This window comes from Hyperolius riggenbachi, chromosome 10, assembly GCF_040937935.1.
Source record: "Hyperolius riggenbachi isolate aHypRig1 chromosome 10, aHypRig1.pri, whole genome shotgun sequence".
Classification (NCBI taxonomy): domain Eukaryota; kingdom Metazoa; phylum Chordata; class Amphibia; order Anura; family Hyperoliidae; genus Hyperolius; species Hyperolius riggenbachi.
In genome coordinates, this window is record NC_090655.1 from 210,287,670 (window position 1) to 210,431,848 (window position 144,179).

Below are 144,179 nucleotides of genomic sequence, written 5' to 3' on the forward strand. Positions count from 1 at the left end.
ACGATTTACAAGGTTGCCCAAACTTTTGTATCCCACTGTAAATATGGCAGCCTCAGTTTCCCTCTCACCTCGGGTTCCCTTTAAGTATTCAAGTCAGCAAATGAATATTATGGTCACAGCAGCCATCAAAAGTAACCAACAGCTAAAGAGATACTAACTCTCACTACCCTCACCTGACACTCAACACTGGTGTGTACCAGTGGTACACACCTTCAATTTTGATTGACCAATTTAACCACCTCCATGTGGTATGAGGATCAGTTTTTTAATACTACAAGCAGATTGTGTAGGTAAACATTTATATTACATGGAGGTGGTAACATTGGTAAGTGATTAGCCAATCAAAATTTAAAAGGTGTACCAGGCTTTACAGCTTATCTATACAACCTGTTCACAATATTCAAAATCTGCTGGTCCTCATACTATACGGAAGAGGTAAAATTGGCCATTGACTGGCCAATCAAAACTGTGCACATGCACGCGCCTCACAGGGTTGCCAGTGTAACGTGGGCGCGTGTGATGGCATAGACGTGCCCTCGTATACGCCGGCAACCACATGGGGCGCGTGTGTGCGCATGGAGGACGGAGCGCAGAGCCAGCGATGGACCTCGGATAAGGCACACTAACTCAGATAAGGCACTCTAACCTCAGATAAGGCACACTAACCGGCTTAGCGCCGGAAAACTCTTTTTTACTCCAGCGCTAACACTTAGCGCCGGTTAGTGAATCAAGCCCCATCCGTTGGGGGGCTTAATACAGATGTTTTAAAGGAGCTCTGACATCTACATAAAGGTGCCCATACATTACTCGATTTAGCAGCCAATTGACCATCCGATTCGATAATTATTGAACGTGATGAAAATAGATGCTGCCAAAAGCATGCTCGAGCAATGATGCAACCAATTTCGTCCCGAAATTGGTTGCATCATCGGTCGGGCATGCTTTTGGCAGTATTGATTGGACATGCTGGTAAATCTCGGGCCAATGCGCTCGATGTATTGGCACCTTAAAGGATTTCTGAGTCATTTGAGTCCCTTGCAGCAGATCCGTCCTCTCCTGGGTCCCGCTGGCAGCCTCTGGAGGATCGTCTTCTGCGCATGCATGGTCACCTGGGAGTGCCCGTGTGAAAGAGCCCATGTCATCAGGAGTGTACTGCACCAGCGCAGAAATAGTGGAGCCTGATCGGGTCTGCTCTATTGTGCAGACGCGAGTCACCTGCGCAGTCGAGCGGACACGATCGGGCTCAGCTATTTCCACAGGAGCCTGAGCAGAGAGCTGCAGGTGTTCGGGGGTCTCATTGCTGGATCTGGCTGGCTCCCGAGGTAGGTACCCCTCAGGGGCACTTTTTTGCCTTTTTATACCTCCTGGTTCAGGTTCCCCTAAAACAATCAAAAAGATGATAAATTACTTAAAACCATGTTAGCGATTAGACACTCAGGTGCTAACACTGGTAAATACCCAACTATGAAAAAATAGACCAAACCAGTATAGCTGCATTCATAAGAACAATATTTATTTGCATAAACTGCATTGGCTCTAGTCCAGAAGAGTAATTGCCAAAAAGTATGGCTAAAGTGCATACAAAGGACAATGTTTACAAAGGGAAAAAGCAAGGGTGAGGGTGTATGCTTTGTCCCATTACAAACATTGTTCTTTCTATAGCCATACTTTGTGCTTTATGACAATTACTGTTCTTGACTAGAGTTAATTTTGCCAATCTCACTATGGGTCTCTTTAAGTGATTTCAAGGCCAACTAATCAAACACTTGTAGGAGGGGCAAAATTAACTCATATGGGATGGTGAACCAGATAGGTAATTCACTTCCTGGACTTCCTGGATCTCACGTTGTACATAGAGGCTGGCCAAATTAAATCCAAAGCATTCTTCAAATGGGTTGATGCGAATCCTAAAGTACATTATCTCAGCCACCAGACCCTAGAAATGTAATATACCTATAATATGTACCGTCACATAAGGCAAAATTGTTCTAATTTGCATATTTATGACAAAAAAACTCTAACAGGTAAATCCATCTAAAGATCAAGAAAAAAATGTGTACAGGCGGCCCAAGAGAGAGCATGAGACTAAGACACCAACACCATACTTATGGACAAAGAAAAAGATGAACAAAACACTGTTCAATATCCAGTGTTTATTAATAGATGTTGCTCTAACCACTAGTCTATTAGAACAGTTGTCCAAAAAGATTGACCTTCTCTAAGAGGAGATCCATATCTGAAAAAACAAAAACCAAAATTGGACCCTAGGTCTAAACTCGTTTTTAGGTAAGCTAAGACTCTTGGCCCCAAGTAGGCTTAGAGTCCCTAACAAGCCCACATCTGGAACCAACAACAGAGCAAAGTGTCAACAGCCTTGATGCCTCGGTTGCAATTACCTTATTCTTAACAGACTCAACTTCACTTGCACAAATACCCAATAAAGTTATGACCTAAAAACACTTTGTCAGTTGTTATACTATTAATGTTGTTTCTCTTATCACTAGCCCACGTAGAGAGGACTAGTCAGTAGATCTGAGCTAGACGTGGACAGCACAGGAAGAACATTGAGAAGGGCTTCACGAAACACAGTTTTTGTTTACAGCATCATAACTGTGATCTGACCCTTCTTTCATTGACTCCCATTGAGCACATCCCTACACATTCTTATTTTGACATTACAACTAGACTAAAGGCCAGGGTGATGTTCTGGATCTTCACCCTCAGATCACTCCTACAAGAAGGTTTAACACAACTACTGAAGTGTTAGAACATAACATTTTGTCAGCTACTTCTAGTGGGCACTTCACCCACTCTGCACCATCCCGTCTTTGTAGCTCGTCCCCATCTTTTTCTCCACTGCCCCTTGTTTGCATTATTATCACAGCCACTATCACTTCTGGCTTGGCCTCACCCAATACAGCCACGTATAAATCCAAAGCATACTTCAACTTTATTTGCCCATAGGACTTCTAAGCACTTTTCCCTACACCCAACACATTGGTCCCATCGTTCTAGTGTGGACGCTATAACCTGAATCTACCCCTCTTACTTACCAGCTACTCTGTGCATTACATATTTCTCTCAGGCCGCTACGCCAAGGTCGGAGACATAGTTCCCTCACACTCCGAGCATTTATTTTTTTTTCCTTTCTGGTACTGTTAATAGCTCTACATGCTAAAGCCCATCTACACTCATTATTTTCACTTACTTTCTTTCACCTAGTTGCCTCACCAAAAATGGCCACTATACTCTTCAAGTATAGTGCGTGGACCCGTGATATCACTGCTTACAGCACACCCTGAAAGTAAGCAGGATAATCATGATCCCTTCACATTAAATCCATGCGTGGCTCCTCAGAAGCGCTCAGAGCTTGGCTTTCCTATTGGTGAGTACTTTATTTTAGCTCCATATTAAGCAAATAGTGGTAAAATTGCCATGCATAGGCAGCATTACTTATTCCAGTCCACACCATCTAAGTAATGTGTGTGTTGCTTTTGTAACACGTATTACACTTGTGTAGGTTACAGTGAATTTGCCATGCTCTTTATACATATGTCAATTTTACCTCTATTTAGTGAAAATACCTTCATCCAGAATCCAGACACTCATCAAGGGATATAGGATTTATCTAGAGGATGTTAAAGTTACATAAGTATTGATTTCATCTTTCTGTTAGGGTGCCCACATTTATGCACAGTATTTTCTGTTATTTCAATGAATATTTTATTTCACTGCAAACATACTGAGGGTATTGTAGGTATAAGACCTGGAAGCTGCCATATTTATTTCCTTATAAACAATGCCAGTTGCCTGGCAACCCCACTGGTCTTTCTGGTCAGTAGGGTCCAAATACACACCTGAAACAAGCATGCAGCTAATCTTGTCAGATTTTTCATAGACATTTGATCTGCATTTGTTCAGGGGCTATGGTTTAAAGTATTAGAAGCAGAGGAGCAGCAGGACAGCCATGCAATGTGCATTATTTAAAAGGAAATAAACATGTCAGCCTCCATATTCCCTCTCACTTCGAGTTAAACTTTAAAAGGAAGTTGCTACTTTGAAAGCTCAGCCAATGATGCACCAAAAATAATTAAGAGGGGTTCCCAAACTTTTTCATGTAACCGTATTAACATTTAGTCGAACACATACAATGAAATCACCTCATAAGTTTATTTTCACTTCGATTTTAATTACTTAAATACCCTCCATACACATAAATACATTCCTAACCACAATCTCTGCATCTAAAAATCACCTGCTAACAATTGCATCACTCATAACTTCTCGCTGCAAGATTCTTGTACAGTTGCTGCCACCCCCTGGAACTCTCTCACTCATCCCATTCATAAATTTTTAAACCCAAATGTTATTTTACTACTTTATGAATAAAATATATTGATAATAATAGTAACAGCTGAAGTAGGGTGCTTCTATTTGCCACAAAATATGTATTTTTCTTTTAAAGCAAGTTAGACAATACTTTAGAAAAATGTAATGTCTTCTCTGCATTATCTGGGATATCTGGACATGTTTTCCCCACATTGAGCCGAGGAACATGTCTTTCTTTCACCCTATGTAACCAGTATCGCTTTTCCTCAATATGATTTTGCTGTTGTGCAGTAAGATGGCCTCAGTGGCTAAAACATTTGCTGCCACTAGCATTGCTTCTCCTTGAGATGATTCCCTTCATGGTTGATAAGGGTCTGTTTTGAGGTAAAACACTTTCCACATTCAGAGCAGGAAAATGGCTTTATCCCTGTGTGGACATGCTGATGGTAATCTAGATTGCTCTTATTGGCAAAGCATTTCCCACATTCAGAACATGAATAAGGTTTTATCCCTGTGTGAACATTCTGGTGGGTATTTAGATTGCTCTTACTGACAAAGCATTTCCCACACTCAGAACATGAATACGGCTTCTCCCCGGTGTGCACTCTTTCATGTATAACAAGAGATGATCTTGCAGTAAAACGCTTATCACATCTGGAACACGAAAATGGCTCCTCTGCTGTGTGAATTTTCTGATGGTTATTTAGAGTTCTCTTCTGGGTAAAACATTTCCCACACTCAGAACATGAATATGGCTTCTGCCCGCTGTGCACTCTTTCATGCATAACAAGAGAGTATTTTTCACCAAAGCGTTTATCACATTTGGAACATGAAAATGGCTTTTCCTCTGTGTGAATCTTCTCATGAAAGACAAAGTCAGATTCTAGCGTGAAACTTCTCCCACATATTGAACATGAAAACGGCTTATCGTCACGGAAGTGCCACGCCTGGTGTCTGTAGAGAAAGCTTTTTGATGGAAAGCATTTCCCACACTCAGAACATAAAAGTGCAGTCAATGGGGTTTTGGAGTTTATTTCTGAAGAACTGGATGATTCATCCTTTTCTGTTGTCTCACCGTCACTGGATGTTCCATCCTCTTCTGCTGTCTCATCACTGTCATTATTTGGAGAGTCACCAGGATGCTCACAAGTGTTACTGCCAACATACTGTCCATCTGGATAGGATATAACATGTATAATGGGTAAATTGGTAATATATGACCAATTCTAAAATGGCAATATAGGCAGGTGTATAACACTCAAATATACAGTATGCTGGTCTTAAAAGACAAGTGAAGTGAGAGGGATATGGAGGCTGCCATATTTTTTTTCCTTTTAAGCAATACCAGTTGCCAGGCTATCCTGTTGATCCTCTGCCTAATACTTTTAGCCATAGCCCCTGAACAAACAAGCAGCAGATCAGGTTTTTCTGACATTATTGTGAGATCTGACAAGATTAGCTGCATGCTTGCTTCTGGTGTTCTTTAGACACTAGTGCAGCCAAGTAGATCAGCAGAGCTGCCAGGCAACTGGTAATGTTTAGAAGAAATATGGCATTCTCCATATTTTTCTCACTTCAGTTGCCCTTTAAAGGACCACTATCACAAAAAAATGTAAAATGTTAAATACGTGTAAACACATACAAATAAGAAGTATGCTTCTTCCAGATTAAAATGAGCCATAAATAACTTTTCTCCTATGTTGCTATAACTTATAGTAGTTAGAAGAAATATGGATACATACTGTCTCCCCATTACTTCTAATAGGGGCTGATGTCTCCTGACTCCTCCACTGGCCACATACTGTCTCCCCATTACTTCTAATAGGGGCTGATGTCTCCTGACTCCCCAACTGGGCACATACTGTCTCCCCATTACTTCTAATAGGGGCTGATGTCTCCTGACTCCCCAACTGGCCACATACTGTCTCCCCATTACTTCTAATAGGGGCTGATGTCTCCTGACTCCCCAACTGGCCACATACTGTCTCCCCATTACTTCTAATAGGGGCTGATGTCTCCTGACTCCCCAACTGGCCACATACTGTCTCCCCATTACTTCTAATAGGGGCTGATGTCTCCTGACTCCCCCAACTGGTCACATACTGTCTCCCCATTACTTCTAATAAGGGATGATGTCTCCTGACTCCCCCCACTGGCCACATACTGTCTCCCCATTACTTCCAATAGGGGCTGATGTCTCCCGACTCCCCCACTGGATACATACTGTCTCCCCATTACTTCTAATAGGGGTTGATGTCTTCTGACTCCTCCACTGGCCACATACTGCCTCCCCATTACTTCTAATAGAGGCTGATGTCTCCTGACTCCCCCACTGGCCACATACTGTCTCCCCATTACTTCTAATAGGGGCTGATGTCTCCCGACTCCCCCACTGGCAACATACTGTCTCCCCATTACTTCTAATAGGAGCTGATGCCTCCTGACTCGCCCACTGGGCACATACTGTCTCCCCATTACTTCTAATAGAGGCTGATGGCTCCTGACCCCCCACTGGCAACATACTGTCTACCCATTACTTCTAATAGAGGCTGATGTCTCGCGTCTCCTCCACTGGCCACATACTGCTTCCCCATTACTTCTAATAGGGGCTGATGTCTCCAACCTACCCCACTGGCCACATACTGTCTCCCCATTACTGCTAATAGGGGCTGATGTCATACGACTCCCCCACTGGTCACATACTGTCTCATCATTATTTCTAATGCTGGGGATACACGGTACGTTTCTGTACCGTGTATCGACCAGCTGATCCGGCCAGCTGATAATATTCAGCTGGCCCGATCAAGCCGCTCGATTCCAGCCTGCGGACAATGGCAGGGAATCGAGCGCTGATAAGGAAGCGAGGGCGAGCGGTAATCGATCCGCACGGGGACGCGGCTGGGGTCGATCCAGCGGCTAATCGAGCCGCCGGTCGACCTGTGTATTCCCGACATAATAAGGGTTGATTGCTCCTCCCTCTTGCTCTGTGGGCACATATGGTCTCTAGATTACTTTGCTTTACTGACAGAGAACAGTAGAGATGGTTGCAGTGAGCTAACAAGAGGAAAGTATGATGTTTTCCTGTATTTAGTGCTTATCCCTCACCTGTGCTGATCTGTACAGGAATTTCCTCCTCCTTATATGGCTCATCTCCCCTCACAAACACTTCTTCTTCTTCTTCAGTTTTAACACAAATCAGCTTTTCAGACTATAAAAGATACATTACACAAAACACATTTTTAAGAATTTTGTTTATGACGACAACTATTTACGGTAGTTTTTAAATGGGACAATCCATTCCATCTACCTGATGATGGTGCGAGATGGTGTGGTCTTCCAGTGTGGAATCCTGGGAATAAAGAGGACCTGTACATGTCTCTGGTGGGTTTCTGTTACCGGATCCATCTGGAGAAAACACATAAACATGATCTATAGACCTGTATTTCGCAGCATGCATGCACCTAGGTGGTGATGAAAGTCACTGCTTACCTGATAAGGGGAGGGCCGTATTCTCCATTACACCCTCTATTAATTCCCTGCATAGATTCTAGAGTCCTACTTATGGTTCTACTTCAGTATATGCCCAAGTCTGCATTTGGCTGGTTTGTAAAGTTCTCACTGCAATAAACATTTGTAATCACAATTAAATTAAAACAAATATTACAACTGTACTTGTTATTATTGAAAGGGTATGTAAAAAATTGCACACCTATATTATAGCCGTTAGAGTTATGGCTATGGTGGGTGCAATAGACGTGGGTAGATGGTGCTAGCCTCAGCAAAAGTCAATGTAACAAGGTAAGCCTGCCCACCACAATATTGCATTACTCACACTCTGTTATAAAGGGATACCAGAAGTGACTTGTGACATGATGAGATAGACAGGTGTTTGTATAGTGCCTAGCACACAAATAACTATGCTGTGTTCCTTTTTACCTCTTTCTTGATCTCAGAAGCCATTGTCTGCTAGGAAAGTGTTTTATAGTTGGAATTTCTTATTAGTGAGGGTCACTCTGTAGTTACTTCCTGTCTGAGTCAGAACTGAGTCAGCCACTAACATAACTGATATTTAATTCTTTCAGGCAGAGAAAGAAACAAAGGAACACAGCATAGTTATTTGTGTGCTAGGCACTGTACATACACATGTCTATCTCATTTCACATGTCACTTCAAGTATCCTTTAAAGTCTAATGTGATGTTTCAAGATCACACAGGGTTCTTTCCTGCAGCAAAGCATAATTTCCCAGCTGTGCACCTGCCTTGTTTATACCTCCATGCCTGTTCCCCGTGGCAGAGTGATATAATGGGGAGGCTGAATGTGATAACTGTTTTAGCAATAAGATCCTGGTAAATATGTTGAAATAAATGTGTTGGCTGTGATAATCATTTAACAATTGATTAAAGCCATTTTTGACTAAACTGATTCAAAAATGAACCCAGATGACCAACAGACATCCATGTGTCACCATGTTCTCAGTGTGAGTCACTGTGGAGCAACGTTCTAACGCTGGGCCACATGGTCAGTCTTCCAGAAGTGAATGCTGCATTTTCAGGGGGGTTTTGTTAATGTATTCTTTTAAAATGTACCTGTAGCTAAAGAAAGGGCTGGCATCAGAAATGGATGAAGATATAAAGGGGCCCTAGGCAAGGTAGTATATTTTGGGCCTCCTTGTGGTCTTTTTGGTAAGCTGAAGTGGAGAAAGGTCACAGAAGGTGGCTGGTGGGCCCATTGACACCCACTAGGTCCCAGGCACCTGCCTAGGTTTCCTGGTGGATAATCCTGCTCTGACTGGCGTATGAGGATGGGGGAGCCTCTTTAGGATTCAGAGGCTTTTCTCTCCTGAAGTATCAATTTTTTTTCCTTAATTAAAATCACAGGTTTACTTTAGGTTTTGTAGGATGGGGGTTGAATTAGGCACTATGGAGATGTCAAGTTTGAAAATGAATTGTATGGGACAAGAGAGGGGTGGCACATAATCAAATCAATCATCCAGGAACCATTGTAACCCTACAGTCATGTTAACAGCTGAGGTCTTGGTACAAAATAATACATTCTCAGAGGTGCCCCAGTATTCATAGGTGTCCTAACTCTGGCCCTGTAACATGCATAGTGCGGACAAGCAAACATCCATCAAACCTCCAGTTTGAAAGTGCACTCCCTCTTTTCCTTGTCTGCAGTGATGATCACCTGATAAATCCGAATAGGTTTTATTCGGATTTCATCCAGGTAATTAAAGCACCTGTGCGGGTGGGGAGTCAATCTTACCCATCAGCCGTCTTCTTTGATCCGTCCATTGGCGCCTCCCACAATGCGCTCTAAGCGCGTCACGTGACTTCAAACACTTCTTTCTTCAACCCGGAAGGAGGAAGTGTTTTTAATCACGTGACCGCGGCTTGGAACAGATCGTGGGAGGTGCCGAGGGACTGATCAAAGAAGACGTCTGTTGGGTAAGATTAACCCCCCCTCGCCCACCCGCACAGGTGATTTAATAAGCAGGATGAAATCCGAATAAACCTATTCGGATTGCATCCAAATACATTTTTTTTTAGCATCCCTGCTTGTATGTGACTATTGTCAGCATGCACACAGCTTACGCTGGTGTTTGTTTTGTGCACATGGATATATTTAGATATAAATTAGTTTGGTGCATCTGTCCCAAGAGAAGACATCAGGATATGTGCTCCTAATTTTTAGATAGGTTTGATGCAATGAATGTTTGCATGTCTGTACTATGCATGTTACAGGGCCAGAGTTGGGACACCTACAAATACTGGGGTACCTCTGCACAGTGTAGGTGACTAGGCGAGAGAATGTATTTTTTTGGACCAACACCCTGGCTTTTAACTTGGCTGTAAAGAAAAGTGTTTCCTGGATAACTGATTTCTGTAAATGCATTAGTATGAACATTTGCGTGTGTGAAGGGGTAACTGTCTTTGCCATTTTGCTGGCCACACCCCCTTTAGCACCTCCCTAATAACTTATTTAAATATCCTAACTTGAGGCGATGTGCCTGGATTTACATTTTCAAATCATCCTCCACATTACATTATATGCTTCTGAACACTAAACCTAGGGGGAAGTGAAACAGGTTACTTGGGGCATACATGGAAAAAGGGCTCAAGGAAAATTGGGCACAGGGTGAGGCCGAAAAACACTTCACCCTGCTAGTGCAAATTTCCAGGTGGCGTAGATTACTATTCCCCCTCCAGGCCACAATGGACTCATGGGTCAAAAGTAATTTGGCTGTCAGTTGTTGCTGGCGCTTGAATTGCACCGTTTTGTTTCGTAATTTGTGCTCCGTCTTTTGCCGGCGGCCAAATTACCCTCTGAGCGCCACTATAGCCCAAATGTCTGGCGCTCTATTTGCCTGTCTCAAGTTTGGTGGCTGCAGCGCTCCAATAACATGGGTGCCGCATAAACCAAAATGTTAATTTAGTCTATAGTACCAGCCAGGAGGTAATTTGGGGGAACTAGTATGGTTTCGTTGACCCAGCGAGACAGTCCATAGGGAACAGTTCTCTAATCACAGCAGCCTCTGCGATGTGAAGCATTGTAATTGGCTGAATAGTGTGGGGCGTATTATTACTACAACCTATCTGAAACAGTTTGAGAAGGTGCTGTCCACCCAATCGCGTTAGTGGAATTGCCCTATAGACTTCCCTGCTGGGCGACCTAAACCATACAAGCTGCAGTGAAGGTGCTGCACATACTGGTGGAGATTTGGGCGGGAGGGGGTCGCTTAAGGTTAGGCATCAATAGAAGAAGAGTTCAAATGAGAATAGGGTTCGGTTTAGCAATAGTAAGATATTAGTAAAAATGACAAACATTTGACCGTATTACCCATTGCTCAATAGTAAAATATCTGTAATTTTAATGATATTTTACTGCCAGCTCCCGCAGCACCTTTATCACATAAGTGTTGGTTGTGTGGCAACAGCTTGGGTCGAAGACTCAGAAGAAGCAGAGGCTTCCCCAAATAGTCTCCGATTATTTCTAACTCTATAAATATAATTTAACTGGTAACGTAAAGTATTTTTTCTGTACCTGTATTAGCCCTAAAGAACTGACCTATCAATATTCAGTGTATTTTCATATTAGGCATTTCAGGCAGAAAAAGTGTACACTCCAAGTGAATAGCAGCTGATTCGTCATACATCAGCTGCTCTGTCCTCAGGTGGAAGCGCTGGCTTATCCAAAGAATGAAACTGTGGGCTCAACAGCAGCCCAAATTAGCAATAATCAATCAGACAGAAGATTCCTACTAGTAGTGTAGGCTGATGCAATAACAGACCTAAGCTCTATGCTCAGTGTTTTCTATTACAAGAGTTGCAATGCAATAACAGAATTAATAAACCAGGCAACGGGCACAAAGTAACTTCATGGGCATTCCTGGAACACAGTTAGCTATTCTGCAGCCTAGAAGCATCTAAGAAAAGGTGAGTTGCTTTCTGTAGAAGCTGGTGTGTGAGTGTGATGGGTGTCCCGTGTCCAGGGCAGCAGGCCATTGTATCCCCAACTTCCGCAAAGTGAATTTGGCTCCCTGAACACAGATTTTCTTATCACACCTTTTGCAGGAATGAACTGCAAGCAGTGCATTGGGAGCTGCATGCCGTTATACTTCAATGCACCCGCCGCACTGTCGCATGAGTGGTGCATTGCAGCGTGGCAAGCTGCATTACAATGCGGCCGCTACACAGTACCGCAATGCACCACTGGCTACCTATGCCTACTCTGGAGGCCCCCTGGTTACCTATGCTGAAGGGGCTAGCTAAACTGTGGGGGTCCCTCTGTCTATCTACAATGGGGGCCCTCTGGCTACCTATATTGTGGGGGTCCCTCTGCATACCTATACTGAGGAGGCTACTAATACTGCAGGAGGCAGTCACTGACTACCTATACTGGGATGAGGGCACTACATCTGGCTACCTGTACTAGTGAGGGGAGCCTTCGGCTACCTATGTAGGGGCACCTCCGGCTACCATCCCTGAATGCTGTTGAGGGGAGGGGAGGGAGTGGTGCCCTCTGGCTACCTAAAATTGGTGTGGAGGGGGGGGGGGGATAAAATGTTGGGGAACCCATCGTTTCTAGCTTCACCCCTGTATATAGGTACCCTTTACTATACAGCAGAATCCCTTGATAGTAAACGCCAAGGGACCTGGCCAAGTAGTTTACTATGTCAAAATTGGTCATATATTTATTTGGACGCATTTACTGGTACCTGGGGACTTTTTGTTTACTATAGCAAGATGTTTCCTATATCAAAGTGTACTATAATCAAAAATTCTACAGTATATTATATATGTAATATTAAATGCAGTTTGCCCATCTTCCACACTCACTGCTCACCCGGATGTGATCTGGAGCGAGTGCAATCCACAAGCCTGCAGTCAACTCTCATTTTCACCCCAAGTGTTTCACACCCTGCCAGGACTTCCTGTGCAGCTAACAGCACAAGCAGCCCTCCCTCTAGTCTACAGCAAAATGGCCGCCTCCTGCGCTGATGACAGAATCTATTTCTACTTCCATATGAAGATAATTTATGTGAAATAAGCAATACATATTATAAGTAGCACTAACAATATCAATTATGAAACGTTATTACAGTACAATAGAAGATATTCTGTTCGTTTGCCTCTCAGGTACCCGGCTGCTGGGTGAGGGGCTTGGAGGGGCGCCCTCTAGCGTTCGAACTCGGTATGGCACACTGCAGAGCGAAGTGGCACAGGCACACAGATGAAAGATGATAGGGAGTCAGAATTAGAGATGGGAAGTTCGGATCTTTTCAATGATCCGGATGATTCGAATCGGATCATTGAAAAGATCCGGATCTTTGATCCGAATCTCGGATCATTTTACTACCGAAGCATTCGGGGTGAGATGACTAGCAGGACAGGTATTTCCCTGCTGTGGACAGGAGAAGGGGAGGGGGGTGGACACACAGAGAGAAGGGGAGAAGATGGACAGAGGGCAGGGAGTGGACAGAGAAGGGAGGAGGGACGAGCAGAGAGCAGAAATGTTTGTGCACACAATACCCACATGCTGCAATCATATGCTTTACATGTATTTATTTCACCTATATGCTCATCTGTGTACTTTCCATGCAAACGTCACCAGGGGTGCAGCTAAGGTTTTTGTGGCCCCAAGTGGACTGTAGCAAGAGGCCCTATCCTGGCGAAAAATGGGTGTGGCTATCCCGCATAAGTGGGCGTGGCCATGACATGTGGGTGGAGCAGGAGGGCGGATTGGGGCGGGGCTGTTTGCAGGGAAAAAATGGATGTTGGGGTGATTGAGGCGCGCGTAGCGCGCCGAAAGATTGGCGCGGCCATGACATTGTATGGGCGAAGCTTAACCGTAGCACAGCAAATATAGCCAACTATGACCATTAAATAATAAATGCAGCAACAGTTACCCCAGACACCAGAAAATAAAAATGCAATTTGGGCCACATTTCAGCAGAAATCAAACGCAATTAGGGCACATTTTCAGCAGAAATCAAACGCAATTAGGGCACATTTTCAGCCGAAATCAAACGCAATTAGGGCACATTTTCAGCAGAAATCAAACGCAATTAGGGCCACATTTTCAGCAGATATCAAACGCATTTAGGGCACAGTTCAGCAGAAATCAATCGCAATTAGGGCCACATTTTCAGCAGATATCAAACGCAATTAGGGCACAGTTCAGCAGAAATCAATCGCAATTAGGGCCACATTTTCAGCAGATATCAAACGCATTTAGGGCACAGTTCAGAAGAAATCAATCGCAATTAGGGCCACATTTTCAGCAGATATCAAACGCATTTAGGGCACAGTTCAGCAGAAATCAATCGCAATTAGGGCCACATTTTCAGCAGATATCAAACGCATTTAGGGCACAGTTCAGCAGAAATCAATCGCAATTAGGGCCACATTTTCAGCAGATATCAAACGCATTTAGGGCACAGTTCAGCAGAAATCAATCGCAATTAGGGCCACATTTTCAGCAGATATCAAACGCAATTAGGGCACAGTTCATCAGAAATCAATCGCAATTAGGGCCACATTTTCAGCAGATATCAAATGCATTTAGGGCACAGTTCAGCAGAATTCAATCGCAAATTCGCAATTAGGGCTGCGGCTGCAAAAAGAAAAGAATTTACTCACCTGGCAGGCTGGCACTGGCAGAAGTCTTCTCTCCCTGGTCTCCTCTCCCGGCCGGCTTCTCAGGCGCGCAGTTCCCACGGAGCTCCCTTCCTGGCTTCCTCCTCCAATCTCCCGCGCTGATTCATGCAGGGCTACGGGTTGGGAAGATGGCCACCCGAAGCCCTGTACTGGAGACATAGTCTCCAGAGCAGGGCTTCGGCGGCGGCCATCTTCCTGTAGCCCTGCTCTGCTCTGCCAGCCCGGCGGGGCTGCTGGGAAAAAGTGACGTCACGCCGACGTCACGGAGCCGCCGAGGCCCCTAAGATTGTGAGGCCCCAAGCGACCGCTTGGTTCGCTTTATGCCTCGCGGCGCCCCTGAACGTCACACAGTGAAAGAAAGCATTCCCAGAAGATAAGTGCAGCTGTTTAGTGCCGAGTGCAGGAGGATCATATTACGCTGCAATCACAGTGCCTGCAAAGTTACTGAGCTGTGCTGAGCCAAAAGCTTCAAATGTGTTCACTGTGCAGCACTACGGAACAGCCAGCCTATAATGAGAAGCACGTTTCAGCCAGTATGTGTGCTGTACACATATCTGGCAGTGGCACCCATGTGTCCCCTCTCTCTCATCTACCTGGCTGTCCTTGCAAGGCTGGCTCCCCTCCAACAGAGCGATCCATCTCTGCTCTGCTTCCAGGACCCCGTTGCCCGCTGAGAGGGGGCGTGTCGCTCCTGGCCCCGCCCCTTTTGCGATCCGAATCGTTCATTTTGATGATTCGGATGATCAACTCATTAAATAGATTCGGATCAAAGATCCGAATCGTTCATGATCCGGACAACACTAGTCAGAATATGCTGACAAAAGTATGAATCCACCATAGACTCACCTTTTCTTGCCTCAGCAGTCCAGGAAGTGGTATAAAAAGTGATTCACGATATGAAGTTGTGTGAAGAAATTATGACTACTAGAAATACTAATAGAATGCATTGTGCTTATTCACTGTTCAATCACTAAAGGTGGCCATACATTGTCAGATGGCTGCCACATTTGATACATCCCAATGTGATCAGAGATGGATCACCTGGCTGCACCACAGAGATTTGTGCACTCTGCGGAGCCACCTTTGCCTGCTGGGCCCCCAGCTGTTTTCCTCAGGGGCGTTGCAAACCCCAAAGATCAGTGGCACGTGCCCCAGATCTATTCTGGGGTGCCCCAGATGTTCCCCAGGCAGAGTCAGCTATGGTGCCTCAATGGCAGGCATGCTGGGAGCTGTGGTGCATTAATCAGAGGTATGCTGGGCACTGTGGTGCCTTTATGTAGGCATACTGGGCACTGTGATGCCTTTATGGGGGCATGCAGGGAGCTGTGGTTCTTCTATGGGGCATGCTGGAAGTTGTAGTGCCTGCTATAGGGGAACTGCCAGATAACCTGGTGGCAAGCCAGCCCGTCCAGCAGATAGCCAGACCAGCCAGCACATAAGCCAGGTAACTCTGCCTAGTTATGTTTAAGTGACACTGCCAATTTATGAGATATGCTGCATTTTTTTTAATCTATTAATAGAGAGGGGGGCTTCAACCAACATTTTGCTGGGCAAGCCTACTTAGACCACTGTTAAGGTCATGTCGGGCTCCACCCGTGACGACACCCACATTATGTTGCATGGCCACACCCATTTTCCCGCTAAAGTGCCCAAAAGTACCCCAGATCTCTTAGGATCCTAGCAATGCCCCTGTCAGCAGCTATTTACTTGAAGTTTACATACTGTTAATTATTATTCAGAGTTTATTTCAGTGAAATCAAAGCACAGACTACAAAGGTGTCGTCAGTGCAGGAGGAGGCCATTTTGTTGTACACATATACATATGCCTTGTGTAGGGGTTGTAATCAGCTATACAGCAAGCCAGGGGCGTTTCTAGGGTCCTTGGAGATCGGGGGCACCTGTGGGCACCAGGCGGGGAGGTATATGCGGCAAAAAATGGGCATGGCCATGAGGTGAGTGGGCGTGGCCATGGGTGGGGCAAAATGTACATGAACTTAGCAGCGGTGAAAGCTACAGATAACGGGCCTGCCCATCGAAATATTGGATGGAGCCCCCTGTCCTTTATTTAGATAATTTACAATCAGTATAGGCATAGATCAGATGTATACGCACATACAATTTTGATTGGTCAATCACTGACCCCCAATTGTACCACCCCCATGCAGTAAGTGGGCCAACAGACAATGAATTTTATGAACAGAGTTAAAATTGGCTAATCAAAATTGTATGTGTGTACCAGGCTTTACAGCTAATACTGTACATACTGAAAGTAGCAGGGATCAGCATACAATATAGCTGGTTTACAATTAGTAAAGGCACAGAGTAACACCTTACACGGTACACACTGGAGGTAAATCAGCACACAGTGCAGGCACTAGAGAACAGCGTATACTGTACATACTGTAGGCAGCAGAATTCAGCACACTGCAGCTAGCGTGCCAAAAATATGAGGATCGCGTTGTGCGGCGTGCTTATCGCGCCGCACCGAAAAATGGGTGGGCCATGGACCAGAATATAGGTGTGGTAACGGGTGGAGACAAATTTACATGAACCTAGCAATGGTGGGACATTAGATTATGACAGTGGTGGCGAACCTTTTGGAGGCTGAGTGCTCAAACTGCAACCCAAAAGTCACTTATCTATCGCAAAGTGGCAACAGCAATTTAAACTAAATACTGTACAAACGTTTTAACTCATACATGAACATTATGGAAAATCCAAGTTGAAAATAAACTGTGAAGATAAACAATTTCATCCATCCTACTCCTGAAAAATGTATTCAATTTTTTAGAACCTCCCAGTTTTATTTTCTGTTTTAAAAAGCTAAAAAAGTAGGTTTAATGCTATTGTCTCATATGATAAGGATTCAGCTTTTCCCATAGTCTCGCAGTTAGCAATCATGTGACCCCCAACAAGACAAATTCAGCAATCATGAGGCCCCCAACAAATCATGAGGCCCCCAACAAGACAAATTTAGCAATCATGAGACCTCCAACAAATCATGAGGCCCCCAACAAGACAAATTCAGCAATCATGAGGCCCCCAACAAATCATGAGGCCCCCAACAAGAAAAATTCAGCAATCTTGAGGCCCCCAACAAATCATAAGGCTCCCAACAAGACAAATTCAGCAGTTATGAGGCACATAAATAATAGACAGCATTTCACATATATAGGCAGAATGCCCCCTTAATATGGTACCCCCCCAAGTTAGGTAGTGAGTGACAGGGACCCCCAGGTTAGCTAGTGAGTGACAGGCGCCTCCAGTTAGGTAGTGAGTGACAGGGACCCCGATAGTGAGTGACAGGGAGCCCCTTTAGGTAGTGAGTAAGTGCCAGGGAGCCCCTTTAGGTAGTGAGTGAGTGCCAGGGAGCCCCTTCAGGCAGTGAGTGAGTGCCAGGGAGCCCCTTCAGGCAGTGAGTGAGTGCCAGGGAGCCCCTTTAGGGAGTGAGTGAGTGACAGGGAGGCCCTTTAGGTAGTGAGTGACGGGGAGGTCCTTTAGGTAGTGAGTGAGTGCCAGGGAGCCCCTTTAGGTAGTGAGTGAGTGACAGGGAGGCCCTTTAGGTAGTGAGTGAGTGCCAGGGAGCCCCTTCAGGCAGTGAGTGAGTGCCAGGGAGCCCCTTTAGGGAGTGAGTGAGTGCCAGGGAGCCCCTTTAGGGAGTGAGTGAGTGCCAGGGAGCTCCTTTAGGGAGTGAGTGAGTGACAGGGAGGCCCTTTAGGTAGTGAGTGAGTGCCAGGGAGCCCCTTTAGGTAGTGAGTGAGTGACAGGGAGGCCCTTTAGGTAGTGAGTGAGTGCCAGGGAGCCCCTTCAGGCAGTGAGTGAGTTCCAGGGAGCCCCTTTAGGGAGTGAGTGAGTGCCAGGGAGCCCCTTTAGGGAGTGAGTGAGTGACAGGGAGGCCCTTTAGGTAGTGAGTGAGTGACAGGGAGCCCCTTTAGGTAGTGAGTGAGTGACAGGGAGGCCCTTTAGGTAGTGAGTGAGTGCCATGGAGCCCCTTCAGGCAGTGAGTGAGTGCCAGGGAGCCCCTTTAGGGAGTGAGTGAGTGACAGCCAGGGAGGCCCTTTAGGTAGTGAGTGAGTGCCAGGGAGCCCCTTTAGGCAGTGAGTGAGTGCCAGGGAGCCCCTTCAGGCAGTGAGTGAGTGTCAGGGAGCCCCTTCAGGCAGTGAGTGAGTGCCAGGGAGCCCCTTTAGGTAGTGAGTGAGTGCCAGGGAGCCCCTTTAGGTAGTGAGTGAGTGCCAGGGAGCCCCTTCAGGCAGTGAGTGAGTGCCAGGGAGCCCCTTCAGGCAGTGAGTGAGTGCCAGGGAGCCCCTTTAGGGAGTGAGTGAGTGAGTGAGTGACAGGGAGGCCCTTTAGGTAGTGAGTGACGGGGAGGTCCTTTAGGTAGTGAGTGAGTGCCAGGGAGCCCCTTTAGGTAGTGAGTGAGTGACAAGGAGGCCCTTTAGGTAGTGAGTGAGTGCCAGGGAGCCCCTTCAGGCAGTGAGTGAGTGCCAGGGAGCCCCTTTAGGGAGTGAGTGAGTGCCAGGGAGCTCCTTTAGGGAGTGAGTGAGTGAGTGAGTGACAGGGAGGCCCTTTAGGTAGTGAGTGAGTGCCAGGGAGCCCCTTTAGGTAGTGAGTGAGTGACAGGGAGGCCCTTTAGGTAGTGAGTGAGTGCCAGGGAGCCCCTTCAGGCAGTGAGTGAGTTCCAGGGAGCCCCTTTAGGGAGTGAGTGAGTGCCAGGGAGCCCCTTTAGGGAGTGAGTGAGTGAGTGACAGGGAGGCCCTTTAGGTAGTGAGTGAGTGACAGGGAGCCCCTTTAGGTAGTGAGTGAGTGACAGGGAGGCCCTTAAGGTAGTGAGTGAGTGCCAGGGAGCCCCTTCAGGCAGTGAGTGAGTGCCAGGGAGCCCCTTTAGGGAGTGAGTGAGTGACAGCCAGGGAGGCCCTTTAGGTAGTGAGTGAGTGCCAGGGAGCCCCTTTAGGTAGTGAGTGAGTGCCAGGGAGCCCCTTTAGGCAGTGAGTGAGTGCCAGGCAGGGATGCTCGGATGTGCCTCATCCACGAATTCGGAAATCCGCGTGGTTGCAAAAAAAAATCCGCATTCGGCCCCGCCGCATGCGGATTTTCGTCCGCGTCCACGCAACCACGCGGATTTTCTGCCATGAATGGCGTAATCACGCGTGGATTCCCGCCCGGAGGCGGATTTTCTTTTAACGTTAATAACAAAGCCCCCATACATGCTACAATCCCCCAAATTGCATGGATTATCGAGGTGATAAGGGGCAACATAACTTCAACATAAAAAATTCCCCCAAAATTTTTTTTTCTAGAGAAAATGGATTTTAAAGTGAAATCAACACTTTAAATTGGGCTATTAAATGGTAATAAGTGGTTTTAAAAAGGGATATACGCGTTAAGCAGTCAAAGAGGTGAAGGCGAGTTCCAATGGCACTTGGCGGCGAAGGTACCGCTGGAGGAGGATGAGTGGCTGACGCCAAAAAGGCCCCAGAGAGGTTTTTGTAATTTTTTTTTTGTTTTTTTTTGCAGCAATTAGCAATGACATCGCAGCAGAGTTGTCAGTGGACACGGGCAGTGTGAACGCAGAGTGCAGTGGTGGTAGCGACTGAGTCAGGAGAAGGACTATGCGGGCGGTCAGTTCAGCAGCACAGAAGGACCACGGCAACATACTGGTAGTAGTAGTAGCAGCACAGCGTCATAGTGCTGGCCAAAAAATTAAATGTACCCGGTGACCCGGGCAGTGTGAACGCAGACAGAGTACATTGGTGGAAGCGAGTGAGTCAGGAGGAGGAGGACAATGCCGGCGGTCAATTCAGCAGCACAGAAGGACCATGGCAACATACTGGTGCTAGTAGTAGCAGCACAGCGTCATAGTGCTGGCCAAAAAATTAAATGCACCCGGTGACCCGGGCAGTGTGAACGCAGACAGAGTACATTGGTGGAAGCGACTGAGTCAGGAGGAGGAGGACAATGCGGGCGGTCAGATCAGCAGCAGCAGCACAGAAGGACCATGCCAACATACTGGTGGTAGTAGTAGTAGTAGCACAGTGTCATAGTGCTTGCCAAAAAATTAAATGCACCCGGGTGACCCGGGTCGTGATAACGCAGACAGAGTGCATTGGTGGTACCGTGGTAGCGACTGAGTCAGGAGGAGGAGGAGGACAAAGCAGGCGTTCAGTTCAGCAGCAGCAGCACAGAAGGACCATGGCAACATACTGGTGCTAGTAGTAGCAGCACAGCGTCATAGTGCTGGCCAAAAAATTAAATGCACCCGGTGACCCGGGCAGTGTGAACGCAGAGTGCAGCAGTGGGAAGCGACTGAGTCAGGAGGAGGAGGACAATGCGGGCGGTCAGTTCAGCAGCAGCAGCACAGAAGGACCATGGCAACATACTGGTGGTAGTAGTAGCAGTAGCAGCACAGCGTCATAGTGCTGACCAAAAAATTAAATGCACCCGGTGACCCGGGCAGTGATAACGCAGACAGAGTACATTGGTGGTACCGTGGTAGCGACTGAGTCAGGAGGAGGAGGAGGACAAAGCGGGCGTTCAGTTCAGCAGCAGCAGCACAGGAGGACCATGGCAACATACTGGTGCTAGTAGTAGCAGCAGAGCGTCATAGTGCTGGCCAAAAAATTAAATGCACCCGGTGACCCGGGCAGTGTGAACGCAGACAGAGTACATTGGTGGTACCGTGGTAGCGACTGAGTCAGGAGGAGGAGGAGGACAAAGCGGGCGTTCAGTTCAGCAGCAGCAGCAGCACAGAAGGACCATGGCAACATACTGGTGCTAGTAGTAGCAGCACAGCGTCATAGTGCTGGCCAAAAAATTAAATGCACCCGGTGACCCGGGCAGTGATAACGCAGACAGAGTGCATTGGTGGTACCGTGGTAGCGACTGAGTCAGGAGGAGGACAAAGCGGGCGTTCAGTTCAGCAGCAGCAGCAGCACAGAAGGACCATGGCAACATACTGGTGGTAGTAGTAGCAGTAGCAGCACAGCGTCATAGTGCTGGCCAAAAAATTAAATGCACCCGGTGACCCGGGCAGTGATAACCCAGACAGAGTACATTGGTGGTACCGTGGTAGCGACTGAGTCAGGAGGAGGAGGAGGACAAAGCGGGCGTTCAGTTCAGCAGCAGCAGCACAGGAGGACCATGGCAACATACTGGTGCTAGTAGTAGCAGCACAGCGTCATAGTGCTGACCAAAAAATTAAATGCACCCGGTGACCCAGGCAGTGTGAACGCAGACAGAGTGCATTGGTGGTACCGTGGTAGCGACTGAGTCAGGAGGAGGAGGAGGACAAAGCGGGCGTTCAGTTCAGCAGCAGCAGCAGCAGCACAGAAGGACCATGGCAACATACTGGTGCTAGTAGTAGCAGCACAGCGTCATAGTGCTGGCCAAAAAATTAAATGCACCCAGTGACCCGGGCAGTGTGAACGCAGAGTGTAGTAGCGACTGAGTCAGGAGGACAAAGCGGGCGGTCAGTTCAGCAGCTCAGAAGGAGGACCATGGCAACTTACTGGTAGTAGTACCATAACACCAAAAAATTAACCAAGGTAGGCACTAGGCAGGTAGTAACTGTCTTTATAAAGGCAGGCATAGTTAACAACAGCACATGCAGCAGCCACTTCACGTCCCCCTGTGTCCGACAATAGGGGCCAGGAACTCACCTTCCACCCAAGCCTGGTTGATTTTCAGGAAGGTGAGTTTGTCCACAGAGGCGTGGGAGAGCCGAGAGCGCTTCTCTGTGACCACGCCACTGGCCGCACTAAAGCATCTCTCTGAGAGGACACTGGAAGGAGGGCAGGATAGGAGTTCCAGGGCGTACTGGGAAAGCTCACTCCAGATGTCCAGTCTCTTGACCCAGTACTCCAAGGGGTCCACGGGGCTGTCGGTGTCATTGAGCCCGCTGGATGACCCCATATAGTCAGACACCATGGTGGTCAGTCGTTGCTTGTGCTGGTTGGTGGTGGATGCTGTGGCGGGCACCTCTGTTCTGGGCTGCTGCACTGCATACAGGCTCTTGCTTAGGCTCTTCAGGTCTCCGGGGCGCCAGTTGCTGCTGCTGCTGCTGGTGGTTGTTGTTGTGCTGCTAGTGGCAATGGCAGGCACCTCTTGCTGGCTTGGGAGAGCGGTTACAGTGGGGGTGGAAGGCTGGGGGAATGCCTCCAGTAGTCTGCGCACAAGGGCCTCCTTCAACTCCCTTGTGCGTTGCTCGGTGGTGGATGGCGTCATTAAGTCTCCCAGCTTCCCTTTCAGACGGGGATCAAGCATCAAGGTAATCCAGATGTCCTCCCTTGAACGCATCTGGATCACCCGGGGGTCCCTGCGAAGGCAGCGCAACATGTGCACAGCCATGGGAAACAAGTGGGCCCTGCCAGCAAGATCTTCCTCGTCCTCGCCATTGTCCCATAACGCATGCCTGTCCTCTTCCTGTGCCATGTCGTTGTCCTCCTCAAACCGCCATCCACGTACAACGCCTGCTGCACTCTGCTCCTCCTCCTCCTCCTCATTCAGGTTAGGGACCTCCAACTCTTCCACTACCTGCTGTGAGCCCTCCTCTGAGCTGGACTGTGCTGCCGTCTGCTCCTGTTCTTCCAACTGCCTCAGGGCTTCATCCCCACGCTCAATTAAATTGTCCATTGCCTGCTCCAGTAGACAAACCAAGGGCACCCACTGGCACACAGAGGCCCGCTCCTCACTGACCATCTTGGTTGCCTCCAGGAAGGGACTCAGCACCAGGCATACTTGCTGCATCAGTGTCCACTGAGTGGCAGTAATCATGGGGACTTGCTGGTTGCTGGGGACACTTGGGTCTAGCATGTAGGCCCTAAGAGCCAGCCTGTGCTGACACAGCCGCTCCAACATGGCCAGAGTCGAATTCCAGCGAACTGGCATGTCGATGATCATCCGGTGTTGTGGCCTTCCATACTGCTGCTGTAAGGAGGACAAGAGTGCAGAGGCAGTGGCTGACAGGCGGAAAAAGCGTACCACCGCCCGGGCATCCTGCAGCAGCTCGCTCATCCCCTGGTAGGTGCGCAAGAAGCGCTACACCACAAGATTGAGCACGTGGGCCAAGCAGGGGATGTGCTGGAGGTTTCCCTGCTGCACTGCTGCCACCAGGTTGGCCCTGTTATCGGCTGCCACATACCCCACTTCCAGGCCTCTGGGGGTCAGCCACCTCCGCTCCTGCTTCCTGAGGGCGGCCAGGACGTTGGTGGCCGTAAGCCTCTCCTTCCCCAGGGTCACCAATTTTAAAAGGGCTTGGCAGTGCCGAGGCTTGGCGCTGCTGCTGCCGAGGCGGGCTTGCTTTCCGGGTGCAGAGGGAGTGTCGTGACAGGACCCTTCTGCATCCCCCCTGATCCCGCGTGGTGGCACCACTAGCTGGGCTGATGCGCTCTTGTCCTCCCTCCCTTCCATCAGTGTCACCCAGTGGGCTGTAAAGGACAGGTAGCGACCAAATCTGCTACTCCACGAGTCCATGGTCACGTGGACCCGCTTGCCCACAGAGTAGTCCAGGGAACGGGCCACGTTTTCCACCGCAAACTTGTGGAGTGCTGGGATCGCGCTCCTGCTGAAATAGTGGCGACTGGGGACTTGCCACTCGGGGATGCCAAATTGGAGCAGCGTCCGCATGGCACTCCCCTCCTGCACCAGGGAGTAGGGAAGCAGCTGTGATGCCATGGCCCGGGCCAGCAAGCCATTTAGTTTGCGGATCCGCCTGTGGCTTGGAGGCAGAGGCTTGGTCAGACCCTGAAAGGTGTCGCTCAGCAGGGTCTGACGACGCTGGGATGCAGGGGAGACAGAGGAGAGAGACGAACACTGGCTGCCAGCCTCAATGTCTGTGTCCTGAGTAGCCGAGGTGGAAGAGCGCTTGCGTGCTACTACTGCTGCTGCTGTGGGGGATTCACGACCTTGAGGGAGGGATGATGCTGCTGCGCTGGTGGGCCTTCTGCTCTCAGGAACCCTTGCCAGCAGTGCCTGCTTCCTCTTAAAGTCCGCATACTCGCGGCAGTGGCGGCTTCTCAGGTGGCCCTGGAGGGATGAGGTACCCATCTTGCTCAGACTTTTCCCACGGCTCAATCTTTTGCTGCATAACCTGCACACCGCATACCTTTTGTCATCAGTACATTCCTCAAAGCAATCCCACACTGGTGACTTTAATTTACCGCAGCCCCCACTAGCAGAGGGTGCAGCGGAATAATGTGTGGTAGTAGTTGCCGGGGGTTGCATGGTGGTGGTGCCGGCTGAAGCAGTGTCCTGTCTACTTGCTCCACGCCCACTGCTGCCGATGCCCCTGCCCCTGCCTGACATATGGCGATATCCTTGCCTAGGCCGAGGTGACTCGTCATCCTGCTCTGCCTCTGACCATTCTTCCACGGACTCAGCAGGCTGCACATAGTTAGGGTCCACAGCGTCGTCATCAGCAGCAGCATCATCATAATCCAGCTCTTCCTCTGACTCCCCCGCCTCCTCTTCTGTCCCTACATCCCCAGACACAGACCCCTCTTCTTCATCACCAGAACTCAACAACGCTTGTGATTGTGGCCCGATCTCAATCTCTGCCACATCAGTCCCCAGTAAGTCCTGAGCTTCTTGCATCAGCAGGTTCCCAGAAGCCGGACTGAGGGACAGAACGCTGTCATCCTGGGAGGGCTGCTGACCAGTGGGTGCTGGGGTGGATGTCACAACAAGCGTGGGACGTTGGCTGCTGCTGCTGCTGCTTGGAGTGGTGCTCACAGTAGAGGTCTGGGAGGAAGTCATGATGTCCATGAGTACGTCAGGTTCCATTTGCTCAACCACCACACGGGGACCAGAAACTTTAAAATATTTGGACAATGGCGTCCGCTGACTCGGCCCAGGCTTTGCTGCCCCCCTTTCTGCTGCATCACGACCACGTACAGCTGGGCGTCCTCTCCCTGGACGTGGAGCAGTCCCAGAAGTGGCTGAGGCAATTGAACTCCCTTTCCTCTCACCCCGCGAAACCCTGCCAGACATGTTGCTAGTAATGAATCACTGGATGCAGTGGGCACAGTACAAGGTCACTGAAGGATGCACCAGGCACAGTACAACGGCACTGAAGGATGCAGTGGGCATAGTACAAGGTCACTGAAGGATGCAGTGGGCACAGCAGTGGGCACTGGATATACAACTAGGTCACTGAAGGATGCAGTGGGCACAGTACAAGGTCACTGAAGGATGCAGTGGGCACAGTACAAGGTCACTGAAGGATGCAGTGGGCACAGCAGTGGGCACTGGATATACAACTAGGTCACTGAAGGATGCAGTGGGCACAGTACAAGGTCACTGAAGGATGCAGTGGGCACAGTACAAGGTCACTGAAGGATGCAGTGGGCACAGCAGTGGGCACTGGATATACAACTAGGTCACTGAAGGATGCAGTGGGCACAGTACAAGGTCACTGAAGGATGCAGTGGGCACAGCAGTGGGCACTGGATATACAACTAGGTCACTGAAGGATGCAGTGGGCACAGTACAAGGTCACTGAAGGATGCAGTGGGCACAGCAGTGGGCACTGGACATACAACTAGGTCACTGAAGGATGCAGTGGGCACAGTACAAGGTCACTGAAGGATGCAGTGGGCACAGCAGTGGGCACTGGATATACAACTAGGTCACTGAAGGATGCAGTGGGCACAGTACAAGGTCACTGAAGGATGCAGTGGGCACAGCAGTGGGCACTGGATATACAACTAGGTCACTGAAGGATGCAGTGGGCACAGTACAAGGTCACTGAAGGATGCAGTGGGCACAGCAGTGGGCACTGGATATACAACTAGGTCACTGAAGGATGCAGTGGGCACAGTACAAGGTCAATGAAGGATGCAGTGGGCACAGCAGTGGGCACTGGATATACAACTAGGTCACTGAAGGATGCAGTGGGCACAGTACAAGGTCACTGAAGGATGCAGTGGGCACAGCAGTGGGCACTGGATATACAACTAGGTCACTGAAGGATGCAGTGGGCACAGTACAAGGTCACTGAAGGATGCAGTGGGCACAGTACAAGGTCACTGAAGGATGCAGTGGGCACAGCAGTGGGCACTGGATATACAACTAGGTCACTGAAGGATGCAGTGGGCACAGTACAAGGCCACTGAAGGATGCAGTGGGCACTGGATATACAACTAGGTCACTGAAGGATGCAGTGGGCACAGTACAAGGTCACTGAAGGATGCAGTGGGCACAGCAGTGGGCACTGGACATACAACTAGGTCACTGAAGGATGCAGTGGGCACAGTACAAGGTCACTGAAGGATGCAGTGGGCACAGCAGTGGGCACTGGATATACAACTAGGTCACTGAAGGATGCAGTGGGCACAGTACAAGGTCACTGAAGGATGCAGTGGGCACAGCAGTGGGCACTGGATTTACAACTAGGTCACTGAAGGATGCAGTGGGCACAGTACAAGGTCACTGAAGGATGCAGTGGGCACTGGATATACAACTAGGTCACTGAAGGATGCAGTGGGCACAGTACAAGGTCACTGAAGGATGCAGTGGGCACAGTACAAGGTCACTGAAGGATGCAGTGGGCACAGCAGTGGGCACTGGATATACAACTAGGTCACTGAAGGATGCAGTGGGCACAGTACAAGGTCACTGAAGGATGCAGTGGGCACAGCAGTGGGCACTGGATATACAACTAGGTCACTGAAGGATGCAGTGGGCACAGCACAAGGTCACTGAAGGATGCAGTGGGAACAGCAGTGGGCACTGGATATACAACTAGGTCACTGAAGGATGCAGTGGGCACAGTACAAGGTCACTGAAAGATGCAGTGGGCACAGCAGTGTGCACTGGATATACAACTAGGTCACTGAAGGATGCAGTGGGCACACAAGGATGTCACACTGTGTAATGAGATGCTCATATGCCAGCGAGCGAGCAGTGGGCACTGGGCACGGCACAAGGTCACTGACAGAATGAATGAACAGCGCTGGCAGAGAGTGGCGGCGCCGGCGGTGTGACTGGCTGCCTGCAAATAGTACAAGTGTATAAACTGTCACTGGAATATGCAAGTGAACACTGCAGTTGCACTAACCTGCCTGCCTGCACTACACACAGATAATCCCCATCCCACTACACTGACTACACTGAACCTGCCTGCACTACACACAGTTAAATAATCACTAGACTCCCACACTCCCACTACACTACACTGACTACAACTAACTACAGCAATCACTCACTGACTAGCTAACTGTGTACAGTATAAGAGCAGTGTTAGCAAAAAAAACGCTTTGTTTTTAACACAATAAATGCACTTGCTCAAACAACAATGGCCTGGAGATAATCCTCTCAGCACCACAGTCTAGCAAGGACAGAGCTTTTCCATCATGGCCGCCGCTTTATATTCAGGAGGGGAGGGCATAGCTCCCCTCCTGTGATTGGTTGCTAGGGCCTGGCTGGGGCACTCTGATTGGCCTGCAATGTGTCACTTCCGCATAGTTTGACGCATTTCCGCAAACCACGACTTCAGCGCCGGGTTTCACGAGCGTGAATGCGGATTTCTGTCCGCATTCACGCGTAGCCGAAGCAGATTTTCGTGGTTGAAAATCTATTCACGGATTTTCGTGTCCGAGGCGGAATGCGTCAAAATGGTCGTGAATCCACGCGTAAGCGTGATCACGACCTGGCGGTGAGCACCACTGGTGCCAGGGAGCCCCTTCAGGCAGTGAGTGAGTGCCAGGGAGCCCCTTTAGGTAGTGAGTGAGTGCCAGCGAGCCCCTTTAGGCAGTGAGTGAGTGCCAGGGAGCCCCTTCAAGCAGTGAGTGAGTGCCAGGGAGCCCCTTCAGGCAGTGAGTGAGTGCCAGGGAGCCCCTTCAGGCAGTGAGTGAGTGCCAGGGAGCCCCTTTAGGCAGTGAGTGAGTGACAGGGAGGCCCTTTAGGTAGTGAGTGAGTGCCAGGGAGCCCCTTCAGGCAGTGAGTGAGTGACAGGGAGCACCTTTAGGCAGTGAGTGAGTGACAGGGAGGCCATTTAGGTAGTGAGTGGGTGCCAGGGAGCCCCTTCAGGCAGTGAGTGAGTGCCAGGGAGCCCCTTTAGGTAGTGAGTGAGTGCCAGTGAGCCCCTTTAAGCCAGTGAGTGAGTGACAGGGAGCCCCTTTAGGCAGTGAGTGAGTGACAGGGAGGCCCTTTAGGTAGTGAGTGAGTGCCAGGGAGCCCCTTCAGGCAGTGAGTGAGTGCCAGGGAGCCCCTTTAGGTAGTGAGTGAGTGCCAGGCAGCTCCTTTAAGGCAGTGAGTGAGTGACTGGGAGCCCCTTTAGGCAGTGAGTGAGTGACAGGGAGCCCCTTTAGGTAGTGAGTGAGTGCCAGGGAGCCCCTTTAGGGAGTGAGTGAGTGACAGGGAGGCCCTTTAGGTAGTGAGTGAGTGACAGGGAAGCCCCCCCTCTAGCCGCCGCCGCTGCCGCTCCCCCCTCACCTGGCAGTGTAGTCAGACCTCAGGATCAGCGGCGACCCAACCAGTACCAGCGGGCGCCGGACGCACCCGCTCGATATGCGGTAGTGATGTCACTTCCGCATATCAGTGCGGGTGCTGGGTCATAGCGCCCGCACGATTGGTCGCCGGCTCGCCGCCTGATCCTGAGGTCTGAGTGACGCAGTGGTGGCTGGAGGGAGCCGCTGACAGAGGGGGTGAGCGGCGGCCAGGCGGAGATCCGTGGCACCCCAGGACAGATTGGGGGCACGTGCCCCCCCCCAAAATAGGGCTAGCGACACCCCTGCAGCGAGCCAGTGGCATTGCAAGAAATTATGGGACCCCATAGCAACATTTTCATGGGGCCCTCAGAACTAGGCACTCTTGAGAAATGCTACCTGCCCCTACCCTATGAATTTGAGTTGATTGGGCAGTTTACATTCCCATGCAACGTACACTCTGTGTAGTCCTTGGGCTAAGAGACAAAGGAAAGTTAACGTACCCCCCAACTTTTTGAGATGAGAAAGAGGGACACTTAAGCCACGCCCCTGCCACACCCATTATTACGACCCCGTCACACCCCTAGTCACGCATACCATAAAGATTTCAAAAGAAAAATATGTTGTTTTATAATTCAAACCACACTGGTCCTTTATATCCTGCTTCATTTTCCTTCATTTTAACATTTTAAAATTAGTAATATATCAATTTAAAGGATCAGAATAAAGTTTACAGTCAATCAAACACATTTTTTAGAAGAGAAATATATATATTTACATAGAAAGAGGGACAAAGTCATGAAAGAGGGACAAATGAGGAGGAAAGAGGGACAAATGAGGAGGAAAGAGGGACAAATGAGGAGGAAAGAGGGACAGAGAACAGGGCTCCCAAAGAGGGAACACATCACATATAACCTGGGCCCCCTCTGCTTCAGGGCCCCATAGCAGTTGCTAAGGCTGCTATGGCTATTGCTACGCCCCTGCAGCAAGCTGTGTTTTGGTGAGAGACACTCTGAGAAAATGATTTATGACGGTGGTTCCTAAAGAAGTGGCTCTTGAACTGTGGATTTCTCAGTTTACTCACTGGTTCTCAGAAACAGCAAGACGTTAACGACACACAGAGACTGTTTGATTGTTTGACTTGTGTCTTCCTTTAATAAGCCAACTGTTCTTTGTGCCAAATTGTGCCCTCCTGTCCAGACACTTTTGTGGTGTAGGGCAGTGTTTCTCAACATTTTATTTGTATGTACCCCTTTTAAAACCCTGAACTCGCCAAGTACCCCCTAGCATAGTAAACATTATCACAAGTACCCCTTAATACATGATAATTGGTTCTAAACAATTTCCAAGCATTTGCTATTGCATTTAATTTGCTAAAATGCTAATTTGATGTTGTTTAAATAAGATTTATTTTCTAAAACTCTAAATTTGTTATTCTTGGTTAAGTGTATCAAGCCTGAGTACCTCCTGGAACCATCAGAAATACCCCCTGGGGTATGCGTACCACACGTTGAGAGCCTAGGGTGTAGGGCAATGTTTCCCAACATGATTACAGCATGTGACCCTTTGTTAAAGGAAACCTGTAGGGGAACAAAGTGCCCAGTTTGGGTACTTACCTCAATAGCGGGAAGTTTCTGGATGATCCAGAATCTTCATCGGTGCTCTGCCGGGCCGTTCCAATGCAGTCTCCTCGTTTGTTGACCCTTGTCAACACTTCACACTTGCGCAGTAGCATGGACCTGCTCGGGGGAGAAAAAGCATTATGTGCGAGTTGCCTGATTGGGCTCGTTTTTTTTCTGCAGAAGCCCAAGTGGGTGCTCGCTGCAGCGCAGGTGCAGTGCAGGTGTTCTTCGGGGGTCTTAGTGCTAGAATGGCCAGATGGAGGAGGACAGGAGAAGGGACTTCCCTCTCCAGAAGTAAGTATCTAAATTGATGCATTGAAAACCTCACAGGTTTGCTTTAATAACTGCATTGGCCAAGTAGCCCCTTTCAGGGCCAGTTTTTGCTTAGGGTGTCACACAGTCATAGGGGACAGCAGGTTGCCCCCCGAGTGCGCTCTCTCAGCAGCTCGTCCACCGTCTCATCTTCTTGGCTACAGGCATCCCTCATGTGACCAGCCGACATGTGCTGCTGCGTCACACGAGCAGTGACGTTGCTGTAGCAGTAGGAGGACACTGGACGCGTATCTGATGGAGCCACTGTTGCTGGCCATCAAGAGATGATACTCATGACCCATAATACGGGTGTGGCAATCTGCTGCCTACTGTGAGGGAAGGGGGCTAGATAATGTTGGGGGCACAGCTGTCTACCTTTACCTAGAGGAATGGAGACGTGACATAAAGAACTCCCAGAAACTCACTGTCTAGCAATCACTACAGAGGGAGTACACAATGGCCCCATATCTGTAGAGGCTACACCACCACAAAAGACAGACAGACCCTGAGCCTGTACCGTCTGAGCGCTCACAACCTGGAGATAGAGACAGGGCGGCACAGACAGTCATGGAAGCCCCGGGAGGAGAGACTGTGCAGACAATGTGACCAGGGGGTCTTGGAGGATGAGGCCCACTTCCTGCTACACTGCAGCAAATATGCACCTGTGAGGACCATCCACTTCCAGAGACTCTCCAACCACATCCAAGATTTCACCTACACAGATGAGGAGAGGAAACTCTACATCCTACTGGGGGAAGAGGAAACAATCGTGCAAATCACTGTCCGATATGTCGCTACCTGCTACCAAATGAGAGCAACATGATATCACATGGACTGTATACCCCCAATAACCCCCTATGGACTGTATATACCAGCCCCCCCATATTGTCCCTTACATCCTCCACACCCTATGGACTATATACCCCAACCTCCTATACTCTTCCCTTAAGCCCCCCCCCCCCCCCCCCCCCCGTTGTTTTGCTTTGGCAATGCTAAATGTATTTGGTCCTGCCAATAAAACTTTTTGGCTTTGGTAAGTAATCTTTACCTTATTTCTCCATACAGGTTAAGTTCATTTTAAAGGGAACTTGAAGTTAGAGGAATATGGAGGCTGCCATATTTATTTCCTTTAAAAAGACTACTGAAGTGAGAGTGATATGGAAGCTGCCGTATTTATTTCCTGTTAACAATAGCAGTTGCCTGGCAGCCCTGCTGGTCTATTTGGCTGTAGTAGTGTCTGAATAACACCAGAAAAAAAGCATGCAGCTAATCTTGTCAATAATGTCAGAAACACCTGATCTGGTGCATGGTTGTTCGGGGTCTATAGCTAAAAGTGTTAGTGGCAGAGGATCAGCAGGACAGCCAGGCAAACCAGGAAACTCTCGCTTCAGTTGCTCTTTAAAAAATACCAGTTGCCTGGCTGTCCTGATGATTCTGTGTCTCTAAAAGGTTTAGCCATAGACCCTGAACAAGCATGCAGATCATGTATTTCTGAGCAAGTTTGACTAGATTAGCTGTATTCTTGTTTCAGATGTGTGATTCAGACACTACTGCATCCAAATAGATCAGCAGGACTGCCAGGCACCTAGTATCGTTTAACAGGAAATAAATGAAGACATGTAGCAATGTGATCCCACCATAACAAATTTTGAGCAAGCTTCCCAGAAAAAGCTAAGCGGGGGACACAAAAGAAGAAAAATAGGTAGCCAAAGTGGCCCTTTGCTTCCCCCTCCCCCAAGCTGCATCCCTGATCTGTAGGTGGGTCAATGTTTGCAGGAGGTGGGCACAGAGCACAGGAGCCAATTGTGTAGCCACAGAGTACGGCGGCTGGGACATTTAGCGCCCCCCTGGGACTTTTGGCAGCCCACCTGGTACATCATTTGCTGGGGAGCGTAACTCTGGGACATGTCCCAAGTAAACTGGGATGTGTGGTCACTCTAACTACTTAATAATGGGGTTCATAGAGCTACCTATTGAAGAAGTAGCAGTGTTGCAATCTTTGTTGGCATATTTGGTTTAGTTTGATTTAGCATTATTTTACCCTCAAAACTTACTGTGATGGGTTGGCTATGGCAGGTTTAAGTACCCTCTATCTGCTAGGATGAGGAATCTGGTGCCCCAATACACTATGAAATACTAAGCGTCTATGCACACACTTACTTTTCCCGCAGCAACCAAAGTAAAAACAAGTCCACAACAGATGGTTGTATCAGCGCTCCCATCCCTGTAATAACTTCTTTTTAAACAGTCACACCAATAAACACAGTCTCAGCAACTTGGATAGAACTTCCACTGCTGCTTCCCACTGAGTTTAGTCAGACTCAGAATCCTGAGCACCAGAGTCTATATGCAACACAGTTCTCTGAGATAACTCACTCCATCCCAAGTGAGACCATTACAAGGCAGTGTGCATGGGGTTAAGCCCCAGTACCGTACTCACTGTATGGGGAGAGCTGCGTGGACCCCAGGTTGAGAAACACTGGTTCATAGCATTTGATTTGTTATACATATAATAAACTGTCCACCTCTCCACCTCAGAATTCCTGTATCTTACCTTAAGCGCAAAGCACCTGTACCCCATCATATCCTTCTAACTTACATTTGGGGTACAGCACTGAGGCATAGGGGTGTATGTGCATTATTTGTGCAGGTGTATAATATGACCTGGGGATACATATGCTGCTAACATATTTATATTATTGTCATGTAAAATAGTTGTCCAGTGAGGGTGTAACAACATAGATCTACAGTATATCGTTACCCCTCAAATAAAAAGTCCACTAAAAGATCCCATCACAGTCACAGACAGTGATCTAATCTCTCTGAATATCAGTCCTGTGTGTGTCTTAAGATTGTTGGAAGATGAACTCCTCTCTTCCTATATTACTGGACTTGTCAGTGTCCACATTACTGGAACTACCTGTATGTGTAAGTCTAACTCCCCTCCAGGCATCTGGACCTTCCGTGGGTACCGTGAGCTTGGCCTCATCAACAGACAAGTAAGAACTGAATTGATTATATTGTTCTATGAAATGAAGACATTGATTCCAGTCTGTATATATAACAATAAAGTATTATCCTTATTATATACAGAGTATATACAAATAATAAGTATGGGGTTGTAACCCCCTGGGAGACAGCATCATGTACAATATAGGCGGCATGGTGGACTGAACCCTCCCCTAGTGACGCCGATGCTCTGAGGGTCCTCCATTTACATAGAGCATAAAAGCAGTGTGTGTTCAGGCAGGACTCAGCTCTGATTTGGGCACAGTGGCATCACGGTTAGCGCTCTTGCCTTGCAATACTGGGTCCCTGGTTAATATCCCAGCCAGGTCAACATCTGCAGAGTTTGTACATTCTCCCCATGGCTCCGTGGGTTTCCTCTGGATACTCCGATTTCCTCCCGCATCCCAAAAACATACAGTTAAGTTAATTGGCTTCCCTCTAAAAATGGCCCTAGACTACGATACTTACATATGACTATAGTAGGGCTTAGATTGTGAGTCCCTTGCCAATATCCTCTAGGTCCCATGCCAATATCCTCTATCTTGCGATCTTCTGTTACAGTTAATTGAAGATCGCCACCAGCCGCCGCCACACATACTGCTCCCCGCCGCAGCTCTCAGCTATACTAAGTATAGCTAAGAGCGCATTCTACGTGGATGCTATACCGCCAGCTCCTGCTGTCCTCCCTGCCTCCCACACCTGTCACCCACACCCATGCTGACACCCAGTGAACCCATGGGTGCACAGGGTGCCAGCATTGGTGAGGGTGATAGGTGTGGGACAGCTGGAGCTGGCGGTATAGTGTCCGCATAGGACATGCTCTCAGCTATACTTAGTGTAGCTGAGAGCCACAGTATCTTTAAATTTCCCTCCAAGGCTCTTAAGGAACCAATGGAGAACCTTGGAGGGAAATTTAAAGATGCTTTTGGTTCTCAGCTATACTAAGTATAGGTGAGAGGAGTTCGGCGGGGGCGGCGTGTGTGGCAGCGGTGTGCGGGGATCTTCAATCAATGTAATAGAAGATCGCAAGATACAGGATATTGTCGTGGGACCTTTCCAAGGATATTGGCGTAGGAACATTTGTTTTAAAGGTACAGGTAAGTACCTTTAATTATTTCACTTAACCTTTTGTGGAAATGGGTAAGGGGACTCTCAGATGCCGCCATGAACCCTTCCTGGGAGTTGTCGTCCCCACCTCCTCCTGGGGCAAGAGCCCCTTGCCCATGGATTGGACAGTGCTCCTGAAGGGGGGGGGGAGCCTTGGCCGCCCCTCCCCCCTGTAGCCCCCCCATACCATCGGGCTGGTATAGCTCAGGGTGCGAAGCCCCAGTCGGCCGGGGCTCCGCATTCTGGCTATCCCAGCCTGCATGGGGGGCAAGGGGTTAAATATGCTTGGTGGGGGGGACCCCACGTCGGTTTTTTTTAATTGCCCACTTTCTGAGCATAAAAACTAGTTTAAAAAAAAATAGGAAAAACAATTTTTTACTACTGTTCTTTTTTCACATATCCTGCAAATTTCTTGTTTCTAGCATGTAAGGGGGCTTTGCTATTAACTGCTAAAATCGGCGGGTTTTGGTGCTTTTTAATCACGAATACTTTTTTCATTTGAAACTTTAAATTCGATTTTCTCAAAAACTATAAGGTCTTTTTGAAAACATTTTTCAAGTTGTAGACACTGATCCCCTTTATAATCCATGCAATTTTAGGGATTGTAGCATGTATGGGGCCTTTGCTATTAACGTTAAAGGTAAATCCAGATCACGACCTGTGATCACGGATTCTAATGGTAATCACAGCTAAAAGCCAAGTCGAATTCGTAAGTCTGTTTTAAATCCGGGTCACAATCACGGCTAATCCGGATTTTGGGACTGCCATGGCCTAATTTATGCGAATCCGTCATCAGGGTATCAGAGCAACGCTGATGGCAGCTGGGAAAAAGCTGTTTTTCAGTCTGTTTGTGTGTATGTGGATTGATCTAAAACATCTACTTGATGGAAGGAGTTTAAAGAGACTCCGTAACAAAAATTGCATCCTGTTTTTTATCATCCTACAAGTTCCAAAAGCTATTCTAATGTGTTCTGGCTTACTGCAGCACGTTCTACTATCACCATCTCTGTAATAAATCAACTTATCTCTCTCTTGTCAGACTTGTCAGCCTGTGTCTGGAAGGCTGCCAAGTTCTTCAGTGTTGTGGTTCTGTGATGCATCTCCCCCCTCCAGGCCCCTCTCTGCACACTGCCTGTGTGTTATTTAGATTATGGCAGGTTCTCTCTGCTCTATTATCTTTTACAAGCTGGATAAATCCTCCTCTGAGCTGGCTGGGCTTTTACATACTGAGGAATTACATACAGGAAGAGCTGTCTGCACTCTGCAGGAAGAAAAAGCCTGACACTTCAGTGGAAGATAGCTGCATTGGGAAAGAAACACGCAAATGATCTCTTGAGATTAAAAAGGAAGGCTGTATACAGCCTGCTTGTGTATGGATGTATTTTCTATGTGTGGACATACTGTACATCAACCTACTTCCTGTTTTGGTGGCCATTTTGTTTGTTTATAAACAAACTTTTTAAAACTGTTTTTAATCACTTTTAATGCAGCGAGGAGCGGCGAAATTGTGACAGAGGGTAATAGGAGATGTCCCCTAACGCACTGGTATGTTTACTTTTGTGCAATTTTAACAATACAGATTCTCTTTAAGTAAGGCATTTCCAGGGTGAGTGTTGTCCTTGATAATGTTTTTGGCCCTTCTCATACAGCGGGTCTTATACAAGCGTTCTAATGATGGTAGTTCAGTGCCGACAATGACTGGTTTAACGACTCGCTGCAGGGCTTCTCTACCACACTTGGTGCAGCTGTCATATCAGGCTGTCATGCCGTTGGCCAAGACGCTTTCTATAGTGCATCTGTAGAAATAAACCAGCAGCTCCTGTGGAAGGGTTAGCTCTCCTTAGTTTTCTCAAAAAGTAGAGGTATTGTTATGCTTTGCCAGTTACAGCGAAAACATTGTCAGCCCAGGACAGGTTCTCTGTGATGGTGACTCCCAAAACCCTCTTTCCACTGCCTCAATCATTTTCAGTATGTGATTGGACTTTTTGGTGGTCCTAAAGCACAGAATAACTTCTTTGGTCTTATTTTGTATTTAAAGACAGATTGTTATTGTCACACCATGTAGTCAGGTTTCTAACTTCTTCCCTGTATGCAGCTTCCTTGTTGTCTGATATAAGTCAATAATGACAGTAGTATTGTTGTGGGAGATAACTGAATGAATGAGGACAGGAATAAATGAATAATGTGAATTTATTAGTCAAGTGTATTAACAAAATAAGGAACATAACCAGCAATGTACATTAACCTCTTGCACAACAGTATGAATAAATGCAACAATGATCCAGTATAAACATGACAATATTCCTGCAGGCAAGTGTATTCAGAAGGCATACACTTGCAACTCATATACAAGGACCTCCCTGCATAAGGTGGTCATTTTAGTGGTGACGAGGACCTCTCAAATGTGTGATGTGTAAAACCAATTTCAACAACATAAAGAATTTATGTTAAAAAAAAGTCTCTTTATCTGCATACTCATTCTGGGTTAATGGCTAAAAGAGAACCCAAGGTGGGCATTTTTTAAAATTTTGAGGTAGGCTCAATTACCGCCAATCTCCGCTGATCCTTTGGCTGCCAGATATCCTGTATTTTCGGTGACTGGGGTCAAAATGCTGCAAGCTCTGCTTTGTGAGTCACATCACAGAGCAGAGGTGGGGGAGAGGCAGAGCTGCCCAACGAGAGCTGGGGAAGGGGCATTAGGAATTCCCCCAGTGGACAAGAGTGCCTCGACTGCAAGGAACTCCCCTTCCCCTCGAGATTACTGAAAAGATGCATGTTGGCAATTTCGGAATGAGACATTGCAGCTCGGGGGGAGTGGGGGGGTCAGAGAGCGGTGCATAGCGTACACAGAGGCATGTCATGGACCTGGGAACATGCCTCTGTGGCCCATCATCCGGGGTGCTTTGTTGTGCAGCCATGCTGTATGGATTGGACTAAAATCATTCATCATTCTTACAATCCAGTCCCTCTTTTACATATTGAATGTGTTCTGGTGTGTTGCAATGACCGCTAGTAGTAGCTGGATATGAAACAACCTGTCTGGAAAATCCATTTGTTAATAGGAATAATCTTAATATTTAAAGTGTGCCTGAAGCCTGAAAAAAAGAATAAATAAAAAAAATCTATACATACCTCAGTAGAGGGAAGCATCTGGATAGTCCAGAGGCTTCCCTGATTTTCCTATGCCCCTGCATTCCTCTGCTGGAGCCCACTCCTGTGCAGATGCACCAAGCCTACAATGGTAAGTATCTCATTTTTTTTTTCATGGCTTCAGGTTTAAAGTGTACCTGAGGTGAAACACATCTCATGTACCATACTTACCTGTGGTTTACTTAACCTCCCTGGCGGTAACCCTGAGCGTGACTCGGAGTAGCCGCTGAGAGCTCAATGCAAAGCATTCCCCTCCCGGGGGAACAAGGCGTAGGTAGCCATTTGTCTTCCTGTCCTCAGAGGCTCTGAATCACTCTGGTGAGATTGCCATCATTGATCCCAAAGTGTTACAGTGCCACCTGGAGGACGGAGGTAAAATTGCAGTGTTGGAGCCCAAGGAGGTGAGTGAGTGCCGGGGCTGCTGCTGGCTTTCTGGCAGCATGATTGTTTCCTGATTTTAGGGTCTGAAATATTCAGAAAAGGCCGAGGAGGTTAAAGGACAACTGACCTGAGAGGGATATGGAAGCTTCCATATTTTTTTCCTTTTAAACAATGCACATTGCCTGGCAGCCCTGCTGATTCTAAGCTTCTAATACTTTTAGTCATAGACCCTGAACAAGCATGCAGATCAGGTGTCTGATGTAAGTTTGACTGCATTTGCCACATGCTTGGTTCAGGTGTGTGATGCAGACAATACTGATTCATGAAAGATAAGCAGGATGCCAGGCAACTGGTATTGTTTAAAAGCAAATAAATGTGGCAGCATCCATATCTCTCTGAGGCCAGTCGTCCTATAAATTACTGAAAAGTTATGTCTTAGTTCGTTTTAGGGGGCTTTCACTGTAGGAATAAGTTTGTAGATATATACAAATGATAAGCAGTCACTGATATAATTCATTTCTCTTTAAGCCTAGGTGGCCACACGCTTTGAATTATACTGTTTCTTAGAAAAAATGCTGTCAGGGATTCTTGCCCATTTTATGTAATTACTTTCTACATTAGATTCATTGGTATAGGTCTCCACTTATTCTCTGGTCCACATTTGATTCGGAGTACCTCTGCTGTTTGATGTTTTTAGATGTACTGTCTCTTTCATTTTATCGTTTGTCTTTATTTACACATTTATGTATATTTATGTACGGTTTTGTTCTATTCCTTTTTCCAAATCTGATCCCCCTTTTAAATGAGCATTGAATGAGCAGCTATGCTAAGCTGCGCTGGATGGTACTGCAGACGTCTGAGTATTTACATAGAGCGGTATTCCCAAGAGCTCCCTACACATCACCAGCCGCACACAACACCACGTGGGCAGCTGTGCTGCAACGGGATTGGGCAAAAGCCTTGGCTTGCAATAGGCTCTGCAGGTGGTGTGATGCACCAGAAAGGGGCGTGGCAAATAACCCCTCAGCAAGCGCGCAGCAGGTCTCAGCTAAAAAAGAGCGGTTGGTGAGTGATCATGTTTCTATGCATTAAGGCATTTATAGAGACTCTGAAGCGACATTAAAAATGGCTTTTTGCCCTATAATCAACATGGGCACGTTTGCCCCTGCTAAAACGCCGCTATCCCGCGGCTGAACGAGGGGTCTTTACCCCCCAAATCCCCCCTTGCAAAATCCACGAAAAACTTGGTCGTAGATTTTGCTGCTCATGGAGGCAGAGCTGTAGCTCTGCCTCCATGCGTGTCTATCAGCCAGCGGATCTCCGCCTCTCCCCGCCCCTCTCAGTGAAGGAAGACTGAGAGGGGCGGGGGGAGAGGCGGTGATCAGCGCTGATAGACGCACTGAGAGACAGGGCTGCGGCCATTAGCCCTGCCTCATTCAGGAAGCGCTCCCCGGACACTGCGGAGGGGATTTGGGGGGTAAAGACCCCTTGTTCTGCTGCGAGATAGCGGCATTTTAGCAGGGGCAAACGTGCCCATGTTTACTATAAGGTAAAAAGCGATTTTTAATGTTGCTTCAGACTCTCTTTAAGAGGACATATTTACTGTACATATTGGTCTACAAGGAAGCGGGTTGTTTACCCCACAAAACGGCTGTTAGGCTATCTGATACACCCTGTTGCTTTTTTTGTCTGTATGTGATCCTGGAGGAATAAATCTGTATGCTTATGCTTTGGTGCACAGCGCTTTTCTTCTACCATTCTCAGACCATAATGCATTCGAATAGGCCAAGCCTTCTTAACCACTTAGATACCAGCGGTCTCTGCCCCCTTAAGGAACAGAGACTGCTGGTAAAATACAGACGGGATCCTGACGAATCGCCACGCATACTCGCTGCAACCGCCATCACCACCACACGCCGGGATTCTCCTGACATCCACTCTGCCGTCTCTATGACGGCAGAGTCATGTGAGCCGGTCAGGAGCCGCTTTCATTGGCTCCTGACCGTGTCTATCAATGTATGCCAATGGGAGTGGCTTACATTGATAGACACGGCAAGGAGCCAATAAAATCAGCTCCTGACCGGCACACATGGTTCTGCCGTCATAGAGACAGGTAGAGCAAGTGAGCTGCGACAGGACACGTCGGGGATTCAGTGGCGAGATCGGCGGGGAGTGACAAAAACTGCGGTGGTGGTAATCAAAATCTACGCCCTGCAGCAAGGTAATCACCAAAACAGGGTGTAGATTTCAATCACCTCGGTCCTTAGGTAGTTAATTAGATGCCAGAAAATGCTTCCTTTCTCATATATTATTTCGATGCACATGTTTTGGAGGAACAGCCTAAAGGTTTGAGCCTAAATTGAAGTGAAAAGAGGCTGAACAGAAAATGAATTGTATGTGTAGTAACAATGGTACCCAGGACTTTCCTGGAGTCTCACATTCTTATTTTTACATCATGGGGTCAAATTCTGACTCCAAATTGTGAACATCAGCTATATTAGTTTGACATAAAATCTGGCTCATTCGGCTCCTAATATAAAAAATAAATATATTGTCAGCACTGTTTTGCTATCAGAAGTGTTTGTTCAGCCAGATAAAAGTTTTTATTTTATATTATGTATTCTTCAGGAGAGCTGTGGCTGCATGTGAATGCACAACCTACCTCATTTGCATAGATAAAGTGCAATCAAAACTAATGCATTAAAAAGCACAAAATAGCCTGGAATTCTGTGTAAAAATACTTTCATGTGTATCTATCAAAACATAAAATAAACATTTCAAAAAACACTTAGGGCCTGATTCACAAAGCGGTGCTAACAGTTAGCACGCTGGTGAAAAGCCCTTTATCATGCCTAAACTCAGTTTAGGCATGATAAGTTTAGGCGTGATAAGTTTAGGCGTGATAAGTTTAGGCATGATAAGTTTAAGCACCAACTGGGTTAGCACCGCAGTGCACAGCTGATTTTGTGTGCGATCTAAATATATCTAAACTTATCATGCCTAAGCTTATCACGCCTAAACTGGCTTTTCACCAGCGTGGTGCAATGGTTATCACGCCTAAAGTCTCTAACTGGGTTAGCACCGCTTTGTGAATCGAGCCCATAGGACCTAAACATTTCCAACTCTCGGTGCATCAATAGAGCTTCTGAACAAACAAGCCTGTTATTGGCCAATGCACTCCACTCTTCATCCTCCCTACAGATGGACAGCAGTATGCTGTGGTCAATTCAGGTTCACTGAAGGCAAAGCTGTTTCCCTCACATTTACTTATCACCAATGTGAGCTTTCTGATGTCTGACAAGGTTTCCTTTAGCGCCAAAACATTTCCCACACTCAGCACATGAATATAGTTTCTCACCAGCGTGAGTTATTTTATGATTGATAAGGGCTGCTTCTTTTACGTCCAAAACCTTTCCCACAATCGGTACATCAATATGGCTTGTCACCATTGTGAGTTCTTTCATGATTGGCAAGATAGGTTTTCCTTGCAAAACCTTTCCCACACTCAGCACATGAATGAGGCATGTCACCAGTGTGAGTTCTTTCTTGACTGACAAGATTTCCATTAACTCTAAAACATTTCCCACACTCAGAACAGGAATATGGCTTCTCACCATTATGAGCTCTCTCATGATTGGCAAGATGTGTTTTCCTTCCAAAACATTTCCTACATTCAGCACATGAATAGGGCTTGTCACCAGTGTTAGCGTTAATTACTTTTAGGTAGCTGGTCTGGATCGGGTCTGCGCCATTGCACATGCACAAGCTGTCTGTTCTTGCGCAGTAGCAGACTCGATCGGGCTCGGCTATTTCCACCAGAGCCTGAGTGGGCCAGAGCTAGCGTGCATGCGCAGGCCACACTTCGGGGGGTCCCAGAGCCAGATCAAGAGAATGACAGAAGACAGGGGGAAGCCTCCCGAGGATCCAGAGACTTCCCATTCCCGAGGGGAGTACCCCTAGGGGAGATTTTTGTTATTACAAGTTAGTGGACCTGACCTTAGGAGTCCTCTCTGCTCTAAAAGATATGCAACAGCATAATAACCTTTAAAGGAGTCATCAGGCAATGCTAAAGAAAATAAGGGCTACTTACCGGGGGCTTCCTCCAGCCCCAAGCTCCCAGCATGTCTCTCGCCGCAGCTCTGCCGTCAGCCGTTCGCCGCAACTTCGTCCCGGTCCCCAGCGATGACGTCAGGGCGACTTCCAGGGCGGCCTGTACTGTGCCTGTGCGAGCAGCGCTGTCAATCACCGCCACGTGGGCCGGAGTAGATTGCGCAGGCGCAGATACTCCTGCGCAGTCCGCTCTGGCCCACGTGACGGTGACTGACAGCGCCGCTCGCGCAGGCGCAGTACAGGCCGACCTGGAGATCGCCCTGATGCCATCGCCGGGGACCAGGACGGAGCTGCGGGGAGAGCTGCGGCGAGGGGCATGCTGGGAGCTTGGGGCTGGAGGAAGCCCCCGGTAAGTAGCCCTTATTTTATTACGTTTTCCCCTGATGACTCCTTTAAATAAGAGCAATAATTGCCATCTGTTTCTCAAGGAATAAATAACCTCACTAATTGAACTCCACACTGCAATTATTTTGAGCACGCCCCTTATTTGGTGATTAAATTACACAGAATCAGCAGCATGCATGTCATGACTGTTGGGTCTGTTGGATTTCTATTACTCTACTACAACTGCTAGTAAATTATTTGACATGTAGAAATACAATTTCTACCAAAAACAGTGATTGATCAGGTTAGTGATGTATGACTGCTATCACTTTAAACTCAACTGCAGATGGCCAGCTTGCAGCTTGACATGGATGCCACCCAAACATTTGACACTAACTAGTGGAAACATGACACCAATGCAGCAGCACCTGATATTGTGGCAGTTGTGTTGGCAGCAAGTGTCTGCGTTATCTGAAGGAGCAATAATTGGCATCTTTCTGGCATCAACCTGTGACATTAGTGGTGGTGGCTGGTAGTTGTTAGTAAATGGTCATGTCTAGGAGAACTCATGGAGAAGCATGTGATCAGTTTGGTCAGGTGATAGATATGCAAGTCTCTGATATGCTAGTCATGACAGGCGGGATGCCTTTGCAGTGGTGCGGACCTGATTGGGCTTGGCTATTTCCACTGGAGACTGAGCGGTGAGCTGATATTGCGCCTATGCTGCAGCTCAGAGGTAAATATTGCTGCCTGCTGCTGTTTGAGGGAGTCTGTGCTGGACCAGGGATGCACAGGAGGACAGGGGAAGCCTCATTAGGATCCCCTCCCGAGGTAAGTACCCCTAGGGGAACTTTTCTATATCACAGGCTTCCTTTAAGGTTGCCACTCACTGGTTGATATGGTCAGCAGGTAGATCCCTCTCTGATCAGATAATAGGATCTATCTGCTAGATCCCCTCCACATACTATACCCAGATTTTCAATTCATTTCAGCATGAAATCTTTGAGTTCCCGTGGGGTTGGCTCCCTGGGTATCTTAAACTCAGTGTGAATTTCCAGCTTGAGTGCATATTTGTTTGCTTGCTTCACTGACAGGTGTGGGTAGAGTATGGCCCTTTCTATGAAGACAACTACCAAGGTGTGAGCAGCACAAACCAACTTTAATGCAATTTTTTTTGCAAAGCATGCAAGCAGCACTGGAGAGCCCCAATCTCCACAAGAAATATATATAAATACAAAGGGGCTCCAGCACACAACAGGAAAAACAGTGACAGGGGCTCTTGGTTACGCTTTAACGGACTAAAGCTCACCAACTGCGTCAAAGTGTCCCCAATCTGGTGAGTCCTACGCTAACCATGCAATGCTAGTTTTTTTATCAGCAGTCAAGTGGGAACTAATCCAAATACCCAAGAGTCAACTAAATGGGAGAAAAGGAAATTAAAAACACCTCACCTTTCACTTTTGATCTCTCTGAACATGTGCCATCCACTCATTTATATGCTTAACTGTGCTAGAGGTGGGCGTGGCTATGCAGGCTCACAGGGGAAAATGATAAACAACTACCAAGGGGTGAGCAGCACAAACCAACTTTAATGCAATTTTTTTGCAAAGCATGCACGCAGCAATGGAGACCCCAATCTCTACAAGAAATATATAAATACGGAGGCGCTGCAGCACACAACAGGAAAAACAGTGACAGGGGCTCTTGGTTATGCTTTAACCCGCTTAAGCTAACCAACTGCGCCAAAGTGTCCCCATTCTTTCTATGGAGACATCATTGCAGAATAAAGGTGCATACACACGTCTGATATTTCTGAACAAATCAAAAAACAAGTCGTTCAGACATCATGTACACACTGACCAACAAGTCGTTTGATATGCTAATTTACATGTCGTTTAACCAACTTAGCAGTGGACAATGGATTGGATACAACAATGAACTAGATTAAATGACTGACCAAACAACTTATTGTTTGAATGTCTTTTAGTGTCAAACTAATAGACTTTCAAACAACAAGTCGTTTTTGTACACGTGTACGGACCTAATTGTCGTTTGAACGACAGTTAGTTCACAGATCCGCCAAGCGGATCAGTCAAAACTTCTGCTATCAGTCTAACGATCTATTGTACACACACTAAACTGTTGTTCAAAAGACCGGTTTGAACGACAAGTCGTTCAGATATATCAGACATGTGTATGTACCTTAAGGGTCTAGTACAATATGCCTTTGTACGCAAATCACTTTGGAAGCAAACATCCTGCATTAGTGCAACTGAATGCAAATTTCATGCAAATTAGTGCAAATTTTGTGGAAGTAATTTTTTATCATTACTAGAGTTCCTGCTTGATGTGATGTGAGTGCCTGAATGCAGAGGGTTAATTGTTGTTTGTATGTGAATTTACCACTTCAGTCAGCACCTCCTTTCCCATTTAAATTATGGGCCCTCCATAGGATGAGCACAGCTTCCCTTTCTTACCTGCCAGGTTCCTGTGGGGTCCCATCACCCCTCCCCCCGGCTGTGCACTTCTCACCTGTCACCCGCTTGGCTTGTCCCGGTCTCTGCTTCTTCCCGTACACTGGCTGCTTCGTGTTCTTCACTGCCTTGTCCACAGGCACCTGTGTGATGTAATAAAGGGGACAGACACTAGGGGCGCTGTGACCACTAGAGGCCCCTAGTGTCTATCCCCTGCATTACGTCACACAGGCACATGGGGACATCAAAGTGAAGAAAACAGAGCAGCCGGCGGGGAGAAGCAGAGCCCAAGACCATGCCGTGAACAGGTGATGGTACTTTTGTTGGTCTGCAAATCAAACAATGCTAGCAATGCAATCCCGCCCCCATTCGACCTGAAATTTTCCGTCCGGGCTGATTGAACCAATCGTGCGGTATCAGCCGGAAATCGCTCAGTTGATCAGGCCAAATGCTGCACTGCTTTTATTTCATTCAAACAGAGCAATCAAATCAGCCGTGTATCGATGGGAGAGATCAGGGAGTGTATGGCCTGCTCATCTCCCCTCCAGGCGTATGGACCTTCTAGGTACCGTGCGGTTGGCCTCATTAACAGACACAAAAATTAATTGATGATCTTCTATAGAATCAGAGACAACGATTCCAGCCTGAGCTCAAAATGAACATTGGAAAGCATGCTATCACTTTAATAAGAGTCACCAAGGATGATAAACTAAATATAAACCATAAACAAAAAAAATCCACATTGGAAAGAACATCAATATAGCCTCAACAACTGTGATAAAATAATAATCTTTATTACATGCCAGTACAATTTCAACCAATCAAAACAACAGCGTGGGGTGAATGACAAGGGACCGATACAGGCGACAAAATATATGTACTGTACATATATGCTTGCTCAGATAGCATAACAGGTGCTGCAAAGAAAAAATTGCTTATAATATAAACACAATACCAATTAGCGGAGCGGTGGCAGTGCTCAGGGGGCTGTCAGTGCTACCCCCCACCACCCACCACCACCATTTCTGGGGGCATGTGAGGCCTTCAAGCGACGCCCCTGTTGAGATGCAAAACAATTGTGTGGGCACCAACTCCTGCAGGGAATAGCGGTGAGTCAGTTTAGAACCTGCACATTCTGACAAGCGGATGCAACAAGCATTTGCTGTGCCATTTTAATTAGTCAATAGACATTTCGGCAGTCATTATAAAATTAAGGTGATACCTGGTTTGAGCCACACTTCTTTTTTCTTTTGAACAATGTTTATCTGTATTTAACCTTATCTGTGTGGGTCTGTAGTCATCAATCCAGTGGGAAGCCTGCACACACGTATTACTTTGGTTCCACTCTACTCACAATAGACCCATGTTCCGCTATGCTAGTGTGCTTATGTACATATTCCTATGTACACACTTTTTGTGCACCACACTACATGTATGGGAACAACGTACTGTAGTTTGGCTTAGGTCTAATTTAGTTGCACCATGTCACTGTATCTTGTGAGTTTGAGAGAGGTGCCCAGACATGCTCACTCAGAAGCCTGCGGCCCAGCTGTAATCAGTGATCTTATGGATAAGCTAGCGGCACACTGGAGGGCAGCAGAACTGCCGTAAGGGACCACACAGGCTGCTAGGGGTGGCTGGAAAAGGCCACAAATAAGTCGAAATTTACTCTGACCGTTCAGCTTGGATATCCTTAAACCTAAATATTTATTCATGTGAATGGGGGCATGGACTTCTTTCTTCTGCTCTCCACCAGACCCCCTCCCCCCTCTCTCTTGCTCCCCCCGCAGTTGCCTCTCATACGCATAGAACAGCATGATTTTTCATCTCACCTCACTGCAGCTGGTTGCTCCCCTCCTTGCTTCTTCTCAGTCAGGCTCCACCTTGCATGTCTTCCTGCATGTGTCCCGTGACTAATGCAAAAAGAGATGAAAGAGAGAGAGAGACTGAGAGGGGCAAGCAGCTGCACGGAGATGACATCATACCACACATCACCGCATTGATCAGTAGGTCTAAAAAAAGATGTGGCTGCTGGGAGAGCAGGGGAGGTTCTTGAGAAAGGAAGAAGTCCAGGCCCCCCACCCTGCTGAGAACACAATGCTGCCTCCTCCACTCATTGCTGCTGGATACATACCTCCTCCTCCGCTCACCATAACTACAAAGTGGAGTTGTAGCCCCCCCCCAAGAAGACATCGACTTACCTCAGACTTCATCTAGCCCCTGACAGCCTATATGTCCCTCGCCGCAGCTTCCTTGTCCCGGGATCACCTCCATTCCAGATGCACACCTTGCCAGATCGGAATTTACTGCACCTGCGTGAGTGCCACTCAGGGTCGCACTCACGTGGTCTGGAATGATTGCTTCAGACCACGTAAGAGCGATCACCAGTTGCGCTCGCCCAGGCGCAGTAGATGCCGATCTGGCGAGGTCTGCATCTGAAACGGAGGTGATCCTGGAAGCTGCGGTGAGGGACATATTGGCTGCCAGGGGCTTAAGGAAGCTTCGGGTAAGTAGAGGTCAATATTTTTTTTTTATTTTTTTTTGCAACTCTGATGTATCCTTTAAAGGGAACCAGAGATTATCTAAAGAAAAGATTTTATACATACCTGGGGCTTCCTCCAGCCCCATACGCATGGATCGTTCCCAGACGGCCATCCGCCGCTGCGCGCAACTACGAGAACCGGATCCCGCGGCTGCTGCAGAGGTACGCAAAGAGCGCACTTCTCCTACGCTATTCAGGTTCACTGAATGCAGAGCTGCATTTTCCTGATCCTTACTTATCACCAGCGTGAGCTTTTTCATGTCTGACAAGGTGTGATCTCTGTGCAAAACATTTTCCACACTTAGCACATGAATATGGCTTCACACCAGTGTGAGATTTCTGATGTCTGACAAGATCTGATGTCTGTACAAAACGTTTCCCGCACTCAGCACACGAATATAGCTTCTCACCGGTGTGAGTTCTGTTATGTATGACGAGGTTTCTTTTAAGTCCAAAACATTTCCCACACTCAGGACATGAATATGGTTTCTCGCCAGTGTGAGTTCTCCTATGATTGACAAGGTCTGCTTTCCTTACAAAACATTTTTCACACTCAGTACATGAATATGGCTTCTCACCAGTGTGAGATTTCTGATGTCTGACAAGGTCTGATACCTGTACAAAACACTTCCCACACTCAGCACACGAACATAGCTTCTCACCAGTGTGAGTTTTGTTATGTATGACAAGATTTTTTTTAAGTCCAAAACATTTCCCACACTCAGCACATGAATATGGCTTCTCACCAGTGTGAGATTTCTGATGTATGACAAGGTGTGATTTCTGTACAAAACATTTCCCACACTCAGCACATGAATATGGCTTCTCACCAGTGTGAGATTTCTGATGTATGACAAGGTGTGATTTCTGTACAAAACATTTCCCACACTCAGAGCACGAAAATGGCTTCTCGCCAGTGTGAGTTCTTCTATGAGAGACAAGGCTTTTATTTTGTCCAAAACATTTCCCACACTCAGTACATGAATATGGCTTCTCGCCAGTGTGAGCTCTCTCATGACTGGCAAGTTCTGTCTTCCGTGCAAAACATTTCCCACACTCATCACATGAATAGGGCTTCTCACCAGTGTGAGATCTCTCATGTATGACAAGTTGTGATTTAAATGAAAAATATTTCCCACACTCATCACATGAATAGGGTTTCTCACCAGTGTGAGATCTCTCATGTAGGACAAGGTAAGATTTCAAAACACAACATTTCCCACACTTAGCACATGAAAAGGTCTTCTCACTAGTGTGGGATCTCTCATGTATGACCAAGTTTCCTTTATATGCAAAACATTTCCCACACTCAGCACATGAATAAGGCTTCTCACCAGTGTGAGATCTCTCATGACTGACAAGTCTTGATTTGGAACAGGAATAAGACCGTCCAGCAGTGGGAGAGTTGTGCTGGGTATGAGGACCCCTGGGATTAAACAGGTGTGGGGAGTCTGGGGGATTACTTGGGATCACCAGGATATCTGAAGGAGACTCTTGTCCAATGTCATCATCATCCGTTGTAAAGTGTGTGGATACAGGGAGATGAGTCTTGGAGAGGTTCCTGTTGCTGGGACTCAGCACTGCAAATAGAGAAACATCATCACTTCCTGTTAGAGAATTCTGAGAGCAGTAACAAATATCATTAGGGATGGTCAGTGAGCTGCTCATAACTCCAAGTTGATGAAGATGTATGCAGATTAGAAATGAGCCAGATGCAGTAACTGCATAGCTTTGCATATAATTAGCATACAATTGGCACCATCTCAGAGTTATTTGCGTCTCATTGGCCTATAGCTAAAGCATTGGCCAAACATGGAAAAGCAGTAAATTGTAGAGCTTGATGAGGCAACGGAAGCAATGCTTTACCTATATGTACTTATAGCAAGAAATATGCATTATATTTGTAGAGCAATGTGGCTTCACTTACAAAATCTTATTGTCATTATGTATGCGTGTCACTCATATGCCCCTTATCAGTGTAACTTTTCTCTCCCTTGTTCCCAATTATGCAAATAAAGATATTGTGTCGTTACACAACACTGAATTATAGGAGCTGCTGTGAGGTAGAGGAATTCTTCATGCATGTCAGTGAGATCCAAAAACCACTATTACTAATGTGGCTGGATATAAATACATACAGATACAGTGGCTTGCAAAAGTATTCGGCCCCCTTGAAGTTTTCCACATTTTGCCCCATTACTGCCACAAACATGAATCAATTTTATTGGAATTCCACGTGAAAGACCAATACAAAGTGGTGTACACGTGAGAAGTGGAACGAAAATCATACATGATTCCAAACATTTTTTACAAATAAATAACTGCAAAGTGGGGTGTGCATAATTATTCAGCCCCCTTTTGTCTGAGTGTAGTCAGTTGCCCATAGGCATTGCCTGATGAGTGATAATTACTAAAGAGAGTGCACCTGTGTGTAATCTAATGTCAGTACAAATACAGCTGCTCTGTGACGGCCTCAGAGGTTGTCTAAGAGAATATCGGGAGCAATAACACCATGAAGACAAAAGAAAACACCAGATAGGTCAGGGATAAAGTTATTGAGAAATTTAAAGCAGGCTTAGGCTACAAAAAGATTTCCAAAGCCTTGAACATCCCACTGAGCACTGTTCAAAGGATCATTCAGAAATGGAAGGACTATGGTACAACTGTAGACCTACCAAGACAAGGCCGTCCACCTAAACTGAAAGGCCGAACAAGGAGAGAGCTGATCAGAAATGCAGTCAAGAGGTCCATGGTGACTCTGGACGAGCTGCAGAGATCTACAGATCAGGTGGGGGAATCTGTCCATAGGACAACTATTAGTCATGCACTGCACAAAGTTGGCCTTTATGGAAGAGTGGCAAGAAGAAAGCCATTGTTAACAGAAAAGCATAAGAAGTCCCGTTTACAGTTTGCCACAAGCGATGCGGGGGACACAGCAAACATGTGGAAGAAGTTGCGCTGGTCAGATGAGACCTAAATGGAACTTTTTGGCCAAAATACAAAACGCTATGTGTGGCGGTAAACTAACACATCACTCAGAACACACCATCCCCACTGTCAGTAATGGTGGTGGCAGCATCATGCTCTGGGGGTGCTTCTCTTCAGCAGGGACAGGGAAGCTGGTCAGAGTTGATGGGAAGATGTATGGAGCCAAATACAGGGCAATCTTGGAAGAAAACCTCTTGGAGTCTGCAAAAGACTTGAGACTGGGGCGGAGGTTCACCTTCCAGGAGGACAACAACCCTAAACATAAAGCCAGGGCAACAATGGAATGGTTTAAAACAAAACATATCCATGTGTTAGAATGGCCCAGTCAAAGTCTAGATCTAAATCCAATAGAGAATCTGTGGCAAGATCTGAAAACTGCTGTCCACAAACGCTGTCCATCTAATCTGACTGAACAGGAGCTGTTTTGCAAAGAAGAATGGGCAAGGATTTCAATCTCTAGTTGTGCAAAGCTGTAGAGACATACCCTAAAAGACTGGCAGCTGTAATTGCAGCAAACGGTGGTTCTACAAAGTATTGACTCGGGGGGATTATGCACACCCCACTTTGCAGTTATTGATTTGTAAAAAATGTTTGGAATTATGTATGATTTTCGTTCCACTTCCCACGTGTACACCACTTTGTATTGGTCTTTCACGTGGAATTCCAATAAAATGTATTCATATTTGTGGCAGTAATGTGACAAAATGTGGAAAACTTCAAGGAGACCGACTACTTTTGCAAGCCACTGTATATACAGTACATAAATCACCCCCTACAGTGAACAATGTACCATATTTTTGGCATACAAGACACACTTTTTCTCCCCAAAAATGGGGAGAAAAAGTCCCTGTGCCTTATATGCCAAATACAGGGAGTCCCTGGCTTATGATCGCTTGTCGATATGAACCGCCACAACATCTCCTCCCCTCCCACTGTATAAAAACAATTAGCGGCAGAGCGGCTCACCTTATCCATCGATTCTAGTGGCAAGTGCAGACCTCTCTTCTCATGCACAGCTCCCCTGGTGTCGGAATCTGCAGATGACACAATCAGCAAAAGCTGGCACTAGAGGAGCAGCGGTGGAGATGAGAGGTCAGCGCTCACTGCGGGAGCCGAGACACCCTGCTACTAATTGTTTTTAGACACAGGGAGCAGAGGAGACGGGGGAAACTGGAGAACAACACAGGGGAACAGGAGGTGAGACACGGAGGCAAAGGAGGACACAGAGGGACACACAGGGGAACCAGAGTAGGACACAGGGAGACATAAGGGTACAAAATAGGACACAGTGGGACACACAGGGGGACACACAGGAGGAGCAAAGGAGGACACAGGGACAGAAAGGGACACGGGGAGAAAAAGGGGACACATGAGGACAGAAGGCGATACAGGAAAACACCCACTGGGTAGAACATCTACAAGATGCTCCTGGAACATGAACGCACCAGGTTTACTTTATCCCCCCCCCCCCCCCCCCCTGTTTTTTTCCCTCTATGCAGTACAGTATATAGAGTAGAGTAATGTACAGTGACCATTGTCAGTTTATTACAGTCTTGGTCAGCTCGTCAGTTTGTTTGGCTTCCATTACCACCTTTACGCTGATGATACCCAAATCTACCCTTCAGCTCTTGACTTGGATACTCATAACAGCTCGTGTTCCTGGCTGTCTCACTGCAATCACTTCCTTCATGTCCTCCCATTTTCTACAAATTAATATCGACAAGACTGAAATGGTAATCTTCCCACATCACAGTCTGTTGATGGCACTTCAATAATGCCTGTCCCCCAGTCTCACTGCCTTAGCTGTAATACTGGACTTGAGTCTATCATTCAAACCACACATTGACAAACTATCCTCCTCTTGTCGGCTCCACCTAAAAAACATCTCCCACAACTGCCCTTTACTCACACAGGACACTACCAAACTTCTGGTGCATGCTCTGATTATTTCATGACTAGACTATTGCAACTCTTTGCTCTGCAGCCTTCCGCTAAACGTTTAGCCCCGCTACAGTCCATCATGAACTCTGCTGCACGACTCATTTACCTCTCTTTCCACTTCTCCAGCCCAATCCCCCTCTGTCAGACCCTTCACTGGCTGCCACTTACACAAAGGCTATCATTCATAAAGCATTCCCGCATGCGGAAATGCTGAAAACAGCTGAATTTACCGAGCACTTAGCAAAGTGTTTATTCATAAAAGCTGTTTCCACATGAAAAGCTGACATTCCTGAGCAGAGAGATAAATTACCGCCATGTGCAGTGATTATGTTAACAAATGTCACCATATGTCAATTCATAAAGATTAGAGCAAACGGTATCAGCACGGAGATTACCGCTCCCTTTGAAGTAGAGATAACCATGCGGAGAACAGCTAAGCTAATTAGACAGACCTCCCAGGCAGCAGCAGCAGTGACAGTGGAGCAAAAAAAAAAAAAAAAGGCATTGGAATACCAAGGCTGTGTTTTATTAACCCCTTGGGTACCTGTTTTCAGATATATTTCACGTCAGAAAGCCTGCATGTGTAAAATTTTTTTGAACTTCCTCTAAGTTGTGGCAATTAAATAGATTGTTTAGAAAGACTAATAGACAGATTCCGGCAGATTCAGGGCAAGCAGAGGCAGTTTTTAAAAAATGCACGTGTAAAGGGATGCTGGGGCTGCCTCTTCTATAGTAACGCTGTCTCTGGAGGAGAAAATGGCTATCATTCATGAAAGTGCTGTTGGTATGGAGAATCAGTGCGGGAAAACATCGCTGGTGGTGTTTTAGACTTCTGGCTGCTCATTCATAAAAAAAAAGTGTTCAGGTGCGGTAGCAGTGCGGAGATTCCACGAACTAGGCTGGCGGTAGGCAGGCGGTAGGCTTGCGGAAGCACAGGAAGCAGCAGAGTTGATACATTTCTCCGTGTTCCGCTCTACTGCAGCTGCCTGGGAGGTCTGTGTCTCCATTCACTTAACATTGGTATCGCCACATCCAAGGGAGCGGTACTTACCGACCTCACACCGCTTGCGGTAATATTTATGAATTAACATTTTTTTTAATTTTTTACAATAATCACCGCACAAGGCAGTGATTTATCGCTCTGCTCGGTAATGTCAGCTTTTCATGCGGAAGGAGCCTTAATGAATGCAGAATTTGCTACGTGGGCGGTAAAGTCAGCTGTTTTAAGCATTTCCGCATGTGGAAATGCTTTATGAATGATACCCATTGTATCAACTCAGGCAGCTTCTCATGTTACACAAACATACTGCCAGCCTACCGCCTGCCTAGTTCAGGAAAATACCAAACTTGTATCGCAACTGTAAACATTTTTATGAATGAGCACACAGAAGTGTAAACTACCGAATGCGGTATTTGCACGCACAGATTTTTTTTACCGCACTGCTTTAATGAATGATAGCCATAGGATAAAATTTAAAATCCTGACTCTTGCCTACAAAGTTCTTTACAACCAGCTTCTTCTTATATAAATAACTTTATTTCCAGATACCATCCTACAAGCCATCTCCATTCTACTAACAAAATTCTCCTGTCTTTCTATCTGGTCACCTCTTCTCACTTCTACTTACAAGACTTATGTCGATCCTCTCCCCTCCTTCAGAACTCCCTCCACAATACATTCACCACTCACCCGCATTTACCCCTTTTAAGCACAACACTGGATGTGGGAGCTCTCTGGCTGTCTTATACTGGATGTGGGGCTCTATAGCTATCTAGCCAGAGAGCCCCACATCCAGTATAGATAGACAGAGAGCCCCCACATCTTATACTGGAGGGCTGCATCTGGCTACTCAATGCAGGGGCTCTATTATTATTATTATTATTATTATTGATTTATAAAGCGCCAACATATTCTGCGGTGCTATACAAAGTAAGAAGCAAACATGGGGTACATAATAATACAGACAATGGTGTACACTAATATACAAGATACATAATTAGTGACAAAATACAAAGAATGATACAAAACACAAAATATAGAATTGGTAATGACAGTGATAAAAGTAACATGATAAATAAAATGTATAATGATTTCCAAGACACAAAAGGGGGAGAGAACCCTGCCCTTGTGAGCTTACAATCTATATACCGGCAGTGTTCTCCCCAGAATTTTTTTTCCAGCCGAGTGGCATGAAATAGTAGCCGGGTGGCATGAAAAAGTAGCAGGGTGGGTTGAGATGAAAATGCAGGGCAACTCTGCTTACAGCATAGGAGGAGGTGAGCCGATGGCAGCCGGGTACAGCAGGACTAGTAGGGAATAATTTGTGCACATATTATTTATACTGAAGCTAATGTCCTCCTTTGCTGTACCGGTTTTGAATGCATGTTGTGTATTTTAGTCCACAATTGTGGAGCTCTGCACATCTATTGCAGGTAGTCAATTCGGGTGCAGCCTCTGTTTGGAAGCGCTGTCAATGTCTCCTGCTGTACAAAACTCATGTAAGTATACTTATGGCTAGCTGCATCCATGTGCATCAATTTGCATTCAAATTATAGATTAGGACTAGTACATGATTTCCATTCAAGGCATGTATTTAGCCCTGTGGGGCTCTGCATGCCTCTGTTAGTCTACAATTCAGTTGCAGCCTATGAGCGCTGTCATTTGTTTGATGTCTGTTTGACAGCCGGGTGGTCACCAAATCTAGCCGGGTGCTAAAAGAGCCTGGGGAGAACACTGACCGGGAAGGTGGAGGGAGGGTACATCTGGCTACCTAATATTGGGGGCTCCTCTGGCACCTATACAGGGTGTCACAACTGGCTAATCACACTGAGGGGTGCCTTTGACAACTTCATACTGGGGCTAGCTCTGGCTACCTGTATTGGAGGATACCTAACACTGAGGGGCACCTCTGGCTACAGCAACACAACAGTGTGCCTGAGTCTACAGGTGGGGTTGGGCGGGGGAGAAATATAGCCTAGACACTGCCTTGATAACTGCACACTGAAACAGTCACTACTCATCCCTGTCACCAAATACAATCAAGAATGATAGTTTTATATTACAGAAATCTAACAGGAGTCCAGAGGATACCCCAACACAGGCCAATCTGTGAGCAGTGACACAGTCATAATAACTAACAAGATATTCAATATTTAGTGTTGATGACTCACCTGTTCTGCCCTCTTTAAGAGGGTCCTCGTCTTTAGTTGTCCCCATCATGTCCCCCTCCTCTGCAGACAGCTTATCACTTCTCACACATGTCTCTTCTTCTTCTTCCCCTTTATTTGTCCCCAGCATTTCACCCTCCTCCATAGACTGCGGATCACTCTTCACATATATCTCTTCTTCCTCTTTAATTTTCCCCATCATGTTACCTTCCTCCGCAGACTGCTGATCACTCCTCACATACGTATCTTCCTCTTTACTTGTCCTCATCATATCACCCTCATCCATAGAATGCTGATCACCTCTCACATATATTTCTTCTTCTTCCTCTTTAATTGTCCCCATCATGTTACCCTCCTCCGCAGACTGCTGATCACTCCTCACATAGGTCTCTTCTTCTTCCTCTTTAATTGTTCCCATATTGTTACCGCCCTCCATAGCATGCTGATCACTCCTCACATATGTCTCTTCTTCTTTAATTGTCCCAATCATGTCACCCTCCTCCATAAACTGTTCATCACCTCTCACATACGTCTCTTCTTCTTCCTCTTTAATTGCCCCCATCTTGTCGCTCCCCTCCATGGACTGCCGACCACTCCTCACACACGTCTCTTCTTCTTTAATTGTCCTCATCATGTCACCCTCCTCTGTAGGCTGTTCATCAATCCTCATATACGTCTCTTTTTCTTTGAGCTCAGATCTTGAGTTCTGAAAAGGACAACAAATTATTGCTGTAAAATATTAGCACTAATAAACACAGCACAGAAAAGAACATCATTTGCTAGGGGTTGATAATATCCCATAAGCTGTGGTGTTTTGGACATTCAGCACCACAGTCCTCTCTTCCGGTGTGCTCATCATCTGGTGCTTCTCTCCTCCTCTCCATGCACACATTCCTGGGAGGTTACAGCAGTGCCGGCAGAGGTAGATGGATGAGGATGTGAAGAGAGAACAGCTGGAGACAAAAGAAGATAGAAGCCGAGGCCTACAGCTAATTAGCTATAAAATAAAATTACCTATGGCTCTGACAACTGATGAACTGGGCAGATGGGACTACAGCTCCATATTCTGACAATGCAATTTATAGTTACCTTTCTTAGTGCAAATCTTTTGCCAAGGTTGCACATTCTGGTGCTACTTCTCCTGCAGGTACACCACTCCTCCAGCAACAGGTATTGTCCCACGCTCCCTACTGGCCAGACCACTTACTGCCTCTCAATTTGCTTCAGCCCACAGACCATCCACCCTCATGGATGCAGACGATGTGCGGAGGCTGCTGGAATTGGGCAAATAGACAGGTCAGGAGGGAATGGGTGAAAACCACCAACACTTTACTGCGCACAACTTTCAGGTAAAAGGCTGGCACCACCCCTTTTATTCAGGAAAAGATTAACCTGCTAGCTAATCTGAGCTAAGAAGAAAGGGTTGACACACTCTGTTCTGACTGATTCATTCTGCCATACTCAACTTGGGTAAATAGCTGTAAAACTGACCTTTAGCCGTTTTATTAGCAAATGCAATCCAAATTTAATTATTACAGGAAAATGAAACAATTATGAAAACAGTAGCCACAGTATAAAAAAGGACACAGAACATTTATATCGCTCTTTTCTTCTGGCAGAAACAAAGTGCCAGAGCTGCAGCCACTAGGACGTGCTCTATAGGCAGAAGCACTGTTAGGGAGTCTGGCCCAAGGTCTCCTACTGAATAGTTGCTGGCTGATCAGGAAGAGCCAAGATTCGAACCCTTGTCTCCTGTGTCAGAGGCAGAGCCCTTAACCAGTACACTATCCAGCCAAAGGGAAAAATTAAGAAATTAATACTTAGAGATTGGAAATGTTGGAGTCCTTTGTGGAAGTCAAAGAAAGCTTAGGCAAGCTATCTCCATGGGCTCTTTTGAAAGTTGTGTGTTCGATGGAAAATTGGGAGATTAAAGATGGCTGTCAGCCCTGCCCTTGTGAAGAATCTGCCTGGGTAGGCGGGAGTCCAAGTCCTGTCCCTGCTTCAGACTGAGCCTCCTACTGCACGCTGGCAGCGAGGAATGTATTATCGTCCATATTCCGGGCATGCTTCATTGCCCACATACAATAATACCATATTCGTGACCCGTGAAAAAAGTGCATCGTTTTAATATCACACATCATTGTACTGTATGAAACATTGCTATTATAAATACTGCTATTTCATAACTAATGTTTGTTCACAGTTACTTCTATCGTGCAAGATGTCTATGTGTCGGCCACGACAACCAGAATTTGGTCGTATACTTTGTGTAGGGATGTGACTTATGGTTAGGTGGACACGAGAGCAAATATGAAATGGCTTCACTATACTTTGTGAATACAGCTGGCTACCTCCCATGGTTTGGGGGACAGGGAGATAGCTTCCTGCTGGCACAGTTCCCTGAATGGCTATAAACCTTTTGGCTTTAGTGGAGATGTGCTAATTGGGCTAAGGCCAGGTATCAACTATCCCAGGCCTTCTTGAAGCATCAGCTCTTTGATATGTAGACAGTTTCCAAAGAGCTTGTTTTCACACCTAGGGAATGGGGAAACAACTAAGATTAACCTTGTCCCAGGCAATTAAAAAAACATTCTGTCATCTGAGAATAGACCTTCTGTTATCTGGCCTGTAACCTCTGTGTTCTGCTCCTATACATACAATCAGTGATGGGCTTCTGAGTAATTTTGAATAGCAAGCTACTCGGAATTAAAATCTTAATGAACTGCTGATTAAATAGCTGTGACCGCAGATGCCCTGGGGGGGGGGGGGGGGGGGGGGAATTTAACTTAGGCAGAAGTCCGCGGAATCCTGTGTGGCATTCCCGTCATACCTAAAGTGTTGGCCACGTTCCACGACTCACTACAGCGCTTCCTCCTTCTGGCCTCCTGTGAGGTGAATGGAACACAGAGGATCCCGAGGACTTTTGGGTAAGTTAACCCCCGTCACACCAGGTGTAATTAGACTTGATTACCATTTCAATACTGAGTAGCTAGGAACTGGTAGCTACTCAGCAGCCCATCACTGGATATGGCTACCCTGCAGGGTAATATGGCAATGCTAGGGGGAGATGAGGGGGAGAAATGCCAGTTCTGGAGGGATATGGTTATATTCAATATATATCTCCTCTTGTCTGTGATGTGACTATAGTGCTAATTATTATAATTAGGAAGGAGAGATGCCAGTCATAATCTATGGCACATGTAAAAGGTTCACTAGAAAAGAAATCACAACAGTAATATAAAAGTATCTTTAAGGGGGTGATCAGGATAGCATTGCTCCCAAATGTCCCTATTTTGGAGAGACAATCCCTTTTGGGGAGCCCTGAATTGTGTTTAACGCCAAACTTTATTCTCATCCTTAAATTGATATATTTCTTATTTTCAATTGTTAATATGAAGGAAAACTAACCAGGATAGAAAGGACTAGTGTGGTTTAAATTATAAAACAACATATTTTTCCAATGAAATCTTCATGGTATGCGTGACTAGAGGTGTGTTGGGGCATGATTATGGGTGTGACAGGGGTATGGTTTAAGTGTCGCTGTCTCTTAACTCAAAAAGTTGGGAGGTATAAGATAGTTACAGGTGTACTATGGTGTGCTCTGTAACAAAGTATGTTCAACCAACCCTCTGCTCAATATATTAGTGATGGGTCGTTCGCGAACGAGCCGGCTCTAAGAGCCGGCTCTTTGCTGCGAACGACAAGAGTCGGCTCTCAGTTTTGAAAGAGCCGATGCCTCAGCCGCCCCACACAGCTCTGGTTTGCTGTGTAATAAAGGGCGCTGAGGCATGCTGGGAAATGTACAAAGACAAAAAAGACAAATAACATTTATATTGCGCTTTTCTCCTTGCGGACTCAAAGCGCCAGAGCTGCAGCCACTAGGGCGCGCTCTATTGGCAGTAGCAGTGTAAGGGAGACTTGCCAAAGGTCTCCTACTGAATTAGTGCTGGCTTACTGAACAGGCAGAGCCGAGATTCGAACCCTGGTCTCCTGTGTCAGAGGCAGAGCCCTTAAAGCGGATCCGAGATGAAACACTAACTATAACAAGTAACTTGTCTATATATCTTATCTAAAGTTTAGATAGTTTACACAGCATATTTAGCTGCAAAAGTTTAAAAAGTGTATGATTATTTATTCCTGTGATACAATGGGGGCAGCCATGTTCTTTTTGTCATATTGTCACAGGCTAAGAGCTGGAGATGGTATCAGATTTCTTGTGTGTAAATTCAGTCCCCTCTCCTCCTCCCTCCTCCCCTCTGCCTTTGAAATCAATGGCTAGTAACACCTCCCCCTCCTCCTGCCCAGACTGAACTCCTGTAAGCCCTTGCTATTGTCTGAAAGTGCCTTGGCACTCTGAGACCTGTGGGCGTGGCTTTTTTAGTTTATAGGGAATTAAACTATTAAAACAAAAACAAAAAAGTATTTGGCTTGAGGAATGCCCTATAAACTATAGGAAAGGGACACAATTATGCAATGAGTAAAAGTTCATCTCGGATCCACTTTAAATTACACCATCAGCCAACTGTAGTCCTCCACGTGCAGCTTGTAGGAGTGTATGGGGCAGAGCAGAGCAGTAGCAGGAGGGATTGTCCGAGCGAGAGAAGCAGTCTGGAGTTGTCATGGAGATGGGGGCGGGGCTTTTACTCCGATTCTGAGTGGCGTCTAGTGATATTCAATGAAGAGCCGATTGAGAGCCGTAAGAGCCGGTGTGGTGAAATTTTTTGCAACTTTATCAGATTTTGCAACCGGTTGCACTTATTTATACGTATAGCTATCAGAAAGTGCAACCTAGCCATTGACTTTAACCTATCTGTATCAGAAAATGCAACCCAACCAAACCCTATTCTCACACAGAACCCTCCCCTCTTGCTCAACTAATAACCCCCCCTGGAGGGAACAATCCCCCCTCTTGCTCAACTAATAACCCCCCCTGGAGGGAACAATCCCCCCTCTTGCTCAACTAATAACCCCCCCCAGGGATCAATCCCCCCTCTTGCTCAACTAATAACCCCCCCTGGAGGGAACAATCCCCCCTGTTGCTCAACTAATAACCCCCCCTGGAGGGAACAATCCCCCCTCTTCCTCAACTAATAACCCCCCACCCCCCGAGGAAACAATCCCCCCTCTTGCTCAACTAATAACCCCCCCTGGAGGGAACAATCCCCCTTCTAGTTCAATGGGATCTGTGGTTGCAATAAATTACAGGCGTGTTAACAGAGAGGAGCCACGCCTACACAGTCATACACTGTCCTCTATGGCAAGTTGCAAAATATGATAGGTAGCAAAAATTTTCACTACACCGGCTCTTTAATGGGAGCCGATTCAGAAGAGCCGATTCTCCAAGAAGAACCGGAATTCCCATCACTACAATATATAACAAGAATTACACATGTACCTCTTCCAACATGTTCTCTCCACTTCTCCTCGCCTCTCCTCCTGCTGTGCTTCCTGTCTGAGCTACATCACTTCCTGCCTATTTTACCTCAAATCCGGTGTTTGAGTTTATTTTACCACCTCCAAGCTACAACAAGATGTCTGCCTCCTGCCTTGGAGACAACACACTTCACTTATATTATCCTGTCTTTTAAATAAAGAAACCTGAAAGTAATGTTTTCATTGAGATTGGTGGTAGTTAATTGCAACTGTCATTTACCCTGAAAGAAAATAACCATCAGTATTCTGAACGTAGAGTATATTCATTTCCCATTCGCCCTCCGATGTGCCTTGCAAGGATAAGACAGAAGGAGAGCACCAGCTCCCTCCTACCAGGCTCTTGTCTTACCCGCCCCTTATTTGCGAGCAGCTAATAGGTGGCGTGTGTGTGACAGTGGGAGGCAGCGGTTACGCCCACTCCCCCGACTTATCCTCACTGGCTCCTGCTGTTCTCCCTCCCTCTGGGTGTGGCAGCAGAAGGCGGTGTCTCTGGCTGGCTGGTTGGGTGGGTCAGGTCCCACACTGTGATACACACACAACAGGAGGACACAATTACTTGCTAACAACAAGAACAAGTTTTCTACACTGGTTATAGCCACATGCCTATTGGTAAGTCTCCCACTGCTTTCTCTTCTCCACTCTCACTTTTTGTTTCTTATCTCTGCTTTCAAAGTATACATTGAGTTGTGTGTGGTCCGGTGTAATGGAAGGAATCCAAAGACAGTACAACAATCATTGCTATTCAGCAGTGATGAACTGTGGGATACCTCCAAGCTCACTTCAACCTGAATAATCACAAATACCTTCTGTTTTAAAGAAGAACTGTAGTGAGAGATATACCAGTTGCCTGGCAGCCCTGCTGATGTAGTTGGCCGAAATAGTAGCTGAATCACACCAGAAACAAGCATGCAGATAATCTTGTCATATTTGTCAACATTTTCTGAAAAACCTGATATGCTGCATGCTTGTTCAGGGTCTATGGCTGAAAGTAATAGAGGCAGAGGATCAGTAGGATAGCCAGGTAACTGGTATTGCTTAAATGGAAATAAATATGTCAGTCTCCATACACCTCTCTCTACAGTAGGATTAGCTATACTATGCCAGGGGGAAAAACACATATATATAAGTAGATAAATACTTGATCTACTTACAAAACACATGTATTGTACTGTCCACTTTTTGATTTCAGTGAATTTTATATAATAAATGAATAGAATTCTGTTTTTGCTGGGAACCATGTCTTTTGCGCACAGTTTGAGGCTAAATGCTGATGTCATTTCTGCCCTTTACTGTTTTTCTTTTTTCCTCCAATTGCTGAGTCACCTCGGCCTTGCTTGCAAACACAAGTGAGCAGAGGATGTGTTTCAGGCAGGGAAATAAATGGAAGAGGAGGAATATTTTATAGATAAAAAGAACTCCCAGCATGCAGCTGTTTGACACTGACTATTAAAGGGCCAGTGCTCCTAAAGTATGTGATAACTCCAAATCATAACAGCAGAAAAAGTTTTGAAAGTTTTTTTTTTTGATTGCAGGATTAGCATCTTTATCACTTAATACACTCAGACCAGTTGCTGTTGAAATTTGATTTTTATGGTGACAATCCCGCTTTAAAGGAGTACTGTAATTTTTGCGACTTTACTGTTGCAAGCCACTGCGCATCCTTGCTCCCGCTGACATTGGTGGGAGCTTCCTGTGCAGGTAAGTTAAACTTTTTTTTTTTTTTTGTCATTACAGTACTCCTTTAACCACTTAAAGAGAGTCTGAAGCGAGAATAGATCTTGCTTCAGACCTCATATATATCCCGCGGCTTAGCGGGGGTCCCTGTCCCCCCAAATCCCCTCCGTAATGCGGGGGAGCGCTTCCACATTGGGGCAGGGCTAACCGCCGCAGCCCTGCCCCACGCGCGTCTGTCAGCGCGTACCTCCGCCTCTCCCCCGCCCCTCTCAGTCTTCCTTCACTGAGAGGGGCGGGGGAGAGGCGGCGATGCGCGTCTGATAGACGCGCTGGGAGGCAGGGCTGCAGCCGTTAGCCCTTGCCTCCAGGAAGCAAAAATCTACGACCAACTTGCGACCAAGGTTTGCGGGGGGTGGGTTGGGGGGTCAGGGACCCTCGTGCAGCCGCGGGATAGCGGCGTTTTAGCAGGGGCACACATGCCCCTGCTATATATGAGAGCTGAAGCGAGATTTAGTCCCGCTTCAGTGTCTCTTTAAGTACCAGCGGTCTCTGCCCCCTTAAGGACCAGAGACCGCTGGTGCAGAAACCGCGGAATCCTGACGGATGACGAATCGCCACACTTACCCACAGTCCCCGCCGCACGGCGGTAACCTGGGCCACCCACTCTGCCATCTCTGTGACAGCAGAGTTCCTGTGAGACGGTCAGGAGCCGCTTTCATTGGCTCCTCACCCTGCCTATCAATATAAGCCAATGGGAGCGGCTTAAGTTGATAGACAGGGTCAGGAGTCAATAAAATTGGCTCATGCCCTGCTCACAGGGCTCTGCCATCATAGAGACAGGCAGAGCCAGTGAGCTACGGCAAGATCGTCGGTAGCGACGGAAATGGCGGATGCGTGCAGCGGCAGCTAATTGAAATCTATGCCCTGCCAGCCAGGTGACCACCAAAACAGGGTGTAGATTTCAATTAGCCTTTTCCTAAAGTAATTAAGAAGGCAACTTCTGTCTTTCATAGCATTTTAGTAAATAGGCTTTTCTGGTCTCTTTCAAGTGGATGTCAACCGAACTTTAAAAAACTTAAAAAAAACAACAGATCCCTATGGAAAGGGGAGGCTCTGGGTCCTATAGAGCCTTCCCATTACTCTCCTGGTCCCCTTGTTCCTGCACAATCACCCCCTTTAGCGGTATTAGACAGATCGATCGACCACTGCTCTGTGCCGCTGGGAGCCTGAGTGCTTATGAAGATGGGCAGCTCCATGCTGCGTCTGAGTGAACGCGCTCAGGCGTGTACAGTACAGAGTCACTAGTCTTCTGGAGCACTCGGGCTCCTGAAGACTTCTAAAGCCTCCAACAGAGGCAGACTGGAATGAGAGGACCGTGAGAGGAACAGGAAGGCTCTATAGGACCCAGTGATTTCCCTCCCCATAGGTAAGTATCTGTTTGTTTGTTTTTATCTCAATTATATTGACTTCCAGCCCCTCGTTCACATCAGGTCCGTTTCTGTGCGCTTTTCACAGCGCATTGCCCTATGCGTTCAGCAAGGTATTTATTTTCCCATGTAATTAAATGTAGCTGGATCACATCTATGCACTGCGCTAAGCAGCGTTACAAAAACGTAGGGTTGCATGCATTTCTGTGCATTGAGCTGTAAAGCGCACATCAATGCAAGTGAATGGGTGCGCTTTTTAAGCGCATAGAAGCGCGTACAAACGCATAGAAGCGCATGCGTTTTTTTACCCCTATTTAGGAAAAAAAAATACATTTACATAGAATAACAAAGCTTTATTGACAACTGCTACTGCTACATTAAGCAAAACGTGCCTGAAAGAAGCGCAACGCACAGAAACGCGCACTAAAGCGCGCACAAGCGCATGCGTTTTTTGAAACTCGCTCTCACACGTTTCTCAGCGCAGCAGATGTGAATGAGGCCTTACACACTGCTAGCAGTTCACTATGAGCTTGCTGGGCAATCTAAAACATTGTTTAGGTAATAACATTTCTTTGCAAAAATTCAAAACTTTAAAGAGACAAGACACTGTAAAGTCAAAAACGTCCCCTGGGAGGTACTTGCCTCGGTAAGGGGAAGCTTCTGGATCCTATCGAGGCTTCCCCCGTTCCTCTCTATCCCACGGTGGCAGTGCTGGCCCCCCGAAACCACAGCTGACAAGTAAAGTCGGCTGTGGCGCTGCTTCTCCAGCGCAGGTGCATCCCCGATTGAGCTCAGGTTGAAATAGCCGATATCGATTGGGTCCACTCTACTGCGCAGACGACTCACGCCTGCGCAGTAGAGCGGACCCAATCGGGGTCGGCTTTTTCCGCCTGAACCTGAGTGGAGGGCTGTTAATGCACCTGCACTGGAGCCAGGAAGGTAAATATTTACATGCCCGCCGTTCAGAGACCTCTAGCACTGCCACCGTGGTACAGAGGAGGATGGGGAAAGTCTTGTTAGGATCCAGAGGCTCCGCTAGGAGACTGTTAGTTAGACGGTGAAACCGCCCTCTATTTACACTGTACAGCGCTGCAATCTACGGCAGCGCTGTACTAGGGACAGCTCTGTGACACGGCTGTCCCCCTGGGAGACACTAGAGCGATCGGCTGTCATAGGCTGTGGTTACTGTGGATTGTCTATGTTGTTAGGTCTCATATGTCTATTTGTATGAAATTTAGGGGTTTATTTTTTCTTGTAGGAGAGGGGGCACACTGCTGGTAGGTTCACGTACAGTTCGCTCTGCGCACAGTATGCCATGACCACACCCTTTTTTTTTTTTTTTTTTTTTTGCTGTTAACATGAATTAGTGGCATGGCTGAAGGTGAGGCAGGGGCATGTTTTAGTGTCCCTTTATCCTATCGTCAAAACTTGGGAGGTATGCCAGTGCATATGTGCTCATTCAAGGCCATGGGTGTTTCTAGTCAACTGGCAACCAGTTAAATAATTGAAGAGTACGTATGGGCGGAAAACAAGAAAAGTTATGTCTGTAAAAGGAAGCTTCTGGATTTTCCAGAGGCTTCCCCATCCTCCTAGGCCCCACCAATCCAAAGCAGGTGCCCTCTGAACATATTTTAGCTCCATGCCATATTGCGCATGCTCGGGTATGATTCGCGCCAGCGTAGTAGCATGAAGCCACTCCTTCTCCTGCAAAATAGCTTTGTACTACCATGCAGGCATGAACCATACTGGTACATGTGCAATTATCATTTGTTTGCTTTAAAGTGAACCCAAGTTGGCAATAAACTGATGAGATAAACAATAGTATTTATTCTCCTACTCCTAAAATTGACTTTTGTAGCTATTCCATGGTTTCATTTTATATTTAAATATTTACAATGTAGATTGAATGTCTTATTATCTCTGTTCAGTGGCATTCTATTAAAAGGACCCTGAACAGTGAAAAAAAAAACCCAAATCTTTTTCCAGCCCCCACCCTGCAGCCCGCTAGGTCCCTCAGCGTCCTCTGGGTCCCCTCCGTGGTTCCGCTGGTGGCCCCATTAACCTGATGAGCTTGGGCGAAGTCGTGTGCAATGGCACACACATAAGGCTCGATTACACACATCGCTGTAATCCTCCTGCACATGCGCAGTTCTCGGAAGATTAAACTGCGGATGCGCAGGAGGCTTACGGTGACGCCTGTATGATCAAACCAGGTTTGTGGACAGGCCTTGAGAACGCAGTTGCTGACAACTCTGCCTGAATTTGCCAGGCTAATGGGGCTGCCAGAGGGGCCAGGGACCTTGCGGGGGGCTGGAGGAATCACCAGGTAAGTCCAGATTTTTCCCCCCACTCTTTAAGGTCCTTTTAAAGAGTTTCCCTGCATGTCTAAACATACACAGGACATGACAGCTGCATGGGGCCAATAGAAGCCCCAGGTAAGTGTCAGTTTTAGTATTTTTAGACCTGCAGAGAACCTCCTTTTAAAAGGACCCTGAACAGTGGGGAAAAAAACAAATCTAGACTTCCCTGGGAATCCTCCGGCCCCTGCAGCCCGCAAGGTCCCTCGCCACCGCAGCCGCAGTTCTATACATCTAGTTAGATGAATGATTTGCTGGTTACCGGCGGCGGGGAACGGAGCATCGGAGGAGGACAGCGCGGAACATTACAGCTGCACGGGACTGATAGAAGCCCCAGGTAAGTGTCAGTTTTTGTATTTTTAGACATGCAGAGAACCCCTTTAAGGCCTAGTTCACATTATAAATTGCTAGCACAATTCTAAGCGCTTTTGAAATTTATGGCTGTAATTTTCTTATCAGTGATATTTACTATATTCAAGGTACAGAAAAGACAGAAGCTGTCACTTGCATGCCTGAAAATTAACTCTTTCAGACAGCAAAATAAAACAAGACAAACAGACTGGTTGTTAATGTTTTGCACTGTACATACACGTTTATCTCATCATGTCTGCTTGGGTACACTTTAAAGTCATTGGGAATCGGGGAAATAGAAAAAGATACTTGCCTAAGGAGAGAGAAGCCTCTGGGTCCTATAGAGCCTTCCCGCTCCTCTCACAGTACTCTTGCTGCAGCAGCAGCTGCTCTGCATGAATCCCCGTTGCAGGGGACTTCAAAAGTCTTCAGAAGCCAAGACCTGCCAAAGACCGGCTGCTCCAAACTGCGCATGCACGAGTGCGAGAGAGAGGGCGCATGCACAGTATGGAGTGTCCCGTTTTTTTCGGGAGCACTGGGGCTCCCGAAGACTTTCCAAGCCTCCTTCGCTGGCAGATAGAGCAGTATTTAACCAAATTGGTCGAATAACTGCTAGCGGGGACCCAGCACTGGAACGGGGTCCAAGAGAGGAGCGGGAAGGCGCTATAGGACCCAGAGCCTTCCCTCTCCTTAGGTAAGTATATGGCTTTTTTATTTTATATCCCATTTACTTTAAAGGGATACTGTAGGGGGGTCAGGGGAAAATGAGTTGAACTTACCCGGTGCTTCTAACGGTCTCCCGCAGACATCCTGTGTTGGCGCAGCCACTCACCGTTGCTCCGGCCCTGCCTCCGGTTCACTTCTGGAATTTCAGACTTTAAAGTCTGAAAACCACTGCGCCTGCGTTGCCGTGTCCTCGATCCCGCTGATGTCATCAAGAGCGCACAGCACAGGCCCAGTATGGTCTGTGTCTGCGCAGTACACTCCTGGTGACATCAGCGGGAGCGAGGACACGGGCGTGCAGGCGCAGTGGTTTTCTGACTTTAAAGTCAGAAATTCCAGAAGTGAACTGGAGGCGGGGCCGGAGCATCGGTGAGTGGCTGTGCCAACACAGGATGTCTGCGGGGGACCATTAGAAGCCCCGGGTAAGTTCAGCTCATTTTCCCCCGACCCCCCTACAGTATCCCTTTAAAGGCAGCTGCCTGTAGTAAAAGGAACACAGACGTTTATATTATTATATTAATTTTTTTATTTTTTTTTAGATTCGAGGAAGCGACCCACAGCAGAAAAACTATTTGGAATTGGAATGTATGCGGTTTTCCCTCAGATGAATACAATTCAATGGAAAAAGTGACTTGCATTAGAAGCTTCTGCCAGTGACCGCGCCTTCCAGCAGTGGAATCACCGCCCCCAGGAGAGCACAGGAAGGGACGAGTCACAAGTGGATGACCCCTAGCTACCTAGAATGCCCCGTATGCTCCTCCTGCAGCGGGCTGTCACCCTGCTGGCACTGCGCCGCGCCATGTCCTCCGGCGTGCAGCTGCAGGTGTCCCCGCAGCGCTGCCTGTATGACGAGACGCTGCAGCTGCAGGTGAGCGGCCTGAGCCCCGGACAGGACATCACACTCCGCACTGAGCTGACTGATGAAGGCGGGCAGCTCTTCTCCTCAATGGGACGGTACCGAGCCGGGGGCAGCGGGGAGCTGGACCTCAGCCAGAGCCCGGCGCTGGAGGGCGGCACCTTCACTGGCATAGAGACCGAGGGGCCGCTGTGGAGTCTGGAGACCAGGGATCCCCTCCGCAGGCTGCTGAAGAAAGATGTGCTGATCCCCTTCCAGCTGCGCTTCTCCCTCCACCGGGAGCCGTCCGGAGCCCTCCTCGCCAGCTCCACCCAGGAGAGGGGCTTCATGGGGGAAGGGGTTACCCGGGAGCCGGTCAGGGAGGGCAGAGTCCGGGCTACCCTCTTTCTGCCGCCTGGTGAGTCTGAAACTCGTCATTGCCATGTAATATTGTGAATATTCTGTGATATTTGCCAGTGTGTGTTTCTGGCAGGGCTGTGGAGTTAGTGGGAGCAATTTGGGGTACTCGGAATTGGAGTCGGTGATTTTATAAACTGAGGAATCGGAGTTGGATGATTTTTGTACAAAATCCACAGCCTTGATAAGTATTAGACTAAGGAGTCGGAGTCAAGGAGTCAGTCGGAGCAATTTTGGGTACTCGGAGTTGGTGTCGGAAGATTTTTGTACTGACTCCACAGCCCTAGTTTCTGGGGTGTAGTGACAGAAGAGACATAAAGGGAAACGCCACAAAGAGGGGGAGGAAGATAGTTTGCAGGGGGTTATGGGGAGGCAATACAGACGATTGAGAGATGAGATAGATCTAGATTGAGTTCTAGTGGACTATGACCACTGACATACAGTGTACTGTGAATACTGTACTGAGACTGTGAACTCACTCTGATCATGTATAGATAATGCAACAGGAACAGGAATGGTGATGTTAACTCCATGATGGTGACTTCTGCCACACTTTAACTGTACAATGAACACTAATAACGGGCAATGTATGTAGTTGCAGCTCTGAAAGTACTGGAAGGCACTGAGGATTCTGTGGAACACTGAGACACTGTCTGGGACCATAAATAAATAAATAAAAAAAAAGAGATGGCTATACCTCGGGGTTCTTCCTTGCCCCCATAAACTGTGAGCTTCTGTCCGTTTTTCAGAAACATGTATCAGTCTGTAACTTTGAGGTGCTGATATAAGCGGACAGAAGCGCACTGGTGTGAATGAGGCCCAAGTGGAAATGAGGCCTAGGCTTTGTCAGCCTCGCATGCGTCAGTTGTGCCACCGTTCTAACCTGTACTGACCTATTGTAGAATGTAGGAAGTTATTCAGGATACGCACTTTTACGTATCCTGGTTTCAGCATCAGAAACACTTCCTATATCTACATATAGCTATATTTTTGTATGTAACACTGCCCTCCCAGTGATGCTTAACTTGGCCTTGGTAGTTTAGTTATGCAGCTTTCTGCCCCAGAACATTCTGTGAGACCAGGTGTTATTTTACTTACTTACACAGTAAACAAACGGTCTGCTCTGCAGTATACATTTACCAGCTGCAAAGATGTTGCCACCTGTGATACATTTCAGAATGCAGATCAGCAAGAGGAAAGATTTTACAATGGACAAACAATTTTATTCTTTTAACTATAAAAAGTAAAGTTCATCTTTAAGGTCACATGCTGTACACTCAGGGCCAGTTCTAGACCTTTTGCTGTCTGAAGCAAACTTGTGAGGGTGTTTGCTGCTTCCTGTATTAGAGTCCCTGCCACCCCCCATTCCTCCGTGTGAGCCTCGTTTTAGCAGCGCATCCTGCAGCTGCTTTGAAGAGGCAGAAGCAGGACAGCGGTTCCCCTGGTAACTGTGATACACATCGCCGCTACTGGAAGAAAAAGGGTTGGCAGCATGGTGGCTGATAGTTTGGAGCTTAAAGAGGAACTCCAGTGAAAATAATGTAATTTAAAAAAAAAGTGCTTCATTTTTACAATAATTATGTATAAATGATTTAGTCAGCGTTTTGTCCATTGAAAAAATCTTTTAAATCCCTGATTTACATTCTGACATTTATCACATGGTGACATTTTTACTGCTGGCAGGTGATGTAGCTGCTGCTTGCTTTTTTGGCAGTTTGAAACCGCTGTAAACAGCTACTTCCCACAACGCAACAAGGTTCACAGACCGGAAACTGCCAGGAGTACCATGGTCCTCAGAGTTTTTTGTGGGAGCGGTTTCACAACAGTATCAGCCATACAGAGCCCCGTGATGATCCGTTTGTGAAAAGGAATAGATTTCTCATGTAAAAGGGGGTATCAGCTACTGACTGGGATAAAGTTCAATTCTTGGTCACGGTTTCTCTTTAGAGTACCTCCAAACCGGTTTATTATAAACATACTTTTAATAAAGTTTTATTTGTGGTGCTGTGACATATGTGACACCTGCACTATTAATGGTTTCCACAAGGTGTCACTAGTTCACCGGTTTGGCTGACCTGCTTTATCTCTTGATATGCATGTGCTTGAAGCCTAGGAGCAGTGTCGGTCACTCAGGTTTATGAACACTGAAAATAATTTTGCACAAGGTATTTGCGATAATTCAGCTTTAAGTGAGCATCTGTGGTTTCCCATGGTGCATCCTCCCAAATATACAAATCCTCTTTTGAAAGCGGTTTTGCTTAGCTGGGGCTTCTGCCAGCCTATTGCAGCCGTCCTGTCCCACGCTGGTCCTCAATGATCCTCTGTTCTCCCGTCGCGGTGCAGTTTCGCTCCCGCTGACTTGTAAGTCAACGGCAACTGTGCCTGCGCAGCCCTGGACACGCATATCCTTCTTCGTGTTTCCGTCCGCAATACCGCCCTGCACCTATTACTTATAAAGGTGCTACCGCTACCTTCTTTGCCCAAATTATCTGATTCGGTATAGAGAGCCTATAGTGAATTTAAAGCTGAATATTTGCAAATACCTTCTGTTTTAGGAAATAATATTCAGCATTCCTTTTTTAGTAGGTGGGCTTTTCGGTCTCTTTTAGCCCCTTATACTCTGGTAGTGGTTCTGGGTCACAATAAGCTATCTAGGTATTCAGGTTCCTAAACATAGCAAGAACAGCCTTGCAGGACATGTCACTCTAGCATTAAAGATGCAAAACCTCCCCAAACTGGGTGATATACCCCTCTGATGCGCACACTCGCCATGCACAACATAGGAAAGTGGGTATGGCTTGCTGCAGGGACTCTTCTCTAGGTTACAGAGTGCAGATTTAATGTGCAGAAGTCATTTGACCTGTGAGAGTCTCACCAGCTGCAAATGGTAGGTTACACCCAGCCTTACTTGAGAGCACACAGAGTGAAGGGATTCAGAGTGATTGATTTTTTTCAGCATTTCTTTTAAAACCTTTTTTTTATCTTGGTGAAGCTTTCAAAGATGCAGTATATGACTTCATGGGCTTGTTCACACTAAGGGTGTTTTTTGGCCTTTTTTCAAGCGCATGCGATTTTCAAAATCGCCCACAAAACGCTTGTGCAATGATCCTCTGAGAAGGTTCATATCTGCGAATTTCGTCTGCTTTGCGCTCCGCAAAGTGGTGTCTGTACCATTTTTGGGGCAATTTTTAGGGCCATCGATTTCCTGCAAATGAATCTGTTGGATATGTTGGGTGATGTATAGCAAATGTGATAAAATTGATACATGTATACATAGCTTAAAGGGGAACTGTAGTGAAAATAACATAATAAATACATTTGCTTAATTTTTCTTACAATATTCATTTATAAATGATTTAGTCAATGTTTGCTCATTGTAAAATCTTTCCTCTCCCTGATTCACATTCTGAAATTTCACAGGTGGCAACATCTTTAGTCCTGCCAGGTGATCTCTGCAGAATGTTTAACAACCCTAAAACCGCATCATGCCAATGGGAGTGACCATGGGGGCAGCCTCAGGACCACCTAATGCCAATTGGCGTCAGGTCCTGAAGCTGGCTTGTGCAGGAGATCGCTCAGGCTGCGCGTGCATGTCCTGCTTGGAAGGCGGATCGGTGGTCTCTGTTAGATGGTCGTCTATATACCTAGTACAGCGCTGCGATCTACAGCAGCATTGTACTGGGGACAGCCGTGTGACACGGCTGTCCCCCTGTGGGACACAGGAGTGATAGGGCGTAGGCCTGAACGATTCTAGGAAAAAATTGAATTGAGCGATTTCTGTCCAAAATTACGATTTCGATTCACGATTTCCTTAAAATCAAGATTTGTTCCCCCCCCCCCTTTGTGCCTGTCTGTTCCCCCTATGTCCCCGTCTCTCATTGTGCCCCCTTTGCATCTTCATGCCTCCTCTGGGTCTCTCTCTTGCCTCCTTTGTGTCTCTGTGCCCACGCTGTCTTTCTCTGTGCCTCCTCTATCCCCCAAGTTGCATCAGTCCTGGACATAGCTTCAAGCACGAGTCCAGCAATGCCTGTCTATCCACTTTGCCTCCAGCAGGCTCTAATGCACGGCATACTTCCTGTATATCATGTGACATACAGGACCCCAAAGTTTTGCCAAGCACAAGAGGCGGCAGAGGGCGATAGAGGATGGAAGGTATGTCCAACGCTGCGAGCACTGGGACTTTGGGAAAGTTTGAAGGCGCTTCTTCAAACTTCCTCATGTGGAAATGACGTGATCGCGATATTCGCCGCTTTGACGATTCTGAAATTGTGATCTTGGTGATCGTGATTTCGATTTAAATTCGATTTATCTTTCAGGCCTACGATAGGCTGAAGCCTATCACAGCCGATCGCTGTGTTAGGCTGGCCAGAGGAGGGAGGCTGATCAAAAAAAGCTGCAGTGGCCCTTTTAGTCAAAAATGGCCTGGTCTTTAGGGGGGTTTAGCACTGTGGTCCTGAAGTGGTTAAAGAGAACCCGAGGTGGGTCCTAATAATCCTAATAGCACACAGAGGCTGGGTCTGCATATAATCCCCCCTAGCCCCGCTGCTTTGCCCCCATAAATCACACAGCCCCATAAATCACACTGCGTCTCTTCCCTCCCCGCTGATTGGAGGGAAGGGACGCGGGCGGGGAGCGGTGCTATGGAGGAGGCGGGGAAGCGGCAAGACTGACACTGGCAAAGGTAAACAGCCGGCTGCGACATGCTGCGTGTTGCTAGCACGGCTGTGTGATTTATGGGGGCACCGCAGAGCGCGGGGGTGGGGGGGCTAGGGGGATCAGTATAGCAACAGAGGCTGGGCATTATATGCAGATCCAGCCTCTGTGTGCTATTAGGATTATTAGAAACCACCTCGGGTTCTCTTTAATGACTGTTCTATGCACAGAGGGAGATACTGCTTGCTTGACAGTTGGAAAAGCCATTGTTTCCCACAATGCAACAAGGTTTACAGACACACTGTGGGAGGGATTTCACCACAATATCAGCCATACAGATGTCCTTGATGAAAAAATGAAAAGATTTCTGGTGGGCTCACTGACATCATCCAGACGGTACTGCTCAGGCGCAGAACTAATGCACCTGCGCAGTACAGTCCGTATGACGTTCGCACAATTATGTGAGACGCACGGTGGATCGCAACTAGGCCTCTGATACCGGAATGGAGCCCGGGCCATTGGCAGGGAGCGGAGTTGCGGCGAGGCACAGTGCGGCTGCCAGGGGCTGGAGGAAGCCCGAGGTAAGTAGATTTTTGTTTAATTTGCACCCTGGATGTGTCCTTTAAGCAAGATTCTGGTGCAGATATTGTAATGTGTGCTGATTCTGTTTACAGGACCTGGACCATTTCCTGGAGTGATTGAGGTTCAAGGGACAGGTGGTGGTCTCCTCGAATACAAAGCTAGCCTACTGGCCAGCAAAGGATTTGCTACATTAGCGTTGGCTTATTACAACTTTGAAGATCTCCCCAAGCAAATGGAAGACCTTCAATTGGAGTACTTTGAAGAAGCTGTGGATTACATGCTGCAACATCCTAAGGTGAGCTGCTGGCTGGAGGCTGCATATACTGTTAATGGGTTGTCTACAAATTCTAGGATCATAAAATCCTGCCCTTTCAACCAAGATTTTCCATCATGTATGATTGATCGTTCCCTTTGTTTCGCCCAGAGATCGAGTGGCTATGTTGCAGCATTCACATTCCCTAAACCTGATGTTTAAACAAAAGAAAAACAATGAAAACAATAAGGTTATTTAAGATTATAGTCTCTTGACAAAATAAATATAAAGTATTAGCATATAAAAAAAAATCTGAAATAACTAGCAATAGACACCTACTTATCTAATTGACTAGTACACAGGTAGCCAGCGAAATGTTATACTAAGTGCAACTTTGGGTTGGCAAAAGTAGGTGCATATGTGAAGCGTGCAGACAGGCCCCCTGCACATGGTACCAAGGCAGTATTTGAATTGAGGCTACCATTAAGTTAAACAGAAAATGCCAAACTGAAGAGACCCAAATAAATATTGCCAACATCTTGGTTTCTATAGTCAGGTGTCTATTTTCAAGGGAGTCTGAAGTGAAATAAAAAAACCCAAAAAAACATACCTAAGGAGAGGGAAGGCTCTGGGTCCTATAGAGCCTTCCCCTTTCTCTCACAGGCCTCTTGTTCCAGCGCTGGCTGCCCTGTTCAAATCCCCACCACCTGAGTGATCCCGGAGTAGGACGGCTTCCTACTATGCATGCGTGAGAATGCTTGGACGTGCATGCGCAGTACGGAACGGCCTGTCTTTGGGAACACTCAGGCTTCTGAAGTCTCCCGCAGAGGCAGAGAGCAGTCTCTGCTAATGGGGGACACAGCTCTAGAATGAAGGGACCGTAGGAGGAACAGGAAGGCTCTATAGGACCCAGAGCCTTCCCTCTCCTTAGGTGAGTATCTCTTTGTTTTTTTTTATTTCGCTTCAGACTCACTTAAACCACTTTGCACTGTGGGTACAGTATATCCACAGCATTTCTGGAACCTGGTTTACCAAAACAATGTGAATATTAGTCTGCAGCAAAGATGAATGCAGCGCATGTACTAGCACATGCCTGTGCTCGTCACCCAGGGCAACAAGTGGTGGAGGCACCAGGGTGTAACACCCTGGTTCCAAATCCCTGATTTCTCCCACCCAGGGGCAACACCTTCTTCCCCTGTACTATTAGGTGGCAAAAGAATGGATGGAAGTACAGTATAACTCACCCTCCTGCCTTCTGCGGTGATTGGTTCTCTCGTCTCATTCGTACTGCCACCCTTTTGTGTTGGCATGTCCCAGGTGTCGGCTTGATGACCTCACCAGCCAGGACCCAGTACGTCCTGACACAACAGGCCGGCAGTACAAGTGAGAGGTGGAGAGAGACGATCGCTACAGGAGCCAGGTGGATGAGTAATCTTTACAGCCAGGCTTCCTCTGCTGCCAATCTGTACAAGGGTAAGGGGGTGCTTGAGGCAAGCCCTAGACTACTAGGGATAAGGGCGTATACCACTAGACACAAGAGAAAGCTTAATGGGGAAGGGACTACACTACCAGGGAATCCTTAAAGGGGGATGGGTGGCAGCACTACACTACCAGTGAATCCCTTAAAGGGGAAGGAAGAAGGGCCACCAGACTACCAGGTAAAGCTATTGGTGTGGGGACATTACACTTCCAGGGAGAGCTGTGAGAAAGAGGGAGCATTAGACTACCAGGGCTTACCTTAAAGTGGAAGGGGGAGTGGGGGAACCACTAGACTGCACGGGAAAAATACATGAAAGGGAGAGGGACCACTATACCCCAGAGAAAGATGTAGAGAGGTAACCAGTAGTTCACCAAAACAAGCTGTAATAAAAAGAGGGAGCTATTACTATGAAATAATAATTTGCCACATCTCATAACCCTGCCCACTTTTGAAACTATACTGATCTCACAAGTTGCTCTTCGGTATCTTGGAGCAGGGGTCTAAAGGGTTAATGTCTGAAGGGGAAACCGCAGCTCTCTTCTCTGCTGTCTGGGGAGAGAAGATCGGCAGTATATCAGCAACAATGGAGGGAGAAAGAGTACTTGGTGACTCCTGCTATTGGCTGTCTCCTTTTGCCTGTAACATTTTACCGAATGCTGAGTGACAGCTCATGGAGATATATACTGAATAGCCCACTTGGTTTTACCAAATAATCTGATCTTTGTGAATTGACATTTCTTGTCATATATTGAGGTATTTACCACACTGCTCGGTAATTTCAGCTTGCCATGCAGTAACAGCCTTAGTGAATTGAGAGTTTGGTAAAATCAGCTTTTTTTTCTGCCTTACCGAATGCAGCAATGCTTTAACAGGAGCAGATTTTAGTCTCTGACTCCTTGAATGTACTTAGTGTGCCTGAAGGGAAAAAAAGTGCCCCTACGGGGTACTTGCCTCGGGATGGGGAAACCTCTGGATCCTAAAGAGGATTCCTCCTCTCCAGAGGGGATCCAGTGCTGGGACGCTCTAAGAACTCCCGACGAAGGTTGTCAGCAGCAGTGGCTTTCCGATGGGCTTCGGCAGAAATAGAGGAACCCGGTCAGGCATGCTCTACGAAGTAGAACTATTTCCGCCGGAGTTGGAAGCTGCAAGTGCGCTTGCGCGTAACAAGGATTGTGAACATTGTGGTTCATGTTGCTGCAGGAGAGCCAGCGCTAGATCAAGCTGGCTGTGGAGGGCAGTGGAAGCCTTATTAGGATCTAGACGTTTCCCCCTCCTAAGGTAAGTATGCCCCAGGGGCACTTTTTTTCCCCCTACAGGTTTACTTTAAAGCGACAACTGTGGTGAGAAGAATATGGAGGCTGCCATATTTATTTCCTTTTAAACCATACCAGTTGCCTGGCAGCCCTGCTGATCTATTTGGCTGCACTAGTGTCTGAATAACACCAGAAACAAGCATGCACCAGATCTGTCAGTAATGTCAGAAACCCCTAATCTTAGGGTGCATACACACATCAGACTATAGTCTTTGGAAAATGAAAGATCACAGACCAATCTTACCACCCTCCATGTAGTATGAGAGCCATACCGTCAGTCTTTTCTATGGAGCTGAACTCCCCATCAGAAAAAAATCTTTGCAAGATGCTGCACACAAACATGCTGCACACACTCAAAAGATCTGTAGCTGCAAAAGATCTGTTCCTGCCAAAAATCCATTCCTGCAAAAAGCAATGATAGTCTATGAGATCTGCAGATCATCATACACACATGATTTAACTGACATTCATCTGCAGATCAGATCCACCAGGATGGATTTTCAGATCTGCGGATGATTGCTTGATCTGCAGATGAATGTCAGTTAAATCATGTGTGTATGATGATCTGCAGATCTCATAGACTATCACTGCAATTTGCAGGAATGGATTTTTGGCAGGAACAGATCATTTGCAGATACTGATCTTTTGTGTCTGTACAGCATCTGTGTGTGCAGCATCTTGCAAAAAAAAAAAAAAATTCTGATGTGCAGTTCAGCTCCATAGAAAAGACTGTGAAGGTATGGCTCTCATACTACATGAAGGGTGGTAAGATTGGTCTGTGATCTTTCATTTTCCAAAGACTATAGTCCGATGTGTGTATGAGCCTTTAGAGGCAAAGATCAGCAGAACTGCTAGGCAACTGGTATTGCTTAAAAGGAAATAAATACGGCAGCCTCCATATACTCCTCACTTCAAGTCAATCCTGAAGTCTGCAAAAAAAAAAAAAAAAAAAATCCTGATTCCTAAGTACATTAGGTATAATTTTCACTTTTTTTTTTTTTTCTCGGTATGAAAACTATTTCTTGCAAAGATGGTGCTGATCCCTGGTTAACTTCTAAGTCATCTGTTCGTGGCCGAAACTCAGGAGCTCATGCGCCATCTTTGATTCCGTGCACGTGTGATGCAATGTACTAAGCATGTGCAGTTTGTGCACTGATGCTCAATACAGCCTTGCTTATGCATGGCGCTAGTTGTGAGTCTTGCAAGCCGGGAAGCTCTGCTGGATGTGGCGGGGAATGAAAGGGTGAAGGGTGGGGAATGACTTAATGAGAGTGGAAAGCCAAAGAGGTCTCTCTCTTCCTCCTTCTCCATATTAGACTGACTGCGCATATTTCTGGGGGAAAAACACATCGCTGGTTGGTATCTGCCTGCGTGTTTTCGGTTGTTGAAACTCACTGCAGGACCACTTTAATAATTTGCAAGCGTTTATGGAATAGCAGTGGGCTTGAGAGGGGAATGATTAACTCCGCTTCTCTTTAAAGGACGCCAGAGGCGAAAATAAATTAATAAAATAAACAATTGTATCTATCTTTCTTCTCCTAAAAACGACTTTTTAGGATATCCAGTTTTTATTTTATGTTTAAATCTACTTTTTAAGTTTTTTAACTGTTTTTGTTCAATGGCACATTCATTGAAGTATGCCAGAGCTAAAATCTATGAACTATTGAACCTTTTTATCTGTTTCCTGCTCTCAAGTCATTTTCTGCTAGGAAAGTGTTTTATAGTTGGAATTTCTTATCAGTGACAGTCACACTATAGTCACTTCCTCTCTGAGTCAGGACTGAGTCAGCCACTTACATACCTGATATTTAACTCTTTCAGACAGAGAAAGAAAAAAAGGAACACAGCATAGTTATTTGTGTGCTTGGCACTGTACATACCCATGTCTATCTCATGTCACATGTCACCTCGGGTATCCTTTAAAGTGAAATAAATTGTGTGAAAAAAAAAACGGGTTTAACATACCTGGGGCTTCTACCAGCCCCCTGCAGCTGCCCTGCACCCGTGCCAGGACACACCAATCCTCCAGGCCCCACAGCACCCTATTTTCGCTTTGATGTGCAGCCTTGGTCCACACGGCGCCTTATTGCGCTTCCAGTGCAAAAAAAAAAACATCTGCGCATGCGCATAATGTTCCTGGCAAGGGGAGCGTGATCGAGAACACGCAGGGCCACGCTTGCGCAGTGGCCTGCCAACTCACCAGTCAGCCAGCCGTAAGAGGGTCACTGCGGGTTTACTGGAGGGACACTTGGTGACAGCGCAGGCACAGGGCGGCTGCGTGAGTCTGGAAGAGGCCCCAGGTAAGTTAAACCCATTTTTTTTTCAAACTGTTAAGGTTCCCTTTAAGCAGATATTTTCTGACTAGCTTATGTTGAACTTTTGAGGATGCTTTCTGCATGGAGCACAGTTATCATTCTTATTGCCACCTTTCTGTAGGACCAGAATCTTTTCACACAGTGTTAGACCAAGCACTTCAATGGAGATAGGAGTGCGCTAGAGCTGATATGACCCTGATGCCCAAGGGTTGCCGATTCAAGAAACCAAGATCAGCAGCACCACTCTTGAAGAAATCGCTCTTTATTCAGACACATTAAAATCACATGCCAAAAAAAAAAAAATGGCTTGGACGCAGCTACAGCCCGCTGTTTTGAATGCTTCTTTGTCAAGCTGCAATGCTGATCTTGGTTTCTTGGACCAGGATCTTTTGTAATCTTCAGTTCAGGAGTTTCTGAGATTTTCATGAAGTGGGAGGTCCAAATCCATTAGGATAGCAAAAATGTGATGTGAGCCAATTTGCCTTTAAGCCTTGTTCTGTACCTGTATCTTGAGTTTGAATACGCTGATCAAGGTATCTGGCTTTTCTTTCTTTTTCAGGTGAAAGGTCCAGGAATTGGTCTTCTTGGCCATTCTAAAGGTGGAGATTTGGTGCTTTCTATGGCCTCTTTCCTTAAAGGTATAACTGCTACAGCTGTTGTAAATGGATCTGTAGCCAATGTAGTAACTGCCCTTCACTACAAGGACATCACTTTGCCTCCTATTGGTTATGATTTGAGGAAGGTTACTTTCCCAGTGCCAGGAGTTGGTGACATCCGAGACATTTATCTCAATGTGCTGGAGGAGCCCAATCGGGAAAGCCTTATTCCAGTTGGGAAGGCAGATTGCAAGTTTCTGTTCATTGTTGCAGGAGATGACAGAAACTGGGACAGCCGCTTCCATGCGCAGACAGCATGCAAACTTCTGGAAGAACAAGGAAAAGACAAGCCTGAAGTTGTGTACTATGCTAAAGCTGGCCATTATATTGAGCCACCATACTTCCCGCTATGTAAAGCTTCTATGCATAAGGCTGCAGGCTTTCCAGTCACTTGGGGAGGAGAACCAAAGGCCCATTCTGTGGCACAAGTGGATTCCTGGCAGAAGATTCAGGCTTTCTTTCATAGGCAATTAAATCAACAAAGCAGTGCAAACAAGCTATAAAGAGGATTTCCTATGGATCTGATAGCTATGAGGAAGGCAATGATCTATGCGAGGAGAATAGTGGTACTTTGATTGTCCTTAAAGTAAACCTGTGAGATTCAGGGAAAGAAAAAAAAATATTTACATCGGGAGGAGGAAGCCTCTGGATCCGTCTAGAGCAGGCTTTCTCAACCAGGTTCCTGGAACCCCAGGGTTCCTTGAATACTCTGCAGGGGTACCTTGCCATCCCCCCCCCCATCATGGGGGGGGGGGGGGGGGGGGGGAGAGTATGATAAAGCACATTATAATAAGAGGTACTGTAAAAAGAAGCACTAAATGGGGGGGGGGGGGGGGGGTTCAGGGTTATAATGAGCACATTAATAAACACTACAACAACGAGACAGTATAATGACAGTGTAATAGGTGGTAGTGAAATAAACAGCCACACCTACTTTTAAAGACCATGCTTCCTGCAAAATGAGTGCAGGGGTTCCTTGAGGTCAAAAAGATGTTTGCAGAGTTCCTCCAGGGTAAAAAGGTTGAGAAAGGCTGCTCTAGAGGCTTTGTACTTGGAAGACAAATGGTGCAATCACAATGCTTTTGTCAAATGCAACACTGTTTACTTCTTTTTACATCATAAAAGACAATCGTTCCACATTTAATTATAACAGTAGTTGCTGAGAACATTTCATGAAGCACAATGGATTGTATTTGTTAGAAGCAGTAAGCATTCTGATATCCTCTAGAGACTTCCCCCGACCCCTGAAGCGTGGCCGCATTGTGCTGGCGCAGTAGCACACATCCGCTTGGGGTTCAGCAGAGATAGCCTAGCACAATAGGGACCGTGCTACTGCGCAGATGGCTCATACATGCGTAGTAACCCGGACCTGACCGTCCTCGCCTTTTTCTGCCAAAGTCTGAGCGGATCCGTGCTACTACACATGTGCAAGCCAATGTCAAGACTGACAGTTTTGCTGAGGGGTTAGTGCTGGAATGGGCCAGTGAAGGAGAATGAGGCAAGACTGGGGGATCCAGAGGTTTCCCTCTCCCAGAGAGAGTACCCATTTGGGGCACTTTTATCCCTACAGGTCTACTTTTAAGATATGTTTGCACTTTACTCCCGGATATTATACTTTTATATTAACCACTTCTGTTCCAATACCATAAATAGTATTTAGGCCGCTTTCACACTGGGACATTGCGTTACCCTGTTTTTACTGCAGGGCAATGCAACACCAATGAAAGCCTATGTGGCCTTTCATACAGGGACGGTGCGATGAGATGTTTTTCGCTGCCGGCTACGCAAGGGAAACAGCGTGTTAGGGGGGCGGCTTGTGTGGCAGACCGGAAATCTTGTAAGTCTATGGCGACGCAGATGTTTTAAAGTGGCCGCTGCACGTATTCGCGGGACGCATGCACGGAAGCGTATGTTGTCAATACACTTCCACGCAATTTGTCTTTTTGGCCACAGGAAGAAAGCACTAGAGGGCCTCACTTTCTGCTTGGCCTGATGCCAGAACGCATCGGTAAAAACAGCTTTCGGGGATTTCCGCATTAATTTGCGGTAATCCCCTAAAGCTGTTTTTACCGTTGCAATGTAACCCCCTCATCACGGCGCAATTTTTTTTTTTTTTAAAAGCACAGTGTGAAACCGGCCTCAACCTCAGTATTCCCAGATCATGCTCAGTTTTGGAGGTATGCTGCATTAACCTTTTTATACTCCTATTGGGCAACCCATATATTTTCTCTTGGCGAACAGATGGCACGTTGTTTTGATGTTGTATATTCATCTGTTTAATTTCTTTTACAAATGGAAAAAAAATAAACATTAAAAAAAAAAAGAAAAAAAATTGTTTTGTCTTGATTATGAATGACGATGATGAAGATAAGAAGAGATAAGATAATGATCTCTCTCACACACTTTTTTTTTTTTTTTTTTTTCCTTTGCTAAATGGACCATTCAGTCTAGAACAGTAATCCTCAAACTAAGGCCCGCGGGCCGAATGTGGCCCCCTGAGGCTTTTTTACCGACCCCCCCCACAAACACGCACGCACACACACACACACACACACACATTGTATTACTTATAAATGCAGTCAGCTACATCCTTAAATATTGGTGGTCCGCATATAGAATAGCAATGCTGGCACCACCCATCCACATGGAAGCCAGAAAGCAGTAATTCGCTGGTTTCCAATTCAATTCCACAACAGGTGACACTGCTGTCCACTGTAGGTTGTCGCCTGGGTGTGCTTCACTGTCTGGTCTGCAAAGATTTCTACATCATTTTATCTATACACCGGCCCCCCAGCAGTCTGAAGTACGTTGACCCGGCCCTTGCCCCAAAATGTTTGGGGACCCTGGGTCTAGAATATTACATAATCAAATGTGTTTTACGTTTTGGTAGATTTTTTTTTTTTTTTTTTTTATATTCTAGTAAGCCTTAGTAATACTCTTAGCAATATTACAGTAAGGCTCTAGAGGCGTCTCAAATGCTGGCTTGATTTTCTTCTGGCACTGTATTCGGTCTGAGGAAGTTGGTTGAGACCTACGAAACGTGTTGCCAAGTGCATATTAAAGTATGTTACAAATCATTTTGAACGTGTCATCATTGAGGTAAGCCACCTCAAACTTTTTTCATTTTAGTTGCTTTTGACATAGTATTATCATATCCTGGGCGCCTCTTTCTCCCCCTTTGTGTTACCAACCCTCCTTCGGGAGGGGTATTTGGCCTAACGCCACCTTTGCAACCATCTAGAACTTTTTGTACCCAGAGAGCGACTGCATCCAGCCTGGCTGGTCACCCAAGTGGAGTCGGGTTTGTGTATCTCTATACACTTTTTTATTGTTGTGACTTCCTGCACCATCAGGGCTCCCGGTATCTCCATTTTTTTTTTTTTTGTCCAAAGTGTTACCCCCTTTTTTTTATCCTACCTCGGTGTTCGCAGGTCTGCACCTTGACTTTTGGCTTGGCTGTGGGGACAAGGGGAATCCGTGAGTAAACTTGGTGTCCACAGGGGGTGTTAAAGGGAATCTGAAGTGAAAATAAACTTCTGATATAATGATTTGTATGTGTACTACAGCTAAGAAATAAGACATTACGAGCAGAGACATGAGTCTAATATTGTTTCCAGTACAAAAAGAAGTTAAGAAATTAGTTATCTATGCAAAAGAGCCACTAAGCTCATCGACTTTCAAAGTCGCAGAGAGCTCTGTCTTCTGAAGCTTATCTCAAGTGTCTGTCACTGTATCTTTTTTTTTTTTTTCTGCAGAGGACAGGTCAAAAGTTCACTAGCCTGCTCTGTAAAATTTAGAATGCTGAGTAGTCTGTAAACTGCAAATATTAGAGATTGATGCAATGTTATATTAAAAAAAACACCTATATAACTAAAAATAAAAAATGAGAATATTTTATATGCTACTAATGTAATGGTAATTATCCGTACTTCACAACCAATTCATTATATCATAATTTTTGTTTTGCTTCAGTGTCTCCAGGTAAGTGAAACTCATGTTTTTTTTGTTTGTTTGTTTGTTTTGAGTTCAGGTTCCCTTTAAAGCTATGTCCAGAAAGTTCACCTAGTAATACGTGAGCTCACATCCTCTTCTGTGCCAACAGAGGAGAAAAGTCTGTCACTGGCGTGACCAAATGCACTCCATCCCCACCACATGTACCACCTGCACTTCTGGCCTTCATCAGGTGGTCACCTAATTGGATTTTAATTCACGACTATTTGCAATGATGATCAAGAAAGGAAACGTGGTAAAAGTGAATTGAGCAAAGTTTAGCAATTTATTTGTTGCCTTAGCTTGAGTAACCAACCAACCCAGTAAAAATAAACTTAGGCCACATACAGACATCAGACCATAGTCTTTGGAAAATGAAAGATCACAGACCAATCTTACCACCCTTCCTGTAGTATAAGAGCCATACTCTACACAGTCTTTTCTATGGAGCTGAACTCCACATCAGGAAAAAATCTTGGCAAGATGCTGCACACACAGATGCTGTACAGACACAAAAGATCAGTATCTGCAAAAGATCTGTTCCTGCCAAAAATCCATTCATGCAAATTGCAATGATAGTCTATGAGATCTGCAGATCATCATAAACACATGATTTAACTGACATTCATCTGCAGATCAGATCCACCAGGATGGATTTGCAGATCTGCAGATGAATGTCAGTTAAATCATGTGTGTATGATGATCTGCAGATCTCATAGACTATCATTGCAATTTGCAGGAATGGATTTTTGGCAGGAACAGATCTTTTGCAGATACTGATCTTTTGTGTCTGTACAGCATCTGTGTGTGCAGCATCTTGCCAAGATTTTTTCCTGATGTGGAGTTCAGCTCCATAGAAAAGACTGTGTAGAGTATGGCTCTTATACTACATGAAGGGTGGTAAGATTGGTCTGTGATCTTTCATTTTCCAAAGACTATGGTCTGATGTCTGTATGTGGCCTTAGTCCTGTGCACTGGGCATGTCTAGTTTGTAAACTTGAGCATACTGTGTGTACAGGTGCTTGTTCAAGGTCTTTAGCCCTCTCAGTTGACTGGCTGCTAGTCTAATTTAAGTGTACCTGAAGTGAAATCTGCAATAATGGTTGGATACTTACCTTAGTAGCCTCTGGGTAGTCCAGAAGTTTCCCATCCTCCACGGCTCCACCGATCCAGTGCTGGAGCCCTCCGAACATATTCAACAAGGGTTTGTTGAATATGTTTGCACAACCGCACCGCACTGCACAGTAGCATGGAGCCACATTTTTCTCCATAGCACGAGCGGCTCTGCTATTATGTAGCTATGGGCTGTACATGTGCCTGCGTAGTGCGGCCTGCGCTCGTACACTGAAGGGATCACGGCCACAAAGAAGATGGTGAACAGCGATCAAATCAAGAAGGATCGGAGAAGCTTCTGGATCATCTAGAGCCTAGGTTCTCAACGTGTGGTACGCGTATCCCAGGGGGTACTTCTGATGGTTCCAGGGGGTACTCTGGCTTGATATACTAACCAAGAATAACAAATTTAAAGTTTTAGAAAATTATAAATCCTATTTAAACAACACCAAATTAGTGTTTTAGCTAATTAAAAGCAATAGTAAATGCTTGTACATCGTTTAGAACCAATTATCATGTATTCCGATTAAATATATATTTGTCAAGGGGTACTTGTGATAATGTTTACTATGCTAGGGGGTACTTGGTGAGTACAGGGTTTTAAAAGGGGTACATACTAATAAAATGTTGAGAAACACTGATCTAGAGGCTTCCCTTTACCTCGGTAAGTATTATCGCCTCACAGATTTGCTTTAGAACAGGGATGTCAAACCGATCCTTTCACACATTTTTGACACAGCTAAAATTGATGGGTCTAAGAGCCCATTCACACTTGAGCGGGAATCGCGCGATTCCCGCTCAGCGCAAAACGCTAGAGGTTTTAAAAAACCGCTAGCCCCTGTTAGCCTATGGCAGTGTTCTCACTGCTGCGTTTGCAGTCAGTGTTAACTACAAATGCGTAACATGCAGCGTTTTGCCGGCGAATTGTGATTAGCGATAGTGATTAGCATGCATAGCACCGCTAATCGTGATCGTGGTAAAATCACTCCTGCAAAACGCTAGCGTTAATCGCCAGTGTTTTAGGTGTGAATGGGGCTTAAATCAGGAAAGGTGAACACATTCCTCTCTTTCTCAGTCCATCCTAAACACTGGCATGGATCTGGCCCTCCAGGCCTGGAGTTTGTCGACAACTGTGCTTTAAAAGCATCTGGAGTGGTAGGAAACTTTTAAAGTGTACATGAGATTAAGCTAATGCCCTTATTTATACTTATCTGGGGCTTCCTCCTCCGGCCCCTTGATGTCTGTGGGCTCCCTCTCCGGCCGCTCTGTTCTGCCGCCATCTGGTCTGGTAATCCGGTCAGTCATTCCCTTTACTGAATGCGTGGCTTGACTGCGTGCACCCCTGTCACGCTCCCATGCCCGGGAACTTTCTGTGCATTTGCTGAAGTTGAACGTGGCCAGCCTGATTCCCAGGCCACATAGCAGCAGGCTGGAAAAGACGGCAAAGGAAGCCCACAGACTTCAAGGGGCTGGAGGACGGAGCAGTGCTTTTCAGCGCTGCTAGATTTGGCCGCAGCCGGCGCCTCCATAGACTTCAATAGGAATGACTCTTATTGAAGCGCTCAGTGAGTAACGTCGGCTCCGTCAGAAGACGAAGCCGAGGTTGCTTAAAAACATAATTCGGCCTCCAGCAATCGCTGGAAGCTGAATTATTTCATTCCCCCACTATCCATGGCTGCTGGCGGCCTGGAGGGGGAATAGTAATTAAATCGGCCCAATCTTGTGCAGAAGCAGGATCAGCTATATACCGCTGTATCCTGCGCCCAAGTCTAACGGCGCCGATTTCAAATATACTCCTGGAGGAAGCCCCAGGTAAGTGTAAATAAGGGCATTATCTTGATCTCAGGTTTCCTTTAACTGCCTATTATAACCTAATGGAACTCCACCCAATGTTTAAATTATCATCTGCTGCCTTCCTGCACTTTGAGGCGAATTTATCCTTTTAACAGGGAAAAAAAAAGTATGGCATAAGTCCAGTGGAAAAGTAAAACCTATTCCCAAATGAAGCATTAATATCTGACTGTCACTGTGTGCAACTGCGTCTAGTTGCTCCAGTTTTCCGTGCATTCGTTTTCAAAATCCTGCAATTGGTTGTGTTTTAACCGTCTCTGCACATCACTATAGTAACAAGGATGCAGTGGGACGCAAGTGAAACGCACACGAGACAGCTGGAAGCGGTTGATGATGACAGCACATGTGACCCCGCCCACCGAGCTGCATATTGGAGAGGAGACAATAGAGCTGATATTCTCCCGTCCTACTGCAGCGGTGGTTTCCTGCAAGCGAACTGTACAATATCGTGAAGCACATTAACGAAAATATAGCGTATGTAATTCTATTGTAACCCGTGTGTTTTAATAAATTGCAGTAGAGCAAGTGTTTATTGGAGGGGGGAGCGGTGGCGGCCATTTTGTTGTAGTCCGCAGGAGGCGGAAACGTATAGAGCAGGTTTATAGTGCGGTTGATTGTTTGTAGGATGGTGACTGGCAAGTCAGCCCAGTGAATGGCCTGGTAGCATCACTCGACGGGACAAGGATGTTTTGATGCTGTCAGAGTGTGGCTTACATCGCCCTCCAGCTCAGGATAGCTCTGCATCCCGGGAACAGGCAGAGGTGAGTATTGGAATTGGAGGGGGTGTTCTGGCTATGCATGTTTATGCTTTTGTTTTTTTAGATGCAAATTATAGTAACTACAAACTCCAGTAATCAACAATTCTGTTCAGTTCCCTCTTTTGGGTCTTTTCAGAGAAAGCTGTCGGTTTTTGTTAGGGGGACATAGATCAATGAATGGGATCTGTATTCCCATTCATTGATCTCGGGAGGGAGGGAACGGGAGCACGCGCGGTGCCGCAGCAGCAATGCATGCTATCTGGATGGATATATCCGTCCAGATAGACCAAAGTGGTTAAAGAGGAACTGTCGTGGAAATCTTAAAATTTAAAACGCATACAAATAAGAAGTATGTTTCTTCCAGAGTAATCTGAGCCATAAATTACTTTTTTCATACGTTGATGTCACTTACAGTTGGTAGTATAAATCTGACATTACCAACAGGTTTTGGGTTAGTCCATCTCCATAGGAGATTCTCAGCATGGCCTGTATTCTTTATGAAGATATTCCCTGAAAAAGATTTATACAATAATGCTTGGACAGCCTTCCTGCTCACCTTAAACATTTTTGGCAGTTGGACGGAGCAACTAAGTGCTTTTAAAAATAAAGAAAACCCTAAGAACCCCCTATGAGACGATGGGCTAATCCAAAATCTGTTGGTAATGTCAGATTTCTGCTACTTACTGTAAGTGACAGCAACATAGGAGAAAAGTAATTTATGGCTCATTTAACTCCGGAAGAAATGTACTTCTTATTTGTGTATGTTAACATGTATTTTAACTTTAAGATTTTCGCAACAGAGGTCCTTTAAGCGTACTTCCTCCTGGCTGGCTCGGCTGCTGCTGCCTAGGGTCTGACGGTGACCTTGCTGACGTCTTACATATGCTCGACAGCAGGCTGGGGTGGTGCTGCTATTGTGTATTCAGCGGTGCCTTAATGATTGTCAGATCAGAGTCCGGGACCTTTCCAGAGACAAATTGCAGCCCGGGACAAACTACCCTGAATCCAGGACGTCTGGTCACAGTAATTTTATCACAAAAATTAGACATCCCAGTTTACCTGGGACGTGTCCCAGAATTAAGGTTCACATCCCAGGCACAAACATGGCCAAGCAATGTCCCAGTTGTGCTGCCGAATGTCCCAGCCTCTAGACTTTGTGACCCATAATTGGCTCCCGTGCCAAATGCCTGCCTCCTGAAAACATTGGCCCACCCACAGATCAGAGACATAGTTAGGAGGTAAATGGGGCACTCCGACTACCTGTCTTTCCTCTTTTGTGTCCCCCACTTAGTTGTTTTTGGACAGTTACTTAAATTCGTGATGGTGGGCTCATACTGCTTAATTACATATGGGGAGATTCAGTGTGGTTATCTTTTGGGTTGTGGAGGTACAATGCTTAAAGGACACCTAAAGGCTTTCAGAATCATTCATGAGTGCACTGTGTGACCGCGCTCCTGTCCATGTACAAGGGACAATGTACTGTGCATAAGTGAGTACATTCAGCACCTATGCATCAAAATGAAGCTGCTTATACATCAGCAGTCTTGTGGTACTGTGGAGGTGCAGACCATACTCACGCATGTAAATAATGTCTCACAAAATTATTTGTGCCTGTTTTCTTTATTGTGTCAAGTGTTTGTTTAAGGTGCGTACACACGCACTACCAGCGGCAACGGTCCGCCAGACCCTCCCACTGGACAGTCTTTTAGCCGACAGTAGCTCGTGTGTACGCGCTGTCGGCAGACTGATAAGGCTGTTTCTGAACGATCCACTGCGCGCATCGTTCAGAAACAGCCTTATCAGTCCGCCGACAGCGCGTACACACAAGCTACTGTCGGCTAAAAGACCGTCCAGCGGGAGGGTCCGGCGGACCCGTCGTTGCATTTGGTAGTGCGTGTGTACGCACCTTTAGATGGCTCTAATACTGCCCTGTAAACATATTAATCAGCAGCAGGTCTATCCCTGCCCTATACATGTTTTTCAACATTAATCTGTGTTGGTGTGTATTATAATATCCCATGCCCGCCTCCTGATGGGGTGATATAAAGCTGTATTGGGCAATATGCCCTGAGTGTGTTTGAAATACATGGTAAAACTGTTCTGGCAAGAGAAGTCACCCTGGCATGTGCAGAGGTCCACCTGACTGCGTGCGGTGTTGGTGGGAAAGGAAGGGAGTGACTGGCACTCAGCTGTCATGGAGGGTTGGGCATTGAACAGTATGTGGATACCACTGTGGCTGCAGTGACCACAGTGCTCACAACAGCTAGACAGCCGCTATAGCACTGAGTCTGTTTGCTGCTAAGGGGCCAAACTTTGAGTCCCAATGACAGGCAGCTGGACGTGGGCTGCAGGCTTACACAGGCTATGGTAATTTCAGCAAGATTGGCTGTTAGGAAGCCGCGTGCACTGCTCAGAGCCCTAAGTGCCATTTGTGTTGCTGCACGTGGTTGGCAATGAAGAGGGATCAAATGTTGTAACAGCTATATGGCTATTGCAAGAGACGTGGTACACAGGAACTGTGGTGCCTGGGGTAAGCCTCATTTGCAAAGAGCCACGTTTACTAGTGCATTGGAAGAATCTGTTAATGGGAGCTTAAAACTGCATCCCTGTGAGCAGCTGATCCTTGCTCATTACCCAGTGTGAGCCTCAGCCTCATGGCCCTTTACCTGCCAGCTGCTCCCGTAGTTAGGCCGAGTGCTTGCTAGTGGTCAGCAGAGATGTAGAAGAGGTGGTCACTGTACTGAGTCACCTCTGACACAGTGAAACATGCATGTGAAACATAGACTCATGCGCAGTTAAAAATGCTGCCATTCGGCTCCATGAAATACTGTATACCCTTTTTTTTATGTTTGTTTCCTTTCAAGTCTTGTTGCTATAATGTAAATAATTGTTTTATTATTTTAAATTCCCTATTTCAGGTTCATCGCCACCATATTGTTTGCCTGTTCCGAATTGTAGCGCTTGGCATTCCCCCCTCCGTCTCAGATATGTCTGTATGCATCATTTAGCCTTAAAGGGCCCTTTCTACTATAAAGTCCTCATCCTTGTAATTTTACAAAGATTAAGCTAGGAGAGGACTGCTGCTGTACCATGTTATTCCTCATACTGTATTGGTGCGCTGTTCTTTGATTGTATTTTTCCTAAAAATAAAATAAGGTTTTAACGAGAAATTGCAGCTGAAATGTGCTTGTGGCTGGCAGACGGGAGGCTAACCAGCCCAACAAGGGCGCAATTCAGTCAGTGTAAAGCCCAATCTACACGATACGATTCTTTGTGCGATTCGATTACGAATCTATTTACGATCCGATTAAATCCAACATGTCCGATCGGAATTCGATTCGATCTGCCATTGCAAAACAATGGCAAATCGAATTGAATCCCGATCGGACATGTCGGATTTAATCGGATCGTAAATAGAATCGTAATCAAATCGCACAAAGAATCGTATCGTGTAGATGGGGCTTTAAAGAGGCCTATTTTATTTATTTATTTATTTGTTGTATTTATAAAGCACCAACATATTACGCAGCGCTGGACATTAATTTAGGTTACAGACAATATTTAGGGGTGACAAACAGGCCTAGCAGATTCTCGTCTTTTGTCATCTTTGTTCCCATGTTCCATTGATTTGAGAGCTGGCACTGCAGTACATTCACTGGATGCCAGCATTTGTGCCAGTCCCCAAATCGAGCACCTGCTGCTCAAAACTGCTTATAGCTATTAATTAGGATTGGATGATGGTTCATAAATTTTTCATCTGGTTTATACCCAAAGGGATGATAAACTGGCTCCAGCACTAGGGATGATCGCAGAGATGCAAATCATTTCTCCTTGCATTCAGATTTCATGTAAATGTTATGCAGCTTGAACTTGGACCAATAAAAACTGACAGGAAGTTATTCTGATTGTTCCAATTTCAAACTGCATATAATTTGCATGAACTTTGAATGCAAGGAGAAATTATTTGCATCTTCTTGATCCTCCCTAGTGCTGGAGGCTGATTATCATCCCTTTGGGGATATAGCAGGTGAATAATTTATGAACCATTATTCATTTAATCCTAATTAATTATACATTAGTAGGGACAGGGCGGCGAGGCAGCGAATGCGGTGTCACAAGGCGGATTCCTGAGAGATTTCACGCTGAAATCGATCAGGAATCAGCCTGTGGTGTAAGGGCAACAGCTGTCTCTCGAACAGAGAGAGAGCTGTCTCTTTGTCGACCTGCCCATTATGCAGACAAGCCACTTGGCTAGGACCAGGTGACGTGTACTGTTTTTGGAGAGGAGGCTGCACAGGGAACAATGGAGTGGCTTAAAGTGGGTGGGGTAACAATGCCCTTGTTTGGTTGATTTCTGTGGAAAAAGATTAAAAGGCCATTATTGCGAAAAATTGTAAAACTTAAAATCCAGGCATACACATACTTATGTGAAGTATTTTTCTCCCAGACTAAAATGCATTATAAATTCTTCTCCTGTTTGCTGTCACATACTATAGACAGTAAAAATCTGACAGACCTGACCGGTTCATTTCCTTGTGGTTGATTCACATTTCTCCTTTATTCTTCATATAGATCCTTTCCAAGGATTGTGTTTGTAAAGATGTCGGCCAGCCTGCCTACTCATTTGTACACTACTTAGCAAGCAGGTGGACTGAGTAACTGCCCTTGAGTTAGTGCTTTTTAAAAATAAAGAGAATGAGGAGATGCAATAGTCCAAAACCTGTCAGTTTTTTTTTTTTTTTTTTACTGTACTTCTTGTACACATGGATTTTACATTTTTTTGCGATAGTGGCCCTTTAATTTTTTCATCAGGAATTATCTTTATCTCTGAATTCAGGAAAAACAGAAGACAACCAAGTTTTAGTGACCCCTAGCCTTGAAATGAATAGAGCCTCTGAGGCAAAGACTTAATCATTTACAGGAGGATCAGAATCAGAAATCATTCTGAAAATGCATAGCTTGGGGTCAAGGATAACAGTACAACACATTTTATTGTGTAGAAATGAACAATATGTTTGCAGTGCTGCCTTATTGGGTGTAAAGGTAAAGGAGTAAAGGTGGCCATATATCAAGCGACTTGATGGCCGATCGCCCATCCAATTTGATTATTATGATTGGGTTAGAATCTCTGCCGCCAAGAGCATGCCAGGTGAACAATGCAACCAATTTTGGCCTGAAACTGGTTGCATGTATCGATCGGACATACCATAAGATGTAGGGTCTAAATGCTTGATCCAGTGCGCTGCGTAAACGGTGTGTGATATCGGGGATGAGCGACAAATGCAATGGAACCCCCAGCACTGTCCCACCCCGAGTGTAAAATGTGCAGTATACTTTACCTGTCGGTGTCCGCCTCTGGCTCAGTCCTCCATCCACATACGCATCCCATGTAGTTGCTCATCACATCAGGGCCGCACAGCTTTATTTATGGCTCTGCAATAACTGACTGAGCCTGCCCGCGCATTCACAGTGAGTTGGAGCTGCGGGCTCTGTGCTACTGCACATGAATGGGCGGTCTCGTGCTCCTACAGCACGGTTATGAATAAGGAAGTGAAGCTGCGCGGCCCCGATCTGCAACGGGGGCTTTAGACAAGCGAGGGAAGCCTCAATAGGTTCCTGAGGCTTCCCTCTCTCCAGTGTAAGATCTTGTTTTGATCCCAAGCTTTAGCTCAGATACACTAACCACTTGACCACTGAGGGGGTTTTCCCCTTGAGGACAGAGCAATTTTCACCTTTTAGTGCTCCTCCCTTTCATTTGCCAATAACTTAATTACTGCTATTCACAACAAAATGATCTGTATCTTGTTTTGTTTTGTTTGTTTTTTTGCTACCAATTAGACTTTCTTTGGGTGGTACATTTTGCAAATAATTATTTTATTCTAAATGCATTTTAATAGGAATAATAAGGAAAACAAAATCATTATTTCTCAGTTTTTAGCCATTATAGTTTTAAAATGCTACCATAATTAAAACCCACATATTTTATTTGCCAATGTATTTCGTTTATTACCACATTTAAATTATGTCCCTATCACAATGTATGGCGCCAATATTTTATTTGGAAATAAAGTTGCATTTTTTTCAGTTTTGCATCCATCACTATTTACAAGCCCATATCTTCAAAAATAATTCATATACCCTCTTGACATACATATTAAAAAAGTTCAGTCCCTAAGGTAATTATTTATGTATTTTTTTTGTTAATTGTCTGTTTTTTTGGGGGGGGCTTTTTTTTGTATGCAAATGTTTTATTTTGGGTATTTATTATGGGCCAGTGTGGGAGGTAAGGGGTTAATTTGATATTAAGTTTTGTATTCCTTTTTTTTTTTTTTTTTAATCATGTAGCTAGCCTAGCGCTAGCTACATGATACCCCCCTCCCTGCCAATTCCCACCCACCCTTCCGATTGTCGCCGACGCCTATGCCCGTCAGGAAATCCCGTTCTGAACGGGATTTCCTTGAGGGCTTTCCCCGTTGCCATGGCGACGAACGGAATGACGTCATCGAGGTCATGACGTCATTGGGCGTCCCGATCCACCCCTCAGCGCTGCCTGGCACTGATTGGCCAGGCTGCACATGGGGTCTGGGGGGGGCTATTACACGGCGGGTAGCGGCGGATCGGCGGCAGCGATCAGAGAAACACGCAGCTAGCAAAGTGCTAGCTGCGTGTTTCAAAAAAAAAAAAAATTATTCACATCGGCCCAGCAGGGCCTGAGCGGTGGCCTCCGGTGTCTCTGGACGAGGTTCTCGTCCAGAACGCTAGGGAGGTTAAAAAAAAATGGATGTAGGTGTAAATTACTATTTGGACACAAGATGTCTTCACATTATTTCCTATTTGCGTACTATAAGTACATGAATAGGAAGTAATGCATGGACGGGTTGCTTTGGAAGATACGACGCAGGCATCTCATTGATGCCGGCGATCATTTACACGGAGGTTTAGATTAGTTAATTAATGCATTCCCATTAATTGATCTCCCCTCTAACGGGCCATGCCGAGTACTTGCATGGGAGGGAGCGGCGGCCGTCCGCAGCAGTAGACGCATATCTACATCCCTGGGATTTCAGGTGAAGTTTCCTTGGGTGTAGATATACTGCAGTGGGTACAACAAGTAGGTAAAGGACCTCTTTCATAAAAATCTTAAAATTTCCAATATATGTAAACACATACAAATAAGACGTACAGTTCTTCCAGAGTAACACGAACCATAAATTACTTTACTCCTATGTTGCTGTCACTTGTAGTAAGTAGTAGAAATCTGACATTACCGACAGGTTTTGGGCTAGCCCATCTCTGCATGGGGGATTCTCAGCATGGCCTTTATTCTTTATCAAGACACACCCTGAAAAAATGTATACAAATGTGCTGGTCAAGCCTGCCTGATCACTGTACACTTTTTTGGAAGTTGGATGGAGCAACTGCCATTCACTAAGTGCTTTTGAAAATACAGGAAACCCTGAAACCCCACCATGAGGAGATGGGCTAGTCCAAAACCTGTTGGTTCTTTCCAATTTCTCCTACCTACTGTAAGTGACAGCAAAATAGGAGAAAAGTATTTTATTGCTCATTTTACTCTGGAAGAAATGTACTTATTTTTATATGCTTACATGTGTTTTACATTTTAAGGTTTTCGCGACAGAGGTCCTTTAAATATTTTTCCCCCACCGAGTTGTCACAACTTCGGGAAGGGGGGGAGACATGTAATTTAATTTGTGCACCAGCCATTGCCAGCGGCCGAATTGCCTGTTGTTTTTTCTAATTTGAGCTCAGGCAATGACTAGCGCCCAAATTAGTCACTGAGTGACGCTATAGCCGTAATTCTCATAACAGCCTATGACAGCGCCTAAACGATCGTGCTGAAATTAGCAGATGCGGTCTGACACCTACTCTAACAGTTGCTGCACCAGAGCGTCACATGGGTGTTCGTTGGATAATATCCTCAGTTTTTGATGAGTGTATTCAAGGTAAGTTAAGGAGCTATAGTTACAGCTGACACATAATAGTGCTTGCTGTATCTGCTGGGCCTCTTCATTTACTTATTTATTTTTTTAAAAAGACATGTAAGGATTTGCATTTTGTTATTCAAGACACTGGACTTTTGTGTTTGGTAACAGCTGCCTGGCAGCAGGTCGGGTTTAACCACTGCTGATAAATTGCTGAGTAATCTTGATTTTTTTTTTTATATTGTCAAAACTTTATATATATATATATATATATATATATATATATATATATATATATATATATATATATATATATATATATATATATATATATATATATATATATATATATATATATATTCTTCAGTACTCTGAGCAGAAGATGCCTTATTTCCTCTTGAGCTTTGTGGAGATTAGTCAATGTTGTGGAGGTAGTTGACAGACTGGCTTAGTTAATGCGCAGTTGTGAGGCACAGCATCGCCTTGGTTTTCGGGCGGGATGCCATATCCATGATTACTGATATTATTGCATGCTTGTTACCAGACAGCTGTGTATGCAGGGATGGGTTTTCCAGTCCCTCACACCCTGCTTAGCAGATGACATCACTATGCCAGAATGAGCCAGCACAAGGATTTGCTACTGCAATGGACTGTTCTTACGTTACGTTTTATTTGTAGCCTTGATTTCACGCAGCATGTGTTTTTCAAAACAGCTTTTATTCCGATTACGAAGCTGGATATATGTTGAAGTGTAGACCATTGGAAGGACACCAGAACCTGTACAAGGACATCAGTATGGAGAAGAAGCTGCCTTTCACATTTTTAGGTAAGACTAAAAATTTTTTAACTTCATATAAGAGGACAGAACAGTATAGAGGCTCCACCTAGATATACCCATCAAGACTTAGGGCTGGTGCACACCGAGCGGCTTTTTCAGCGTTTCTGCGGCTGCGGATCCGCTTGGTCAATGTATCTCAATGGGGTGGTGCACACCAGAGCGGGAGGCGTTTTGCAGAAATGAAAAATGCCGGGGTGAGGCATTTTTTTGGATTTCGGATGCGTTTCTGCCTCAATGTTAAGTATAGGAAAAACGCAAACCGCTCTGAAAAACGCCTGTTCAGAGCGGTTTTGCCGGCGTTTTTGTTACAGAAGCTGTTCAGTAACAGCTTTACTGTAACAATATATGAAATGTACTATACTGAAATCCGCTGCAGCAATCCACAAAACGCTAGCAAAACACCATAGAAAAATAAGAAAAAGCATTTCGAAATCTGCTAGCATTTTGCGGATCTGCTAGCGGTTTTTGGTGTGCACCAGGCCATTGAGACTGTGGCCCATATGCAATTATTAACTTTTTCTCCTGAGTTACCTCCTAGGAGATAATTATCATCTCTTTAAAATAACTTTTCAGCATCTTACAATTGAAAAAGTACCTAAAAGTTGGTGAAAAAGTAATATCAAAATAATTTCGATTATTTTCTTGCTTGCGGGTGGTTTAAATGGTATTTTATGGCAAAGTGTGAAAATACCACCTAGGAGGCAGATTTATTAATTGTCTGAGAGAAAATATTAAGGTGCGTACACACTATTGCTGGGCCGACCGGTTCAGATGCTTGTTAGCAGTGTAGCTGAAGGTGAGCACTGTAGCTATGTGGGGGAGCAGAGGGACGAAGGAGCGGTGTGTGCTACCTTATGCAGTGGGCAGGGGAATGGCGTCTTCAAACAAGTTAGCCGCCAATCGGGTGAGTAGATCAGCCCAGGTGGATCGCTTGGGGGTCGGGGGCTGCCGTACATACACTTGATTGTCCGCTGAGGTGGTTGTTTTCTTTAGTCAAGCGTCTGTACAAGCCTTTAGGCCTGGAACCCACTGCAAAACGCTATCGCTAATCAGCGGTTTCATGAGCGTTTTAGGAAGTGCTTTTACAAAGTATCAATTTGCCTGCGATTGTGTAGCGATTAGCGTTTTAGTCTGATTGGTCATTTTAATTTTGTTACAGTGTGTGGTAACTTTAAAACGCTAGCAAAATTGCTCCATGCAGGTTTTGATAAGCGATTACGCCAGCGTTTATATACTTTACACTGAAGCGCTAATGCTCCCAAAATGCTGCATGTCCTGCGTTTGCGATTTGAGGAATTGCAAACGCTCCAGTGGAAGTTGCCCCATCCATTTACATTAGCTGAGCATTTTGGCAAAACGCTGGCGTTCTGTAACACTCCAAAAATGCTCTCCAAATCGCCCTTGTGGGTTCCAGCCCTTAGAATGTTTCTAGAAATCAGTGTAGAACTGTCTCTTGTAAAAAGGGTGCAGTTTCCTACTAAAACTGTTGTAAAACAGGAGGAGGTAAATAAGTGAGGTTCTCAGAATTTGTGCAGTCTGTGAGGGAATCCTCTGAGTGAGGTAAGATGTACTGTGGCAACAATTATCACAGAATACTGGACCTACAGTAGTAGTTTTAATTTCAAACCATTTTTATTGAAAGACAAGCATGTAGTAATCATGTCAACAGTCAGATACAACAAGTGAGAGAGTCCCATCAGAACAAATACTATCATGGTGTTTTCCATAATCGTGTTCAATATCTGACTAATAAAACAAGCCTGTCAACTCAGCATTCCCCTCATTTCCCTGCCCTGGATTCAGTCTCCTGTCGACTAACTCCGAGTTAAAGCTACAGTAGTGTTTTAATACTTGTATAGCAGCAGTCAGAGCACTTGTTAGGGTAGAAAAGACTGAATGATATCAGTGTTAGTACACCTGTTTTTATAAAACAATGTGGCTCTCCTATCTCATAGTATATATCAGGTAGGGCTTTACAAGAGCTGTGACAGCAAAGTGAAAAGGCGCATACACACGCCATACTGCCGCAAACAACGGGTCCGTCAGACCCTCCCGCAGGAGCACGTGTGTACACGCTGTCGGCAGACTGATAAGGCTGTTTCTGAACGATCCGCTGACAGACCCATCGTTTGCGCCGGTATGGCGTGTGTATACACCTAAAGAGAACTTTCATTCAATTGTGTGGAATAAAACAACAAATACAGTACAAGTCTTTGTATTTTGTAAGTTATTAATTAACTCTCAGAACACTTACAGATTACTACTTTCTGTTGGGAAATCATAAGCACCTGAGGACAAAGTCAAAAGGTATACACATCAGGCGATGATGGGGCAGATTCGACCAAGTGACAAATCTCTCTGATCGAATCTGATCAGCGAGAGATCTGTCAGCTGCCTATACGCTGCTGGCTTTATGCGCCGCCTTACCGCTGTGTCCTAGTGTACAAATGTGCTTGTGTGCATTTATACATTACCTGTCCCCGTGTCGCGGTGCCTGTCCATTGTCCGATTCCGCCACTCTTCCATAGCCGCATACACACCGCCGGCATGGAGTGTGATGTCACACACGAGCCGACGTGCTATACGCCAGTGACGTGTATGCGTCTAGCCAGCGCTTTGATTGGCCCAGTAGGCTGCCTGTAACTTGACAGGGAGCCTATTGGGGGCAATCAAAGTGTGGGGATCGCGTCCATTAAAGCCATTGGACCCGCCAGGGCGTAACTTAGCGCACACTATGCTGCACTGCTTTAGCAGCACAGCTTGAAGAATCAACCCCAATATGAGACTGTTTTACAAATATAAATATAAGTATAAGTTTATTTTCACTTAAGATTCCAGATTCCATTTAAATTGTTTGATCTGTTAATTGTATGCTGTGTTTAATACTTTAGACTATAGAAAACATTTTGAGTATAATCCCACTTTAAAGGAATAAAGCACTTGAAGCAGGTTGGTGCTATTGTCTTTCCACCTATGCAGATTACAGTACTACTTCCTTTCCATTGTGATTAAATAGGAAGAATTGCTTTGATAAATCCACTCCAGTATGCTCAGTGTGTGTGTTTGTTACCTACAGATAGAACTAGTGACAGAAAACCACCACAGAAATGTACAGGTCCTGTTTATTCCCAGGATTGTCCACAGGAAGATCAACGAGATTTTGAGGTAGGCAAAACAAAGTTCTTTGGTTATGCATGGACTCCTCTATGGAATACCGGTACATTAAAAACTGTTTGTATCCTTCCTTATCTAGATTGTTGTAAAAGGTGAAGATGAAGAAGAGACATATGTGAGGAGTAATGAGTCATTTAAGGAGGAGGAAACGACCCTTGACATCAGCACAGGTGAGGCATAATCTCTAAATACAGAGAGTCACATGTTCTCCCTGTTACTAAAACAATCTGTCAGTAGAAAGTCATGAGGCGACAGTACAGTATGTGCTCAGTGGGGGATCATTATCCATCAGCTACTATTAGATACTGGCTTTGCCTTTTCTCCTGACATGTTGCTGTGTCTTGCCAGCTGAGAGACCGGTCTGTCCCCACACACACAGTATGGTTTTTCTCCCCACTCACACTCTATGGTGTTAATCATACACCTCAGTAAAGGGATGTATGGGATTTGTATAGGGATTTTTCATCATTTATTATTATTCCCAGACCTGGAAGATAACAAAGTGGATGACCAAATTATCAAGACTGATGAGGAAGAAATAAGCACCATTGAAATCAAAGAAGAACAAATCCCTATAGAAATCAGCACAGGTAAGTAGTAAATGAAAGATTTAGAGATTATGAAGACTGTAGGGTGAGAGACACTGCTGTAGAAATCATTTTGCTCAGTACTTAACCCTATCCACTCCATTTTCATGATTGCCAAGAGTGTGCAAAGCAGTAATCAAATAAAAGGTGGCTACTTTGAAAAACCTAGAATATGACATATTTTCAGTTTCACACTTTTTGGTTATGTACTATTCTTCCACTTATGTTAATTCCTAGTTTGGATGCCTTCAGTGTGAATCTAAAATGTTCATAGTCATGAAAATAAAGAAAACTCTTTGAATGAGAAGGTGTGTCAACTTTTGGTCTTTACTGTATCTCATTTCTGCTTCCTATCATAGACTAAATAATTCCTAAAGTTTGGCTTTATAGAGGGCACTTTATAGAGGGTACATGGATGCATGAATCGAGGGAAGGCAACATGGGAGGTCAGAAAAGCTGCAATTGGCTACACTTTGAGTAGTCATAATGCTGAAACTATGCAAGGTCATAATTGTGCTGCAGTTATGGGTGGCATAATATTGGCTAAGTTGGATATTTAAGTGTTATAGAGGTGACGTTATGGCTGCGGTTGCTTGGGTAGGGGACATTCGTGGCTTGTTTTCTATTTGAACGTTATAATGGCTTGCACTTAGAGGAGACACGATGGATGCATTTGTTGTAAGTGGACTCATCACGTTGCAGGAGTAGGGGGGGCATGATGGTGGCATTTTTTTTTATAGAAGAGCATGATTAGAGTTGGAACATGACCTGATATTAGCCCTTAGGGAAAACTTAAGGCATGACTACACTGGGGCAAGGGTTGGGTAATTTGACTACATCTGGCCATTTCTCAGGGTAGGAGTAGGTATGGGTCCACACAAAGGCATTTCTGAAGGAGTGAGGTATTGCAATATTTTCTTCACTGAGGGGCTTGGTGTTCTATCTGTGTCAGTGTGACACTTTGTTTGTTTTCTGACAGATCAGATTAACACTATCTTCAAATATGTGTCTCCTACAGATGAATTCAGTAACAGAAGTCCAGCAGAGAGAAGCCCTAGTCCCCCGTGTCCCCAGGAAGATCCTGCGATCTCAAACCAAGATCAGGTAGTTCATTTTGAAAGCTACCTATCACTTGTTGTTATATTATGTGTGTTTAGTAGTTATCTTTTTTGTGTTTCTATTAAATTAAAATGTAAACATGTCTATATCAGGCATGTTTTAAAACAAACCCTATACAATCTACCAAAGATACTGTGAGGCACAGCAGTTGTTTGGCTTTCTGGAACCTGTAATGAAATGTTCTGTATCACAGCTGTGCTTTGTCTTATCTAACTGAATGATCTTTTAGCTTAAATGGAACCTGAGGTGAGAGGGATATTTAGCCTGCCATATTTATTTCCTTGTAAACAATGCCAGTTGCAGCCCTGTTGATCTTCTAGCATAAGTACAGGCCCGGCCCACCCATGACGCCAATTGAGGTGTTTTCCTCAAGTGGCGAAAGTCTGGGGGCGTGCCAGGCAGGACCAGGAAGTGTGCCTGGCGCCACCCAGCTTACAGCCACCTGCCTGGCCATGCAGGAGCCCGCCTTGAAGTGAGCTGGAAGGGGTAGCAGCCAGGAAGCGGGGGTAGTGGATACAGCGATGAGGAGGAGAGTCAGACCATGCCCCTCACCTGGCTCCCCCCTTCCCTGTCCGTGCTCCCCCCTCCAGCTATTAGCGCAGCGTAAGTGTGTGTCATGCAGCGGGCGGGGAAGGAACTTCCGCAAGTACAGGGGTGGCATTGAGGAGGAGATGAACTGTGGAACACAGCGACTGGAATATGGATGGAGGTGAGTCATTCCTTCCCCACCTGCTGCCTGACACACATTTACGCTGCGCTAATAGCTGGTGAGGGAGGGGTGGGCCTGCCCCCCCCCCCCCTTCCCCACCGGTGTGCCCGCTGCTCCCCCTTCCTGGATGCTACTCCCTCCAGGCTACCTACACTGGGGCAACTATACTACCTATACTGGGGGCAACTATAGTGCATGTACTGGGGCAACTATACTAACTACCTATACTGGAACAACTATAATACCTATACTGGGGGCAACTATACTAGCTACATATACTGGGGGCAACTATAATACCTATACTGGGGGCAGCTATACTAGCAACCTATACTCGGGCAACTATACTAGCTACATCCTCACAAGTTTGCCTCGGGCAGAAAAAGTCTAGAACCGGCCCTGCATAAGTAGTCTGAGTTAAAGCCCTGGATCAAGCATATGGCTAATCCAGCAAACCTGATTTGGCTAACTTGATCTGCTGCAAGCTTGTTCCAGGATCTATGGCTGAAAGTATTAGACACAAGATCAGGAGGACTGCCGGGTAACTGGTATTGTTTAAATGGAATTAAATAAGTCAGCCTCCATATCCCTCTCACTTCTGGTTTCCTTTAAAGGCTAGTACATACGTGCAAATTTAATAGCTGATTCTGCTTCTGATTGGTAAACTTTATCTGATAGGGCAAAAAAAGGTAGCTTATTGATGATTGGCTTTTGATTTAAAGGTCCGTATCCATCTTTTTCATTCATGAGTAGATCAGACTACAAGGTGGAATTAATCTATTGCGAAACCGGTTATCGGCACAATTTTATATTATTCATAGCAAGGAGGGGGGCACATGTTTGCTCAAGCTAATGTTTTTATATGGCAGTATTGACGTACCCTATTGATTTATGCTAAGCTTAGTTATTACTGCAGGTCTGATTTAAAGTTATGCAGTGCTACTTTCATCACTAGAATAAACCAAAATGAGCTACAAGCTGTAATATTTGGTTTTGCCTAATAGCACCACGTTGCTGTATCAAAGTGTCTTTCTATGTCCGGTCAGTATAGTTCTCCCACTGCAAGCTTACACCTTTATAATTCTATACAAAAGCTAAACATGCAGTGATGACTCTGAGGACTGAAGGAAAATATCATCTATTAATACTAGCCAATGAGCAACAGCTTGGCCTCAAACCTTTAGAATAGTGGAAGCTGTAGGTTAGGTTTCAGTGTGGCTGAAATACAGTACCATGCCTTACTTAGGCACTGGCATTGGAAAACGGGGAACTATGGGGCAGTTTGGGCACCCAAGTTAAAGGATACCCGAGGTGACATGTGACATGATGAGATAGACATGTGAATGTACAGTGCCCAGCACACAAATAACTATGCTGTGTTCCTTTTTTTTCTTTCTCTGTCTGAAATAGTTAAATATCAGGTATGTAAGTGGCTGACTCAGTCCTGACTCAGACAGGAAGTAACTACAGTGTAATCCTCACTGATAAGAAATTCCAACTATTAAACACTTTCTTAGCAGAAAATGGCTTCTGAGAGCACGAAAGAGATAAAAAGGGGAATATCTTATCAGTGAAGGTCACACTGTAGTCACTTCTTGTCTGAGGCCTGGTGCACACCAGAGGAGTTTTTCTGAGCGTTTTGAGTTTTTAAATCTGCTGCTAATGTTATCCTATGTGTCTGTGCACACTGGAGCAATGAGGTTTTGTAAAAAAAAAACCCATAGCATTACATTGGGAAGAGATTTTAGAGGTTTCAAAAGCTCTTCCCAATGTAATGCTATGGTTTTTTGTTTTTTTACAAAACCTCATTGCTCCAGTGTGCACAGACACATAGGATAACATTAGCAGCAGATTTAAAAAATCAAAACGCTCAGAAAAACTCCTCTGGTGTGCACCAGGCCTGAGTCAGGACTGAGTCAGCCACTTACATACCTAATATTTAACTCTTTCAGGCAGAGAAAGAAAAAAAAGGAACACAGCATAGTTATTGGTGTGCTAGGCACTGTACATACACATGTACATCTCATTATGTCACATGTCACTACGGGTATCCTTTAATAGCAACTCTAAATACTACATTATTGGACTACTGTACACAAATTTCCGTTTATAGCCTGGTCATTTATGGGGCGCCCGATAGTTAACATATATAGTGGTGAAAGCTGAGTGGATATCGGTGGGTCTGCTGCGGGGGGTGTTGTCGACACGGTTAGGGTTAGGCATCAGGTGGGGGAGGGAGATTTGGTTAGGTTTAGGCATCGGTAGAGAGAGGGCTCGTGTGAGAATACGGTTACGGTAGGTTTAGTAATAGTAAAATATCAGCAACATTTACCGGAGTTAGTGTTGGCCACCTAGAAGAAGTAAACAGTGAAGAGAGGATAAGGTTAGGATTTAGAAAATGTGTTGCGAGGTAGGAATTAGGAAACAAGTTTTATATCCGTTTTATCTGCGTTTTGTTGTCTTACTTAGAATACAAATCTGACTGATGTTAAAGAAGAAGTAGAAACTGTGAATGCAGAGTCTGCGGAGCAGCAGGAGGAGGTGGAAATCGCTGCAGTGATTGGATTGGGTGAGTAGTAGAAACTAATTACATATAATTTAGCTCATATGACTCCTGTTTCCTCTAGCTGGGGTGTGTACTTTACAGTAAGCCTGAAGTAGAGTGGTGTACTGTACATATGGGAAAGGTGATACTCCCTTACTGATCCACTTTAATGGAAATGTATTATCCGCAATTTAGTGATATTAAAGTACTCTGAACTAGTGCAAAATGAAAACTAGATTTGGTGTCACAGCTGATGGACTGAAAGCACCTACTTTCCAGTTGTACATAACTCTGTGATAGTTATGGGAGAAGGAGAGAAGTAGGGTATTGCTCATTACCAGAGATGGTCAGTTTTTGCCTTTGGGTTTCTCATGGAAAGCTGAAATATGAGTAAAACAGGAGGTGGAAATGTCTGTTTGTGTTTTAGCCTTCCTATGCGCACCATGACCCTTTTTTCAATTCACCTTTTCTCCTAAGTTTTCTCCTAGGAGATCATTTTTCATCTTCTGTTTAAAACTTTGCATCAATCTGCAATTAAAAAGTACCCAAAAAAAAAACGAAGTGAAAAAGTACTGTCAAAATTCTCTTTTCTTGCTGATTGATAAGGTGTGATAATAGCATTTAGGAGAAAACCATACATATAACCTAGGTGCCATCATACATAATGATGTATGCGCAGATCGACCAAGAAACAGATCTCTCTCTGATCAAATCTGATTAGAGAGAGATCTGTCAGCTGCTCATACACCGCCGGCCAATTCCCTTGTGACGCTGCCCCCTCGCGCTGTCCCCCTAATGTAAATTTGCATACACGCACCCCACATGATTGCCGGCGTATATGTGGGCACGTGTGTGACATCGCACACGTGCCTACATTACTCCCCCAACCTTGTGGGATAAGAGTATGCGGATTGTGGACGCAGCCTGAGCCAGCGGCGGACGCAGACAGGTAAAGTATACTGCACTGAGCGCTAGGGTTGCCGCGGTATACCGGTATGACGATATAGCGCAGTTTGTGCATGGTAATCATACCATTTTACCGGTTTTCGGGGGGTGGAGCGACGTAGTGGTGGGGATGCGACACAGCGGCGAGCGCACAAACAGCGGCTGTAAAAGAAATACTGCGGCCACCTATCCTGCCTACACCTGGCTCTTGCTACCTATGCTGTGGCCACTTATCCTGCCTAAACCTAGCCCTGGCTACCTATGCTGTGGCCACCTATTGCTGGCTACACCTATCCCTGGCTAACTGTGCTGCGGCCACCTACTACTGGCTACACCTATCCCTGGCTACCTATGCTGCGGCCACCTAATACTTGCTACACCTATGTTGCTGCCACCTACTACTGGGGTGGGGCATATTATGTAATGTAAGGGGGGGGCCCCGGGTCCAAATAATTGTATAATACCGTCATACCGGGGTATTCTTTTGACAGTTATCCTACTGTGCAGTTGTGACCCTACCAGACACCAGGAGGGCCACATTTTACATTAGGGGGACAGCTCTGGGGGTTCTGTTGCATTCGTCGCACCAAATTGACCAGGGCAGCCCAACATCTTGCAGCATGTCCAATCAATAGATCCGACTAATGTTAGCCCGAAATTGGTCGCATTGTTGATCGGGCATGCTCTTGGTAGCAACGATTTTTATCTGATTCGATTTGGATGGTCAATCAGCTGCCAAGTTGACAAATGTATGACCACCTTTGGGAGAAAAGTGTATTGAATAAGGGCCAATGTGTTGAGAAACTGGGCCTCAGAGGAAGTGATAAGTTTGGTGGAACTACAGAAATTATTTTTTTATTTTTGTAGGAATGTGTTAAATCTCAGAACTTGTATACATGAATACTGAAAGTATTGTTGCTGTTACTGGCAGAACAGTCCAACCCCAAATGTTTACTGCAGTCCTCTATCAACCTCCAAGGGAACTCTGTCTAAATCCATTACGTTTTATTGGAGTAGCTCACTGGACAAATAACCTTTGATTGGAATTTTGAGATGATCTGGGTGAGAGGAGAGATTGCTGAGAACATGAAGTCCCCTATGGTGGTAATAATTTGGGCACTAGTCTAGTGTAGGGGACCCAGCAAGAAACCTCAGTTCTCCAATCACAGCATCCTCTACAGAACAAAGCGTTGTGATTGGCTGAACCGTGTGGGCATAGTTTACTACAACCCATCTGAAAGCTTACAGTTCCAGAGGAACTGAATCATGTTAATAAAAAAATTTCCCTATGAGGTTTCCTGTTGGGTCCCCTAAACTAGCCTAGCGCCATAATTTGGCATGTCCACCAGAAATCCTGAGATTGGGCACCTAGCAGGAAATGTGGGTTTTTGAATATTTCAGTTAGAGTGCTTGGTCAGGAGTGGAGGTCTTATTTTTTTTTTTTTTTCCTAAACTGCCTTACTGCTGTTTTTGTTTTGAAGAGATTTCCAAAATATGAGTTTAACTTTTCCTATTACGACACATTTCTTATTTTATTTTCCCCAGATGGACAGTATGTTAATCATGCCGCAGATGAACATTCTGTTATCTCTTCGGATGGTGGTGGTGATGGTGAGAAAAAAGATCATGATGTTCCCTCTGATCATTCAGAACCAAACCTTGAAACACCAGTAGAGACCTATTCATGTTCTGAGTGTGGGAAATGCTTTGCTCGTAAATGCTATCTCGAGAAGCATCGAGTATGGCATCTCCACGGAGACAAGCCTTATTCTTGTTCAGAATGCGGTAGCGGTTTCACACAGGAATCGGAGCTAATCAAACATAAAAAGAAGCACACCGAGAAGCCATATATGTGTTCTGAGTGTGGGAAATGTTACAAGCAAAGGAAAAATCTTATTTCGCATGAAAGGATTCATACAGGGGAGAAGCCGTTTGCCTGTGATGTTTGTGGGAAATGTTTTGCTTCTAAGGTGAATTTTGCTGCACATCAGCGGTCACATGGATTGAAGCCATTTTCATGCTCTGAATGTGGGAAGCGCTTTGCCCAAAAATCTGATATTTTCAGACATCAAAGAACTCACACTGGGGTGAAGCCTTATTCTTGTTCTGAATGTGGGAAGTCTTTTTCCTTGAAATCAGGCCTGACTGTACATGAAAGAATCCATACAGGAGTGAAGCCGTATTCATGTGTGCAATGCGGAAGGTGTTTTGCTGATAGATCGGGCCTTGCTGCCCATGGGAGGACGCACTCTTCAGAGAAGCCTTTTACCTGTACTGAGTGTGGGAAATGTTTTACTCAAAAATCTGGTCTTGTTGTGCATCAGCAGATACATGCAGGGCTGAAGCCCTATTCCTGTTCTGAATGTGGAAAGTGTTTTGTTCATAGAAACCTTCTTGTTTTACATCAGAAGATTCACAGCGGAGAGAAGCCGTATTCCTGTTCCAAATGTGGGAAGCAATTTACGTGGAAACATTCACTCTCCATCCATGAAAATATTCACACCGGTGAAAAGCCATATACATGTTCTGCTTGTGGGAAATGTTTTATCCACAGGAGCTACCTTGTTACACATCAGAGAACTCACTCAGGAGTGAAGCCTTATATATGTTCCGAGTGTGGGAAAGGCTTTACCCGGAGAGCCTATCTTATGTCTCATCACAGATCACATGTGGAGAAACCACGCCCATGTCCATAATGTGCAAACGGAAAAAATTATTTTAGCTTTAATACACCACACTACAATTCTTACACATTTATTTGTTTTGTATTGGTTGGCTGCATGAAACAAATGTATTCCATGCCTTCTCTGAAGCCTGTAGCCATGAAAGTGTGATATGATTATACCATCTCTTGCAGGGATTTGTAGCACCAAGGCTGATTCAATCCTGCAGAGAGGTTAGTCGGTAGAGTCCTTGTAACCTCTGCTAAAGGGTTCCTGAGGATACAGGCTGCTAGCTGCACGGATTCATTAGGTGAGGAGCAGAAGAAGCCTCCTATCAGTTGAACACCGGGATATTGATACGCTGGCTTCACTAGCAGCAGCTCAGTCGGGACTGAAAACAAGCAGGAGTAATAGAATATGAATATTTGTACAAAAAAGGAAACCAAGAGCCCGCAATAGTGTAACACGTTCGAGTATAAAAAGTAAACGTATTTGGTATGTAGATAATACTCACAAACATGGGTCACTACCCAGGCAACCACTGTGAAGGCAGGTGGGCAGATTAGACTTGACCCCACTCAGGTTTGAAGGGGTTCTGTGGTGTTATATAAAAACAAAAAAGTGTCACTTACATGAGGCTTCTAACGGCCCCCGCCAGATATCCTGTCCCGCGCCGTCACTCAAGAATCCTGCGTTCCCCATGCGGGTCACCTTCCAATTATTCATCTAACTAGACGAATGTCACTGGGCTGCGCGGCCATTGCTCCGGGAGCTTACTGCACAGGCGCAGTACGAATGCACAGTAGGATCCCAGAGACGCAAGCTGGAGCGAGGACGCGCATGGCTGTGAAGCCGAAGTGACATTCGTCTAGTTAGACGAATAATTGGAAGATGACCCGCGGCAGGGAATGCAGGATTCTTGAGTGGCGGGGCAGGACAGGATATCTGCAGGGGGCCATTAGAAGCCCCAGGTAAGTGACCCTTTTTTTAATATACCGCCACAGAACCCCTTTAAAGAGACTCCGTAACAAAAATTGCATCCTGTTTTTTATCATCCTACAAGTTCCAAAAGCTATTCTAATGTGTTCTGGCTTACTGCAGCACTTTGTACTATCACAGTCTCTGTAATAAATCAACTTATCTCTCTCTTGTCAGACTTGTCAGCCTGTGTCTGGAAGGCTGCCAAGTTCTTCAGTGTTGTGGTTCTGCTATGAACTCCCCCTTCCAGGCCCCTCTATGCACACTGCCTGTGTGTTATTTAGATTAGAGCAGCTTCTCTCTTCTCTCTTATCTTTTACAAGCTGGATAAATCGTCCTCTGAGCTGGCTGGGCTTTCACATAGTGAGGAATTACAGACAAGGGCAAAGCTGTTTGCAGGTAGAAAAGAGCAGCCTGAAACTTCAGTGCATGAGAGATGCAGGGGGAAAGAAACACACAAATGATCTCTTGAGATTCAAAAGGAAGGCTGTATACAGCCTGCTTGTGTATGGATGTATTTTCTATGTGTGGACATACTGTACATAAACCTACTTCCTGTTTTGGTGGCCATTTTGTTTGTTTATAAACAAACTTTTTAAAACTGTTTTTAACCACTTTTAATGCGGCGGGGAGCGGCGAAATTGTGACAGAGGGTAATAGGAGATGTCCCCTAACGCACTGGTATGTTTACTTTTGTGCGATTTTAACAATACAGATTCTCTTTAAGAAGTTGCTCTATGTACATAGGAAAGAAGTGGGGATAACATCCCTCTCAGTTTCAGCCAAACGCCTCTGTGTCTCAAAATGAGACTTACTATAGTTACTCCGATTACTGCCTGAAGAAGCAGGATTATGTCTGCGAAACGCATTGCATCGTGGAGTATTTAAATGAGAATTGTTGACCAAAATCAACAGGTTGGTGTCTATTTATTAATTAGGGAGGTAAGTCAACCACTACATCCCCTTTTAAATGGTTTTTAGCTTTTTTTTACTCTTGTATTGGTGCCTCTGTTCCTATTACCAGTGTGCAGAATATGAGAAGTGCTTGATAAATACACAGTCCTCGTTCAGCTTTACTGACAAAGATTTGGGGGAGTGGACTAGGGCTTTAAAGCACACCTGACCTGAAAGCAAAGCTACCTAAGTTAAGCACAGAATTATGTTCATGCTGGATCCACATACCTCTGTGCCTTTTCCTTTCTTCCCCTCTTTCCCCTTTCAACCCATTTCTGTAATCGCTCCTTAAATATTTTGACTTTTGGCAAAAGTCAAATTTTCAGACAGAGGCAGGCTTGCTGCAATGTTCCATTGTGGTGAGGTTTCCTCCTCATCACTCTCCCATTCCCTCCTCTACCCCGTCCCATTCTCTCCCCTTAAGAGGAGGAAATGTAAGAGTGATGAGGAGGAAACCTCACCACAAGCCTGCCCCTTCCTGTCTGAAAAAGTGACTGTTTTTTCAAGGAGTGATTAAAAGGACTGGGGGAAATGAGAAGGGCAATGCACAGAAGTACAGTGCTGCCTATAATCATACCCCTGGCAAATTTTGACTTAAAGTTACTTTTTTTTTTCAACCAGCAATTAATTTTTTGATGGGAAATTACATAGAGGTCTCCCAAAAGACAATAAGACGATGTACAGGTGGTATTATTGTGGGGAAAAAAATTCTCAGCTTTTATTTACATTTGAGCAAAAAGTGTCCAGTCCAAAATTATTCATACCCTTCTCAATAATCAATAGAAAAGCTTTTATTGGCTATTACAGCAATCAAATGCTTCCTATAATTGCAGACCAGCTTTTTGCCTGTCTCCACTGGTATTTTTGTCCATTCATCTTTAGCAATGGGCTCCAAATCTTTCAGGTTGGAGGGTTTTCTTTAACCCTGATCTTTAGTCCCTCCACAGATTCTCAATTAGATTCAAGTCAGGACTCCGGCCGGGCCACTCCAAAACATTATTGTTGTTGTCCGCTAACCATTTCTTCACCACTTTTGCTGTGTGTTTTGGGTCATTGTCATGCTGAAATGTCCACTGGTGCCCAAGGCCAAGTTTCTCTGCAGACTGCCCGATGTTGTTGAGAATCCTCACGTATTGCTCTTTTTTTCATGCTGCTGTTTACTGTGATTAGGTTCCCTGGTCCATTGGCTGAAAAATGCGCCCAAAGCATTAGGTTCCCACCACCATGTTTGACAGTGAGGATGTTGTTCTTTGGGTTGAAGGCTTCTCCTTTTTTACGCCAAATGAAGGAAACATCATTGTGACCAAACCATTCAATTTTTGTTTCATCTGCCCATAACACAGAAGACTAGAATTCTTCTTCTTTGTCCAGATAAGCATTTGCAAAGGCCAAGCAAGCTTTTGTGTGCCTTATCTGGAGAAGTGGCGTCCTCCTTGGTCTGCATCTGTAGAACAGCAGTGTGCAGTATCCGTTGGATTGTCTGCCTTGAGCACAGCCACAATCAGGGCCGGCGCTACCATAGAGGCAAAAGAGGCAATTGCCCCAGGGCCCCAGTGCATGTAGGGGCCCCCAAGGCATCTCCATCTCATCTTAACTGTTGCTCCCTGGGGCCTCTGCAGAATCTTTGACAGAGCAGCGTCTCACCTGTGCTGGAGGACAGGTGAAACGCTACACTGCCAAAGACTCTGCAGGGACCCCAGGGAGAACAGTTAAGTTGGGTGGTGATTGAGAAAGAGGGTCAGCAGCCAGCTCAGGGGCCCAGGAGGGAAATTTGTTGCAAAAAAGGGCCCCTAATGCTGCTTTTTGGTTGGGGGTGTCTATTGGGGGGTCCCCAGATTTATTCTGCCCCGGGGCCCCACTCTTACTAGAACCGACCCTGGCCACAATGTGCAGAAGCAAGTCCTCGCTGATCTCTTTTGTCTTAGCCATGACTGTCCACAAACCAACTGGAGAGAGCTGCTGTTTTTCACCTGTTGAGTTGATTAAAACAGCTGTTTCCAAGTAATCAGGGTAATTAGAACAGCTTGGACTATATGCAATGGTATAGAACTTTGGAGTTTCTTACAGACTGTGACAGTTTGTGAAGGATATGAATCATTTTGAACTGGACACTTTTTGCTCCAATGTAAATAAAAGCTGAGAATTATTATTTTTTCATAATAATGCCCCTTGAACATCGTCCTATTATATTTTGGCAGACACCTATGTCGTTTCCTGTCAAAAAATTACTTGCTAGTTGAATAAAAGTAACTTTAAAGCAGTATTGTCACCACCATAAAAATCAAATTTTAACTGCAACTGGTCTGAGTGTATTAAGTGATAAAGATGCTAATGCTGCATTCAAAACGTGCAAAACTTTTTCTGCTGTTATGGTTTGGAGTTATCACATACTTAAGGAGCACTGGCCCTTTAGTAGTCAGTGCCAAACAGTTGAATGCTGGGGGTTCTTTTTATCTACAATATATTCCTCCTCTTACATTTATTTCCCTGCCTAGCCTATCGGAAACATGATCCTCTGCTCACTTGTGTTTACAAGAAAGGCTGAGGTGACTCAGCGATTGGAGGAGAAAAGAAAAAAAAGACAGTGCAGTTCCTAGTATACACCTCAGTGGGAGTGTCTGAAGACTCTGGGAGGAGGGCAGCTAATGAATACACAATGAGCATGAGAAGAGAGGGGGGAAACAAGAGTCAGGGAGGATATGAGGTCAGTGTTAGCTTAGCAAGATGGCCACTGCCTAGAATATGATTTTCTGCTTTTCCTTTATAAAATTCACAGGAATCATTATGTGGATAGCACAATACATCTGGTATGTAAGTAGAACTAGTATTTACTTATATATGTGTTTATTTCTAGGTTAGCATGGGTGTCGCTTGTTCTTTAAGTCAAAATTTGCCAGGGGTATGAATAATTATGGGCTGTATGTGGATCCAGCATGAACATACCTCAGTACCTACTATAGCTTTGCCTCAGGTCAGGTGTCCTTTAACCCTTTCCAATCCTGTGTACAAGTCCGACAAGGAGAAATATGGATGCCGCTAGAGGCACCCTCGCTGCATCATGTCCCTTTAGATCACAGTGTCGGACTCTATGACTGCGACCTGCCCCATGCTCAGCTGCCACATAATATAGAAGGGTGCATTTGGGCTTCCCGCTGTCTGCACCATGGTGTCGGGTTGCTCATCCAACACTTTGATTACCTTTGGCACCAGCCTGTTCTGCATAATTACAATACAGACCTACTGCATGTGAGCTGGACCCGCCCCCCCACTGACTGATGGGTTGCCCCGCCCCCCACTGACTGATGGGTTGCCTCCTTGCACTAATGCAAGGAGGTAAAGACCCTACTGGCTTCCCCCGCAGCAGCTCTCTGTGATCACCCACATCCCACCCGCACAGTGAGGAAAAAAGTAAGTAAGTGGGTGACCAAAAAAGAAAAATGGATTGGAAATGTTTGCATTATGCTCCGATCATACTACAGTATGTTTGTTGCCCTGCATTTTCACAGACTGGGCATCAGACTCCAGTGGGTTCACATTGACCTGATCCATTTGAGTCCTTTACCGTCTGCTGTGGAAATGTTTGACCTGTAACCATTGCTTTAGATAGCATAGCCATTCATTTGATGGCAGGACATCCTTTAATGGACTCTGCCATCGGTATAGCACATCAGTCCATATAGAGACGGTACAAATCTGGCATTGTGTGAACACATCATATTTTTTTTCTTTTCTTTTTTTTCTTTTTTTCCAACTTCAGTCTGTAGGCGCAATGACTTTAAGGAAACTATGGTAACAATGTAAGACTTTGTGTAAAAGATTCTCAAAATTCTCCTCTCTCTGTTTATCTGTAGAGCAGAAAGTAAAATATATTGGGCTCTATTCACAAAGCATTACCGCATTCGGTAATGCTGAAAACAGCTGATTTTACTGATCATTTTCCCACATTCCAATTCACTAAGCCCATCACCACACAGAAAATAAACATTACCGACTAGTGAGGTAAATTACCGACTTGTGCAGTAATTGCCTCAAGAAATGTCAAGAAACTGCAATTCACAAAGATTTCTGCATTAAGTTTACCAGCCAAAAGTGTTCGGTAATTTTCTCCAGCCCACAGCAGCCGATAACTGGCTCTCCTCATGCTGTCTCGGTGCGGTAGATTTGACAGACAGCCTTTGGGGAGAGCCAGGCAGCCAATTTGGAGAGCCACACAGCCCTGCTTCTCACACTGATTTGAAGCAATCGGTAATGGGGTGGGACTTTCAGTGTAGCAAAGCAGAGGAAGGTAATTTTCAAAAGGCATCTCTGTATCCCTTTAGATGTGCTTATTTGTATTGTAGCATACAGAAGAGCTCCCACTGGTGGCTGCAGCACATCTAAAGGATAACAGGCTTGCACTGTAGGGAGAACCTCTGAGTCCTACACACAGCTCCCCTGCCTGCCTGCTGACCTGCTACATGCTGGAAAGTGACACTTACCCAACAAGGATTAGTGAATTGAGGCATGTTTGTTCGGTAAATTACAGAACTTCTGCTTCATGAGGGAAAACTTTAGTGAATTTGGAAAAAAAAAGTGTAAAACACCGGATGAGGTATATTACCGAAGACCATTATTTTACTGACCTGCCCTTTGTGAATAGAGCCCATTGTATCTATGGTTTACATCAGACTGAACTGCAGAGGGGGCTGCATTGTGTTGGGTCCCTTTTTCTTTTTTTCTCTCATAAGGCTTGGGTATGGCCATCATCTTGCCCATGTCATCATCAAAGGATGCGCAAGGTATTGGAGCCAAACATACGCACCATAGCTTTTCAGTAGACCGTTTTGGTTTTTTTTGTTTTTAGGAAGCAACCTTTATATTAGTTGGATTGTTTAGGCTGAGCGCACATCTGTAACATTAGGAATGTGACCTATAACAACTCTCAGGCTTGTGGTCTTGGCTGCATCCAGTCCACTCGGGTCTGCACTGCTGATTTTGAAGCTTAGAGTGAAATTGAACTCAGTGTGCAGAGTGCAGCAAAATTCTGTGTTTTAAGGCTGTTTTTATCTAGGAAACGTGATTGTGCTGTGAGTCACAAACACAGTACGGTACTGGAAATGCCTCCACTTAGATTCCAGCAGTCAGGAGTGTACTCCTCTCTCACATTTTTAGAAGCTGTTGGGGGGGGGGGGGGGGGGTGATTTGGAGCATAAGAAAGCTTCATCCAAAGAGAAAAATGCCTCTATTTCCTGTCTCAATTCTGAATAATATATATATATATATATATATATATATATATATATATATATATATATATATATATATATATATATATATATATATATATATATATATATATATATATATATATATATATATATATATATATATATATATATATATTGGGATGCGAAAGTTTGGGCAACTTTGTTGATCGTCATAATTCTCCTATATAAACCGTTGGTTGTTACGATAAAAACGTCAGTTAAATATATCATATAGGAGACACACACAGTGATATTTGAGAGGTGAAATGAAGTTTATTGGATTTACAGACAGTGTGCAATAATTGTTTACATAAAATTAGGCAGGTGCATACATTTGGGCACAGTTGTCATTTTTTTGATTCCAAAACGTTTAGAACTAATTATTAAAAGTCAAATGGGCTTGGTAAGCTCAGTGACCCCTGACCTACATACACAGGTGAATCCAATTATGACAGCGTATTTAAGGGGGTTAGTTGTAAGTTTCCCTCCTCTTTTAAATTTTCTCTGAAGAGTAGCAACATGGGGGTCTCAAAACAACTCTCAAATGACCTGAAGACAAAGATTGTTCCCCATCATGGTTTAGGGGAAAGATACAGAAAGCTGTTCCAGATTTCAGTTCAAGTTAAGGCTCGAAGTGGCAGACCAAGAAAAATGTCGGCTAGACAGAAGCGACGAATGGTATGAACAGTCAGTCAACCCACAGACCAGCATCAGACCTACAACATCCTCTTGCTGCAGATGGAGTCACTGCATTGTTCAACCATTCAGCGCCCTTTACACAAGGAGATGCTGTATGTGAGAGTGATGCAGAGGAAGCCTCCACCCACAGCACACACAGAGCTGCTTGAGGTATGCTAAAGCACATTTGGACAAGCCAGCTTCATTTGGAATAAGGTGCTGTGGACTGATGAAACTAAAATTGAGTTATTTGGGCATTATGCATGGAGGAAAAACAACACAGCATTCCATGAAAAACATCTACCTACAGTAAGATATACAGACTAACCAGCAAGCTCATGGTGACCCAGAACTCATTGGAGTGTGTAAGGGACTACAATGGTCCTAAAAGCCCCCTTACTAAGATGTTAAGAAAAACAAAAGTTTGCTTTCCTAAAACAGAAAGAATTTGCGATAATTCAGGTTGGAGTGAGCTTGAGATGTCTCCCAGAGCAACACTGCTGAATATATGCAAATTAACCATTGTACCCTTAGAAGCTAAACACACCTCCAGAACTGCTGGAATGCAATGATGTGTCAGCTTGTTAATTTGTACAGAGCCATAATAATCCAACATGCATACAGACTCTGGCTCTGTACAAATTAACAAGCTGACACATCATTGCATTCCAGCGGTTCTGGAGGTGTGTTTAGCTTCTAAGGGTACAATGGTTAATTTGCATATATTCAGCAGTGTTGCACTGGGAGACATCTCAAGCTCACTCCAACCTGAATTATCGCAAATTCTTTCTGTTTTAGGAAAGCAAACTTTTGTTTTACAGTAAGATATGGTGGTGGTTCCATCATGCTGTGCGGCTGTGTAGCCAGTGCAGGGACTGGGAATCTTGTCAAAGTTGAGGGGCGCATGGATTCCACTCAGTATCAGCAGATTCTGGAGACCAATGTCCAGGAATCTGTGACAAAGCTGACGCTGTGCTAGGGCTGGATGTTTCAACAAGACAATGACCCTAAACACTGCTCAGAATCCACTAAGGCATTCATGCAGAGGAACAAGTACAATGTTCTGGAATGGCCATCTCAGTCCCCAGACCTGAATATAATTGTGGTGTGAGTTAAAGAGAGCTGACCATGCTCAGAAGCCATCAAACCTGAATGAACTAGAGACGTTTTGTAAAGAGGAATGGTCCAAAATACCTTCAACCAGAATCCAGACTCTCATTGGAACTTACAGGAAGCGTTTAGACTAGAGCAGGCTTTCTCAACCAGGGTTCCCTGGAACCCCAGGGTTCCTTGAGGACTCTGCAGGGGTTCCTTGTCATTTTACCCCATCGTGGGGGAAGTATACTAGAGCACACTATTATAGGTGGTACTGTAACAAGAAGCACTACATTGAGGGGTCAGGAGACAGTATAATGAGTGGCAGTGTAATGGGGGTAGTGAAATTAACAGCCTAACTTACTTTTTAAGACCATGCCTCCTGCAAGATAAATACAGGGGTTCCTCGAGACCAAAAAATTGTTTGCAGGGGTTCCTTGAGATCCAAAAGTTATTTGCAGGGTTCCTCCAAGGTAAAAAGGTTGAGAAAGGCTGGACTAGAGGCTGTAATTTCTGCAAAAGGAGGATCTACTAAATATTTATTTTATTTCTTTTTTTGTGGTGCCCAAATGTATGCACCTGCCTAATTTTGTTTAAACAATTATTGCACACTTTCTGTAAATCCAATAAACTTCATTTCACTTCTCAAATATCACTGTGTGTGTCTCCTATATGATATATTTAACTGACATTTTTTATTGTAACAACCAATGATTTATACAGGAAAATCATGACAATTAAGAAGGTTGCCCAAACGTTTGCATCCCACTGTATGTATGTAAAATATATATAATATTTGCATAAAATTAGTGAAGAATATGCATTAGCTTGGAATGATTTGCTTCTCATTGATCATCCCTATTTTGAGGATATTTTGTTGCAACCTCTGCACCAGCCCAATCTAGTCAGTAAGGATACGTTGCAATGGATGTGCTGCATTGGCACATCAGTTGCAGGCCAGATGTGTTGCCAATACATTGTCATGGCAACCCTTCCCATACAGCCAGCGCATTGCCACTTGCATTTTCAGCGTACGGCGGATCCATTGGCATTACATTGAAAGAAGCACAGAATCTGCCTGGCAACAGATTTGCTGGAGCAGAGCACCCCTTGTAAATGGAGCCTTACATTATAGCGTGCCCTCTACATCTTTCAGTAGCTGTAATAAATATGTAGTTTAAACACTTCTGTAGTGTTGCAGTCAAATTAGTGGCTTTAAAGGATACCTTAGTGCAAATTTAAAAATGGGAGGAGCAGGCAGGTGCAGCGTTCTCTCCTCATGCCCACTGCTGCCCACATTGTCTAACCCCCTCCTTTACTGCATACAGACCCCCTAAACTTACTTCCTGGTCGGGAGGGTCGGTGCAGACTGCGCAGAGGCTGGCCGTTGATGCACGTCCTTGATCGCGCAGCTGGGAGCGCTCTCTGCATGCACACTATGTCACAACTACGTAATGCGCAGAGCGCTCCCAGCCACTCGATCAAGGATAGGCATGACCGGGCAGCACCTGCACAATCTGCACCGACCCACCCGACCAGGAAGTTAGTTCAGGAGGTCGGTATACAGTAACAGAGGGCGATGGAGGAGAACGGAGGAACAGTGAGCTTGAGCAGAGCTCGCTACACATGCATGCTCCCCTGTTTTTAAATTTATATTTGTGCTAAGGTATCCTTTAATTGGCACTATTTCATATCTTTTTATCTGTATTGGATAACACTTTTAGTTGTACATTGAGTTTACATGAATTGTTGGCAACTGAGTATGTGCACATCTTGTACAGCAGAAACCTGCTATATTTTGTTTTGTGATATGTTTCTATTTTGGATTCTGTAATGCTATTGTATTCTCAGTAAAGTTCTTTTTTTTTTTATGGGTAAAAAAAGGAAAAAAGTTGTGCTCCAATTGTTTTAAAGGCCATATACACAAAATTTAAAAACGCAAATACCAAAAGAAATTATGCAGATAGATTAACTTAAATGGTATGTAGAAGCAAAGTAATGGACAGAATATCAGTTCCATGGGCCAGTGAAGTACAACTTGCTTCCTCTCCTCTCTGGCTGCAGCTTGTGGGCGGGTCATTCGAGTGTAACCATGTGGCATCCAGACTAGAGGCGAGAACTGATGTATAACTACATTTACCAGAACCCTACAGTAAAATCCATGGGTGGTTTATGCACAAGCCAGTGTTAGGGTACTTTCACACGGACGCGTTGTAACACTCATTTGCCTACTGTAATAAGGAGCAATTGAAAGTCTATAAACAGCTCATACCTCACCAACATAATGGATTCTGATGCAGAACATGCAGTGCATTGCTAGAAGTGCACATGCTGATGCGGACAATAATGCAAATTGATCAGATACTACATCGCATGCCACCACAAATGTTTTTAGTTGAAATAGGTGTACGTTATAATGAAATGTGATGCAACACCCCAGTGTGAAACTATCTTTATGCTTTACAGGAAAATTAGGTGAAAGGGATATGGAGATGATGTGTGCATTTCCTTTTAAACAATGTAAGTTGCTTGGCTGTCCTGATCTTGTGTATGTATAGCCATAGATCTTGAGCAAGCATGCAGATCAGGTGCTCTGACTGGTTTAGCTGCATGCTTGTTTCAGTTGTGTGAATTGGGCACTAATGACACCAGAAAGATCATCAGGACAGCCAGGCAACTGGTATTTCTTAGAAGGTCATGAATATGGCAGCCTCCGTATTCCTCTCGCCTCAAGTTCCCTTTAACATATGGTTTTATGCAGGTCTGTGGAGTCTGAGTCGAGGAGTTGGAGCAATTTTGGATACCTGTAGTTGGAGTTAGTGGTTTCAATAAACTGAGGAGTAGGATGATTTTTGAACCAAATCTATAGCCTTTGTAAAAATTAGACTTGGGAGTCAGAGCAATTTTGGGTACCTGAATTCGGCGGTTTCATAAACTGAGGAGTTGGAGTCGGATGATTTCTATACCGACTCCACAGTCCTGGTTTTATGTACAGATTACTACACCACATGTCCTCCCCTAAATGCAGTGGTTTTAATGCAAGGTGTGTTATTTTTCACATTGCTGTGACATAATGGTTTATGCTTGTAAAGTCTCCAGCAGATGCACTTTGATATGACTATTCATGTAAATTGTTGTGCTCTGCTCCCAGTGTACCTGAATGGGGCTTTGAAGTGGCACCAGCCCATTAATTAGTGTGTGATGTAATATGCAATCATACTCAAAACTTCAGGCGATGACTCAAGTAAATTGCTGTGTACAGTAGCTTTACATACAGTATTATTATTGAATCAGGGCAAATTGGTCTACATTAGGAGATGGACCTCTATAGTTCACAGAAAATAAGTGCAGGAACATAAATGTACTTGAGTTCTTAAAGGGAACCTAAACTGAGAAGGATATGGATTTTTCCTTTTAAACAATACCAGTTGCTTGGCAGCCCTTCTGATCTCTTTAGCCACAGTAGTGGCTGAATCACACACCTGAAACAAGCATGCAGCTAATCCAGTCTGACTTCAGTCAGAGCACCTGATCTGCATGCTTGTTGAGTGTCTGTGGCTGAAAGTATTAGAGACACAGGATCAGCAGGAGAGTCAGGCAACTGGTATTATTTTAAAAGGAAAAATCCATATCCTTCTCAGTTTAGGTTCCCATTAACCACTTCACAACTGAGGGGGTTTACCCCTGAAACACCAGAGCAATTTTTACCTTTCAGCGCTCCTTCCATTCATTCGTCTATAACTTTATTATTACTTATTGCAATGAAATGAACTATATCTTGTTTTTTCCCACCAATTAGGCTTTCTTTAGGTGGGACATTATGCCAAGAATTATTTTATTCTAAATGTGTTTTAATGGGAAAATAGGAATAAATGTGGGAAAAAAATTATGTTTCAGTTTTCAGCCATTATAGTTTTTAAATAATGCATGCTACTGTAATTAAAACCCATGAAATTTATTTGCCTATTTGTCCAGGTTATAAAACCGTTCAAATTATGTCCCTATCACAATGTTTGGCGCCAATATTTTATTTGGAAATAAAGGTGTATTTTTTTCAGTCTTGCATCCATCCCTAATTACAAGCCCATAGTTTATAAAGTAACAGTGTTGTACCCTCTAGACATAAATATTTAAAAAGTTCAGTCCCTAAGGTAACTATTTGTTTTGTTTTTTTTGTATTGTCATTTCTTTTTTTTTTTTTAAAGGACTTACGAGGCAACGGAGGAAAAAAGTTAATTACCTACATCGTCGTTTCAGGCATGAAAGACGCCCTCCGTGCCGGGCCGGCTCCCGAACCCACCGCCCGGGTCGGGCTCTCCTGCCTCTCCAAAGATGGCCGCTTCCTCTGGCCGCGACTGCGCAGTCCGCCTGGCCGCGAGTGCGGCTGCGCAGCCCTAGGGCCAACCCCCCCGATCCCCGCTACGTAGCGTGGATTGGGGGGGTTGGCCCTAGAGCTGCGCAGCCGCACTAGCGGTGTTTTGCCTATTTTCTACTTTCTCTAGACTAGTTATCTGCAACTTACTAATCATTTAGTTAAATACACACACCAGATTTTGATTAATACACAGAAAATAACCTTATCTGGAGGAGACTAAAATATAAAACCTAACCTTTGATTAATCTAGGATAAAAAAACATTGGTTGTGCTGGTAAACTCAATTGTGAAGTGAATGAACAGTAGTTTGGGGGATGGTTTCAGTAAGTAATCCCAGCTACATCACCGCCAGCGCTATTGCAAGCGCTGATCGCTTTATACTGCGATTGTTACAGCGCTTTTACCAGCGCTTTTTTGCTTAGAAAAGCACTTTCATATGCACTTTTGCTCAGTGATGATTTTTTTTCACTTCCTGACGTCAGTCAGGAAGTGAACCCTTTAACCCGGAAATAAATAAAGTCAGTCAGGAAGTGAACCCTTTAACCCGGAAATAAATAAATGCAATGTATGTATTCATAAAAGCGCTCGGGAAATCTCTCTATACAAAGCGCTTTTTCAAGCGCTTTGCGATTTCCCTATCCTTTCCATTGAGCCAAAGCGCTCAGAAAATGGTACATGTAGCGCGTTTGCGATTCCAATAAAATTTTAAATGCTTACATGTGAACACTGTCATAAGAAATCATTACACAATCGCTTTTAGGGCGATTTGCAAAATCGCCAGCGCTTAAAAAAAATTAGCAAACGCTAATAGTGTTAACAAGCCCTTAATCAGCCACCTCCGCCTATGATGTCCCACAATACTGCCTTGTAGCCCTGTAACTGGACTGCGGAAACGTTCATCAGACCATTCTCTGCTGCATAGATATCAGTCGCCGCCAAACGGAAGCGGTTACAGTGTACCTGAAGTAACATGTGACACGGTGAGATAAACATATAATACTAGCTCTAGTAAGAAACTATCTGAAGTCCCTTTCTGCTTTACAGTACAGCAAGAGTCTATGCAAAAGAACTTGTCGAACAGCTTATCAAATTCAGTCCAGTTTCCTAAAAATAAATAGAGGCTAAAACAGCTGAGGGACCATGAGATAAGGCTTTTAATCAGGTTTTACTGCAGGGAAGTTTTAAAGGGAAGGTTCAGGGACTATGAAAAAAAAATAAAAATCCTTATCCACTTACCTGGGGCTTCCTCCAGCCCGTGGCAGGCAGGCGGTGCCCTCGGCGCCGCTCCGCAGGCTGCCGGTGGCCGACCCGGCCAGGTCGGGCCTCTTCTGCGCTCCATTGTGTGTTCCACGCCGGCGTGCTGACATCATCGGACGTCCTCCGGGCTGTACTGCGCAGGCTCAGAACTACTGAGCCTGCGCAGTACAGCCCGAAGGACGTCCGATGACGGCAGCGCGCCGGTGTGGACCGCACAATGGAGCACAGAAGAGGCCAGGTCGAGTCGACCACCGGGAGCCTGCGTAGCGGCGCTGAGGGCACCTCCTGCCTGCCACGGGCTGGAGGAAGCCCCAGGTAAGTGGATAAGGATTTTTATTTTTTTTCATAGTCCCTGAACCTTCCCTTTAAGGGTCATTTCAGTACTTCTCGTTCAGCTTAATAAGGCAGAGTGTAGATTCTAAACAGCAACTGTGGCAGTCTTATGCCATCTTAAAAATTAAACCATTAGGCCTCTTTCACAGTAGGACGTTGCGGTTTGATGCGATGTTAAAGTAGCAACGCAAATTACAACGCAATGCCCCAAAAAAGTTGCAACGCAATTTAATGCCCTATTACGGTCGCATACAGTAGAGCATACAGGCAATGAAAAGTTTGTTTCTAAGTCAGTACTGAGCATGTGCAAACAGTCCAACGCAGCTAATAACGTGTTTAATGCATTGCATGTAGTACGTTCACTTAACGTGCAGCGTTAATTCCATGTGTACTACTAATGGCAAATAAAACAGTAACATGGGAATGAATCTTATATTTTTATTTTCAGTTTAAGGCCTCTTTCACAGTGCGACGTTAAAGTCGCACGTTAAAACAACATTTAACGTAGAATAACTCACTGCAATGAAAAATCAGTGCCCCATTCACAGTGCACACATTGCGTTGTGTGCACTATGAATGGGGCATTGATTTTTCATTGCAGTGAGTTATTCTACGTTAAATGTTGTTTTAACGTGCGACTTTAACGTCACACTGTGAAAGAGGCCTTAAACTGAAAATAAAAATATAAGACTCATTCCCATGTTACTGTTTTATTTGCCATTAGTAGCATTAGTAGTACACATAGAATTATCTCATAAGTTTATTTTTCAATTCAGGTTCACTAACTGGGATCATCTCAAGTACACATTAAAGTGAGATTACACTCCCCACATTTTCAGTAGCTACACATGAGATAAAAATCTTTGGAAAGATCAAAGATTACCTAAAGATAATCTTTGTGTAAAAAAAAAAAAATAGTTTAAGTACCTTAATAGTTCAGGGGTACGTGCCACTGATCTTTGGGGCTGGCATTGCCCCTGCCAGTGACTACAGATAAGTTGCCCCTGCCAGTGACTACAGATAAGTTATCTTCTCCTGCTCTCTGCAGTGAAAATAAACATTTGTACACAGAGAGAATACGTGGGATTGCTGTCAAATGTTCATTTATGTAACTGGGAGTAGGTACTGAAATTTTAGTTCTGGGAGTATAATCCCACTTTAAGGACCTTCAACTTTAAGGGACTATTTCAGGGTCGCCCATGTTTGTCTACATTACATTCTCGTTAAATATTTATTGTACAGAACCATGGAAGAACAATGGCAGAAACAACTCATTCGCCCTTAGACTGAAGTATTGAATGTAGATACAGGGTATAGGAATGCACAGTGCCTTTTAAACATTGTACACTGTTCCAAAGTGGACAATGTGAGAAAATCCATTTCAAAGTCCAAAAAATTATTCCTTTAGAACCAAAAAAGGAGGTAGGGGCAGAAGGTATTTTTTCTTCTAAAGCTGGAGGTTCTCTGATAAAGACATTAAAAAAAGGATAGTAATCTGGGTAATTTCTGTAGAAAAGGAACTGGATTTGGAATTAGCATCCTTGTAACAACTGTTTAGAGTAGAGATGTTTAGTGACATGATGTTTAGGATTCTTTGCTCCACTTGGTAATCTGTAACCATGACCTAGGTGCTCAAATTCGTAATGAAGTACTACACTTCAGAAATAGAGGCCTTAAGCTGAGTACACACGTACGATAACGATCGTTCGAAAACGAACGATAATGACAATCGGACCGATAATCGTGCGTTCCAAATTTTCCAACGATCGTTTTTTTGGACGATAACGACCGTTATTGTTCAATCCGACCGATCCAACCCGGCGGATTTTTTCAAAAGATAATCGTTCAATCGTTGCAGTGTGTACAAAGATCGTCTGATAATGATTATCTGTGGAGTAGTACGCATGTTCTTATTGCCTGTCATAACGTCACTTCCGTTTGCGCATGCATTTTTTTATCGTTCGTCGTTCAGTACTTTATACTTATATCGTTCACGTGTGTACACAATCGTTCATTACGAACGATCTTTTCGGTCTAATTTGAATATCGTGCAAACGTCACGAATCGTTCGTAACAAACGATCTTTATCGGACGTGTATACGAACCTTTAGGCTCAGTTCCCACTTCAGTGGATGCAAAACAGGCATGGTAAGCGCATCCATCCATTTTACATCCGCTCAGCACTGTCCAATCTGTCAGCCCATCCGAAGCGATCACCATTCACTTGTCCTGCCGTTCAGTGCCTCTGCACTCAGCCCAGAGGCCGGAAGGAGCGTGGGGCTCTCCATAAGCTGCAATAGAACAATCTCCTTAGCGACGGGAGAATTTTCATTTGTTCACCATGAACCAATGAGAATTCTCCCTGTTGCTGAGGATAACCAGGCTTTCTACCTATATACAGGGACAGAGCAGCGGCAGCAAATGCTAATAATACATTATGAAACCTATCTATAGTGGTACACACACCCAACTATAACTAGCCTACTGCATGTTCCAGACCAATACAAATGCCCCAGATCACTAACTGGCAGCTACCCCAATGACAAGCAGAGACCCAACTGACAGGTAGATATCAGTGATGTCGCGAACCTCTGATTTTTGATTTGCGAACCTCTGCGGAAGGTTCGGTTGCTAAAAAGTTTGCGAACCGCAATAGACTTAAATGGGGAGGCGCACTTAGAAAACTAGAAACCCTTATGCTGCCCACGAAAATGATGGAAAAGATGTTTCAAGGGGTCTAACACCTGGAGGAGGGCATTGCGGAGTGGGATACACGCCAAAAGTCCCGGGGAAAAATCTGGATTTGATGCAAAGCAGCGTTTTAAAGGCAGAAATCACACTGCATGCTAAATTGCAGGCCTAAAGTGCTTTAAAACATCTTGCATGTGTATACATCAATCAGGTAGTGTAATTAGTGTACTGCTTCACACTGACACACCAAACTCACTGTGTAACGCACCGCAAACAGCTGTTTGTGTAGTGACGGCCGTGCTGGACTACTGCGCTCCATGGCGAGGATTGCTCTTCCTCACTCAGTGATGTCTGGTTAGGTAATGTCTCTCTGCCTTATCAACTTTCGATGGTTCTTTCTCTACCATTGTTAAAGCTTACATCTATTTTTTTTACATTACATTTTCTACTTGCTGTTCAGTACCTGCAACGAGAATCTATTATGGAGGGCAAGTCTGCCATTGTGATCAAGGGTAATGGCGGGGGAACCCTTCCTGGTGTGATTCCGGTCCGAAGTTGGAGCCTAACAAACGGTCGGCTACCACCACACATCCATTGCAAGGAGGGCAGCAGGCATGCCCGCCCCGAGGTAGTGACCAAAAATAACAATACGGACTCGGGAGGCCCTGCTGTTTTTGAAATTAATTGACTTTAAATCCTTTAATGGGAATCAGTTATGGAGGGCAAGTCTGCCATTGTCACCACGGGTAATGGCCCGAAGTGGGAGCCTGCTGAGACCCATGCTGTACCTGCCCTGACCGTGCTTTGCAGACCAGGCATCTGTGGTCAGGTGGACCCTTGACCCAGCGGAAGACAAACCAAGTCGAAAGCATTTGCCAGGAATATTTTATGGAGGGCAAGTTTGCCATTTTTTTCAATTGTGTGAAACCGTTTGATGGTACTATAGTCTCAGTACCATGGTGACCACTGACCACGGGTAATGGCCGGGGAATCCGATTTATATTGCGTTCCGGACTTGGAGCCTAAGAAACGGCTACCACCACACATCCAGGCAAGAAGGGCAGCAGGCATGCCCGCCCCGAGGTAGAGACCAAAAATAACAATACGGGACTTGGGAGGCCCTGCTGTTTTTGGAAAGAGTTGACTTTAAATCCTTTAACGAGAAACAGTTTGCAGTTTGCCACAAGCCATGTGGGACACACAGCAACCATGTGGAAGAAGTGCTCTGGTCAGAAGGGACCAAAATGGAACTTTTTAGCCAAAATGCTATGTGTGGCGGAAAACTAACACTGCACATCACTCTGAACACACCATCCCCACTGTCAAATATGGTGGTGGCAGCCAGGGACGGATCTAGGGGGGGGGGGGGGGGGGGGGGCGAGTGGGTATCTTGCCCCAGGCGCAGTTTGTTGAATTCTTAAAAAGGCTGCAAAATGAATTGCAGTTTAGGCGCCAAAACCTGACCTTGTCCCAGGCGCAACTTGGTTTTGCTCCGTCCCTGGTGACAGAATCATGCTCGGGGGGGTGCATCTCTTCAGCAAGGACAGGGAAACTGGTCAGAGTTGATGGGAAGATGGATGGAGCCAAATACAGGGCAAACTTGGAAGAAAACCTCTTGGAGACTGCAAAAGACTTGAGACTGGGGCGGAGGTTCACCTTCCAGCAGGACAATGACCCTAAACATAAAGCCAGGGCAACAATGGAATGGTTTAAAACAAAACATATCTATGTGTTAGAATGGCCCAGTCAAAGTCCAGATCTAAATCCAATCGAGAATCTGTGGCAAGATCTGAAAACTGCTGTTCACAAACTCTGTCCATCTAATCTGACTGAGCTGGAGCTGTTTTGCACAGAAGAATGGGCAAGGATTTCAGTCTCTGGATGTGCAAAGCTGGTAGAGACATACCCTAAAAGACGGGCAGCTGTAATTGCAGCAAAATGTGGTTTTACAAAGTATTGACTCAGGGGGCCGAATAATTACGCACACCCCACTTTACAGTTATTTATTTGTAAAAAATGTTTGGAATGATGTATGATTTTCGATCCGCTTCTCACATGTACACCACTTTGTATTGCTCTTTCACGTGGAATTCCAATAAAATTGATGCATGTTTGTGGCAGTAATGTGGCAAAATGTGGAAAACTTCAAGGGGCCCGAATTATTTTTCAACCCACTGTATAATACAATGTGCAGTCACAGATGCAGTGAAAGGTTTGCAGTGACTGCAAACAGCCGTTTGTGTAGTGACGGCCGTGCTGGACTGGTGCGCACCATGACGAGAGTGCAGGTGATGGTGGCTTTACAGCCCATATCGTCGCCCGGCTGATGTAGCTGAATGACAGAAAAGTGACTGTCCAGCTGATTAAATTTGGTCTGACCACAATGAAGCAACAACCTTATTATCTTTGGTGTGCCACCCCCACCCGAGACACTCAAATAGCCGGTGGTCATTGCTTCATTGTGATATGCAAGCCCCTTCACCGCGGCAAGGTAATGATCACGAAGGGGGATGGGCACATGTACATGCCTTTTTGTTTTTTTTGTTGCAGCAGCCCGCAGTGCAGCCAGAAAAATTAGGCAGGCATGTAAACGCACCAGAAAAATTAGTGTAGCGGACGCTGCTAGCAGCGGCCTTAAAAATTCCGAAATCCGCCTAGAGTCCGGGACCCTGTTGGTGGTGGCGAAGAATGCAAGTGGCCTGCAGGCACAAATGCTGTGAGTGGGGACTGACTTGTCTTCGGTCGTGCAGTAGCCCTCCGTGATCCATTCCTCATTCATATTTGATAAAGGCCAGGTACTCAACACTGTCGTGACTTAGGCGACTTCTCTTATCAGTGACAATGCCTCCAGCTGCACTGAAGGTCCTTTCTGACAGGACGCTTGCGGCAGAGCAAGAGAGAAGTTGGATGGCAAATTGGGACAGCTCTGGCCACAGGTCAAGCCTGCACAACCAGTAGTCCAAGGGTTCATCGTCGCTGCTCGCAGTGTCTACATCCACACTCAAGGCCAGGTAGCTGGCTACCTGCCGGTCCAGGCGTTGGTGGGGAGGGTGGATCCGGAAGGACTATGGCGAGGAGTTGGACTAAAGAATGTCCGCATGTCCGAAATCACCCTGAGATCGCTGGAGCATCCTGTCCTTGCCTGCGTGGACTTGGGAGGAGGAGAATTACTGCCAGTGGTACCTTGATTGCGTTGTGCAGCCACATCACCCTTAAATGCATTATAAAGCATCATTGACAGCTTGTTCTGCAAGTGCTGCATCCTTTCCGCCTTGTGTTGAGTTGGTAACAGGTCCGCCACTTTGTGTCTGTACCGAGGGTCTAGTAGCGTGGCCACATAGTACAGTTCATTCGCCTTGAGTTTTTTTGATACGGGGGTCCCTCGACAGGCTGGACAACATGAAAGAGACCATCTGCACAAAGCTGGATGCAGACGTACTCTCCATCTCCTCTTGCTCTTCCTCAGTGACGGGGCGCAAATCCTCTTCCTTCCCCCCAGCCACGAACAATACCACGGGAACGTGGAGCAGCAGAAGCCCCCTGTGACGGCTGCCGCGGTTGTTCTTCTTCTGCCGCCTCTTCCTCCTCCACAGAAACCCCATCATCATCATCAGTCTGACTCCTCTCCTTCCCCACACGACTCCTCTTCTTCCTCCTCCTCCTCCCCCCTCTGTGCTGCCGCAGGTGTTAAGGAAACATTGGGTTGGAATGAAAATCGCTCCCATGACTCCTGCTGCCGTAGCTGTTCTCGTTCACGCTACTCTATAGCTGTATCCACCACTCTACGCACGGCACGCTCCAGGAAGTAAGCGTAGGGGATCAAGTCTCAACAGTTTGGTCACCTCCTCAAAGGGCTCCATGACCCTGCATGCATTTCGCATCAGTGTCCAGTTGTTGGGCCACAACATCCCCATCTTCCCAGATTTTGGCCTCGATTCATAAAGCATTCCCGCATTCGGAAATGCTGAAAACGGCTCACTTTACCGACCACACAGCAAAATCTGTATTCATAAAGGCTTTTTCCGCATGAAAAGCCGACATTCGCGAGCAGAGTGATAAATCACCGCCTTGCGCAGTAATTATCATAGCAAAAGTAACAAGTAGTCAATTCATAAAGATTAGAGGTAGCGGTATGCGGACGGGTATTACCGCTACCTCTGATGTGGCGAGAAGCGTGTGGAATACAGTGCAGTGAATGGGACAGACCTCCCAAGCAGCTGCAGAGAGAACACCGCACGGAGGGATTCCGCCTGCTTCTCCTGTTTCCGCATGCGTAGGACAGCCTAACGCCTGCCTACAGCGGAATATCTCCGCACGCCTGTCACAACTAGCAACATTTTTATGAATTACCACCCTGAAGGCGGAAATACTGACATCGGTGTTTCCCCGCTCGACTTTACCTTACCGACAGCACTTTTATGAATCGAGGCCTATGTCCTTGTACTGTAATGATACAGGTACTGGGTGACTGCTTTCTCCTGGTCTAGCAGGCAAGAGAACAGCAGCAGGGTGGAATTCCAGCGAGTCGGGCTATCGCAAATCAGGCGTCTCACCGGCAAGTTGTTTCTACGCTGAATTTCCGCAAAGCGTGCCATGGCCGTGTAAGACTGCCTGAAATGCCCACACAACTTCCTGGACTGCTTCAGGACGTTCTCTAAGCCTGGGTACTTGGACACAAATCTTTGCACGACCAGATTCAGCACATGTGCCATGCAGGGTACATGTGTCAGCTTTCCCAAATTCAACGCGGAAATGAGATTGCTGCCGTTGTCACACACCACGTTGCCGATCTCAAGCTTGTGCGGGGTCAGCCATTGCTCCACCTGTTTGTTAAGAGCAGCCAGGAGAGCTGCTCCAGTGTGACTCTCCGCTTTGAGGCAAGACATGTCTAAGACTGCGTGACACCGTCGTACCTGGCATGCAGCTTAGGCCCTGGGGTGCGGGGGCTGTGTAGCTGGAGAGGAGATTGCGGCACCAGCCGAGGAGGAGGAGGAAGATGACAGTGAAGAGGATGTAACAGGCAGAGAGGAGGTGGCAGGAGGCCTGCCTGCAAGCCGTGGAGGTGTGACAAGTCGGTCCGCTGTGCAGCCACGTACTCCCTGCTTGCTGCCATCGGTCCCCAGGTTGACCCAATGGGCTGTGTACGTAATGTAGCGGCCCTGCCCGTGCTTGGCAGACCAGGCATCCGTGGTCAGGTGGACCCTTGACCCAACGCTCTTTGCAATGGATGACACCACTTGCCTCTCAACTGCACGGTACAGTTTGGGTATGGCCTTTTGTGAAAAATGCGGCCTGGTATCTTCCACTGTGGTGTACCAATGGCCACAAACTTACGGAAAGCCTCTGACTCCACCAGCTTGTATGGTAATAGCTGGCGAGCTAATAGTTCCGCCACGCCAGCTGTCAGACGCCGGGCAAGAGGGTGACTACCAGACATTTGCTTCTTACGCTCAAATACTTCCTTTACGGACAGCTGGGTACTGCTGTGGGCGGAAGAGAAAGAACCGCTCAAGGACAGAGGCGGTGTGGAGGGTGACTGTGAAGGTGCAAGGGAGAAAGTGGATGAAGACAATGCACCTGAAGGAGTAAGAGGAGAAGGAGGGTAGCTTGTCTTTTGAGGGGTGCTGCTTTTCCTCAGGTGTTCTTGCCATAGCTGTTTGTGCCTTTTCTCCATGTGCCTTCGTAAGGCACTTGTCCCTACGTGAGAGTGACACACCAAACTCACTGTGTAACGCACCGCAAACAGCTGTTTGTGTAGTGACGGCCGTGCTGGACTACTGCGCTCCATGGCGAGGATTGCTCTTCCTCACTCAGTGATGTCTGGTTAGGTAATGTCTCTCTGCCTTATCAACTTTCGATGGTTCTTTCTCTACCATTGTTAAAGCTTACATCTATTTTTTTTTACATTACATTTTCTACTTGCTGTTCAGTACCTGCAACGAGAATCTATTATGGAGGGCAAGTCTGCCATTGTGACCACTGACCATGGATAATGGCCGGGGAATCCTTCCTGGTGTGATTCCGGTCCGGAGTTGTAGCCTAACAAACGGTCGGCTACCACCACACATCCATTGCAAGGAGGGCAGCAGGCATGCCCGCCCCGAGGTAGTGACCAAAAATAACAATACGGACTCGGGAGGCCCTGCTGTTTTTGAAATTAATTGACTTTAAATCCTTTAACGGGAATCAGTTATGGAGGGCAAGTCTGCCATTGTCACCACGGGTAATGGCCCGAAGTGGGAGCCTGCTGAGACCCATGCTGTACCTGCCCTGACCGTGCTTTGCAGACCAGGCATCTGTGGTCAGGTGGACCCTTGACCCAGCGGAAGACAAACCAAGTCGAAAGCATTTGCCAGGAATATTTTATGGAGGGCAAGTTTGCCATTTTTTTCAATTGTGTGAAACCGTTTGATGGTACTATAGTCTCAGTACCATGGTGACCACTGACCACGGGTAATGGCCGGAGAATCCGATTTATATTGCGTTCCGGACTTGGAGCCTAAGAAACGGCTACCACCACACATCCAGGCAAGAAGGGCAGCAGGCATGCCCGCCCCGAGGTAGAGACCAAAAATAACAATACGGGACTTGGGAGGCCCTGTTGTTTTTGGAAAGAGTTGACTTTAAATCCTTTAACGAGAAACAGTTATGGAGGGCAAGTCTGATGGTGCCTTCACTGCGATTCACCAGGTTGGTCTCCGGCGAGAATCTGTTATGGAGGTCAAGTCTGCCATTGTGACCACTGACCATGGGTAATGGCGGGGGAACCCTTCCTGGTGTGATTCCGGTCCGGAGTTGGAGCCTAACAAACGGCTACCACCACACATCCAGGCAAGGAGGGCAGCAGGTATGCCCACCCCGAGGTAGTGACCAAAAATAACAATATAGGACTCAGGAGGACTTTTGAGGCCCTAATTGTAATGAATCAACTTTAAATCCTTTAACAGGAATCAGTTATGGAGGGCAAGTCTGCCATCCATTCAAGTGCAAGTTATGCACTGACTGCCAGGTACAGTGGGTTGCAAAAGTATTCGGCCCCCTTGAAGTTTTCCACATTTTGTCATATTACTGCCACAAATATGAATCAATTTTATTGAAATTCCACATGAAAGACCAACACAAAGTGGTGTACATATGAGAACTGGAACGAAAATCATACATGATTCCAAACATTTTTACAAATAAATAACTGCAAAGTGGTGTGTGCATAATTATTCGGCCCCCTTTGATCTGAGTGCAGTCAGTTGCCTATAGACACTGATGAGTGCTAATAACTAAATAGAGTGCACCTGTGTGTAATCTAATGTCAGTACAAATACAGCTGCTCTGTGAGGGCCTCAGAGGTTGTCTAAGAGAATATTGGGAGCAACAACACCGTGAAGTCCAAAGAACACACAAGACAGGTCAGGGATCAAGTTATTGAGAAATTTAAAGCAGGCTTAGGCTACAAAAAGATTTCCAAAGCCTTGAACATCCCACGGAGCACTGTTCAAGCGATCATTCAGAAATGGAAGGAGTATGGCACAACTGTAAACCTACCAAGACAAGGCCGTCCACCTAAACTCACAGGCCGAACAAGGAGAGCGCTGATCAGAAATGCAGTCAAGAAGCCCATGGTGATTCTGGAAAAGCTGCAGAAATCTACAGCTCAGGTGGGAGACTCTGTCCAAAGGACAACTATTAGTCATGCGCTGTACAAAGTTGGCCTTTATGGAAGAGTAGCAAGAAGAAAGGCATTATTAACAGAAAGCATAAGAAGTCCCGTTTGCAGTTTGCCACAAGCCATGTGGGGGACACAGCAACCATGTGGAAGAAGTGCTCTGGTCAGAAGGGACCAAAATGGAACTTTTTAGCCAAAATGCTATGTGTGGCGGAAAACTAACACTGCACATCACTCTGAACACACCATCCCCACTGTCAAATATGGTGGTGGCAGCCAGGGACGGATCTAGGGGGGGGGCGAGTGGGTATCTTGCCCCAGGCGCAGTTTGTTGAATTCTTAATAAGGCTGCAAAATGAATGGCAGTTTAGGCGCCAAAACCTGACCTTGTCCCAGGCGCAACTTGGTCTTTCTCCGTCCCTGGTGACAGAATCATGCTCGGGGGGGTGCATCTCTTCAGCAGGGACAGGGAAACTGGTCAGAGTTGATGGGAAGATGGATGGAGCCAAATACAGGGCAAACTTGGAAGAAAACCTCTTGGAGACTGCAAAAGACTTGAGACTAGGGCGGAGGTTCACCTTCCAGCAGGACAATGACCCTAAACATAAAGCCAGGGCAACAATGGAATGGTTTAAAACAAAACATATCTATGTGTTAGAATGGCCCAGTCAAAGTCCAGATCTAAATCCAATCGAGAATCTGTGGCAAGATCTGAAAACTGCTGTTCACAAACTCTGTCCATCTAATCTGACTGAGGTGGAGCTGTTTTGCACAGAAGAATGGGCAAGGATTTCAGTCTCTAGATGTGCAAAGCTGGTAGAGACATACCCTAAAAGACGGGCAGCTGTAATTGCAGCAAAATGTGGTTTTACAAAGTATTGACTCAGGGGGCCGAATAATTACGCACACCCCACTTTACAGTTATTTATTTGTAAAAAATGTTTGGAATGATGTATGATTTTCGATCCGCTTCTCACATGTACACCACTTTGTATTGCTCTTTCACGTGGAATTCCAATAAAATTGATGCATGTTTGTGGCAGTAATGTGGCAAAATGTGGAAAACTTCAAGGGGCCCGAATTCTTTTTCAACCCACTGTATAATACAATGTGCAGTCACAGATGCAGTGAAAGGTTTGCAGTGACTGCAAACAGCCGTTTGTGTAGTGACGGCCGTGCTGGACTGGTGCGCACCATGACGAGAGTGCAGGTGATGGTGGCTTTACAGCCCATATCGTCGCCCGGCTGATGTAGCTGAATGACAGAAAAGTGACTGTCCAGCTGATCAAATTTGGTCTGACCACAATGAAGCAACAACCTTATTATCTTTGGTGTGCCACCCCCACCCGAGACACTCAAATAGCCGGTGGTCATTGCTTCATTGTGATATGCAAGCCCCTTCACCGCGGCAAGGTAATGATCACGAAGGGGGATGGGCACATGTACATGCCTTTTGTTTTTTTGTTGCAGCAGCCCGCAGTGCAGACAGAAAAATTAGGCAGGCATGTAAACGCACCAGAAAAATTAGTGTAGCGGACGCTGCTAGCAGCGGCCTTAAAAATTCCGAAATCCGCCTAGAGTCCGGGACCCTGTTGGTGGTGGCGAAGAAGGCAAGTGGCCTGCAGGCACAAATGCTGTGAGTGGGGACTGACTTGTCTTCGGTCGTGCAGTAGCCCTCCGTGATCCATTCCTCATTCATTTTTGATAAAGGCCAGGTACTCAACACTGTCGTGACTTAGGCGACTTCTCTTATCAGTGACAATTCCTCCAGCTGCACTGAAGGTCCTTTCTGACAGGACGCTTGCGGCAGAGCAAGAGAGAAGTTGGATGGCAAATTGGGACAGCTCTGGCCACAGGTCAAGCCTGCACAACCAGTAGTCCAAGGGTTCATCGTCGCTGCTCGCAGTGTCTACATCCACACTCAAGGCCAGGTAGCTGGCTACCTGCCGGTCCAGGCGTTGGTGGGGAGGGTGGATCCGGAAGGACTATGGCGAGGAGTTGGACTAAAGAATGTCCGCATGTCCGAAATCACCCTGAGATCGCTGGAGCATCCTGTCCTTGCCTGCGTGGACTTGGGAGGAGGAGAATTACTGCCAGTGGTACCTTGATTGCGTTGTGCAGCCACATCACCCTTAAATGCATTATAAAGCATCATTGACAGCTTGTTCTGCAAGTGCTGCATCCTTTCCGCCTTGTGTTGAGTTGGTAACAGGTCCGCCACTTTGTGTCTGTACCGAGGGTCTAGTAGCGTGGCCACACAGTACAGTTCATTCGCCTTGAGTTTTTTTGATACGGGGGTCCCTCGACAGGCTGGACAACATGAAAGAGACCATCTGCACAAAGCTGGATGCAGACATACTCTCCATCTCCTCTTGCTCTTCCTCAGTGACGGGGCGCAAATCCTCTTCCTTCCCCCCAGCCACGAACAATACCACGGGAACGTGGAGCAGCAGAAGCCCCCTGTGACGGCTGCCGCGGTTGTTCTTCTTCTGCCGCCTCTTCCTCCTCCACAGAAACCCCATCATCATCATCATCAGAGTCTGACTCCTCTCCTTCCCCACACGACTCCTCTTCTTCCTCCTCCTCCTCCCCCCTCTGTGCTGCCGCAGGTGTTAAGGAAACATCGGGTTGGAATGAAAATCGCTCCCATGACTCCTGCTGCCGTAGCTGTTCTCGTTCACGCTACTCTACGCACGGCACGCTCCAGGAAGTAAGCGTAGGGGATCAAGTCTCAACAGTTTGGTCACCTCCTCAAAGGGCTCCATGACCCTGCATGCATTTTGCATCAGTGTCCAGTTGTTGGGCCACAACATCCCCATCTTCCCAGATTTTGGCCTCGATTCATAAAGCATTCCCGCATTCGGAAATGCTGAAAACGGCTCACTTTACCGACCACACAGCAAAATCTGTATTCATAAAGGCTTTTTCCGCATGAAAAGCCGACATTCGCGAGCAGAGTGATAAATCACCGCCTTGCGCGGTAATTATCATAGCAAAAGTAACAAGTAGTCAATTCATAAAGATTAGAGGTAGCGGTATGCGGACGGGTATTACCGCTACCTCTGATGTGGCGAGAAGCGTGCGGAATACAGTGCAGTGAATGGGACAGACCTCCCAAGCAGCTGCAGAGAGAACACCGCACGGAGGGATTCCGCCTGCTTCTCCTGTTTCCGCATGCGTAGGACAGCCTAACGCCTGCCTACAGCGGAATATCTCCGCACGCCTGTCACAACTAGCAACATTTTTATGAATTACCACCCTGAAGGCGGAAATACTGACATCGGTGTTTCCCCGCTCGACTTTACCTTACCGACAGCACTTTTATGAATCGAGGCCTATGTCCTTGTACTGTAATGATACAGGTACTGGGTGACTGCTTTCTCCTGGTCTAGCAGGCAAGAGAACAGCAGCAGGGTGGAATTCCAGCGAGGCGGGCTATCGCAAATCAGGCGTCTCACCGGCAAGTTGTTTCTACGCTGAATGTCCGCAAAGCGTGCCATGGCCGTGTAAGACTGCCTGAAATGCCCACACAACTTCCTGGACTGCTTCAGGACGTTCTCTAAGCCTGGGTACTTGGACACAAATCTTTGCACGACCAGATTCAGCACATGTGCCATGCAGGGTACATGTGTCAGCTTTCCCAAATTCAACGCGGAAATGAGATTGCTGCCGTTGTCACACACCACGTTGCCGATCTCAAGCTTGTGCGGGGTCAGCCATTGCTCCACCTGTTTGTTAAGAGCAGCCAGGAGAGCTGCTCCAGTGTGACTCTCCGCTTTGAGGCAAGACATGTCTAAGACTGCGTGACACCGTCGTACCTGGCATGCAGCTTAGGCCCTGGGGTGCGGGGGCTGTGTAGCTGGAGAGGAGATTGCGGCACCAGCCGAGGAGGAGGAGGAGGATGACAGCGAAGAGGATGTCACAGGGAGGCCTGCCTGCAAGCCGTGGAGGTGTGACAAGTCGGTCCGCTGTGCAGCCACGTACTCCCTGCTTGCTGCCATCGGTCCCCAGGTTGACCCAATGGGCTGTGTACGTAATGTAGCGGCCCTGCCCGTGCTTGGCAGACCAGGCATCCGTGGTCAGGTGGACCCTTGACCCAACGCTCTTCGCAATGGATGACACCACTTGCCTCTCAACTGCACGGTACAGTTTGGGTATGGCCTTTTGTGAAAAATGCGGCCTGGTATCTTCCACTGTGGTGTACCAATGGCCACAAACTTACGGAAAGCCTCTGACTCCACCAGCTTGTATGGTAATAGCTGGCGAGCTAATAGTTCCGCCACGCCAGCTGTCAGACGCCGGGCAAGAGGGTGACTACCAGACATTTGCTTCTTACGCTCAAATACTTCCTTTACGGACAGCTGGGTACTGCTGTGGGCAGAAGAGAAAGAACCGCTCAAAGACAGAGGCGGTGTGGAGGGTGACTGTGAAGGTGCAAGGGAGAAAGTGGATGAAGACAATGCACCTGAAGGAGTAAGAGGAGAAGGAGGGTAGCTTGTCTTTTGAGGGGTGCTGCTTTTCCTCAGGTGTTCTTGCCATAGCTGTTTGTGCCTTTTCTCCAGGTGCCTTCGTAAGGCACTTGTCCCTACGTGAGAGTTGACCTTTCCACGGCTCAATTTTTGCTGGCAGAGAGAACAGATGGCTTTGCTCCGATCTGATGTTTATATCTTTGAAAAGGACTAAATTCTGCATAGGACCCAATTCTGCATAGCTCAGCCAGGAAAAAAGAAAAAGACCAATCAGGCGAAGAGCCAAAAAATGGGGGGCATCTGAACCAACCAGATGCACTAGACCAGGGGTCCCCAAACGTTTTGGGTCGAGGGCCGGGTCAACATACTTCAGACTGCTGGGGGGCCGGAGTATACATAAAATGATGTCTTTGCAGGCCAGACAGTGAAGCATACCCAGGTGACAACTTGAAGTCCAATTGGACAGCAGTGTCATCTGATATGGAATTTGATTGGAAACCAGCAAAATGACTGCTTTCTGGCCTTCATGTGGATGGGTGGTGCCAGCACTGCTATTCTATATGTGGACCACCAATATTTAAAGATGTAGCTGATCGCATATATAAGTAATACATTTTGTGTGGGGGGGGGGGGGCAGTAAAAAAGCCTCAGGGGGCCGCATTCGGCCCGCGGGCCTTAGTTTGAGGACCACTGCACTAGACCTTCCCAAAGGCTGCAATGGAGAGTTGCTGAGCAGGGTCCCCGCTCAGCAACTCTCCATTGCAGCCTTTGGGAAGGTCTAGTGCATCTGGTTGGTTCAGATGCCCCCCATTTTTTGGCTCTTCGCCTGATTGGTCTTTTTCTTTTTTCCTGGTTGAGCTATGCAGAATTGGGTAACACGGCCTGATGAAGGGCGCATATAACTCTATACAAAAGCCCGAAACGAGCATGTGTCGTTGCCTTGAAGTGTAAATGCCCATAAAGCTACAACCATTGTTGTTTCAAACCAACCAATGTGCTTTTAAGACCTACCATTTGTGATATTGAAGAACCATTTTTTGTATATGTGTCAATAAAGTTTTTTCAGAGACTTTTTTGCCTGTTTGAGATTGCATTACAATATATTTAGTCCTTTTCAAAGATATAAACAAATGTTGAAGGGCAAGGTGGATTGCCCCCAAAAGGACTGTGGTTTCTGATCCTCCACAGTATAAAGGATCGTATCCCAGAATCTGTTTTATAAAACATTATTTGCTCCGATCTGAGACACACATGTTAAAAAATTTCCAAACCGCTGAGCCCCCCTAGGGTGATGGCGCTACAGTGGCATCAGCAGCTGACGTTGAACGGCATGTTGGCTGGGTGTCCATAGCTGGCGATACATGGCGCCGGACACTGCCCCCAGTCAGCTGTTTCTGAGGATGAGCTCCCTCTGCTTCTATCATGGAGTCGTTTCCTCCTACTCCTCTCTGACTCCCCCTCTGAACTGTCCCCCTGGTCATCTCCTTTACTTGGAACATACGTGGCATCCGTATAATCGTCATCATAATCCTCCTGCCCAGCTTTGCTTTCCTCAGACCCCTCCACAACTGCACCAACTTCAAGTGGTTCATCATCCCCCTCCTCACACGTTACGTCCATACTATCGCCACCTAACTCAGACGTATGAGGTGGTGTACCTGCGCCTTCTTCTTCTTGTTGCAGTAGTGGCTGTGAATCAGTGATTTCACCACCACCACCACCAAATAACTCCTACGAAGTGTCAAATGTGGTGCTTGTACTAGCGCTGGTGGCACTGGCTGCGGGAGATGAGGTGTTCTGTGTTAAATACTCAACCACGTCCTCACAATTTTGGGAAGTGATGGCACGTGCCTTCTTCTGAGCACTGTATTTTGGGCCAGGTCCGCCCGAAATCACAGCAACACCACCTTGAACAGACCTGCCGGTGCCTGGTGGCCTTCTTCTGGGTCTGCCTCTACCTCTTCCTCTACCTGGTTTGTCCATTTTGTCCATCTCGGGGGGATGCTAGGTATATGCAGTGAGATGGGTTCACTCAACACAACAGGTAGTTAGATGCAGTGAGCTGGGTTCATACAACACAACAGATAGTTATATGCAGTGAGCTGGGTTCACTGAACACAACAAGTAGTTAGATGCAGTGAGGTGGGTTCACTGAACACAACAGGTAGTTAGATGCAGTGAGGTGGGTTCACTGAACACAACAGGTAGATAGATGCAGTGAGCTGGGTTCACTGAACACAACAGGTAGTTAGATGCAGTGAGCTGGGTTCACTGAACACAACAGGTAGATAGATGCAGTGAGCTGGGTTCACTGAACACAACAGGTAGTTAGATGTAGTGAGCTGGGTTCACTCAACACAACAGGTAGTTAGATGCAGTGAGCTGGGTTCACTCAACACAACAGGTAGTTAGATGCAGTGAGCTGGGTTCACTCAACACAACAGGTAGTTAGATGCAGTGAGCTGGGTTCACTCAACACAACAGGTAGTTAGATGCAGTGAGCTGGGTTCACTCAACACAAAACTAGGTATATGCAGTGATGAGGTGGGTAAAGTAAACACAGCAGGTACTGGGTATATGCAGTACTGGGTAGTACAATGTGCAGCTCCCTGCTGTCACACACAGGTAGTCACTGAATATGCTGGGTTGCTGGCAGTGGCACACACACTATGAATTAGCCCTGTGTCTGCAACAAAAGTGTCAGTTTGACACACACACACAAAAAAAAGAACAGGATTAGCTCTGAAAAGAGCTGTTGTGGGGTGCTATAAAAGCAATAATAATCAGCCAGGAGCAAGCTAAGCAGCCAAGAACCTAACTAAGCTGTCCCTAGAAGAACAAGTCTGCAGCAGCTGTGCCTAGTTTGTCTCTAGCAGGCACACGAGCGAGGCTAATGACCGCCGCATCCTGCCTTATATAAGGGGGGGTGGGGCTCCAGGGCTTAGTGTAGCCTGAATGGCTACAATGTGCCTGCTGACTGTGATGTAGAGGGTCAAAGTTGACCCTCATAGTGCATTATGGGGTGAATCGAACTTTCGCAAAAGTTCGCCTGGTGCAGGCGAACGCGAACCACCAAAATTCGCCTGGAACCGGTCGCTACATCTCTAGTAGATATCATAGTGAGGGCTTGTTCACACTAAGGGCATTTTTGCCCTTTTTCCAAGCGCAGACAATTTTCAAAATCGCCCACAAAACGCTTGTGCAATGAACCTTCTATGAGAAGGTTCATATCAGCACGTTGTGTCCGCTTTGCGTTCGGCAAAGTGGTGCCTGTACCATTTTTGAGGCAATTCCGCCTCAATGGAAGGTATAGGAAGAGTGCTAAACGCTCACAAAATCGCTTTATGGTTTAAAGAATAAATACATTGGGCTCTATTCATAAAACCTTACCGCAAGTTTTCCGCTCAAAACAGCGGATTTTCCCGTCCATTTAGCAAAGTCGGCATTCATAAAAGCTGTTCCCGCATGAAAATCTACAATCCCCCAGCAGCGCGAGAAATTTCCGCCTTCTCCAGTGTTTTTCTAGATTTATCTAGAAAAAAGTAACAAAATGGCCATTCATAAAGATTAGAGGAAGCGGTATGTGGACGGGAAATACCACTTCCTCTGATTTTGCGGATTACATACAAGTGAATGGGACAGACCTCCCAGAGAGAGCAGTGCACGGAGGGACTCTGCCGGCTGAAGTGTTTCCGCATGCCTTCCGACAGCTTACCGCCAGCTTTCAGCGGGAGATCTCCGCTCTTGCATCGCAGCTTTCAAGATTTCTTTGAATGACCACCCAGAAGTGTAAAATACCGCTGCGGTATTTTCCCTCCAGGAGTTTTCTCGCAACAACTTTTTTATGAATAGAGCCCATTGTATTTATTCTTTTCCGGGTGAAAGAGTTCACTTCCTGACTTGCGTCAGGGAGTGAATGAAAAAAAAAGTTTAGGAAAAGCGCTTTTAACAAAAACGCAGCTCGCAGTGGACCACTGGGGAGGGGGGGGGGGGAGGGGAACAGTGCACAAAAATGCAAAATGCTTGCGTTTTTGTTTTTAGGTGTGAATGAGGCCTGAAAGTGAGGAAGACAGGCTGCCCAGCAACCCAGCATAAGAAATCCGATAACATTACTGGATCAAAGACCAAACAAGTCTGCCTCTCCTTCTCTCCCCAACTACGGACACCCTGCATCATTCACCTCCTTCCCAAACCCTGGTCCCATCAATGAGGATGGTAGCTCCTCACTGTGTAGTCAACTGGTGTGTGGAGGTGTGGCATACCGTATTACACAGTGGCCACTAGTTGAGTGCAGCTTCATAGGTAACAAGCTGCAGGATGGAAATCCAGGCTGAAGTTGCATCATTGGTATAGTACTGTCCAAATATAAGAGGTAACAGGATTAGAGGAGTACCTTAGTGAGCCGGGTCCTGACTCACCACAGTTTGGATGAACAAAATCTAAGCCAACAGGATACATACATCGAAACGCAACTGGATGTTCAAAGCATGAGCCAAATGCAGTATGATCCCTCCTTTCAGAGATCCCTACATAACGGAGTGGCCACGTGGCATGACAAAGGGAAGAGGGGTTGGAGCAGATGATCATTTATGTCACCTAGTCTTCAATCAGTAGCAAGAAAAGCATGGAATCCATGCACATCTCCTCAAGTGAGGACAATTAAGTAAAGCAAAGTGAAGGTGCTAAAGGGGGTGTGGCCAATCAAACAGCAAAATGTGTTAACGCTTTGCATACTCAAATGCTCTCAAGCAAATACTCACTGCAAACCAACCATCCAGGAACCACTGCTATTCCTATATCTAGGTTAAAAGCAAGGGTCTTTGTAGTCACATATCCCATGCAGAGGCTCCCCAGAGTTGGTAGGTGTCCTAACTCTGGCCCGGTAACATGCATAATGCAGGCACAGTGCAGACACCTATCAAAAGAATAGGAGTTTATAGCCTAACGTCCTCTCATGGGACAGATAATGCTTCAGACTAATCTCCCAGGATGCTTCAATATACTGTGCAACCATATGCAACAGTGTGAGCTGTATAGTTGCTGACAATGGAAAATAGAATACCCAATCAAAGAATGGACTGATTTACGGTTACCTCTGCCAGACGGTAAGGCAGCTGAGAATTGCACATTCCCCACTGGGATCACAGCCTTCATGGACTGGCTTTTCCAAGTAAAATGTTTATGGCCACATGAGCATATGCCGGTCATGTACAAATATGTCCCTTTAACCAGCTTTTCAATGGTGTAGACTAGGCCTGAACGATTTTAAGAAAAAATTGAATTGAGTGATTTCTGTCTGAGATTGCGATTTCAATTAAATTCACAATTTCCTTCAAATCAAGCTTTGCTCTCCCTCTGTGCCTCTCTGTCTCTCTTTGTGCACCCTCTGTGTCTTTCTCTGTGTCCCCTTTGTGTTTCTTTGTGCCCTCTTTGTCTGTGCCCCCTCTGGGTCTCTCTTTGTACCCCTTTTGTCTCTTGCCCCCTTTGTGTCTCTTTGTGCCCCTTTGTCTCTGTGTGCCCACACTGTGTCTCCTCTGTGCCCGCTCTGCGGCAGTAATGGACATACCCTTCCAGCACGAGTCCAGCGATGCCCGTCTATCCACTTCGCCTCCTGCAGACTCTAATGCATGGCATACTTCCTGTATGTCATGTGACATACAGGAACCAGGAAGTACGCCGGGCACAAGAGTTGGCAGACGGCAAT

The 144,179-nt window shown here is 45.9% G+C and overlaps 4 protein-coding genes across 8 annotated transcripts; 2 read left to right on the forward strand and 2 right to left on the reverse strand.

Annotated features, from left to right (window-relative positions):
• Positions 1–4,168: 4,168 nt before the first annotated feature.
• Positions 4,169–12,754, reverse strand: LOC137534373 (gastrula zinc finger protein XlCGF26.1-like). The gene is made up of 5 exons (XM_068255852.1): positions 12,677–12,754; positions 7,819–7,947; positions 7,637–7,734; positions 7,435–7,537; positions 4,169–5,503 (listed from the first exon to the last, which is right to left on the reverse strand). Exons 2-5 carry the CDS (start codon positions 7,844–7,846, stop codon positions 4,656–4,658), a joined length of 1,077 nt encoding a protein of 358 aa, XP_068111953.1. The 5' UTR covers positions 7,847–7,947; positions 12,677–12,754; the 3' UTR covers positions 4,169–4,655.
• A 33,418-nt stretch (positions 12,755–46,172) lies between these two features.
• On the reverse strand, positions 46,173–69,821 carry LOC137534332 (oocyte zinc finger protein XlCOF6-like). 4 transcript variants are annotated; one of them, XM_068255780.1, is made up of 3 exons: positions 69,735–69,821; positions 56,042–56,744; positions 46,173–49,521 (listed from the first exon to the last, which is right to left on the reverse strand). In XM_068255780.1, the coding sequence occupies exons 1-3, from the start codon at positions 69,786–69,788 to the stop codon at positions 48,173–48,175; spliced, it is 2,106 nt and encodes a 701-aa protein (XP_068111881.1). In that variant the 5' UTR covers positions 69,789–69,821; the 3' UTR covers positions 46,173–48,172. The 4 variants fall into 4 exon arrangements, with proteins under 4 accessions (XP_068111881.1, XP_068111884.1, XP_068111883.1 ...); XM_068255783.1 differs by lacking the exon at positions 69,735–69,821 and adding an exon at positions 61,692–61,762; XM_068255782.1 differs by lacking the exon at positions 69,735–69,821 and adding an exon at positions 61,434–61,519.
• Positions 61,951–81,261, forward strand: LOC137534368 (acyl-coenzyme A thioesterase 1-like). Its single transcript, XM_068255847.1, has 4 exons — positions 61,951–62,080; positions 68,543–69,256; positions 74,583–74,785; positions 80,411–81,261. The coding sequence occupies exons 2-4, from the start codon at positions 68,746–68,748 to the stop codon at positions 81,008–81,010; spliced, it is 1,314 nt and encodes a 437-aa protein (XP_068111948.1). The 5' UTR covers positions 61,951–62,080; positions 68,543–68,745; the 3' UTR covers positions 81,011–81,261.
• A 6,555-nt stretch (positions 81,262–87,816) lies between these two features.
• Positions 87,817–109,372, forward strand: LOC137534343 (zinc finger protein ZFP2-like). Of its 2 annotated transcripts, none has more exons than XM_068255797.1 (8): positions 87,817–87,935; positions 96,876–96,988; positions 100,077–100,165; positions 100,254–100,344; positions 100,660–100,764; positions 101,780–101,865; positions 105,056–105,155; positions 107,622–109,372. In XM_068255797.1, the coding sequence occupies exons 2-8, from the start codon at positions 96,904–96,906 to the stop codon at positions 108,770–108,772; spliced, it is 1,707 nt and encodes a 568-aa protein (XP_068111898.1). In that variant the 5' UTR covers positions 87,817–87,935; positions 96,876–96,903; the 3' UTR covers positions 108,773–109,372. The 2 variants fall into 2 exon arrangements, with proteins under 2 accessions (XP_068111898.1, XP_068111899.1); XM_068255798.1 differs by lacking the exon at positions 87,817–87,935 and adding an exon at positions 88,093–88,222.
• The last annotated feature ends 34,807 nt before the right edge of the window (positions 109,373–144,179 follow it).

Excerpts from the sequence above, each read along its gene's own strand:
- LOC137534373 (XM_068255852.1), bottom strand. The coding sequence starts at position 7,846 with ATGGAGAATACGGCCCTCCCCTTATCAG. Across the intron at positions 7,538-7,636 it reads CCATCTCGCACCATCATCAG|TCTGAAAAGCTGATTTGTGT; the intron begins GTAGATGGAATG and ends TATCTTTTATAG. Across the intron at positions 5,504-7,434 it reads TCCTGTACAGATCAGCACAG|ATGGACAGTATGTTGGCAGT; the intron begins GTGAGGGATAAG and ends TATCCTATCCAG.
- LOC137534368 (XM_068255847.1), top strand. The coding sequence starts at position 68,746 with ATGCCCCGTATGCTCCTCCTGCAGCGGGCTGTCACCCTGCTGGCACTG. Across the intron at positions 69,257-74,582 it reads TACCCTCTTTCTGCCGCCTG|GACCTGGACCATTTCCTGGA; the intron begins GTGAGTCTGAAA and ends TTCTGTTTACAG. Across the intron at positions 74,786-80,410 it reads ACATGCTGCAACATCCTAAG|GTGAAAGGTCCAGGAATTGG; the intron begins GTGAGCTGCTGG and ends TTTCTTTTTCAG.
- LOC137534332 (XM_068255780.1), bottom strand. The coding sequence starts at position 69,788 with ATGGAGTTAACATCACCATTCCTGTTCCTGTTGCATTATCTATACATG. Across the intron at positions 56,745-69,734 it reads ATTATCTATACATGATCAGA|AACTCAAGATCTGAGCTCAA; the intron begins GTGAGTTCACAG and ends TGTCCTTTTCAG. Across the intron at positions 49,522-56,041 it reads TCTTAAAGAGGGCAGAACAG|TGCTGAGTCCCAGCAACAGG; the intron begins GTGAGTCATCAA and ends CTCTATTTGCAG.
- LOC137534343 (XM_068255797.1), top strand. The coding sequence starts at position 96,904 with ATGTTGAAGTGTAGACCATTGGAAGGACACCAGAACCTGTACAAGGAC. Across the intron at positions 100,166-100,253 it reads AAGATCAACGAGATTTTGAG|ATTGTTGTAAAAGGTGAAGA; the intron begins GTAGGCAAAACA and ends TTCCTTATCTAG. Across the intron at positions 100,765-101,779 it reads CCCTATAGAAATCAGCACAG|ATGAATTCAGTAACAGAAGT; the intron begins GTAAGTAGTAAA and ends TGTCTCCTACAG.